This window comes from Clarias gariepinus, chromosome 7, assembly GCF_024256425.1.
Source record: "Clarias gariepinus isolate MV-2021 ecotype Netherlands chromosome 7, CGAR_prim_01v2, whole genome shotgun sequence".
In the NCBI taxonomy this organism is placed as follows: domain Eukaryota; kingdom Metazoa; phylum Chordata; class Actinopteri; order Siluriformes; family Clariidae; genus Clarias; species Clarias gariepinus.
In genome coordinates this window covers 18,058,606-18,177,229 of record NC_071106.1, presented here as the reverse complement: position 1 = coordinate 18,177,229, position 118,624 = coordinate 18,058,606, and the positions used below count along the sequence as shown (strand labels likewise).

Genomic DNA, 118,624 nt, shown 5'->3' with positions numbered 1-118,624 from the left:
GGTGTACCTGGACAGAGTGTCCATTCGTCGTAGGGCGCTCGCATGTGGTAGATTTGGGAGTGCTGCTTAGCCTAATGTACACGTTTTTGGTCTGTGGGAAGAAACCAGAATACCCAGAGGAAACCCGCAATGTACAAAATGCAAACTCCACACACACACAGACTAAAGGTGGGAATGGAATCCTCGACCCTGCTAACCACTACGCCACTTAAGACATCATGTGCCATGCATTATACGTCTCCCTGTAACCAAAACAGGTGATTTCAGAAAATACCTCTAGTCTATCTGACTGAAGAGTTGTGCTAATTAACTAAATCTATGTGACAATAGTATTCAGCTTCTGGACCTGACATAAACCTAATAGAAAACTTTTGGATGATGGTAGAAGGTGGAAGTCAGTAGCAGTTAAGGTCTTCTATATCTTCAATAAGCCAGCATGCAATCACGCAGGCATGGATTGAGCAGGTTTTGAAGAATTAAGGACTTTACACTAAATATTGGTCATTGTATATCCTCAGAAATGTGTGTGCAAAAGTTCTGAGGTAGTTATTATTATTAAGGTTCGTGTTCAAGTCAACAACTTCTTTCTCAATAATCTCAATCTGAATAATAAGAAAATGGAATGACTTACTGGAATGAAAAGTATCTCTTATTCTTTGCCAGAGATATCACATTCATCTATAGCAAATAAGATATATATATCCCATATCACATTGCTCCATATTAACATTTTATTACTGACACACCAACTTGGAACATCAGGCTTCAGAGTAAAAGTTCCAGAATGGTAATTCCAATGTTGTGTATGAATCATTTGCATAAGTTTATATTCAGGCAATTATTTATTTACATAAATTCTGGTTTGCTTAAGGCAAGCAGACAAAAAAAGCAAAGATGAATAGTTAGCTCAAGGTATTTCAGCACATTTTTATAACAATGTTGAATGTAATTTTATAATGAGTTAATGTAATGGTTTATTATACTGCAGCTGTATACATTTCATTGGTTGTGTGTGTCTGTCTATGCTTCTATGGGGTCTCTTTTAAAATAGTCTGTCCTGGAGTCCTGGAGTCCAGGTAATATACATGCCATGAATAAATCTTAATTAGCACAGTTTCTGTATGAAATTGTAAACCTGGCAACACTTAGATTTACCACAATGTGTGACATCATCACATATTTCAGATCTGCACACAACGCTTTGGCAGTCCGCCCAGCTGCAGCTGAATATTCAGCTGTGTGTGTGTGTGTGTGTGTGTGTGTGTGTGTGTGTGGATACAGCTGTGATCCACAGCCCCTCCCAACACACATATGATAACTAATCTTTACATTACATTATTTGAATAACCTACAGAATATAAGAAGCAGAAGAAGATTCTGTCCATAAAAAAATAAAAAGAAAAAAATATATAATTAATATATAATTGTTTTGTATGTTTTGTTTGTTTTCCCTAAATGACCGTGTCACTCCGAGAAGAAAGCAAATCAGTTCCCTCCCTCGTCCTAAAAGCCTGTTAGTTTATGTATTGGCTACTGTAATACTCTTATCATGTACAGCTGGGGGCAAATAAGTACACATTGTTCAGTTTTAAGTCAAGTCAGATAGACTTTTATTGTCCTTGATTGACCATATACAGTTAGTACACTGTGAAACGAAACAACGTTCCTCCAGGACCAACATAAATTAACAGCATAAATTAACAACATAAATTAACAACATAAATTAACAGAACTTAGTACCTACTTAAGAAACCTAATTAGCAGACTAGCTAAATGTCAAAGACAGACTGACATTTTAAATTCCTATACAAAAGAGACAAAATAAAATGCATGTGCAAATATGCAAACATAAGCAACAAAAGGAAACATTTCAATACTTTGTGGTTTTGAGGTAATGAGTTGAGGTAGTGGGAGGAGAAACAGTAAAGAGTAAACATTCCTTGTGAGCAGCAGCGAAGATAGAAAAGAGTTTTGTGCAAATAAGAAGTAATATAATGTGTATTGTGTGTATGTTGTTATATAAAATATAATGCAAAAGAGCAGTTCCAGGTTTGTATGAACAATTGTTAGATGGTTTTTGATCAGTGTGTTTGCGGGTGTGTGCTTATCAGTTCAGTTTTTTAGTTTAGGAGACAGATGGCTTGTGAAAAAAAGCTGTTGCATAGTCTGAACGTGAGGGCTCGAATACTTCAGTACCTTTTTCCAGATGGTGGAGGGTGAAGAGTGAGTAAGAGGGGTGTGTCTGATCAGCCACGATGCTGGTGGCATTGCGGATGCAGCGTGTGGTGTAGATGTCTTCGATTGAGGGAAGATCCCAATGATCTTCTCGGCTGTACTCACTATCCGCTGTAAGGTCTTGCGGTCCTTGATGGCACAATTCCCAAACCAGACACTGCTCAGGATGCTCTCGATAGCCCCCATTATTCCATAATGTCTTTTGAGCTTGTATTTATAAATATTGACAAAATATATGTATGCATATGCTTAAACAAAGATTTTTTATAATTTATAGTAAAAAGTATATGTTAGGTTTTATAATATGATGAAAAGGTTTCCTCTATGCCCTTGTGGCACTTCCTGTCTCCTTATGTGGTAACACCTCCTATAGCCTGTATCCAGACGAATATACATCCAAACTTGTGTCTACAGGAAACCTTTTGTTTAACTGGAAAATGCAAATACATTTCCTATCATCTGTCTGTCTCCAGGTCTCTCTATGACTTACATGTTAATGATTGGTTCTTTTGAAGTATGGGATGTACAGTGCCTTGCAAATGTATTTATATCCATTTAACTTTTCCATATTTTGTCACGTTACAACCACAAACGTAAATCTATTTTATTGGGATTTTATGTGATAGACCAACACAAAGTGACTGATAATTGTAAAGTGGAAGGAAATTCATAAATGGTCACGTCGATAATTTGTAGAACAACTTTTTGCCGTAATTACAGCAAGTCCTTTATGGTATGTCTCTATCAGTTTTGCACATCAAGATAGTGAAATTTTTCCCATTCTTCTTTGCAAAATAGCTCTAGTTCAGTCAGATTGAACGAAGTGATCTGTGAACAGCAATTTTTAAGTCTTGCCACAGATTCTCAATTGGATTTAGGTCTGGACTGGTTGATTATCACATCAACACATGAATCTGCTTTGATCTAAACCATTCTATTGAAGATCTGGCTTTATTTTTGGAGTTGTTGTTTTGCTGGAACTTGAACCTTGACCACAGTCTCAAGGCTTTTGCAGATTCTAACAGGATTTCTTCTAGGATTGCCCTGTACAGTATTTGATTTCAACTATATTCCCATCAACTCTGACCAGCCTCCCTGTCCATGCTGGAGAAAAGCATCAAAATAGAAACAGTGTGTTCCAGGTGATGTGCATTGTTAGTTGTATTTAGGCCAAAAAAGTTTAAAAGCACCTTCTTCCACATGTTTGCTGCGTCCCCCACATTGCTTGGCACAAACTGCAAACAGGATTTCTAATGGCTTTCTTTCAACAATGGCTTTCTTCTTGCCGCTCTTCCATAAAGGCCAGATTTAAGTGCCTGAGTAATAGTTGTCCCGTGGACATATTTTTCCGCCTGAGCTGTGGATCTCTGCAGCTCGTCCAGAATAACCATGTTTTTTTAGCTGCTTCTCTAATTAATGCTCTCCTTGCCCAGCCTGTCAGTTTAGGTGGATGGCCATGTCTTGGTAGGTTTACAGTTGTGCCATACTCTTTCTATTTTCAGATGATGGACTGAACAAGGCTCCGTGAGATGTGAGACACAGGGCATGTGGCCAAATGCTTTAATATGCATTCTGCTGATAATAAACAGAATGTGCATGTGTGTTTCTTCATCTCTCCCAGTTAGGGCTCGGACGGTAAGTGTGTTGAAGTGCAGCAGAGACAACAAACAATAATTCTTTTTCTTTTCATTTACCTTAAAACTGAAAAATTTGGGCAGTGCTAAAAGGGTTAGGTCAGTCATTAGCAGTTAGCTGATATGTGCTAGCTTAACTTTATCTGGGCAGAACTGGGCAGAGTTGAGTGGAGCTGTGCGGAGCTGAGCATTTAGCTGGGTGGTCGTCTCTTGTTATATGAGTTCAGAATGGTGGAAAAATTTTATTGGCTTGTTTAAGTCCTGGACAAACAGCAGCATTTTTCTTTTTCCTCTTATGTTTTTTTGTGTTCATGCAGAATGGAGACCCATCTGAGTGTATTTTGATGATAGGTCACCTTTAAAATGATAATGAACAGTTATCTGTCAACTTTCTAATAAAGTCAACTTGCTATTAAAATGAAGGGCAAACAAATGTGCTGGTGGGACAAAAAATGTAGCTCCATGTTTGATCAGTGGGAACAATAACTTGATCAATGGCCCAGCACCCACTTACCTCTCTGCGCTAATTACACCACGCACTGCACCACGTTCCCTCCGATCCTCCAGCACTGCTCGCCTCATCCCACCATCTCTCAGGGATCGAGGGCGGCATTCATCCAGGCTCTTTTCTGTTCTGGCACCTAGGTGGTGGAATGAACTTCCTCTAGATGTCCGTACATCAGAGACTTTGACTATCGACGACTCAAGACGCATCTGTTTCTCCAGTACTTGGACTAACCCCCCCCCCCCAAAAAAAAAAAAACCTCTTCTCAGATGTGTTGGACTAATGGTACTTAGTTATTAACCTAGTTAACCCAGTGTAAGTATGTATCCAATGTTGTAAACATTAAAGCACTTTTTGTAAGTCGCTCTGGATAAGAGCGTCTGCCAAATGCCTAAATGTAAATGTAAATCAATGAACATTAACCCACTGAAACACAATAATATTGTAGAGAGAGAATTCTACCACAGTTCAGGATTGTATTCAAACCTGGAAACAAGTGACCTATGCTAGTATGCATAAAATAAACAGCTCATTGCATACTCATTGTATATGTATATTTTTCAGATTTGTGTGGCTATATAAATTACCTATTTATATAGTGTGGCTATATAAAAAAACTTCATATTTGCACTAGTAGTAGTAGTAGTAGTAGTAGCCACCACTAAGTCCTGGAAAATGAGCACTTGTTTAATAAGGGTAAGGACCCAAAGGCCAAGAGAGCACACAGAGATTGTGCACAGCAGTCAGGTTCCCACAGTCTGTTTTTTCCAAAGAATTTGTTCAATTTCCCAAAAAAAGTCAGCTAAACTAAACATTTCTGCTCGCTCTTTCTCTGCCATCATATACTGTACCACAGAAATATGGGCTTAGTGTCACTTGAAAGCTACTGAACAACTTGGATTGGATCCTTGCAGTCACTTAACAAGTGCAGATAATTCTCATTGCAGTAATGGTGCAGGATCGTCATCAAAGACCATGATCACATGAGTGCTCCCAGAGTGCTCCCTAGACATTGTACCATTTGCTCAAGATGGGTGCTACTGTATCTTTGACATTAGTTTTTAAAAAGGTGATTTCAAAATGAAAATTTACTGATATATACTTATCTGTTTAATAATCTTAAAAATTCAGAACACTGGTATACAATCGCCTACTGATGCTTCTTGATATATTTTAATGTTAGAGGCATTTACTCACATACCACAGTAACATAGCAGACAAATTAATTGCTCTGTTGTTTAACTATAGTTGTTTTAATATAATTATTTGTTGTTTTACAAATAATTGAAGGTAGCACTGTGGCTTGGTGGTTAGCACTATCGCCTTGCACCTCCAGGGTCCAGGTTTGTTTCCCGGCCAGGTTCGATTCCCATTGCTGTGTGCATTGAGTTTGCATGTTCTCCCCGTGTTTGGTGGGTTTCCTTCAAAAGCCCAAAGACAAGCAAATTAGGGTTAATTGTGGTTCCCAAAATTGACCATAGTTTGTGAATGACTGTGTGTGTGTGTATGCCCTGTGATGGATTGGCACCCTTTCCATGGTATATCCTGCTGCCACATGCCCTACATTTCCTGGGATAGGCTCCAGGCCCCCTTCGACCCTATATACAGGATAAAGCGGCATAGAAGATGAGTGAGTGAGGGACAAATCATTAAAACACAAAAGCGAAACTCATCTTTAGCATAAAACTACATGTCCCATGACTTCACCTTTACCACACATAGGAATTGTATTTCCTGAGTCGAGTTGCAACACGGACACATTTACAGTGACACAAAAGCGGCTGGTAAATATCTACTTTTTGTCTCTGTTGCTCTTTTAGTGTAAATATTGCGAGGTTATTTCTAAAAATATATATATATAGAAAACAGCTTATGAAGTAACTAGCTAGTATTAATTTAATTCAGTTCAGTTTAATTTTATTTACCTTGTATATCTTTTTTGTGTATTTGCGAGTTCATGCAGTCAGTAGCTCTTCCCCGAGCAGCGTTAGCTCGCGTGCCTGCACGTAATAAACATATATAATTGGAATAGGTTTATTTCAGCTGCTTTTCCTTATCGAAATGCGACACAATATGATGTAGTTCATGTTTTTATTTTACACTGAAGGTTGGTTGTGCGTTTCTATTTAGTCTTCGTGGCCTTCACTGCTCCGCACTTGCTAACAGGAGGTTTGATTCATTTCCACAGCGTTTATTCAGACAATCTGCTGTTGAAGTGATGTTGACTTCACGCTGATGCCTTTGGACAATTAGAATTTAATTAATGAGTTAATTGTACAAACGGTTAGTGGGTCCTACTGAATGTTCTCACATCCAACAAGTATAATGTTAAACCCATGAAGTCAGTTACTGAATAATAGATTGACATTGAAGCCCATTTGATCCCTTGGCATTTTGGGTGATCTGTACCTCAGTGAGCTTAAGTAATGTGTTTATGTTTAATGTACGGTACTGTGCAGAAATCTCCAGCCGCCCCTCATTTCATCATACTCAATTGAACTAAATGATGTAGACTAAATAAAAAAAAATTGAAACAAATGTTTCAAATGATGGAGTGCCTAAAGATACAACATACAATTTAGATACAATTTCAAGCATTCAGCATCACCAGTATATTAATCACCAGTCTAATCACCTGTCATTATATGCACCTGTTTATCACTGCTTCATGCTTTTATTATCAAGTTTTTATGCTTGAATGATTTATTTTGTGGCTTAACATACTAAAAAAATATTTCTATAAAATTGGCCATGTACTTGGACTGGACTTAAAATGACACGGAAAAAAAGTACAAGAAAGTCTAGCTCTTTGAAAGCAAAATATGAAGAAACGAATGATGGCTCGAGACTTTTGCACAGTACTGTAGATGCAGATTTATTTCGGAGCACTTTAATTTAAATCAAGTTTTATTTATTTTTTATTATAATATCCTGACCATAAAGTGAAACCCTTATGGCTTTGTGGTTAGCACTGTCGCTGCTCAGGTCCACGCTTGGTTCGAGTCTCGCCTCTGATCTGCGTGTGTCTGTGTGTGGCAAGGGCCTGTAAGTTTGGCAACTTTTTTCTCAACCAATAGATGAACACATGGCATAGTGCCAGTAAGACAAAAGAACAAGGCAAAAACAGTTAACACAAACAGAATGAAACCACAATAAGACTCTCAAAATACCTCTTGTCCCTTTATCGTCATTTAAAAATTACACCTCTTAAAATACCACGCACTGCCTAAACGGCATTTTATTAATCATACGTAATCAGGTAAATTCCTAACAGCGTAGAGTTTGAATGTTCTCCTCCTTGGTGGGTTTCCTCTCTGTACTCCGGTTTCCTCCCACCGTCAAAAAAAAATAGCATTTTCAAAATCTGAATGGGTGTGAAAGTGGGTGTGTGCCTATAGGTTCTGTGATAAATGACACTTATGTATGATGAAATACTTGTCGTTTTGTGTTGTATTTACTAAAATGTTCTATTTATATACAGTATGTACCTCCTAATATGATTATTGTTCATGAGTTATCTAAAATTGTCAGGTACTGAAATCAGCCACAAGAGGGAACTGTTTACCTTCTGTTTTTTCATTCCAGCACAAGCTGGTTTTCTGGAAACACAGACAACATATATAGAAATTATAAAGAAAACAGTTAAGGCTTTGATTCCGGCCAGGGGTTTCCTCCATGTACTCCAGTGTCCTACCTCAGTCCAAAGATGTGCAGATCAGGTTAACTGGCGTTCCTCAAACTTTGTAGGGGATACAGAATGAGTGAGTGGGAGTGTTAATCAAGCATGTTAATTAGCATCTTTTTGTCTTTTTTTTCAGCTCTAACACACAGACTCTGTTATCAATGACTTCATAAACTAAATCCAAGTCTCCACTAAATAAAGTTGATCACGTTGAGGTATGTTTTCTTAACTGGATCATTCCAGCTAGATGGACATACTTACAGAGGTCATATAATTTAGAAGTTTACATTTTTTTACTAATATGAAGGATTTCCTTTTTTTAAAGCTCCACCATGGCGGAAGGTGTGGACCTGAGCCGAAAGTTTGTTACCGAGTCAGAGATAGAGGAGAAGAGAAAAAAACGACAGGAGGAATGGGAGAAAGTTCGCAAGCCTGATGATCCCGAAGGTTAGTCAGTAACATGTCTGTTTTTAGATGGTTTTCACATATGATCGAGTCCACCAACTGAGTCACAGGTTTGTTCTTACAGAAAAGAACTGTCAAATGATTGTTCTGTTTTCTATAATCAAGTTTGCGAATTCGTATGTAGGAGAAGGCCTCAGAAATGAAAGTAGCTAAATTAAGTCCTGATTGTTAATTGGCTCTAGGTTTCACAATACAACTTCAGGCCTAAATTGCATTCTGCAAAATAATTCAAAATTATGAGGGTGTGCGTTTATGCTCCATAACCTTTCTGCAAAATGAGATATAACAGTGAGAATAGTGCCACAATCAATATAAATTTGTCTTCATAAATTTAATTGATAACTTTCCATTCATTTTTGGGGTTTCATGTAATGTTTTTATGCTTTTTTTTCATGAAAAACTGACTGAATTGTGGGTTGGTTTGTCCAGTTGCTGTATAGCTTCCCAAACTATTAAGATAAAACCTCAAAATTATACAGTTTTATCTTTATGGTGAATAATATCATATCATTATAATTACAGAATAAAAGCTCTAACATTGGATTAAATTACCAGGTTCTGCATTTTGCATGGTATCTTTTTTCCATGCCTGCGATATCCTATTGGAAACCCCTTCCTATGCTCATCACTTAATGCCCCATAATTGAAAATAGAAATAGTCTAAATGCGGTAAGAAGTTAATTTGCATTTATAAGTTTGCAACAAGTGCTTTATAGGACCTCATATAGAACAAATTTTCCACATGTTTTTTGTAGTCATCTGCCTTGCTGTTCTAGAGAAACTACTTTGCCACGGATTGATGGCTCCCCATGCCTTCTTTTCCTTGTCGTGCAACAGATGATCAAACATCTCTGAAAAGTTCTTAAATCTGTGGGCCGTCAAATGCGCCACAAGTGTTGCAAACCTTTCGCAGAGACATTGGAAACCTGGTTTTGTTTTGTCCAAAGTCTTTACAAAGTTCTTTATCATGCCTAGTTTTAAGAATCAAGAAGAGTTTTGCCCGACTCGATCGTTATTTGAGAGGCTACAAGAACAGAAGGACAAGAAGCAGGAGGAGTATGAGGAGCAATTAAAATTCAGTAAGACTTTAGTCCACTCTGTGGGCCCATATCCGTGCCCATTTAGGGTCAAAACTTGTGTGTATGGGCCTCCGAGTGGCGCAGTGGTAAAGCATGGTATCTTTTTTCCATGCCTGCGATATCCTATTGGAAACCCCTTCCTATGCTCATCACTTAATGCCCCATAATTGAAAATAGAAATAGTCTAAATGCGGTAAGAAGTTAATTTGCATTTATAAGTTTGCAACAAGTGCTTTATAGGACCTCAACAAATTTTCCACATGTTTTTTGTAGTCATCTGCCTTGCTGTTCTAGAGAAACTACTTTGCCACGGATTGATGGCTCCCCATGCCTTCTTTTCCTTGTCGTGCAACAGATGATCAAACATCTCTGAAAAGTTCTTAAATCTGTGGGCCGTCAAATGCGCCACAAGTGTTGCAAACCTTTCGCAGAGACATTGGAAACCTGGTTTTGTTTTGTCCAAAGTCTTTACAAAGTTCTTTATCATGCCTAGTTTTAAGAATCAAGAAGAGTTTTGCCCGACTGTCCCATTCATAGAGAAAACAGCAGCACTTCGTGTTTCCTCCCTGCAGGCCAAGCAACAAGAGTGAACTTACACTGAAAGTACATTGTAGTGAACTTTCAAATCACCTCAAGGGTGTCACTGAGGTTCCTCATACTTCATACACCTCACCAGCTGTTTGATGTTTTCGTATGTTTCTTTCATGTGAACTGCACGCCTTGACTTTCTCGAGAAATTATAAAGCATTGTGATCATCAGACACCCCCCCCCCACCCTCCCCCACCTTGAAGGCATATATACTCTACTGTGTATAAGTCTTCATCATAAAATATCTTGATAACTTTAACTAACCAGCTACTTTCTCACCTGTTTTCTAATTTGTCTACTCAAAATATGTAAGAATGAACATATTTCGGAGATCGATAATTTTCAAAAATTTGTAGACCAGTGTTATTTTCCTTTAGTAAAAATTCCCCCCCCTTTTTTTTGTTTTTTTCTATATCAGTTAGGCGTGCCATCTCTGGAGATCAGAACGTCCGAAACTTTAAACAGGAAGTTATGTGCTAGTTTGAAGCTGTCATGTTAGTATTAATTATGCTGCACTGAGGAGGATAACTTCACCACCTGAATGTGGCTCGGTGCATTATTGGGGTGGATATAAGCTCTAGACCAGCCCTCCAGATCAGCGATCGGTTCATGTTTCACTAAATGCACTGCTAGGTTTAAAAAAATAATAATTGAAAACAACCTGAGCTTTGGGCTGTCGCTGTTTTTTCAAGATATCGCTAGTGCAGTTCAGTTTCCCATGAGAACACACAGTTTGCTTCTAATTGGACCTAATACCAAGTGACCTAGACTGGCCTTGTTTTAGAGATACAGACAGCATATGAGCTGCTAAATTGTCCTGTAGTGTGCAATCTCAGCTCTCAGGTAGAGGTTGAGATGAAGAAGGCATAAAGAAATGTGTCCTAACAGATGCTGATGTTTGAGTTCTTTACATTATGATATAATTTTTTTTCAGCTTACATTAAAATCACCTTTCAAATCAAGTCAGTTTCAAATAAAATTAATAATTTTACCCACTAGACTGCTAAGTGAGAAGTTCCTATAACCAACATTTACACAGCACTACTTTGTGACTCAGTGGCATCATTTTTCTCAATTGCATCTTTGTGTGTGTGTGTTTGTGTTACATTTCTGAAGAGGCCCCTGAGGAGGTGTATGACCCTCGATCGTTATTTGAGAGGCTACAAGAACAGAAGGACAAGAAGCAGGAGGAGTATGAGGAGCAATTAAAATTCAGTAAGACTTTAGTCCACTCTGTGGGCCCATATCCGTGCCCATTTAGGGTCAAAACTTGTGTGTATGGGCCTCCGAGTGGCGCAGTGGTAAAGCGCTCGCCCTATCATCCGGAGGTCGCTGGTTCGAACCCCGGGTGATGCTGTTTTCCTCTCACAGCCGGAGGCACAGAGAGAGCTGATTGGCCGAGCTCTCTCAGGGGGGCGGGATGAGAGGTACTTGCGCTCCCACATTAGTCACGGCGCTACCGCCAATCAGGGGCGTCTGTGAGCTCGCGCACACGGAAGGAGCGGCTAGCGCTTTCCTCCGAGTGTGTTACTCCGCCCCTAACGGTGCGTGAGCGAGCAGTTCGAAAAGATGCGGTCGGCTCGCGTCACGTGGTTCGGAGGAAACACGGGATAGCTTTCGTCCTCCCGACTGAGTGGTTGTAGTAGCCTCGATGTGTGTGGGAGCCTCCTAGTGACGGGGAGTAATTGGCCACGACTAGATTGGGGAGAAAATCAGGGAAAAAAAGAATTGGACAGGACTAAATTTATAAAAAAAAAAAAAAAAAAAAAACTTGTGTGTATGTATGTTTGTGAAAATGTCTATGAGTCATTCTTGCGGGCACTGACAGGAGATGGGGACACACTCGGCAGCTCTGTTACTTCTCTGTATCCCTGGAGACGGACCCGTCCTCAGTCTCCCTGGCGACCGGCGGCTCCTTCCCTTGCTCTCGACGCTGAGTTAATTTAAGGGCAGATTGCTTGATCCACGCAATAACCGCACAAGGTGTCTGACACTGTTTTAAATCGGCCATGCGAGCGGAAAACAACCGTCAGTTTAGTGGCGTAAGAGTATATCTGTGAGTCTCCCGAAACCCAAATGTGCTGGTTTCTTTTCACAGAGAACATGGTTAAAGGTTTGGATGAGGACGAGGCTCACTTTCTGGACGAGGTGTCACGGCAACAGTGTCTTGTTGAGAAGCAAAGGAGAGATGAGGAGAAACAGGAGCTTCAGGAGTATCGAATATCCTTTTCCTTTTCCATAGCACACACACAACATGCAACTTTTTAAAGAACTGCCCGAGTTTTGAGTCTGATTGCTTTCTACTTCAGACAGTCAAACTGTCAAAACACAGCAGCTGTCAGGTCATAGGAAGACCTCTTGCACCTTGTTAGAGCCCTTTTTTTTTTTTTGAAGCACACAGCTTAAAAAAAAAAAGAAGGTTTGAAGAGAAATAAGTACAAAGTTGGAACACGGGTGAATAATTGTTTTAAGGAAAGAAGTGTTTAATTAGGTCCCAGCAGTTTTAGTCTTAATATTGCTTTGTAGGCTGTTTACATTCGTCTGTGTGAATCTGTCTAGAGAAATCTAACTGAGTTCAAATAGAAAGCATTAAATTTCCTAATTAAATAAAATGGTGTGCTTATTAACACGAGCACTACTGGAAGCAAATCTTTGCTTATTTTTATGTGACGTTTATTAAATTGTGCCAGATATTTTTTGAAATGTGCCAGATATGTTTTGACTCCACAGCTCTGGCTCTGTTAAAGATGTGGAAGTATTTACCAGCAGTGCATTCCTGTGCTGAAGCAACGTCTCTCGAACAGTATGTTAACTGGCACAGGCTGGTGCATCCAAACATCTGTGTACTGGATCTAGCAAATTTTAGATTATGGACATAAAAAAAAAAAAACAAGAGGGTACGATTGTTCATCCTGCTGCCAGACAGATCGGTATGTGCAGCGCAGGTTGGAGGACGCGTTGTCGTGGCAACAGAGCCATTCGGCAGGCTTGCGGCACTGATGACGTGTAATTGCACAGCGGAGAGCTGTGAACTTCTGTTCCTCAGTGTAATACAACAATATGGCCTAATTTAACCGCCTCGGCCTCCAAGGGTGGCAGTTTTTCTTAGCCACGTTTTTTAGGACTTTTTTTTGAAAAGTCAGTCAGTAGGGATGTGGATTTGATTGCTGTGGTAGTTTAAGAAAGGAGTGGTCTACTTCATTAGGTTTTTTTCAATTGTGTCCCTGTGGAGTGGAGTGGCATTTAGATTGAATATGTCTTGCGTTGTCCGATATTAGCAGTCGTGTTGACCAGAAAAGAGAGTGGGGGGTTTCAAATACGGGTTAAACCAAAATATATCATGCAGGTTGTGCTGCATTCTCATCATCCACCTTGTGATGCGGAAACGCATCCAAAACCACATAATGCGTCTAAGTATGTAGTACGGTACTACACGGTTTAAGACGCAGTATATATTTGTTTGTCAGCTTAATAAACCTTCCATTCCTAAAGCAAGGAAAACAAAAAAAAAAACAACAACAGCTAATTCTACTCCTTTTACATAAAATAGTAGGTTTGCAAAGCTATTGGACTCGACAGCTGTGTTTGTGTTGATAAGCCACACACTGAGAGGTTGTTATTATCAAGCAAATCCAAATGCATTGTTGCACATTGTCAGTAATAATGCTCAGACATGGTAATGGACAGAAGACCCTTCCTTGTCTAGGGTTAGGAAGAGAAGCAGTTTTTCTCTGATTCCAATATAGTGAGAGTACAGATCTTATCCACTCAGCTAAAAATCATTTTAAATAGAAAAGAAAAAAATGATTCCTAATTCCTGATATTACTGGAAAACTTGTGAATGTTAAAAACTCCAATGACAGCTTAGTTTATAAGAATGTATCAAGCACTTTATTTTTTTGCTGTTTAAAATAAAATTAATACCATAATATATATCGTAGCCATAGTGCTAGGTTTATTGAAGGAGCTCAAAGAATAGGCATATATGTGCTCTCCTCTCTCTGAAAATCTTTTAGCTCTCCTTGACTCCCCAGTCTCACAGTGCTTTGAAGAAAATGGTGTCCAGTGACAGTCAAAAGAAGGAGAGTGAGAAAAAAACTGCACCCAAACCCCCAGAGCAGAAGACCAGCCATCTGTCTCAGGCGCACCTACTGGCTGGTGCAGTCAAACGTCGCAGGTGAGAAAGAGGGGTTTATGGAAACTTGGAGTAGAATATATTCAATTCAATTTTATTTGTATAGCGCTTTTAGCAATTGTCATTGCCGCAAAGCAGCTTTACACAATCAAAAGAATTATTTAAGTTTGTATGAAATATATAGGTATTTAAATTCCTGACAAACTTGGGAACACTTTTTTTTGTCATAAGAACTTACCCGGGACTTTTTTTTTTTTTTTTAGCAGCAAAAATTTTGTCCATAAAAGCCGCTTTACCTTTCTTAGGCCCTAATAATTTTTTTTCTGGTTTGCATTACTCACACACTCTTTGCTGAAGTGTCACAGAGTGGGAGACTATAACAGAGATTAGGCAGCTCTTTCACTGGTGTTTTGTGTTTTGTGGCTGCAGTTCCTCTCAGTCCTCAGAGAGCAGTAAGAAGCAGAAGGTGGAGACGACGACGACGGTGGCAGCAGAAACAACCAGCAATGGCAGTCAGACAGGTGGGAAGATGACTGCACGTTCTGGGGCACAATATTCTGTCTTGGTGTGCGTGCAATAAAGTTTCAGAAAAGTCAAGTTATTGGCCTGTGTCAAGCAAATAAAATGTTAAAATGACTGGAATTAAGTTAAAACCCCTCTAACACATTATTAGAAACCTGCTTGACTGTTAAACATAGCTCTGATTACTACTTTTTTTTGTTAATTAATTTTTTTTTAAACAGCAACTTCACTGAGCATTTATGTGATCTTCTGTCATTTATGATTTTGATTCACATATTTTTTTTGTCTTTCCAGGTTTTAATAATGCATTTTTGCAGTTCTTAACCTACTTGTGGTAGATTCCTTAGTTTCCCTTTGCTTGATGTTGGCTGATTTAACCCTTCTGAAACGGAAACATCTTTTCCTTGACCTCAGGATGTGTCTTCTGTCATGGTTCTTTAAGAAATGAGAAGCAACTCACTGCATCTGTTAGGGTTGAAACAATTGTTGCCAGACGAAACATATTAATCACTCCAGTAATTATTTAAATATTTTTTATATTTATATCTAAAAGCCAACTTTTTTAGCCATGCTTTGTGTGTGGGTCTATCTCTATCTGCCTGTCTGTCTATTGATGATAATGCTGAATGCTAATTTTATTTACTCAAGATTTTTTCACTTTTTTATTGCTGTTTTGTCCAAAAATATATTATGTTCTTTTATGGGCTGTCCAGAAAATATCCCTATATAGAGGAAATTAACACTTTTTAGCAAGAAGTTATTTTATACTTGGTTTATATACAGCCCGGCCAAAAAAAGTCACAACCTGAATTTAGCAAATAGTTAAAAGATTCTATTGGATAATTATTGCAGTGATTAGTGTAGTTCAGCTGGCACCAAGTTATTTAACCCTGACTGATACAGTGAATAGTTTCTCATTTCCTAACAACCATGTCAGACAACACATCCTGTGGTCATGACAAAGACATTACTGTTTCAGATGCGTCAAATTATTGGCCTGCATCAAAAAAAGACAAAGGAGATGACTGGCATTGCATTAAGAACTGAAAAATTTATTTTTAACAGAAAAACATCCTGGATGAGTGTGATAGGAGATCAGTTAAACACTTGATGAAGTTGATAAATCGTTAAAAAAAGAACAGTAGAACTTAAATAATGTCAGCTGATAACGTGAATATACTGAATGACCAGGTTTTTACATCAATGAATTTTTTTCTTCCCTGATGGCACGAGCATATTCCAAGTTGACGATGCCAGGAGTCATCTGGCTTAAATACTGTAGTTGGATGTGTTGGAGAAGATTTCACGCAGTGGTCTGATTCTCCTCTTATTGTTAGATCTTTGACTGAAATTAATGCGACTCTTTTAAACTGATGCGAAATGTGTCATATTAATGTGAAATTAATGCAGCAATTTTAAATAAATGTTCTGACATTGCATAAGTTTATAGAAACGATGCTGTGGCTTTAATCATAGCCTAAGGTGGTTCAATAAATTAATAGACTGTGACTTTTTTTTTTTTTTTCTTGGCCGAGCAGTGTATGTTTTGTTCAAATGATGCTTTACGCACTAGCGCACATGGGTCACAATGTTCTGGTAAACATTACATGCGTGCATGGATTTTGACTATACGGATGACGCGCTTACTGAAACTGAGCATAGGAGACGATTACCCCCAATCCCACAGCACGAGAGAAAGTGAAGAGCCACTGGCTCAGTTGGGATCACATGACACTAAGCAGACAAATCATATACATACTACAGTATTCGTATATCAAGACCTCACTCGTTTAACGAGTTAAAATTTATTACAAAATTTGCTCGTTGCAAAACGCTTGCAGGGTTACTTGCAGTTGAAGGTACCACAGTATGTGGAGACAATTGGGACACCCAGTGTAGTAATAACATTAAGTAACTAGTTCTAGTAGATTTTCGAGGTATTAAGTAGGCACAACATGGCATGAAGTGTGTTTATGGTCACATATATCTGTATCAGAACAGGAAACAGGGGAGCAGAAACCGGTGCCCAGAGGAGATGTGACGCGAGGGGGCGTGCTTCACCGACCCTCTGCAGCCATGTGTGTGGGCATCCTGCCAGGGCTCGGGGCCTACTCGGGCAGCAGCGACTCCGAGTCGAGCAGTGACAGTGAAGGTAGCGTGGAAGGAACCACCACTCCTATAAAGTGTCACAGACTCTTCAGATAGACACAGTGATGAGCCACAACGGTCACCCATTTTTATTTCTCCTCATTACCTCTGGCTCACTGTTTTTGCCCTTGTAGCTGGATGGATCACAATTGCTTCATCTTATATAGCACTATAAGCTTAGAAATTTGCTATGTTCCATTTGTTGAATTCCGCAGTTTTGGATATGCATATTTGCTTTTTAATAATATTTTTCTTATCTGGCTTAATGTTTAATTAAAGGTTGCTTTAACGGTAATTGGCGCTGTGGTCACTGATGTGTTGTGCATTGAAATGTTACTCCTCCTCCATCATCCCCGTATTACATTCCATACAGTTTAAATTCCTGCACCTACACCTGGCGATGACACCCTGCGCACCTCCGTGGCTTCTTCCGTGCTGCTGACCAGGGGGATGACGACTGACGTCTGTGGATCGAAGAGAAGGCTGTTTTATGTCACTTAATGAGATATCTTCAGTAACATCATGCGAGCGAAGCAGACTGTTATAAACAGGTCTGGTTGGAAGAAAAATGTCTTTTAGAAGGCTGTCTCTTGAATTTTTTTTTTTTTAAATAAAAGATGCAATGCTAAAAATGCTGGATATTTTATGAACTGGTCCCTATAAGGACAAAAATGTGTGTAAAAGCTGGATAACACATTAAAGCCAAAAGGGGGAAAAAGCTGTTGTTTTTTTTTAATCATGTTCTTTTATCTCATGGAGCTTAGATTGGAGTTTGAAATGAATGTCACTTTAATCAAGAACATTTAACCAAATGAAACTTCGCTAATTGCAGAAGTGTGCTCTGCATACCCTGCTAAAACTAGATTGCAGATTAAAAAACTTTATGAGGAATTACACAAAAAACAAAGACTGCTAGCAACACCTCAAGTAAAATTTATTGACCTGAGTACTTAAAAAAAAAAAAAAAAAAAAAGGAAAAACTGACCAAACTGTATAAAAGCAAAAAACATCACCTTGACCATGGTACTATACAACTGACGGATTACAAAGCACTACTGAAAAGATTACAATTACGAAATATCTCTTGAAACACATAAATATACATTCAAGGGTTTTCTGCTCCTCTATAAATATTTAGCAGGGGTTCCTCTTCTTAGGTTCTCAGTGCCTTTTGAGTTTGAACGTTCTCTTTTTTTTTCTTAAACACATCCTGCTGGTTCATGAGCTGTTCCTGTCATGCTGAGGACTGGAGATAAGAACCTCTGCGTCAGAGGAGTTAGTGTCTAACACACACACACAAACAACCAACCTTACATTGCATCTTGCTTTAGAACTTGGCATATGTAAAACCAATAAATAAAAACATTAATTTATTTATTAAAAACAATCATTTATAGAAAGGCATGCGCTTTGTCCTTCAAAATGGTCAAGGAAACAGTAAGTATGTAAACAGTAAGGAGATTTTGGCAACATGCAGTGTGAACTCCACGCTTCAAACTTTCACTCTGGCATCGTGTTTCTAGGCGACAGGTTCCTCTGTTTGAAATACTGGGTAACCTGTTGAGGCAGCTCGGCCAATACCGATTTGGCTAAAGTTTCCTTCGGAGCCTGTAAGGAAAAGCAAACACAAACATACAATGTAGTCAACTGATGCTGTGCCAGAAACGAGGATTGCTCATTAGATTCCTGAAGCTGTGATCACCCTATCACTGAGGCAGATGCACTGACTGGGTAATGAAGTGGTGAATGCGCTCAGTGCTTAAAATGAATTTCAATTTGTAGCGAAGAATGCCGCAGGGAGCATTGTGTGCTCTCGCTCGCACTGTTGAGGAAGTCACATGGTGTGCAAAACACCCACTCCCACTCCCACATGAAACTCTGGAGCTGATCCAGAACACGGAGCCACCACACACAGCCTCGTAGCGCCCACAGTATTGATTAAATGAGTAAGCCGGCACCTTGAGGTCATATTCCACACTGTAATATTGACAGCGTAACAGCATGGCGCGGCGACCCGTAACCTGTCTCAGCAACGATAATGTAGCCGTGTGCATAAAAGCCGTGCGTGAAACATGTGTCCTTACATAACGGTACTGGCGATGGAAGAACTTGTGAAGTGGAAGTGGGGGAGTGTGGTTGAAACGAATATGGCATGAAATTCCACCAGAAAAAGAGGACGAGTACTCACATTGCGGAAGTCCCTGAATGGGACAAACTGCACTATGTCTCTGACCGCCTCTTCTCCAGTGTAGGAACGTAATACGCTGCTGTCTCCATCCAGAAACTCCATTGCTGCAAAGTCAGCATTGCCCACTCCGATAATGATGATGGACATGGGCAGTTTGGCGGCTTGAACTATCGCGTGGCGTGTTTCGTCCATGTCACTGATCACGCCGTCGGTAATGATTAGCAATGTGAAGTATTGCTGTAGGTCAAAGAAAGAAGAGAGCATTGAAGCATTAGATCAATAAAGGTAGAAATGGTCCAGTTATGGCAGTAGATGATAAATGAATATATATACATATCATAAGGTACCATCCATACATATAGGAACCTCTTTAGTCCAACTAGGGACCATTAGAGGCCAATGGTGATGGTGGTGACCCAGAGGAAACCAACCAAGCACAGAGAGAACATGCACTCCATACACACACCTGAAGCGAGAATCGAACCCAGACCCTGGGGGTGCAAGGCAACAATGCTGGCCACTACACCGCTGTCCCCACAGCTTAATGTACATAATACACAATTAATGCTAAATAACTAGAATATAATATAATATTTTAATATTTAGTTGTTTTAAATAACAGTACTCCAAACCTGAAACAATTTTTTAAATAATAATAATAATATAAACACATTTTGCTGTTTTTTTTATATAAATACACTGTTTATATATATAAATGTTCTGTTATTGCACATTTATCAATTTTTAAATAGCTTTTTTATTGCATATCTATTTTTTTTTACCTATTTATAATTTTATATCTTTTAGCTTTTATTTCTATTTATAACATGATATTTGTATGCAATTATGTCAAGCAACCAAACATTATTATTTTACATAAATTATTAATCTAAATGCATCAGCAAAACCTCAATTCTTTAGGACAGTCCGATTCAAAAGAGTATTACATTTTCTCAGGAGACATTTAGTCACTGAGCTCTGCTGTTGTTCCGCAGGAACTCGGATGGGCATGAGACAAAGAGAAGACGCCATCAACCTTCCCGCCATTTACAAATGTTGCCATTAAGAAACCACAAACTCACAGCAATAAGCTGCATTGCAGAGCGCCTCATTTACTTTTACACTTTTACATTAAGACTGTAATGTATTTTTTGTCAGACTGCCAAAGTGGCTAAGCCGCAGATAATTTTTTAAAAATGACTTCAAATTGTTAAAACTGTGATGGTATTTCCCAAATATGTACATTAACAAGCTGTCAGTAAACACTACACAGAAGACAATAAAATCATTAAGAACACCACACAGAGAAGAAAATAAGTTAGTTGTGGTTGTACCAACTAACTTTGCTAGCTTGTGGCATAGTGGTTAGTGGTTAGCAATGTCAACTTGCACCTCCAAGGTCCAGGCTCAATTCCTGCTTTTGTGTGCGCGGAGTTTGCATGTTCTCCCCATACTTGGTGGGTTTCCTCCAGGTCCTAGGACATGCAGATTAAGCTTTGTGCATTCCCAAATAGTCCATAGTGTGTGTGCCCTGCGATAAAGTGGCACCCAGCCCAAGGTATACCCCACCTCATCCCCAAAGTCTCCTGGGATAGGCTGCAGGCCCTCCGAGACACGGTATACAGGATTAAGCGGTGTAGACTATGAGTGAGTGAGGTTGTACCACCATCTCTGCAGGACTATTTGCTTAATAAGATATTGTAATATTTGGATATGGATTTGTCATCAATGTAGCTTGCTTGCTGTAGCGTATTGGTCTGCGTACAGCGGCTGCACTATTTCGACAGAACTGTGAATGATTTTATGATACACATAGCATTTAGTTCGCCCATGTTTAAAGCCTTGCACAGTGTCATGCAATATTTCTAATATGATGGCATCCCAGTTCTTGAATTAAACTCTGAATAAAAAAAAAAAAACATTTCTTTCCTTAAATGCAAATACATACAGAATTTTACTTATTTACAAAAGTTGCATAAAAGCAAGTACAAATTTGAAGTGCATGGAATGGCAAAAAAATACAAATCAATCTGCATCTGTTCATAAAACATAATCAGACTTCAAAATATGATTTAATCTCAAATAATTAATAAACTTGACCTATATCGCAAAATGATTTTCTTCCTAATTAGGGCATTGAGTCTCGACCACTAGCCAGACAACAAACTGCTGCACAGGGCAGTGTATCACTCTCCAAGGAAAGAGCCATCTGCCCTCATCAGAGTTCACAAACTCCCATGATTGGACAGTATTACTGTGATTAACAAGGCAGCACATACACAGACATCTCCCACCCAGATGGCTCAATCAATCTGCATACAGACAATATTTACCACTATATCCATTTCATTTATACACAATAGCCATCGGCATTTGGACAGGTGATTAAGTAAAAGCAAAATATTCAAGAGGTTTTTAAAATCTGAGGAAAGAACTAAAATATATATGGAAACATATAAAACTCCATCTATAATATATATAAATATATGAAAAAAATATATTCCAGTGAAGCCGAGTTACAAATTAAGTTCCTTTATATTAATGGGTAAGTTTAATTTATTTCTAAAATTAACCTTTAGCTGAACACTTATCAGACTTAGTTGATAAATTTCCATCCTAAATACTTAATAAAATGTAATAAAGACAGTCTGAAAGTCTACGTTAGACTACCTAGCTAAATAAAATCATGTCAGGTATGTTTTAATGACCTCAGGAAATGTGTGATAAACAATCCTCTGCCCCAAATCCCACATCTAAGGCAGCTATTGGTGGCGTCTCTTGAGTGCAAATGCTGTGTTTTTGTAACTAAAAGACTAATGAGCTGCTTAAAATCCACACTGAAGCATTTTTTTTTTAACTTATGCTAAAATGCATTTCTTATATGAGGAGTGTTCGAGTCTAACCGGGACTTGTCATGAGATTTCTTGTGAACAGAGAAACCGATTGACATTTACAGAACAAGAACAAGTTATTGTGGTGATGAGACTTTAATTTGCAATACAACATTTGAATTGTGCAAGCGTTATAAATCATTTATGAATAACGATTCCTGAACGAGGTGCCCAGTGCAGTCGTTCCCATGAACTTTCAGCGAGTAGAACAAACACCTGATTCTTAAAATTAACTTAACTCGCTAAATTGCAGAAAAGATACATCTGTCTGTGGGAACTACTGTACACATACTGTACATTATTCACATACAGTCATTCACGAACACCACTTGCACATTATATGAATGATATGAATAGGAGTTTTTGCCACATCCCCTGTACAGCCCTGACCTTTTGGGCCATTAAAGGATTTCCTAGGAAGCCAGAGTTTCGAACGTGAACCAGGTGGTCCTAACATGACTTCGAAAAAAAGGTTCTACCTTCAAGGTATCCAAGTACTGCCCCAGTGAAAAAAAAATACACTTTAGTGAATTACAAATATATTGAAATCCTCGATAGTACATTGCAAATATACTAACAAAAAAGTGTACCATCAGTTAATATATAAAAAGTATACTAACATCATGCTTTTACCAAATTTTGGAATAAAATTTTTTATATACTTAAAAATAATTGTATTATAGTACACTTTTCAAAAATATATTATTGGAAAATATACTTTAAGTGAAAGATAAGTATACTAAGTATACTTAAAGTTGTTCCACTTTAGCACACAAAAGTACACTTAATACACTTCAAATTGTACTTTTGTACAATTTAATTACAACTTAAATACACTTAGTACAAAATTAGTTGTTCCAAAATAGCAAACTTCAAGTCTATACATTAGTCTGGCTGCAAGTACATTTAAGTATGCTTTGGCATGCTAGGATTTAATATACTTAGTATACTTTTTTTTTACTAGGGTGGTGAAATGCTGGGATATGTACATTAGTGTACTGTAGCAGAGGATTATGTAAAGAAGTAAACATTGTGCTTACTCTCATGAGAGTGTTCTGTTATTCTGCACAATCAAAAGTCCCAGTTTGACCTGAACACTCCTCATATACTTAACCAAGTTCCTGAGTCAGCACAAGTGATTATCAAAGTTATGTGATTCTAATTTTACTACTTATGCTTGCTGACTTTCATAATTTAACTCTAAATTAAGCATTGTTTCAGATTGCTAAAAAGTTACAAGTTGAATGCTGAACAATATAACTGACAGTGGAAGTTGTGTATAATTGTTGTAACATTAGATTTGACCGTAAGCCACTTTGAGGAATAATGAGTGTGTTTTTTCAGGAGAGATCGGACAAACATGACAAGAAGTTTTCCACACAGTAAAAACTATGTTTTTTGTTGAATGTCAAACAGTCCATCCAAAGGATGCTAGTAATAATACTGATTCACAACAGACAAATTAATGTGCTTTCACACATTTTTTTTTCACAGAGAAAGCGCTAGCTGAAACACCTTTTGTGCTAATGGGGGAAAAAGTGGCTCACACGATACACAGACACACATATACACACTTCCCTAGCTAGCCTTAGCTAATTAACCAACCTAATCTACATAAGATACAATAACAATAATAATAATAATAATAATAATAATAATACTAAATATAGTTGTAAGCAACGATGACGGGCCCAAGTATCCTGCGCTATCACCACCCGGGTGCACTGCACAATCTGTTTGTCTTATGAGTGTATTAAGATCTACAAAAAGCCAAGTGAAAGTGTGTATGAGCTATCCGGCAAAATCTTGTGTGGGGGCCCCTGAGGGCCACGGGCCGTGCGACTCTCAGGCTTTATAATGACAGCAGATTCCAACCTGCCTGCCAATTTTCATGAGTTTTTAAGAATGTTAAGACACCCAAAAAGCCCAAAAGGTTGGAAAAAAAGTCCTTAGGAAAACAAGAGGGTCCTGTGCATCCTGTAGTGCTTGGGGCCTTATAATAATAAGTGACAATATTAACAAAAATATAAATATTAGTTGCATTTATAAGAATGAAATAAATACAGGTGTACCTCTGGGGATGAGGAGTTATCACTGGTAAGACCAAACTTGTTAGCATTTTGTCAAAGTTACAATGTGCATGTCTTGTAAGGGTTTTTTATTATCCTAGTCAGCCCAATTGGTGTTCCAATCACTTTTTTTCCCACAGTGGTTTGAAGCACGCGTACAGATACGCCTTTACACAATGGGTGCAACAGACAATAAAACTCATCGTTCGGATCGTCATCAAACCTTATAACATATTGCACTTTAACTTCACAATTAAAGGATGAATTAACCTTTAACTACAGGTATTGAGTATTTATTATTTTGAGCTGAAAAAGCATTTTGTGTGGCTAATAAAATATTATATATTAATTTTAATAAAACCTGTTGTATGTGCGTATATAATTAAGCTACATTATGAGATTTATTACTGATATTATTTGAGCTGCTTGGCCGCTTTCAGCTCTGCCTAGGCGGGATTTTGTCAGTGTAATCTGGCGACCCTGGTGAGAACAGAACAAGTGATAGAGAGTGATTAAGCAAGTGAAAATACAATTTTACTGTTTTTACTCCTCCAAGCAGTAAAACCTAACTATGATGGTTAAACTTCATATTTAATCCAGTTCTAAGCTCTATGGTAAAGCCATGTGTACTTCAACCTCTCCGCTTAAATGACACATTTAATATACAACACTTTAATACATAATGTGTACAGGACTGACTGTCTCTGTTTTGTTGAAATGTACAGCAGCACGTGTACATCTACCTCTACAAGAGACCTCACAAACCACAAAGTAAAGACATACTGTATACCAGAAAGAACTAGCCACTCAACACCAGAATACCGTGCCAACCTTAAGGGCACCAGCTGTTTGTCTAAGCAGATGCTGAATCCAATGAAATTTGTATAGCGATACAGCACCATAACCCTGCTTTAAATAAGTTCTAAGAAATGCAAGTGTGTAGGGAGGCAAAAGCTGAAGCATCCCCTACTCACACTCCAGCAGGCAGAACGTGAGGGAGGGTGCTAAGTGCTAGAGGGAGATTTACACTGTCACTTTTTCCTCCTCCTGCTGCTTTCCACAGTCGCGCTTCCTCGACACTTTGATTTAGCATGGAGATTTGCCTCTGCTTACCATGCTGGGATAATGAATCTGTTTTCCAGCTGCACAACTGCTGCTGTTGCACTGACATTCTGCATTTGCTCACCAGTGTCCCGGAGCATTACAACAGCAAGGGCCCTGAATTACAGCCCTACACCACCCACACAGATATGTCACGACAGATCGTACTCCTCTATCAACTTGGATAGTTGCCTAAAATTAAAAGAATCAGTAGGATAAATGGGATAAGAACCCCGTGCACCAACTACAGAAATGTATTGTTGCCACATTCTATAGCTGGCATTTTTATTGTTCTAAAAAAAAAAAGTAAAAATGATATGACCTTTTTGTCCATTTTAATTCCAACAAATAAAAGGCTATACTGCAGTGCAATGTGGTCATGCGGAAAAAAACAGCAAAGAGGGCCAAGGCCATGCCTTCCAACCCTTAGGGAATAATGTGATGCTGGGAAGTGGTGAGCAACAGACCCCACAGGCACTGATTCAAGCTTCCACACTGTCCTCAGGATATAACAAAAATAGAAAAGCAGCTTTCCTGCTCCACACGTGATTGTCATAGGTATAACATGTTCTGGCCATGCTGTGGACAAATCCCCACCACTCAGAAGTGTAGATAGGTGGTGGAATTTGAGTTGGCACCATTTAGATACAGTTCTAAATGGTTATTCAAGAAGATTGAATATACCGTAACAAATATACAATAAAATTGTTCTGTATAGCAAATCGGATTGTAATAAAGTTCATAAAAGGTCAACAATGATACGAATGAAACACTCGCCTTGTTTAATCACAATGGCTACCAGCTGCTATGGTGCAAAACAGAACAACAGATAAACAGGATTCATTAGTGTTTTCCTGTTCCTGTTTGGAAGGCTAGCTGCTAGCTATGCTCGATGCCCTCAGTGTCTTGACTTTAATAATAAATAAAAAAAATTCCATCCAAACATTTTCATAGTTCCTCTGCATCCCTTCCAGTATCCATGGAAACATCGCTCTCTGAGCTCAGGGATATTGAGGTGATGGCCGTTGAAATACTGGAGGTTTTACTGCAGGAGGAGAAAAAACAGGGTACATCTGGTTTTATAAGCTGAAATTTGAAAGTTGAATTTGATTGTCATTAGTTTCATTGTGCAGATCACATGCTGATTCCTTTTAGCAAAACGAATTTCTGGCTCTGCCTCTGACACCACTTTACTGAAAGCGCACTTCATTAAAAATCTCTTAAATAAGCTGTCAGCAGAAACGTTACCCCTTAATAAAGTGTAAAATAATAATGAAAGAAGCTTAAAACAGCAAAACTGTGATTTATTTTAAATTTTAATATAAATTGAAGCATCAGTTGCATGTGTCATTATAACACCCAGTTTATCAGCCCGCACAATCGAGGTCCTTGGTTTACTTGCCTTTTTAAATACATATATATATATAGTATATATACAATAACACATTTACAGTATTAACTCTCTATAAAGATAAAATAACAAGCTATTCACTTTCATCTGTATTATGGATTAGCATGGTTCAGGCTACTGACCACTAATGCAGCTCTGAGGCTTCTGCCAGTCCAGATGACGCCAAGATGTTGATGTTTGAGATCTCTGTCATGTCCATTATGGTTATAATGATTGGCAGTTGGTTATGTGAGTTCTCCCAATGATGACACGGAGGAGCCGTGCATTCAGCAAGGACAGGCAAACATCAACAATTAATGTTGAGTTGTAAAACCAACCCGCTTTACCTCCCTCTAATTCACCCCCCCACAGAGATGTACATCAGGCATATGAAAGGCCTGTTGTTTGGTGTGGATTTATTTTTTCCTTCCATAAAAACACATTGTTCTTAAATCAATTGGGATCAATGGGATATTTCATAACATATTTCCATATTTAAAACTTTATTCTACAATGAAGCCTTAGAGAAAGCCAAGCGTCTCTTGTAATCTTTAAGAAATCCCTTGTGAAGTGAAGCGTACATTTTGTGTGGGACATAATAAATAAGAAAAAAACATTTAAAAAACACTTTCCTAGTTCAGACCCATTCAATTATGTATTATTTAAGTTATCATAAATAATTGGGGTAAAAAAAATCCTGCGTGATCTCCAACCCATGTTTCTGTCCACTTCGCTGACTTGCAGTATAGCTCTACCAGCATTTACAAGCATATATACGAATGAATGTAAACGTAAGATGACAAAAACATACACTACATTCATGTTGAAGAAAGGCTTTCATTATCGTCTCATTATCTTAGTTCCTCTTATATACGGTCATGTGTGAAAGTATCATCTCTTTTATTTCCGTGTTTTTGGGTAAAAGACCTGTAGGCAAATTCAACCTCAGATGAACAACATGGTATAACGTTTTTTTCACCGCGCCATAAATTATTTTTTAAAAATTACAACAAAAAGAAAAAACATGTGGGCAATAATAAGTACCCCCTTACTGCTTCCACAGAATTTAAGGGGGTAAGTTACAGCCAGGTGCTGCTAATCATCAGCCCTTGAGTAATTGATCATCAGCAGGTGTTTAGACCTCTATAAAGGCAGAAGTCTCTCCAGTTCGCTGGTCATGAGCATTCATGCCAAGAGGGAAATACATAAGCAATGGTCTTAGAGAAGCAATAGAAAAACCATCAATCTGAAAAAGAGTATAAAACCATTTCCAAACAATTTGGAGTTCTACAGTGAGAAAGATTATGTGCAAATAGAAAGTAGACAAGCATGCATCTTGTCAGGAGTGGACATCCCAGCATGGAAAGGTCATTTTTTAAAAAGAGATATTTTTAACAAGAGCTACATCTTAAACTCTACAGGCATCCCTGAGCTTGTTAAATGTTGAAGTCCATGACAGCACAATTAGAAGAAGTACAGTTTGTTTGGAAGGGTTGAAATGAGACAGAATCTTTTGTCTAAAAAACACGGAAGCATTACATCTGAACAGTGACTGACAGATGAGACCAAAGTGGAGTTGTTTGGCCTTAATATCCAGTGCCATGTTTGGGGAAAAACCAAACAGCATTTCAAAAACTCCTGGTAGAAACTCCTCATATCCACTGTCGAGCACCATGGTGGAGAGTGATGACTTGGGTTTGTTTTGCAGCCACAGGACTTGAGCACCTTGCAGTCACTGAGTCGACCATGAACTCCTACAAGCTATAAAATCATGGTGGCACTTAGTATTACCCATATGTTTTTTTTTTGGCAAAATTTTTGTTTAATAAATTGGTGGCACAGTGGGAAAAAAATAGTTGTTGGCTGAGGTTGTATTTGCCTAACACTGAGACCTGCTATAATCAAATGATTTTTATAATGTTTTTACACAGAAACAAACAGAATTAAACTAACTTTTACACATGGCTGTATACACAAGTATGGAAGACTGACTGTACAGATGTTTGCAGTTAAACGTTCAGCTCAGTCAAAGTCAGTGCTTAGGAATGAGACTGTGTAATATTTAATACAATGTTTAAAATAAATTTGTTATCACACACGTTGGAAAGAACTCGGAATATACCAAGTACGGACACTTGTCTCATAAGTTCCTAATCTGACGATGAAAACATTACAATAATGAATTAAAGTCCAATAACAAGTTATACAGTTTGGTACAATTGTTCAACACCATATTGAGCTGTGCCTCTTTTATTGCTATTGTTTGCTTCACTACAAAAACTGCAGCACTGTTCGTCTACTGTTGGTGACGATTCATATTCTCCATCTCTCCCGCTGTTGCTCGCTCTCTCCATTTATATCTCTTGCAGGTGACAGGGTACAATTAGGGACAAAAAGCTCCAAGGCCCATTGGAAGAAGGTTAAATGATAACTATTAAGTTCTCCTACCGAGTAAAAAAACACACTCTGGGTTACAGCAGTGAGAAACCATCTCATATATTATACAAACTTGGGATATGCCATTGTTGACCTGCTGTTTGGATGCAAAAACATGTCACCACTACATATTCTAAAAACAATACCGTTAATGTGCATCGACATTTTCAGAATGATTCTGCAGCAGTTCTGACCTGCATCGATCTGTACAGAACAGTCAAATACACCCACAGTCCTATACCTGTATACTAACTGCTCTGTGAGTTGTTTAGTTAAAAAACAATCAGAAACTGCAGTGGTCTTGCAGTAATACAAAATGCACCACTACTATATGTCTCTACTAATGCAAGGCAGGCAATGCGACTGGCCAGCAAACAAAGCAGACCTGAGAGCTCTGTCTCATTAGTCATTAAAACCCATGGACAGCAGAGAAAAAAGAAGGAACATTTGTCAGCTGAATCAGGCACTAAAAATATCTTTAATTGAAAAGGAAATATAATAGCTGTTCTCAGCTGGGCTGGTAATAAGGCCGAGAGAATCTGTGAGCACTGTGTCTGTTCAAAGTGGCTCAGCAGACTTTGAACTGACAACCCCAGGCGCATTTCGTGGGATTTCTTACGAAGCAATCAGTAGCTGCCGATCTAGGGATTGGTTCTGGAATAAGCACACAAAACCACATTAAAAGTTACTCAGGCACTCCCACCACATGTATAGGGGTTTGAGTGCATCATTGTGGATAACTTGTTTCTAAAAAAATCATATCTGTTTCTTTTCTCAAGTTTTGCCTTAGGATGACACTATTACAGTACTTCTAATGACTTTACCTAAAGATCTCAACAACCCTGGAAACCGTTTAGTTAGGGAAACTGGTGGGTATATAAAACAGCAACAACTTTTGTACCATTTCATCTACATTCTAGCATACTGACCTTAAAAATCCAACAAAACTGCATTAATGTGTCAACAATCTCAGGCCTTAAAATTATATATTTTTTAACAAATAAATGATTTTTCTTACGGCTTTGAGGGCAGTTCGAATACACCAATGTAAATGTCTCAGTCTTCAGGGGTATGTAAAGAGTATATGTATAGAATTAATTTCTTCTTGTTTTTTTTCTAGATTAACAAGTTATTTATAGACTAGTTAAAACAGTACAACAAAAAACACACTCTCTACTCTCAACATAGAATCAGGTTCTTATATATTTGGACAATGACACAGTTTTAGACTTTTTTTACCGCTGGATTTGAAATAAAAAATTGTTTCAAATATGACAAATGTCTTATTGCATTTAGAAATTACAGCCATTTATGTTCCAATTCTGTCCATTTACACAGGCTTAAGTAATCGGTATTATTTGTGGATTTAAAAAAAAAAAAAATTTAACTTCATTAGGTCAAAAGCAAGCTCAACTGAATTGAGCTCAGATGACTGACTTGGCCCTTTAAGAACATGCCCTACTGTATCTTGGCTACCTTGGGTTGTTCTCATTGTTTTATTTGGGTCGTTATGCATCTGTACTGCAGCAATAGATTAAATCCGAGCAGAAAGTACATTAAAGATCTACAAACGTCAGATTTTCTATCAGCAGTTCCATCATCAATAAACACCATAAACACCATCATCAAACATACATGCTCCTGTCATAACACTGCTTTCACCATGTTTAAAAATGATGTTGTGTCATTTTGATCATGAGCCTTTTCCTTTTTCATACATTTCTCTTCCAATCATTCTGGTCTAAGGTGATCTTATATCAGAACAAATGTTATTTGTAGAGCAAGGACTATTCCTTGGGGTAAACCCTCTAAATTTACATTCATGAAAGAGTCTCTTGATTTTTCCTTGATTGTAGACGTTGACAATGATACACCTACCTCCTCCAAAAGTGTTCTTGACTTGTCTTCCATGTTTTTCCAGGCTTTTTGTGTCACTAAGCTCACCAGTGACTCCTCCCAAAGTTTTAGCTATTGCTCTGATGAGTAGGTTTTGTTTATTTAGCCTACAGCTAGCCTCCTTCATTCAAATCAAAGTTTTTTTTGGACCACATATTGAAAGATTCAAATATTCAAAGATTCAAAAACCTGTATTAATCCCAGAGGGAAATTGCTTTATAAAGTTCCCATAAACATCAACCAAATGCACATTCAACACTTGGAATCTGGAAATAGAATCTGGAGTTGGAAACATCAGAGCTTAGAAAATAAAATTGTGTCCTTGTCCAACTATCTATGGACTTCACTTTAAATGAACTAAATAGTCCAGGAAATAAATACAACTGTATTTGTAACTAAAATACACACTATAGATTAAGCAGGCATCACTCCTGAAACACACATCAATAAGAATAAATTGGCTATCATTCACAAGCTTTTCACAGACCTACAGAAAAAAACAACGGATGACTTTCCTGTTTTTAGCCAAAGTTCTTTCAACTGGGATGTGAAGATAAGGACAAACTACCTACTAGTTGTGACACAAAATGACTTAGATTTATAATTTAGAAATATCTTATTATATCATACTTTTTTGTCCACTTTATCTTTTACTGAACCATATAAAAATCAGTTTCATTCATAAGTAATTCCCTATTTCAAAGAATCATACATAATAAAATGAAAAATAATGTAATACAACACTTTGATATTTGACTGTCTTGCTTGTGATTTAAAATATCACAAGATTCTGGAAATTGTCTCCATTTATGCTCAGACAGGACTGCCCTAACAACCACTTTTAGTTCCTAGGTTTTTCGACAGTGCTTTGCCATCAATCTTGTCTTGCCAACAAGTAAAACACACCATTTTTGGCTCTGACTCAACTTCACAATTGCCTTTGGGGTGTGAATCAGCTTACAGCTTGACTACAAGACAAAAGATCCATCCACTAAGACTTGAAGCATTTGGTTGGATCTTAACACTTGAGATACTTATGAACTGTACGCTTCAGAATTCATCCTGCTGTTGCTGTCTGCACTTATAAGAACAAGTGAAACAATCTCTGTAACAGCATATATGCTCATACCACCATGTTTCACAGATGGGGCTGAAAACTTGATGTAATATTCCTATTTTTCTCACTTTCCTTATGTTAATCTGCTAAATTATGTTCCTTATTGATGCCTTTGATGCAAGTTTTTGAATGCAGTCTTCAGTCATCAGTGTGACGTCAATGCCACAATCAGCAGCAAAACAGCATTCCCTAAAACACACCACGGCCTACAAATACATCTGCTACAGATCACACCACCCAGCCACATTATACTTGATCAGGTGAACCTGGATTCGTATACAGCACACCTAGTTTCAATTATCCACACGCCCAATAAGTTTTGCGACTTTCGCGAAATCTTCACTTATTGCAAAGCATCCCAAAGCTGTTCTACAACTGACACATGACACCTTCTTCAGGTTGTTATGCTTCTGGTTTTTGATACGGCTTGTTTTCCTGGTTTTGTGATTTGGTCTCTGTCCTGGATATCACCGAACCTTCTGCCTGTTTTTTTTTTGTCTGCTATTTGCCATCTTTAATAAAAGCATTACCAGCAACCACAGCTGTTTCAGCGCCACCTGACAATCAGCTACTGTTGCCTGCCAAGTTGTTTTTCTTTTTTTTTTTGCTAAGCTCAGGAGTACATTCTTTTTTCCTAACAACATGCCTGACAGATCTTGTGTTTTTGCAATGTCTTAGATTAAATCCTTCCCACGCTTACAATAGAATATTGTATGACAGCAAAATATCTTTGGTCCTAATGTTTAAAAAAAAGTCAGACAATTCCACATGTAGAGTAAATTATTATTAACCATTACAATAAATATTTCATCTAAAATAATAATCCGCACTAAAATATACACAAAAATAGGTAGGACTTTACTTTTGCTCTTTTACAATAAATATACAATCGATGTCCAAGGACAATCTGCGTATGTACAAAGGCAACACTGTAAATGCAAAGAACTGTCAGATTAGAACCACATGGTGCACTAGCTTCAGCAAAACAAGACTACACAAAAAAAACACCACCAAGACAGCTTAATAAGACAGCCTCTGTAGACAGATCTGTATAATGTAATATACTTAAAACCTTGTGTATATTACAGGTTCCTCTAGAAAAGCAGAAGCTGACAATTTTGCACATTGACTTTGAGCCCTCACAGCAAGCTGAAGGTCTAGCTGGATCAACAGAGCCACACTGTTTTCATTAGTCTAAGCTCTGGTCTTGAAGTTTGGTTACACATTTCTGCACATGTTGCAGTCACCCAACACCCTGCCCACTTTTTACAGACCCACTTGGCAGAGCTTGGAGCAACACAAAGAGGAACACTGTTCCACCAGCAGAGGCGGGTGGAAACTGTTTCTGAAGGGATTTACAGAAGGTGGGTGTGGATCCGCTGCAATTTCTGCTCATGGTCTTAAAAAGGCAGTAATTCTGAAGCCAAGATAAGATACGTAATAGGATTCCATAAAAGTAATTAAGATTTGAACCCGCTGAAGAACATTTAAATATTTACATAAAACACACACACACACACACCACATACACACACACACACACCTACAAGACTGGCTTGAGTCCTTTCATGCAAGTGAAAGAGCAACTTTGAATGGCAAAATGAGTCCATACCATTTTTAAGATAAAATAAATTAGATCTCATGGTACCAAACTGGCCAAAAATAATAATTATCATAATATATTATACAGCAATAGTAACAACTTGTCAAAAAAAACAAAAAAAACACATGTGCATCCCATGTAGCTGTTCCTCTATAAATGGTGCAAAAAAAAAAATGTTGCTCTCACCGCTGCTGTGTCCTGCTGCAGGGCCTGTGAGGCGAAGCGCGCCACGTGGTTGATTATGGGGGCAAAGTTAGTTGGGCCATAAAAGCGGATGTGAGGTAAACAGTTGGAATATGCTTGAACGATGCCCTCAACTCCTACACACAACATAAACCATTAACCATTACACCTTATATATTGTATACTATATCTAAAAAATTATTCATGTTTTAACATATTTTACTTGAGTTCAGAGAGTCCACACAGGTCAAATATACAAGGTGAACAAAAATAAATACTGGTAAATAATGGTAAACAATCATATGTTAAGATCAAACAAATTAAAAAGAATTGAGTATGTTAAGTTTTTTTTTTTTTTGTAAAACAGACATAATATCATTATGTAAGTGCTACAGAATGAGTGCATACACTAAATTATAATATTAAGAATTCACCAGTTCTCTTGTTATAATCTGAGACAGAGGCAAATATTTGTACCACAATATGTTGGTGTAGGATTGGCTCACCTGCGCAAAACGGATTGGTAGGGTCAAAGTTGATAGCAAATTCATGGGACACCTACAATATTAGCAGACAGAGACCAACACTTTCATAAACACTTTAACAGCTGGTGTATACTGATTTGGATAAAACATAAATATAGTACTCCACTTCCCATTTCGACTCGATGTCTTCCCACATATTTCCATTTTTAAAGATTTTTCCCTCCATGTTGTTATGGAGTGAACTGGTGTATTATCCATTATCTAGGACTCTTATCTTCTCATTTAAAAAAACAACAACAACAACACAACACATGCCTCTATTCCACTCTTCACTTTCTCCCTCGCTTGTCTTTTTCATCACTCCAGTGCCATGGCAACCCAGATGGGATGACAGTTGCATAATCACTGGGATACGCATGTATTACACATTTTGTTCGTCTCTCCGTTTCTGCCATTTCTGAATTCAAATCAAGCTTCCTTACTCTTGCCTGCCATTCAGTTCTCCCTCACCCACCTTAATTCCAACCCTAAGCTGGTGCCAACACCAAAAGACACCAATTCACTCTCACATTACTAAAAAAAAAACACAGACACACTTTCTCACCTTCCAGTCAGGCGGGAGTTGAGCACCAAATCCGAGCGCAGGAAACATTTTGTCTCTGCGGAAAGAAAACAGTGACCATATGTCTACCAACCCCAACAATGTCTAACTACTGAACAATTGATAATGCTCATTGAATCTCAGTCAAAAACTGCTTGGCATGAGTAAAATGAGTTTGTGAGGCACAGGCGCTTACGAGTCATAGTCCTGTATGATCTGTCCCACGGCCCAGATGGCAGAGAGATACTCGTTGCTGCCCATCGGGTTGATGTAGTGTAATGAGGACGGCTCCCTGGGGTTCCCATTTGAAGCTGTGAAGTCAATGCCAACCTAGCGGTACACAGACATACATGCAAATATTTATCAAATATCTCAAATTAGCCATAATCAAAGAAGTTAATTCATGAAATTATTTCAGAAATTAAGCATACAGTGGACACTATGAGTGCAGCCTAGGTTATGACACTAACTATTGTGTATGAGACACACCAGGCAACAATGCATTATCAGCCGGAATTATTGCACACACCACACACATGGCGATGCTGTGTGAGCTCCTTTTAGCTGGAGCTGGATCAAACGCTCTCAGCCACAGGCGGTGTTGTCTTTGTTAAAGAAGGTTTACAAGTGAGCGCCGCTCAAGCTGATCTCTGACAGCTCTGTCCTCAGGCAGTGTTTATCAACCCACTGTGATTTGAGTGCTAACCCGAGCCGTCACGATCCACACTACACACCTACTTACTGTAGCAACATCAGCATCAAGCCAGAGGCTTTACTGCTATACTGTTAGCCTGTCAGGTGAAGCGGAGAGGAGGGGAGGAGAGGAAAGATGAGAGACGAACAAAGAGATGGTGAGACAAAGAAAAACTGGTGTGAAGAAAGGATGGATAGACAGACAGATAGACAGATAGATAGATAGATAGATAGATAGATAGATAGATAGATAGATAGATAGATAGATTTGCATTTTATTAATCAGTTTCCTTGTTTGTTTAAATTAATTTTATATATTGATTTGCCTAGTTCATTATGATAAATGAAAAAGAGACATAGGGAGAGATGGTAATAGAGAGTGACACAATGAGGGTGCCATTTCATGTGTTGCCTGTGGGTAAACAGGTCATAGTTGGTCCTCCAAGTGCACACAAAGCAGCAGGCATTATGGTATTATGGCATATCAGGTAGCCCTGATTTCATTTATTTTAAATTAAATACTTTCTAGAAATTTGTTAGAGGAAAAAGGTATACTAGGTAGTTGTTGCATGTGAACACCCAGGTACTGTAGATGTTCGCTAAAACTACAGCGGTATGAAACCAAAAATCCTAACACTACTGGTCCACAGCAACGTTTTTTCCCCTACCATATGGAGTCCGCACCACACAGACTGGAGCTTCTTCTCAAAGCAAATATTTCACCGACAGCTGCCAAAATAACGTTAAGTGTTCTAAATTAAAACCAACTGCCACATATTTGTGATAAAAATTATCTCTTTACTTTGTCTGTATCTCAGTCAGTTTTTTTTTGGCACTGCAGTACATCATCTACAATGCCTGTTTATCACCAATTTTATTTATTGGTATTAATTTGAACCAACATAACAATTATCTGTCTATTAATCTGTTAAATTTCAGCTTCTCTACTGAACATTGCCTTGCAGTCTGCCAAGCATCTTTTTTTTTTCCATTAGCTACACTGCCTCAAATGCCCACGCACGTAGATGTTCTGTTCCTGCTCCCACGGTCTGCTTGGCTACTGCTGACCCTGTGACCTTTGCTCTTCCAGTGCTGCTGAAAGTGCTGATGTGCTGGTTAACAGCTCACGTACTAAGCTTAGTGTGCTCTTGTAATGTTAAAGCAAACATAATATGCTCACGCCGTTGGAGACCAGATATCCCTGATAACACCCTCCATTTTATCCTGCAGAATCTTAACTGCACAAAGAAAGAGTAGTCTGTTTTCATTTAAACACTTTTCTTTCTTTCTTTTGTTCTTTCTTTTTCATCTCCTCTCTTTACATTCCCTTCCCTTCATTTCTTTCCTTACATTAATTTCTATGTTCTATTCTACCCTTTCCTCTACCATTTTCTACCCTTGCCTTATTTTTTGCCTTCTTTCCCTCCCCTTTCTTTTGCTTCCTCACTTTGTCTTCCTCCCTTCACCACTTCCCTTCGCTTCTTCACTCCTTTTCTCCCTCTATTATCTCTCTCCATGTCTACCTTAAAACTATGATAAAATTATGAAAATTTCTTTACTGGAAAAATTATAAATGCATGTTACCTGGTTTTCTACATGCAATACTGTTGCGTAAAAAAAAGAGGATGTTACAAAGCAGCAAGAACAAAGGGAAATTTATCCCAGCGTAGCCTTGGAAGTACAGCCAGGAACACTTGTAATCATGAGCTGACCATCAGTCCATCTGTGGCAGACTGGAGCTTTTAAAGGTTACTCATGATGAAGGTACGGCAAAACAGCTTTCCTCAGACCTTCCTGGGGCTTTCTGAATCTCTCTTCTGTCAGGGCCCTTTCAGTGCCATCGCTATAGCAACCCGTGCCTTTCACTCACTTTCTGTGTCATTTGACAGAGTTACATAAAGGACCATGCAGAGGCTCTTCACTCAGACACTGTACAGAATGAAGCCAGGAAAGCTTTACTTTCCTATAGCACTAATCAAAGAGCACAGAACACACCATTTGCATTAGGAGATATATTAAAAACACTTTTTTTGGAAGCGAACATTTTAATGAAAACACAATATGAATTATTATGAAGTTATACAGGCGTTAGAGATTTCGGAGACTTTCCCAAGCCTCTCTCTATTACGTCTCTTTTTGTTCTATGTCATATGTGTATAAAAAAACCTCCTTGATGGACTTTCCCACTCTTTATATGGTAATACGTCCTATGGCTCGTTAATAACCTTTAGTTTTAACCGAAATATGCTAATGTGCTTCCTATTATCCTTCTGTCTCCAGGTCTCCATATGTCTTACATGTTAATGATTTTTTTCTTTTGATGTGTGGAACATACAGTACATGACACAGGGTGACTGAGCCAAAGCTTCCTAATGCACCACAGTGGTCATGGCTTAAGACATCAAGTATTAACATTTAACTCATTTTCTAAAAATACATTTGTTTACAACCCCATACCAATTGACTGATTATTCACTGTCTATAATATATGCAGAAACTGTATTGAGATTAACAGAAAATATCAATGTTATAGGGGTCAACCGCAGTAAAGAATGCTAATTATACAAAGCTTATAAAACTCTATTTAAGAGATATATGAAATGAGCATCCCTTCTACTTGCCTTTAACTGTATCAGTGTATTTTCTTTTCTGTACCAATATGGTTCATCTGTTTTGGAACTTGTCCTGCACTCTTGTTGTTTATTTGTTACTTGTGTACATACAGTAGCAGCCCTCCACCCATAACAGGACTATTTGGGGTTCTACCCATGGCTCTATTACTATCAACCTATTTTCTTGACCTGGTGACTTTTTTGCAGTACTGTACATATCCAAATGTTTGTGGACCACCATAGTAATATGTGTTCACTCTTCAAAGGAAAGCTTTCCTCTAGATTTTGGACTCCCTAGTGAGGCTTTTCGCATCAGTGAGCTCAGGCAAAGAGGTTGGTGCGCAGTCCGCATTGCAGTTCATCCGAAAAGTGTTACAGTAAATGGGGTGTATGTCAGGATTGTGCAGGTCAACTGAGTGCTTTCACTGTTCATGTTCATTAGGACACTTCTTTTGGCCCAAAAGAAAGCAATGCACCACAAATAGGCAAAAAAGTTACAGCTGGTCATAATAGAAAGGCACCAGAACACCAAGTGCACCACAGCCTGCCACACAGGGACCCAGAAAAAGTTCAAAGTTGTTATCCAGCCTCCTAAATTCCCCACATTGCAAACCGATCAAGCGTTCATGGGATGCACCAGACAAAAAAGTCTGATCCATGGAGGCCCCACCGTGCAAACTTATAGTCTCATGAAGTCTTTCTCCGAGGGGCCAGAGCTGCTCCGTCAGTACAAGGGGAACCTACACAATAGTGTGCATAATATTTTGTGTTGTATTGGTATGGTTGGATAATCCAAATAATACATACAGAACATGCAAAAGAGCAGACTGTAAACCTTATCCCTACATTGTATTGTATTGTGGGATAGCTCCTATTAAAAATAAAGAATTTACAAAAACTGACAAAAAAGGTCCCGAATCTTTCATTTGATGCTCATGTAGATAATATTACAAGATAAGGAATATATGTCACTAAATAATGCAAAGAAACTACTTCATACTTTTGTCACCTATAGGTTGGATTATTGTATTGCCGTACTGTCTGGATGTTCTACTAACCTCCAGTTAGTCCAGAATGCAGCAGCCAGAGTCCTCACTAGAACCAGAAGATACGAGCACATCACCCCTATCTTATTCACACCACACGACATTGGCTCCTAGTAAAATTTTGCATTAATTTTAAAATATTACTACTGAACTATAAAGCACTAAATGGTCTCACACCATGGTATCTGAGTGAACCGCTAATGTTTTATGATCTGACACACCTACAGTACTTTGATCAAAATGTGCAGGTTGCTTGTTGGTACCTTATATTATGAAAACAACAGAACTCTTTTTCTCACAAAGCCCCAAAGTTGGAATGGAATAGCTTCACAACTTGGGACTTAGAGTTTAACTCTAGATTGAAAACTTAGCCAAGGCTTCTGTGTAAATTTCTCTTAGGTAGGAGTTTTAGGAGTTTTGTGGTGAACTGGATGCTTAGATGCTGTCTTCCCCCATTCTCATTGATCACTCAGGTTTGTTGACGGTGAAGTGACTAGTTGCTTTACTTCTGAGGGAGCCCTCATGTCTGTGTTTCCTTCTGGCTCTCCCTTTTAGTTATGCCGTCATAGTTAGTCCTGCCAAAGTCCCTCCTTGCACACTGCACCGAATACACATTTACCTTATCCGTTACCTTCTCTATCTTGCTTTCTGCTGACCTACACATGGTACTCCTGAATTGCCAGTGATCCAGAACCCTTCCGCCCTTTGGACCTGACTGACTCATCCTAGTGCTATGCTTCTGTTTGATGTTCTCATCACATGGAGGCCTCTGGCTCAGCCCTGAGGATAACTGTGTGTTGACTGGAGACACTTCCACTTGACCATGAAGATAGTCTTGGACTTCGATGATGCAGGCACTTTTTTCCGACTTGTGACTGCAGTCGTTCAATAGTTTAGGACTGAAATTCCCACAAACTGTTTTTTACCCCAGTCTTCAACAACACACGCTTCCTAACACACAGTATGACTGCAATTCAATCCCTCCTATCTGATATCACCCAAATGATAATGGATTCCCCTTTGAGCCTGGTTTCTTCCTATTGTCATTTCAGGGAGTTTTTTTCTTGCCACCATAATTTTTTGTGACAATTACCATAGTTTAAATATTTTTTAACAATAAAAATTGAACTGATTTACACTTTACTGTACTTACAGTGAACATAAGCTGACAGCCTCCCAGGATATAATCCAAGAATGAGTAATCCCTCGTAATCTGCGAAGCATCAAACAAACACATGGTCATACTTTTCCATAAAACATCTCTGTGTATAGAGGAACACTATGTTAAAGTCAAGGGTAGCTTAGTGTTTGAGGTATTGGACTAGTGATCAGAGGGTCTAGGTTTACACTCCACCACCAAGTTGCCACTGCTGAGCAAGTCCCTAAACCCTCATTCTCTCAGAAGTAAAAAGAGATAAAAACGGCAGTCGCTCTGGATAAAGGCGTTCTTGGTCCTGAATAAGTTCTTCTTTTGCCTAATGCCAAAATGTAAATGTATGTGTGAATGTGTCAGGGTCACACAAGCTGAAATGCTGATTCCTACAAATAATTGAGTCATTTTACCACTTGGATGGGCCTGCGAGCAAGAGCAACGCAGCTTAAGACTGTTGGCTCGGAGGTAACAGGTGCCTTGTGCTGATATTAATACCATGTGTTATTTACCAGGGGATTTAAAGCCATTTAATTATTCTCTGCCTACAGCACTAAAAAGCCCTAATTATAGCTAGCATAATAAATAAATAAATTACATAAGCGGAGCTGTAAAGTGTATGATAAACTCTTTAATGTTTGTTATGTAATGTCAAAGTGTCCTTGTACAGCGTTTCGTTTAACTGCTTAACTCTAAAACTGGTGAACTGGCGCATGGAAGTGAGGGTGCTTCTTTACCTTGCAGGACTTTAAAATGATGATTCCAGAGTTCTTGTAGTTCTTTTTCTTCTTTTGTTTTTTAGGATTGATGCATTCAAACTCTACCTGTAGCAGTGAAAAAAAGAGTTGAACATATGATATAAAAACAAACCTGAAAGACACATTTAAATGTTTCTCGTGCTTAACAGTAGATTGATTAAGCCTGTGTCATTCAGTCAGATTTCCTTTAGAAGGAATTTGCTAACCTCTGTCTGTCTCTGGGGTACATTTATGTAAGTGATTACTGTCTGAAAAAAGTGTTAATCATTAGAAATGACAACTTTCACTATCCCAAGTGTCAAGTCATGGTACTACAGTGCTGTAGGGAATAAAACATACCAGGACATGCTATTATAGAAATTAATTCACAAACAAAAGATTAAGTTGTGTAATTTTGACCCCAAAATGATAATATAGTTTAGTTTCCGTCACAACTTTTAACCTTCTTGTAATAACTATATTATGCAACAGTTGGTTCTGACTATTGAATTACCCAAGTGGTGATATAAAGAATAACATCACTGGGACATTTAACTACACATATAACTCCACTTTATGCGTGTTATTACAATCTTTATGTCACCTTAAACACTTTTTCTCTGTAACCCTTGATCCAGGGCACTACCTGGTGTGTGGTTCAAGGGATTGCACACCCTAGCATACTAGCTTCCCATTTTGTGTTATTTGGGATTCCGTTATACCTTAGATAATGTAGCTCCAGTTAACAAAAATAATTATTAGAGATAAAAAAAGTTGCCCCCTGGTATAACAAACACACCACAGTGTAAAAACAGACAGAAAATTTTAACGTAAATGGAGTCTCTTGATTGCTCTTATTTCAAATAGCATAAAACAAAAGCATCCTGAACTATAAAAAAGCTCTTAGTGTTGCTAGATAAATGTATTTCTCCACTCTTATATAAAATAGCAAAAATAATCTTACATTTTTGTTTAATATCATAGCAAAATTAACCAAGAATAAGACCACTACAGAAATCCCCACACCATCATGCAGTAGAGAGAACTTCATGAACTTTTTCAATGACAAAATTGCAAATAGTAGACACATTTTTTTTTATTGATGCACATGATAAACTAACCATATCAGATCAGAACCTAGAATACTTTACTCCTCTTGACGAGAATAAACAAATTTTTACTCATCTCTTCAGCAAAATCATCAACCTGTGTATTAGATCCTATACGAACACATTTTCTCAAGCACAAGCAATAACGGAACCTCTGTTAAAAAAAATAAAATTACTCAGATTTAGAGAGTTTAGGCCTCATCACAGCACAGAGACAGCACTTGATAAAGTAGGTAATGACTTCCTATTGGCTTCTGATCAGGGTTGCATCTCTTAGCTTGTCACTTGACCTTAGTGCAGCTTTTGACATGGTCATAGTATTCTTCTTTATAAATTAGAAAAAATAGTAGGAATTAAGAAAACTTTTCTCTCCCGGATTAGATCCTATTTGACTGATCATTATCAGTTTGTAGATTTAAAGGGTGACTATTCTGTCTGGTCTCAAGTGAAGTTTGGTGTTCCACAGGGTTCGGTTTTAGGCCCACTGCTTTTCATATTTACATGCTTCCTCTGGACAACATAATTTGTAAGTATGGTATTGGTTGTAATTGTAATGCTGTAGGCACACAGTTATACAGTACATCTCAGCAAAACCAGATAAGAAAAACCAGCTTAATAAGCAATGTGAGAAGGATATAAAAGACTAGATGTTAATTAACTTCCTTCTTCATAATTCTGAGAAGATAAAAGTTCTGGTACTAGGACCACATCATCCATCATTTTAAGCTCATGTAGATATTACAAGGATAGCATTCTTTCATCTCAAAATTTTTTTTCAATATAAGAAATATTTTGTCACTAAACAATGCAGAAAAATTAGTTCTATGCTTTTATTACCCCTATGTTGGACTGTTGTAAGGCCGTACTGCCTGGTTCTTCAACTAGGTGCATAAATAAGCTTCAGTTTGTCCCGTATGCAGAAAGTAATAGCGAGAAAAATCACTAAAACCAGAACATATGAACACATCAACCCCAATCTTATCCACACTGCATTGCCTCACAGTGAAATATCGCATCAATTTTAAAATACCTGTTTTGACATATAAAGCACTAAGTGGTCTCACGCCACAGTATCTAAGTAAACTGCTTATGTCTTATGATCCACCAAGCCTACTTCGATCAAAGGATGAAGGCTGCTTGTCAGTTCCACGTATCATGAAAACTACAGCAGGGGCAGGGCTTTTTCTTACAAAGCCCCAAAGTTATGAAATAGCCTTCCAATTAATGTTCGGGAACATTAAAAACCTGTTAATTTTGCCAAGCATTTTTGTGAATAGATTTGCCTTAGGTAAATGATAGTATGTTTAGAAGCTGTCTTCCCCGCTCTCATTGATCGCTCAGGTATGTTGACGGTGAAGTGATGGTTGCTTTACATCTCAGGGAGCTCTCATGTCTGTGTTTCCTTCTGGCTCTTCCTTTTAGTTATGCTGTCATAGTCCCTGCTTGAACTCTGCACTAAATATACATTCACCTTATACATTATGTGACCATGACCATAACTAACTGTGATCTCTTCTTCTCTTCTCCTCCCTTCTTTATCTCTCTGTCTTCTATCTCTCCCTCCTGCTGTCTCTCTCTGTCAAGCTACACATGTGGCTACCAGTGATCCAGACCTCTCTGCCCTCTGTACCTGTCTGTCTTGTTCTGGTGCCCTGCTTCTGGTTGGAGATGTCGTCACATGGATGCCCTGTGTTGTGTGCTTGGGATGCATGTGGTGAGTGGATATGATTCCACCTGGCCTCAGCTGATGTACAAAGTTCTCTGAGGACTTGTGACTGCAGTTGCTCAATAGTTCAGGACTGGAATTTTCTACATTCTACTTGAGTCTCCAATAACGAACCAGATTTCATATTAACTTAAAGACTTGCAGCATGAACTTTTCAATTCAATTCAATTTTATTTGTATGGCACTTTTAACAATTGACATTGTCGCAAAGCAACTTTAAAGAATTATTTAAGTTTGTATGAAATGTGAATCTGTATGAATCATAATTATTATAAGATTGTCTTTGATGAGCAAGCCGAGGACGACGGTGACAGTGGCAAGGAAAAACTCCCTAACATGGCAATAGGAACCTTTAGAGAAACAAGGCTCAACAGGGAACCTATGCTCATTTGGGTGATAACGGATAGCAGGGATTGATCTGCAGTCATACTGTGTGCTAGCAGGCTTGAAGTGTTTAAGTTAATATAAAGTCCAGTTCGTTATTGGAGGCTCAGGTAGTCTAGAGGAAACTCCAGTCCTGAACTATTGAGTGACTGCAGGTCCTCAGAGAACAGCTGTCAGCATCAGCTGAGGCCAGGACCATCTTTTTGGAAAAGTGGAACCGTCCCCAGTCACCACGCGCATCCCAAGCAGACAACACGGGGCATCCATGTGACGAGATCTCCAGCCAGAAGCGGGACATCAGGACGAGTCAGACAGGTCCAGAAGTCAGAGGTGGTCTGAATTACTGGCAGCTCAGGAGCGACATGTGTAGCTCGACAGAGAGACAGGAAGAGGGAAAGAGAGAGAAGGAGAGAGAGAAGAGGAGAGAGCAGAGGGGTAGGAGAGATAACAGTTAGTTATGGTGACTGTCACACAATGTATAAGGTGAATATATATTTAGTGCAAAGTGCAATCACGGACTCCGGCAGGACTAACTATAAGAGCATAACTAAAAGGGCGAGCCAGAAGGAAACACAGACATGAGCGCTCCCTGAAATGTAAAGTGACCAATCACCTCACCGTCAATACACCTGAGTGATCAATGAGAGTGAGGAAGACAGCATCTAAACATACCAGTTCACCATAATACTCTACGTCCATGAGTCCCCCAGATCTGCTCCTTTACCTAAGGCGAATCTATTTACAAAAATGCTTGGCTAAATAAAAATGTTTTTTAGCCTAGACTTAAACCCTGAGACTGTGTCTGAGTCCCGAACATTAGTTGTAAGACTATTCCATAGATTGGGGCTTTGTAAGTAAAAACTCTGCCCCCTGCTGTAGTTTTTATAATACGCGGTACTGACAAGCAGCCTGAATCCTTTGATCGAAGTAGGTGTGGCGGATCATAAGACATTAGCAGTTCACTCAGATACTGTGGCGCGAGACCATTTAATGTTTTATACGTCAAAAGTTGTATTTTAAAATGAGCCAATGCAGTGTGGATAAGTTAGGGGTGATGTGCTTGTATCTTCTGGTTCGAGTGAGGACTCTCGCTGCTGCATTCTGGACTAACTGAAGCTTGTTTATGCACCTAGTTGAAAAATCAGACAGTAAGGCATTACAATAGTCCAACCTAGAGGTGATAAAAGCATGAACTAGTTTTCCTGCATCATTTAGTGACAACCTAACACACAGTATGACTAGAAAACAATCCCTGCTATCCGTTATCACCCAAATGAGAATTAGTTCTCTGTTGAGTCTGGTTCCTCTCAAGGTTTCTTCCTAATGCCATTTTAGGAGTTTTTTCTTGCCACCATCGCCCTTAGCTTGCTCATTAGGAATCTAATCATTTTGACTCATACACATTTTTCACATTTCATGCAAATTTGTATAATTTTCTTTTTATTGTGTAAAGCTTCTTTGCAACAATGACAATTGTTAAAAGCACAAAAATCCAGCTCCTCAAAACAACCAGTCTTTCGGATGTCAGAATGATCTAAATTGCAGCTTTATTTTAAAGATCTGACAATGGAGACTCCTTCCAAAAAGGAGTCTTCCTTCACACAAATCTTCCCCAACTTTACTTTCAGAGCTATGCTTTTACAGAAACATGGACATGGAGCAGGAAAAGGATGCTGTGTGGGTTGCACCTACTGTTGCTTCCTGCCAGAACACACACACGCACAAGTGACAGGCCACAAACAAAGCTTGTTTTTGCAAACAAGGCAATGGTTAAACAAGAGCGATTTACTGATACTCTCTCTGTCTCTCACTCTCTCTCTCAAACTCTCTAATTCCTGCTCTCATTCCTTCCTATCTCTCCCACTTAGTCTGTCACACCCTCCACATTTGAGTGCATCTCTGCTCATTCGCTCTTTCTTTTAGCTTCATTATGCCAGATAATGAAGCACACACACACTGCTCCCACAAAATGCAGAGCAATGAGCGCAACAAACCCAAGAGAGATGATATTTCCTTTCCTATGCATGTACATTATGAAAGTAATAACTCCAGTGTGAGGGAAAGTGATTGAAGGTAAAAGCTTTAACATTATGTCTGCAGGTATCCTCGGGTTCAAGGCAAGCCAATATGCTCATAGATCTTTTTAATCCCAGACCAGAATTTAAGACCAAAATACTAAAAATACAGTAATGATATATAAGATATTAAAACAATAAAGACAATAAACAAGCTTTGATGCTCAGTGAATTTTGAAGTATACTTTAAAAATCTAAATAATATTATGGATAAAGGTACTGTAGATAAGATGATAAGTAATCTATCAACACATTTTAACAAAAAAGAGTACATTGGAACTTTGGATTATGAGCATAATTCATTTGGGAAGTGGCTTGTATTTCAAACCACTCATAAACCAAAGCAAAGTTTCCCATAAGAAACAATGGAAACTCAAATTATTCGTTCCACAGCCCAAAAAAATAAATATATAAAATTAATTAAACCAAAATATAAAGTAAAAATAAAACAAATTAACCTGCACTTTCCCTTTAAAAAAAGTAAAAATAAATTCAGACAGATGTTTCCGTTTATGCGCGCAAGTCCTGTGTGTGTGTATGTGTGTGAAGCTAAAGTAAGAGGAGAGGATATATAAGACCCCCCACTCCCTCTCGTCTTACACAGTAACCCTTCTTTCTTTCTTATTTGAGTTTTTCACACACACACACGCACACACACACACACACATTAACAGAAAGACTGTTTTATCTGAAAAAATTAACAAGGAACAAACGGAATTACTGCTGTAAAGGTAAAATCAAACAAATTCATCTGCATTTTACCTTTGAAAAGAATTGCAACAGAGCAGTGTTTCTATTGGAGAGAGAGTGTGTGTTTGTGTATGTGTGTGTGTGTGTGTGAAAGCGAGGGGAGGAGGTGTGTGTGCGAGAAGGCGAGAGGAGTTCTTTATTAAAATAAAGAATAAAAAAAAAATCTTTGCTCGTCTTGCATTACTCGCAATCTGAGGTTCTACTGTAACTGATTCTTTCCAACTAGCTCACATTATTAATGTACATTAAATTTCTATCTCTGTACAAGTTGCAGTCAGTTACAGAATTATTTTACTCTTTATTTAGATTAATACAAGAGGTGTTCAAGTCAAACCAGGATGAAGGCATGAAACAATTGACACAAAATACTAAGTACTGTGATGAGACTCTTACTGCAGCAAAACATTTAAAAGATGAAAAAGTTTTAATGACAGTCATACATCTATGTTTAACAGTCCTGGCTGTGGTTGCTCGGAGGCCACTGCAGTCGTTCCCATGAACATTCAATGAGTAGAACACCTTGTTTATTAATATAATAAAATGATAAAATTAAGGTAGCTTGTTGCTAACATGCAGAAAAGACACATCTGTCTGTGGAAATCACTTGCAGACAACAGGCTCGTAATTACTACCACATCCTCTGTACAGGTCTGACTTTACTCCAAGCCATTTCCACATGTTTGGACATCCACATTAAAGGAGTTCTTGGGAGGCCAGCGTTGTTTTGTTATTCTGCACCAACAAAAGTCCCTGTTTGATTTGAACGGCCCTCATATATAAAATAAATAAAATCTAAGAAGGACATTTTGAACCTTTGTTTGAAAATTTGGAGACATCACAGGATTTCTATACAATTGCTGACATCCTTAATCGTTTACAGCCTCTCAAACACTAGACACAAAACAGCTCCGAGGCATCACTGATCCACCACCATATCAAACAGATTTCTACAAGTGCATTTTTTGTAAGCACTCCACATATTCCACAACACAAACAGCGTATTTTATTAAAATGTCACCTTTTCCTTCCTTGTGTGTGTTCCACAATAGTTTTTTTGGTCTGAGTGTATGCTTAACAGGAGTGCCCTGCACAAATCTTGCTTCTGGTCTGTGTGAGGGGGTTAGCATGTTCTCCCTGGATTTGGTGCTTTTCCTTCAACAGTACGAGGAACATATGTTGTAACCTAATTGCTCTTTTCAAAGTCTCTATAATTTATGATTGGGTTTGAGCATCTGTGCACCTGTAGCTTGCCACATAAGGTCCCCTAATAGTGATAATGGTGTGAACATGCTCCTGTCATGTTAGAGCTTATTGCATAGCTTAACCATCATTCAGGAATTGATGAATCACAGCTTGATAAATGAATAAATTATGCTTAATGATATTTTTATCTGCTTACATATTCTTTATTTCAATTTTTTTTTGCAGGTTAACAAATGCATGTGTCTTTTGCGTTGGAAAATCTGCTTTTTGCCAAGGATTATAAATAACAAAAGGACTTTACAAACAAAAGATATGTGATGTTTTTCAAAAGGCAGTTAAATTTAATGTCTTTTTTTTAAAAATATATATATATATTTTTTTTTCCAATTTTCTCCCCTAATTTAGTGGTGGCCCATTCCTCCCCGTCACTAGGGGGCTCCCACATTAAGGCTACTACTACCATTCAGTCGGGAGGGCGAAGACTATTTCCTCCGAACCACGTGACGTCAGCCGACCGCCTCTTTTCGAACTAGGGGTGGAGTAACACATCCGGAGGATAGCGCTAGCCGCTCCTTCCGCGTGCGCGAGCTCACAGATGCCCCTGATTGGCTGTAGAGCCGTGATTAATGTGGAAGCGCAAGTACCTCTCATCCCTCCCCCCTGAGAGGGCTCGGCCAATCAGCTCTCTCTGTGCCTACGGCTGTGAGAGGAAAACAGCATCACCCGGGGTTCGAACCAGCGATCTCCGGATGATAGGGCGAGCGCTTTACCACTGCACCAAACAATTTTTTCCCTTATTTCAGAAAAGTCAAATTTATGGGCTGCATCAGGCAAAGAAACAACTAAAGAGATTTTATAAAAAACTGCAACAATAGTGCTGAACTGTCAACTTAAAAAAACATGAATGTGGATCACCTTAACACGTATTGAAGTTTCTTGGTAAAAAATCAACAGTAAACAGCATAGCTATTTAATAGCAAAAGTAAAACCATTTCCATATGTGCAAAATGTGAGGTTTACACACGATTGGGACTAAACAGCTGTGTGGCTATAAAACAGAGTTCAGAATAACCCTAGTCCAATGCGATGGACACTAAATTTTTTTTAATTAAAAAATATTTAAATTTGTTTATTTATACAGTTTTAATTCCATCCACATAATGCTTGTTAGAGAGCCAGAGCAAGCCCTGCTTGTGGCTAATTTTAAAAACCTTAAAACCCAGCTCACCTCTAATGAATTTTGTGCTTCACTCATCTTGGTCACTGTGGTGAGAAATTCTCCAATGAAATCGTGGCCTCCATCGTTATCGTAGTCATAACAAATCACCTGTGAAAATAAGCAGTTTATCAGAACTGAGACTCAGATGTTCTCAAGATTGTACCAGCTCACTGGCATATACTGTAGAAAAAAAAAATCAACATTTTAAAATGTTAAGTAACAGTTTATAGACATATAATGTATACTTGTTCTGAAAATGTGTTCTGGAGTTTTTCATTAACATGGCTCTTTCCAAAACGAAGACCTCTTAGTTAATCATGCATCCACATATCTTAACTGCTGTAGTCAGAAATTCTACCATGTACTGTCTACAATCTGTACAATCTACAGTATAGACGAGTTTACCTGAAAAATGGCTAACTAGCGTTACACAACCTGAACTTCTTAAAGAGATTTTAAGGGAGATTTTCTCAGAATTGCATGCTAGTATGTGAGCTCAGGTTACATTTGACAAAAATATACCTAAGGTACAATTTCTAGTTTAAACTGAGTATACAGATAATATTTAATAAATAAGGACATATTTTGGGGCAGCAGCAAAAAATTGTGATGGCAGTCATTGCAGCTAAACACGCTAGTGAATCGCTCTCGTATTAATCTACTGTATGTCCAGTTAAGCTAAAGCGGGGTACGGACTGTATGTCTCGAGATAGGTACATCTTTTTATGACCACAGTGTACATTTAGGGTTAAAAAAATATTTTTACAGCTAAACCATATGATTACTGCAGTTATTATCTAACGCTATAACAATTTCTGTTAAGTTTCTGCTTATTAAGTTTTTGGCCTTATTGTTGCATTTATTCTGTTCATCATCAACAATGATAGAAAACCATGCCCACGTTGCCAGCGTTGGAGGAAGAAAAACACACACAAGTCTACAAGTTTCGTTAGCTTTCACTGAAGTGACATCATAAAGGTTTTCTTTGATTGCAGTAACGAGGTCCAGAGCTCAGTCAGGGGAAGTGAAGCTAACTAAAAAAAAGACATCTACATTGTGATGATATTTTTTATCTTTATGTTATGTAATGCAATGCCTATTAATGTCTATGACTGAAGTGAAGCGCAAAGCTAGAGGGAAATGATGATGCTCTGTGGTCAGGAAGTTATAAAATTAGCTGAACTAGCAAAGTTATTACATAATGTCTAAAATGTATAAAGCTATAAAGCTGTCCTTTTAAGCAACAGTGCAACATCCTAAACCAAAAGTTGACAGACACATTTTTAGACAAACCACAAATCACAGCTTTATTTTTCAAAATTACATTGTTCGATACACTCTAGCTAATGTGCCTTTTTATCTAGCTAGAAAAGAGACAATGGAACGGCGTCATCAAACTTAACTATATAACATCAAGTTAAATTGTGTTTGAAAAGGGATAACTCTGCATTTTATATCAAATTAACTGGTAAAAGCCAATCATACCCACTGGTAAAAGCCAATCAAACGCAGCAAGTGTAGGGAGAACACGCAACTCTCCACACGCAAAGAACACACAGATGGAATCGAACCAGAAATCTGGAGGTGCGGCGTGTGCTAACCACTAAGCCACCATGCCACCACTGAGAAATAACAAATTAATTACTCAGTAATAAGTAACATTTGAGAAAAAATTATATTTTGGGATTTGTCTTGCCAATGACAAAAGAACTATTAAAAGAAAACATGATTGACAAGTTTCCACCAGTGTCATATTTGTACCACAAATTCATGTTATCATTTATTTATAGACCTACCTTGATGTTTCTGTCCACATCACCATTGCAGAGAGAAATCAGTGGCACAGTGAACGACTTCCATACAGGGTCCAGCGTATTTTTAATCACCTGCAACACAGCAGATACACAAAACCTACTTTATGGCAGAACTATAAGATATTCTTAAACAACTAGAATGACTGTCTACAGTCCAAAGTTATATGCACTTCCAAAAAGTTTGGAATTTCAATTAAATGGAATGTTTTTTCTTTGGGTGAGCATGTTAGTGTGTGTGTGTGTGTGTGTGTGTGTGTGTGTGTGTGTGTGTGTTTGTGCTTGTGTGCACTGCGATGGATTGGCTCCCTGTGCGGGGTGTACCCAGTGTCGTGCGATACACCCCAGAACTCCCACCCCCATATACAGGATAAGCAGTACAGAGAATGGGTGAGAGTGAGTGAGTGTTTACTTTACCAGGTTAATAAAGGTTCTCCATGTATACATATTTTTCTAAAAATAAAATTAGATTTTTTGTTTTTTTATGTGTCTTTGTATTGTGCTCTCCCTATTTGGGATCTGAGAAAAATACTGTTAAAAATAAAAACTATAAAACGTTTAACACTCTTTATGGTCGTATTTCATATGGGCAACTGTATTTATTGTAAGGGACTAAGCACAGAGGTGGTGACATTACCTCTGTTCTATGGACCAGCATCCATTTCCCATCATCTCCTAGTTTATGGAACTCCAGGTAAGGGTCTGATTTACCAAAGAAATCCTGGAATAAATAAGTATAAATTATAACACTATTTCAGTTGAACCAACTGACATAGTGTATACATGTATACAATACATGTGTATACAGAACATTTCTTTTTCGATGTGCTTGGTCTTACTTTTTTATCCAGTTTTCTCCCACACATGGACAGCGTGATTATTCTGTTATCTGATAACTCCTGGGCTGTTATCTATAATCAAAACACAAATCTGACATGATGCTCTTAAATGGACAAAATGTTTGTACAATAAGCTGGTGAATAAGAGGAAGACTTGAGGTCTAACCGTGACGGCTCCCTTTCCCGCTGGTTTGCCGTTGGCCAAGGTAAGAGGCCGGTAAAGTTTCTTATTGGACACAATCTGTGTGGTGAAAGACAGGCTAGGTAAATGAGCTCTGAAGAAAATGGATAAATTGTCTCTGTAATCAGACACAGGTCAGAGTAGTAGCTGAGGTTTCTTAAAGAGAGTTAGTAAGATCAATGCTGGCTCATTAGCTAATGTTTACAGAAAGGACAATGTGCAGAGATGGTTGGATCTGCTTGTGCATGATGGATCAGGATACCAACTGATTTTAAATGCTTTGCATTTCTCCAGCACCTGTCCTACCACTACAGGTTTTTACATTGCACGGCTAGAATAAATTTTGACTTTGCTCAACCAGTTTTTAAAAATTGCTAGTAAGGACTAATACCTGCCAGTAGCTTTAAATATCTATAAAGTTATGATTTATTACAAGAGGTTGAGAATGGAAATGTAAAGCAGTGACGCAGTACCACTCCCAGTGTGCAGATGAACTCTCCCAGAAAGTCGTGTTCATACAGCTGGCTGCTGCACTTGTCCTCATCAAACATGGCAAACTTTAGCTTCTGGACCTCCTCAAAGTGGTAGTCCACCTGGAACTTCACTCCGAAAACAGGGTTAAGATTGTTTACTGCTGTCTCTGTTCGGCTCAGCTGCAGTCACACACACACACACACACACACACACACAGAAACAGAATTACTTAGCTTTCTTAAAGACAATCCCATCAGCAGTTTGAAACAGTTATCCCTATAGATAAGACAAGCTTCAGACAATCTGTGTTTAGTGTCGAAATGATTGCTATTGATTGGAGCATTATCTCAACTGCATTTTGTTATGGCTCTGTGGTGAATAGCATGCGTTTAGAAAAAAACTGCAAACAGAACACACTTTTTAACTAAGACAAATATGTAGTGATTTAAGTTAATTTACTAAATATGACAGGGCTTTCACAGACTGGGTCATAAATAGGGAAAGAAACGAAGGAAAGAGGTACAGAGGCACAATCACGCCATTACAAAGTCAGAGTTCAACTGTTTGTTGGTGAAATGCTTGCCAGGTGTCCAGGGCAATATCTAAACATAAATGCATCCTGTACGTGTATATACAGTACCCAAGCAGACCCCTAGATGGGACTGAACATATGGCCTGACAAGTGATACTGTGTGTTTGCTTCTGAAGAAAAACATATTTGCTATTCCCCCCTCAGTGCGTGTATGTGCATGTATGCATGCATTTAATCTGAAAACAACCAAACCTGTGACATTTTTTTCAGCGGCTATAAAGTATAGCCACTCCATTTTTATAAACATAATACTCCATTTGCCGATATTTCACAACATACAACTAAAGTTTCCAGGTACAACAGGAGAAATTCCCTTTCCACGAATAAATCCCTCTCACTGAATTTATTATTTTTTTTCAAACTCTTAGGCCTTGTTCACATGGGCGTTAAGTTTTTGGATAAACGAACGTGCTCTGAGCGTCTTGAACGTGCTCTGAGCGTTTTGTAGTGGTGCTTAATTGACTTCTACACCGGCGTTGGTTTGTCTCTGTCTAACGTCAGCCTGCAGCCCAAATTGTAGTTTGTGAGTTAACCTGTGGGGGCAGTGTGTCGGGATCTGGATATGAAAGCCCGCCGCTACTGAGTTCACTCTCTGACTGCACAACGTCGGATTAAAGGAAGTTTTTGGTGGTATATGAAGAAATGCGAAAATTTCTGCGTAAGTTTTTCAACAATTTATTTTATTTTATTTTGCCCTTTTCCGCATTTTCCTATGTATAGCATGTAGGATCATAGGATATATCCGGTCCTCCGAAGCGTAAAATGAACGTGAAGAAAACAAACTAGAGGCGGTTTCCTTGCGTTCGTTGGGTTTTGAAAGCCAAGAAAAAGCTGCATGCAGCGTTTTTTTAATGCCGTATAAACGTCCGGCCGACAAACGCACATCACCAAAGCCCATGTGAACACTCTCATTGACTCCTATGTGTAGAAACCACTCGCCACTTGATCCGCGCTAACCGGACGCTACGAACGCTCTAATTTAACACCCGTCTGAACAAGGCCTTAGACCGTCATAAAGGTCATAACTGTTTAAAAGAATGAAAAAGAAGTCCAATTATCCAGATGTGGACAGTATTTCATCAGATCCGTGTTTATTAGAAAACTGATGTGAAAATATTGTTTGTGTCTGGAAATAGATCAAAACTACATTTCTGTGGGAGAGCTATGATTGAGATAGTGTTTGTGAGTCAAAAATGCACGCACACACACACACACACACACACACACACATACAAGAAATGTTTTATTGATCGATAGATTCTAAAAATGTACGATTTAAGAATGCATTACCACAATGTTTGCTAGATCCTAATTCTTACCCTGGGTTCTTCCCCTAACCCGTACCCACCTCACTCCCTCTTTATCTCTCTCTCTGCATCTCTGCTTAAAAAGCATAAGCCTTTTGTTTCTCATGTTGTTGCCATGGCTACGGCAAGCTGAGAAACACTGATTTCATGTTCAGGCTTGCACTATTGACTGTTAGTAGAGGTCCAATTCAAATACAAGTACACACACACACACACACACACACACACACACACACACACTGTCTCTAACTTATATTGTGGCCCCTGGAGCCACAAAATGCTTCCTGGTGCCGCAAATGTTTACTGGTTTGTCTTGATGCACATCTTCCCTTTGTTCGCCCTCGAATGTTACAGTTCTATTTCCTCAGACAACAATCATCATTTCTATTTACTCGTAAACCTCTATATGCTCTATAATCCATTTAATTCATTGTTTTCTTTCTGTTATCAGTTTTGTTCCAGTTTTTCTCCTTCTCTTGCCTCCTCACACTTTTGTCTATGACATTTATCCCCTAATAAAACTTTCACATTTATACTTAATCTCTGCCCTAAACTTCTGTTCAGTGTTACTGAAGGACAGAGAAGATGTGTCAGAGCTGCCCCACCTCCACCCAGTTACTGTCCACCTCTTGGAAAAGCACGCAGAATGGGTCGGACTTAGAGGCAACATCACGGTCCAGCAGGTTCATGCAGGAGACGGAGAGCTCCACCTTGGTGACACAGTGCTGAGCGCCAATGGCGGGGCCGGCGTTGGGCCTCGAGCCCATTGTGTACGCCATGCAGGCTGGAATACGTCCTCTCGCACAGCCTACACACACAAAGGGAAAATAATTACTAAAAAGGAATTACACAGAGCAGGAAATCACTGCACACTTTCTGTTAGTTTTCATCATGTTTAAAAAGTATTGTACTTCAGTAACATAGATCCTTTGAACAAACCGACTGTGATCCGGATGTAGATGTAGGATGTAGGAAAGCATTTTAGGGGACTGAACGGAATGCTGAAAAAAATATTTAATATAATTTTTTTTTTTTTTTATATATCATTTATGTAAACTATGTAACTAGGTACAAAAAGAAATTTTCCCAGATTGTGAAATTTTACACTAAAAAGTACATACTAAAAGTTTATACTGAAATTTTCTACTTAAAAGTGCTAACTTGAATCACAACCAAAAACAAAACAAAACCACTTAAAGCTTTATTACTTATACATATAAGTTAATCGTTAATAGTTAAAGATTCAAAAGAAACAATTTTCTGTTAGTTGCTTATCCTAGTTTCTTCTGAAGGTAAGGAGCTCTATTCAAATCAACCTTCACAAATTTAAGATGAATATTCATTATTTAAAGTAACTGAAGGCAGGTTTGATATTTAGAGATCTTGTATGGAAGAATTACGTAACTGGAAGCAAGGCTGGTACTGTGCACCACTGCCTGGTGCAGATTAAGCTGGTGGTTGTAAATGGAAAGTTTGTATACAGTTAAGGCGTATTTGCAAGCTCTTATTGGCAAATCCTTTTGCCCAGTGGCTCTGAAAGAGCATAATAACACCTTTGTGTGAGTGATAGATGTGGACTAAAAATACATAACTCATAGCTGGGAAGCTAATTTTAAATAGATTGCTAAGAACGTGCAGACGGGGAAAAAAAGAACAAAATAAGCATGAGCATCAAGCACTTTGAGCAATTCAATCATTCAACCATTAATGCCTATTACAGTAGTTGGCTTACATTAGCGATCCGGCTAGACTAAAAAGAACTGAAAGCGAGAAGGAACTTTGAATCTCTCTACAGAACTGCCAAGTTTGAGGATCTAAACCTTAAAAACAAATTAAACTTATAATGTTAGCTGATAAACATTATTGCGCTATGTAAAGTACTTCAAGCAGATATTTCATAACATGATTTTTCTTTACTTTATTTTCTTACTTATATAATTTTTCAACAAAAAAAACCTGACAAACAAAAAATACATAGCTTTAAGCACATAGCTAATATTTATGAAAATGGCTAATCTGAGCTGACCAAATCTCTCTCTCTCTCTGTCTTTCTGTCACTTTCTCTCTCTCTCTCTCTCTCTCACACACACACACACACACACACACACACACACACACATATCTGAACATAGATAGCGAGAAAGAAGAAGAAGAACGTCATGGCAGGACATGAGGAAAACAGCAAGAGCTCCTGTTGCTAAGAGACTGATGTACCAATGGCTTTTCTGTCTGTGTTAGTGTCAGTAACCACAAATAGGCTATGACCACCATACACTGTGAATACAAATACAGCTGATTAATATTCATGTTACATTCATTTACTTCATGTTACATCTCAAATCTCTGCCAAATTACATTTAGGCACGACAATAAAATAAAAAAAGTGGATTATCCAGCCATGTTAAGCATAATAGATATTTAAAGGAAGACTAAGTTTTGCCACCATTCTGACCTACATAATAGTGCAATGTAGATTTGACCTTTGAGGTTGCACAAAGAAAATTAAAAACATATTAACCCCAGTGCAGAAAGAAGGAACTAACAACCAAAGCAGAACAATACACATGATCTAATATAATTCTTATATATATATATATATATATATATATACTGTATAGTCTCTATATATTTTACTGTATTTATGAAACCTCCATCATGTTAAGTAACTTAAAGGGCTGTGTGTTTTCCCGTAACATACCTTGTCATGTTTAGCTCTGAGAAAAAGCAAATTGCTACAGGTGCATTTAAAAGCAATAATATGCAATTAAATAAAGTATAATATTTAAAAAGCCTTTTAAGATTAATCGAAATTAATTTGTTAATAAAACAAATTAAGCTAGACTTTACCTTTGAAAAGAATCGTGGCTGTAGTGATTGAGACCAGAGAATGGAGAGGAGGAAGGGGGCTACTGTGTAGGACGAGTTTTACACACACACACACACACACACACACACACACACACACACACACACATTTAGTTTAATATTACTACAATGTCCCTGTGGTGTCTGGGTTCTATGTATGCTAATAAATTTCATCCAAAACTAAACGTTAAGGGTTAAGGACTTGTGCAAGAGAACAACAGAAGTTTTCCGGCAGCCCTAGTTTCTAATCAGAGATCCAGAACTGTAACCACCAAGCATTTGGACTAGGATCTTACAAAACAGGTCAGGTATGAAACTTGAAAAAAGGCCAGCGTGTGACACATTGCTGCAACTGTTTATTTATTGTGGACATCTGCTTTATTCTGGTGACAGTCAGTGTTGTTTAAATTGAACATTTTTGAAAAACAACAATGACTTTAATTAAGTTTTAATTTACTGTTTCATAGAAATCTAGATATCTTTTTTGACTAAATAGGCTACAACAGCAGTATTTATTTACACTATCACTCTTATCCTGTGCAGGGTTGCACTGGTCCTAGAGCCAACCTCAGAAAACTTAGGGCTAAAGGCATGGTATGCCCTAGATAAGTTGCCAACCTAGCGCTCAACCACACACATGCTCACAAACCCTATCACACACTATGGGCAATTTGGAAACTGTATATCTTTGGACTGTGGGTGGAAACCAGGGGGGAAACCAATCAAGCATGGTAGAACATGCTTACTCCACACACACACACACACATACACACACACACACACACACACACATACACACACACACACACACACACACACAGATTAGAGTTGAGATTTAAACCCCCAACCCTGCAAGTGCAAGCTGACAACGCCACCATGCTGCTATATTGCCATATTATTGTATTTCTTAATAAATCTTACCACTGAGAAGATCCAAGAGAAGACAAAGTTTGTTCAAATTAATGTAGTGCACTTCCACTGACAGATCACAGCTTTATCAGCATGTTTTAATGTATTGCGAAGCACGTGAGAATTGCACTGTTTAGCAATATGCTCTTTTTCTTCATATTGTCACACCACCAAACATGTTTTCTTGAAAAATCATTAGTTTGTACATTAAATGGAGCAAAAACAATAAGCAATGAAATAAAACAATTTATTGATTCCTGCCGCAGGAATATGGATTGGAGTTTTAGCAGGAACTTGCAAATAATACCATAATGCTGCCTGAGCTAACAAAATGGTTATTGCTAATTGCTCATTGATCTACATGACTTCACTAATGGGCCAGCACTTGGTACACACACACACACATGAGGATGTTATGAGGGAGCTAATTATTGCTATATTACCTGAACCTAATCCTTAACATCAAAAAACAACCAAAAAATAAATAAAAATCTGAAAAAAAAGTTGTTTATCTTTCTCTCACCCAGAGGAACCCAACAAAGGTCAACTTTTTATGTTTGGAAAGGAACATGTGGATGCACATATACACTCAGGTAGAAGAATGATGAGACTTTAGGATGAGCATTACTTTAAAATGTAAGATGTTCTAAACCTTTCTTCCCTCTAATTCCGCAAAGTCTTATCATGTCCATGTTCATAACAAATCTGTTTTAATGGCTCAAATCTTAGTTACTGTTCTTTTTATGAACAAAATCATTAAACCCTACCTTCTCAAATAATCTTATTTTTTGTTGGTGCTGTTATTTTCACTCAAACATTAAAGTGACATTAAAGTTTAGAAACTCAAAGGAATAACCGATACAGGGAAAAAACAAATCTTTTATAACACTGTTCCTAATGTTCAAAAAGGTAATTTAAATCCCCTTTAGAAGGCAAAACCAACATCAAAACTCACCCAGCGAGCCCAAACATCCCATACCGCCATCCGATAAGTGAGTTACACACCTTAGGTTTCTCCCCAACTAAGTAGTGCCTTTATATAGGCTTCCAGTTAAGTATGGTTATTGGGATAATCATACATCTCCCATGTCTTACTTTAAGCAGTGACGTAATGGAATTTTCCTCTCTAAATCCCAGACTCCAGACACAACAGAAAGCTTTAGGAAGACACACAAACATGACCACATTTACACACACACACACGCACACACACACACACAAAGATAAAATTAAAGCCAAAGTCCACCCATCTGTGGTCATAGTGGAAACTCTGTCTCACGCTTCTTGAAAAACATCACTTATATTACCATGAACTGCAGACTTACTCACCCGTCTATACTGTTCAATTAACAGAAATCTCAAATTCACAAACTTGCACTTACGAAATGCAAGTACAGTGGAACCTTGGAATGCGAGTACCTAAGTCTGTGAATGTTTCGCAAGAGTGGCAAAAATTTTGAATACATTGTAACTCTGTAAAAGAGCGAGGTCTTGAAATACGAGCAGTATGGTGGTTAATCGTCTCCCAAGCTCGGTCTCAGTGCATGTGTGTCACTTATATAGTGAGTCTTTGTCAGAAAACGGTGTGTGTGTGTGTGTGTGTGTGTGCGCGCGCATGTATGTATGAAGGTCCTCCTACACAGTAGCCCCCTTCCTTCTCCTCTTCTCTCTCTCGTCTCAATTACTACAGCCAGGATTCTTTTCAAATGTAAAGGTTAATTTGTTTTATATTTTAAATTTGTTAAATACTTTATATTTCGTATTAATTACTTTACATGAATATTTTTGGGTTGTGGAACAAATTATTTGAGGTTCCATTATTTCTTATGGGGGAAATTCGTTTTAATATACAAGCATGCTTCTTGAATGAATTATGCTCACAATCTGTACAATGCGTCTGATTTATTTGATAAGTAAAATTTATATGTTTACCAACGTTTGCTTAATTTTTCACTATACTATTGCTTAGTGGTTAGCATTGTCGCCTTGCACCTCCAGGCCCTGGGTTCGATTTCTACGTTGTGTCTGTGTGCATGTTCTCCCCGCATTTAGTAGGTTTCCTCTGGATTACCGGTTTCCTCCCACAGTCCAAAAACTTGTAGATTAGCCTAACTGGTGTTTCCAAATTGCCCATAGCATGTAAATGTGCAAGTAAAAGTGATGTTTTAAGGACTAAATACAATGATCAGCATTAGCCTCCATGGTTGGACTACAGTGATTCCTAGATAGATGAATGGATTAATAGAGATGGGTTGTTATGCAGCACTTTATCCCAGAATGCAGGCATCTCTCTAAGGTAACAACATTGCAATATTTATATCCATCACTGAACATCTGAAAATTAATTCTCTAGTTTAGTATTTACAATACATTAAGCTTTCACACTTGTGTAATAGGTAGCAGTGCATTAGAAAAAGAGAATTAGGCAAATAGGCACAAATGTGAGGAAAGGAATAGGTTTTAGTCCTAGACTAAATAGATATAATTCTTTATAACTACACACAACAATTCAGTACCAGTGGTTCATCAAGCTGGTTCACTAAGCCTCTATGATCTAAATTTAACGGTTAATATTTAAAAAGCTGTCTTATGGCAGTTAAGAAAACCAGCAAACAAAAGACATTAATAATGTACACTTATCAGATCTCCTGGCAATAATGCCCAGAGTTCCAGGAAATGCTACTGTACACTGCACTTAGACACTGTACATTTTCCCTGCTGAGTGAAGCAACTGAAATTTTAAAAAATAAATAGGTTGTTTAAAGTTGTTGCAATTAAAGTTAGTCATTCCACCACAGCCTCCCAAAAGCAGGCATACTGTACATTGCGTGATGAGTAAAATCTTGTCATCTCATACTTCATGACTCAATCTCTCTTGAAAATTGCATTATGAAGAGAGGAAGAACAGATGCTGTTGCTGTCATTCTTCAGGTAGAACCACTGTCCTTTTATGTGTTTTGCAAATTGTTTTTTTTTTCCCTCTCAGTATTATGTGTGGAAAAGGTGGCTGGCTGGCTTCATGTGTCTCAGAGGAAGCACATGTTAGCATTCACCCTCCTCGGTTGGTAGCTGTCTTGTGATAGAGGAGAGCTGGCTAGGACTTGGCAAGTGACAGCAAAATAGTGCCAAAACCGTATTAGTGTAAACCTGGCTTTAATCCTGGGTCTTTCATCTACTCTTACTCAGAAAGCAGAGAAATAACCAGCACCTTTCCTCATCACTTATCATTTGGGCCTTTAATATCTACAGTATCTTTCACCTGGAAACTTGGAGATACAGAATGTTTGTGAAGGAGGGGGTGTGGGAGAGTACCAGCTTGTGAATGAAGATTGGAAGCAGAAATAGTGAGTGGTAAGGATCTACACATTTTTAGTTTTTTTCTAAAAAGTGTTTCGGCAGTAAGCGAAAATAAAGAGCACATTGAGAGCTGTCCCAACCCTACCCCTTGTCTCATCATTTCCTGTCCATCTCACTTAAGTGTCACAATTTTGCTATCAAAGAAGGAGGAAAATTACATAACTGGGCTGCTTTTCAGACATTTCTTTTTTTTTTGTTTAAAGCTTTGTGGTTATACTACATGCAATGGAAAGCAAAATTACAGTTACAGAATGTGACACTTGAGAGTGGCACCCAGCAGCAAGCAAAGGTACAACTTAGTATCTCTCTCTTAAGTCCTGTCAGCTAAGCACAGACACAATGTCATGTAGCACCACAGGAAGCCGCAAAGGTGCAAACATGCCTTCCACACCCACACTCGCACACTTATCTACTTACATTATTCTTAAATTAGCAGAATCAGATTTAAAGTGAGCTCAGCATCATATTTAAAGGCATTTGAATCTTGAATCTCAACTACCTAGCTGTGAAAAGTCACCCTGATGCTCTGTCATGTCTTCCCACTTGCTTTATCCTACTTTCCTTTCTGAATGCTTTCTTTTCCACAGCACTTGCCTCGGGCAGTTTTGTAGTGTGAGCGGTTACTAACAATCATAGAAACAGAACCTTTAGTTCAATGTCAGCCATCCACACCACTGCTACTAACAGATATATCAACAACAGCAGTAGCACAAGTCTGGGCTTAGCTCCTACTCAATTACTAAGCATTTGTTTTAGTTTAATTTCTGTTGTTGTTAATTTACACCTCATCATTTTGGACTGCTTGGGCACATTTAAAATAATGACCAGACAGGAACCACTACTTTCTTGCAAAGATGTTTCTTGTCAGTTGTTAAATATGCTAAAAATGTAGTTGCACTTTGTAGTTGCAAAGTGTTAAACAGTCACAGCCATTAATTTGTCTCAAAGCATTTGCATTTTGTATTTATCTGTTATGTGTTACCTACTGTATGTAGCAGCCTGCAAAGACTGTCTATAGACAGTTTCCCTTTCAGCATGTTCTCAGCAACTGTAATTCCTGCAGGATATGATCCAAAATCAATAAATTATGTAATCCACCTCTGACATATTCACCATAAACTATGAGCTTTCCAATTTCTTAATTGCTTTTGCAAAAATCATGATTTCCCACAATTTATTTTAGTTTAATCAACTATTCTAATATTGTTAACTATTCTTAATATCTTACTTTAGTTTAGTCAACTATCATAATATATTATTCTAGTTTAGTCAATTACTATAATATATTGGAATACAGTGAAACCTTGGATCGCGAGTAACACGGTTTGCGAGTGTTTTGCAAGACGAGCGAAGATTTTAAATAAAATTTGACTTGGAGAACAAACAAGTCTTGATTTACGAGTACAGGGTATCATGTATCGCGCATGTGTTTCTTGTTTTGACGCCGAGCGTCACATGATCACAACTGAGGCAGCGGTTTTTCTCTCTCGTGCGCGCTGCAGAATTGTGGGTAATCGTCTTCCCTGCTGGGTCTTAGTGCGTGTCTCTTACTGGTATAATCAACATCCATGCACGCGTGCACTGTTTACTATAACAATGTGACCACGTCTGTGTGTAAAACATATTTGATTTTGTGTCTGTATATGTGTGTGTGTGTACAGCGTGCGTGAAAAGAGAGAGGTTAAAGATCCATTTTCACTCTCTGTATCAGCCTGCTCTTTGTGTCTGTGTGTGCGCACCATTGAACATAGTGCGACACACACACACACACACACACAGACGTTTTATTTTTACTTTACAGCAGTGATTCTGTTAGTGTGTCGCTCAAATGAGTGTCATTAGAGAGATTTCTTGTTTATTTTTCCGATAAAAGTGTTTCGGTTGTGTGCGTTGCGTTTAAAGGTAAAGTGCAGGTTAATTTGTTTTATTTTTTACTTTATATTTTGTGTTAATTATTTTTATGTATTTATTTTTTTTGGGCTGTGGAATGAATAATTTTAGTTTTCCATTATTTCTTATGGAAAATTTTTTATTTGGTTTAGATGTGTTTTGAAATATGAACCCGCTTCTGGAACGAATTATGCTCGTAAACCAAGGTTCACTGTAGTTGACTAACCTAAAAAATAAAAATACTAAAAACATGTACATATATGTGGCAAGCCTGGTTAACACTAGGGTAGGAGGCCACCTGGAAATGGCATGGTGGTTTAGTGGTTAATACTGTTGCCCTCCACCATGATGGTTGAGGGTTTGAATTTTGTTCTTGTCTGTGTGTGTGGAGTTTAAATGTTTGTCCTGTAATTTATGAATTAAGTGTGTACTTGTGCCCTGCAATGAGTTAACACCCAATGACTCACCACAGCGTAAATTCTACAGAGAATAAAAGTATAGATGACTGTTTTTATTTTCATCTGACAATTTCATGGCATTATAATTTTACATATTTTTTCTGCTTCAAAAAACATAATCTATTCAATTGTGTGAATAAAAACATATTTTTTGATCTAACATGAATTTTGAGGGTAATAGGACATAATACCTTTGCATGAAATTTATTAATACACCTGACGCAAAGTCAAAATTTATGTTAATGTATTAAATTTTTTTTTAAGAGTTTACAACAAAAAAAAAAAGACAGCGGCTTAGTTGGCTTGCGTCTTTCAGGATCCTCAAAGATCTTTGTGCATTAGATATAAAGTAGAAACATTAACATAAGGTTGTATAAATGTTTTCAGACCTCCCAGAACACCTGACAGAACTTATTTGGAATCAAATTTCTAGTCAAGTCCAAACATTGTATTCTATAATGCTTATTCTACAGCACGAGCTATTTGTAGACATTTAACATTTGCATTAAATAGTTAATGATAATAGTGTCTTCTGTTTTGGTTGTGGTGTACAGAAAAAAACTTTATGAGAATCAAACCGCTCATTAACAATATTGATACCAAGCAGGGGTGAACTAACGGTGTGGTAGTACTAGCTCCTCCTCTTTTATTCCTTAACTTATTTCTTAAAGCTATTTAAGTCAATGTATTCTAAGCTTAAATGCAATTTACAAAAGGACAGGTACAGAATATGTTAGTTTTATAGTAAGATAAATACAGTGGAAATCCTTTACAGAAGAGTTGAGATGATTATAACTACATCTGGAATGAGATGACAAGCGCAACTCGGTGTGATGGTCAGGTGTCTACAAAAATATAGGGCTTTTTATTCATTCTTTTAAAATGTATTACATAAAAGGTCTCACAGCCCACTATTATCATAAGTTATTACATTATTGTGCAGTTATTACCCTTTTTAATTGGTCTCTGCAATAAATAACAAACAATTTTGTAAAAATTAAAATGATAAACCCAATTATGGTGGCAGCCAGAAGGGCCAACAAATTTATTTTACTGCAAAAGGTTTGAAAACCACTAATCTAAAACACCACCAACTAACATTTACATTGACAAACACTCTTTGGCCACTTTAGACATTATTTTTTTCCCCAGTTTTGTAATCTTTCAGTTGTTTATTGTTTCCAAGCACAATGCATACAGTTTAAGCTAATTACAGTTCTGCATTGCACGGTGGCATATCAAGTTTTTTGATCTGTACTCCTCGACAAAATGGGAACACATTTGTAATGAAACTCCAGAATGTACTATTTACTTTAACTTATCACAACATATTTCCTTTTTTTAAACGGTTATTTGTCTTGGATGACATGGAAAATGCAAACATTTCTTATAAAACATCAACATTGGCACTAGGACAGAGTGTCTTTGGCTTGAACATGCTTGTTATTAAGAGCTTTAATGGACTTTAAATGGACATAAAGATATTTGTATCTAGCACTTGAGGACCCTACGCATTAAATATTTAATGCATTCAGACAATCCTTGTCATTTATAATGCACTATTCTCACTACCACAATGACTTGTTATGTAATAATAATAATATTAATAATAATAATAATAATACAACGTATCAATTACTTTTTTTCAAATAAGCACTGTTTGCACTGCACGATAGTATGCACCTGTGCATAGCTTTTAATGCTTTTAAAACAAAGCATTAATAGCTAAAAAGTTTAATTAAATGTATTACACTCGTTACATTTTCTGGATGTATGTGGATTTCTGTGCCTAGACAGTTGTGTGAACAAATCTTTAAAAATATACAAAAAAAAGCACAAGAACCCTGAGAGAAATAAGACTAGGTAATCTGCATGGTATTTGCTGTGCAATTAGGCTACAGATGTGTGCACGCAGGCGACTATTAGTTCCAGATGTTGGCATCTATTTGTGTAAATACAGTATCGGGTATCTGCCCAGGTTGGCGTCTTGTTTCCCATCGCAGCCTACATAACTATATATAACGCGTGCTCTCCCTCCGTGCCAACGCCTAAAACACCGAGTAAGCCTATATAAGTGTGTTTAGGAATGCGCGCGCGCTATTTCGCAAACAGCACATCACTCACCGCTGAAAGCTCTCACTCCTCGCGTGCGCGCTGCCTACTTTCCTTCCGCGACTTCTTTTATTATTTATTTCCTTCTTTCCCCGATTTCCTTCTTTCTTTTTTTTTTTTCCTTTCAGCAGTTTCACTCAGATAAATAAAGAGATAGGAGTCCGTCTGCAGCGGGGCGGCAGCGCGCGCACGGACGCGGTGAAGTTCCGTTAAGCGGATAGGTTTTTTCGAGCGCGCGCGCGCTTGTTTCTCCCCATTGATGGGTGATGCGCACGCGGGAGTTCAGCGGTTCACACGTTTCTAGCAACTCCTCTAGCACAGTGCTGCACACAGGGCTCTCTCTCACTCAAATACACATTCACACGCTCTCTCTCTCTCTCTCTCTCTCACACACCCTTCCTGGCGCTGTATTTGTGTATAACAAGACCAATTGTACACAGCTTTCACAAGTGTCACACACACACACACACACACACTAATGTGGCCAGAGGATTGATTGAAATCACTTGTTGAGAACATTCAAGACATCTTCTAAATGTTTAGTAACAGTACAGATACAATTCTGTGGTTGTGTGTGTTAAATGTCACTAGCTGTATAAATGCTATGAGTTGAATTTATGTGCGCTTGTAGTTATTAGTAGTAGTAGTATTTTTGAACACATCTGAAAACCTCTTCCTCACATTCAAACCCAAAGAATAACAATTTTAATGACGACGTCATCACTGTCTCCTAGACACGCGTCAAGTCAGTCATGTATTACATTCGCCACACTGACAAAATGAGGAAATGAATTGGTTAGCTCAAAAGCGTAACGTGTAAAACATGCTGGCTGTCAATGGCTCTACTGCCATCTAGCGGTAGAAATAAAATCAGCGCAAGTGCTATACAGTACGTGGACTTGGATTATTGACCGCTTTGTGGCAACCGTTTAAACAGCGTTATTTTAATGTAATGGACATCCTCATATGTCTAAAGCGACTAACGAAACTCTTTATTTCACTAAAAGGGAGTAAACAACAAAATCCGTGGTCGAATCTGAGGTGGTAAACAGTGCAGAGAAGTGAATTGAAACCGGACATTGGAGGTGCAAGGCGAAAGTCATAACCACAAAGACATCATGCAGCCCACAGTGATCTCAGTGTTTTCTTTGTTTGTTTTTAATAAGTGAGAGTTATTTAAAAAAAAATATCTCAATGATTATTACCAGTACCAATACAATTGGTTGTTACCTTTGCTAAACTCAACCGAGTACATTTTTTAAGCTAGAACTTTGTTGGGATTTCTGCCTCGGGTCTGTGTGCATGCAGAATGCATGTTCTCCCCAGACTTAGTGGGTTTCCTCTGGGTACTCTGGTTTCCACCCACAGTTTAATTTTTTTTTTCAGAGAACACATGTAAAATTACTTCTGTTTAGCATTGTTTTCTGCAAAAAACAATTACAATTACAAATATCGTCAGCTATTTGAGTGACAAGTAGAACCTTGGAAATATTAATAAAATTTTCATTTTCATTTTCATATTAAATTCACCTAAATATACAATGCAGTACTGAAACTCGCGTATCTCAAACGCACATGTGCATTTGTCGACTCTGCACATGTTCCCAGTAATGAAAAGGAAGTTGTGCTGTACAGTTGTTGGAAATGAGTCTCTCGACAGAGGAAATGGTATTCATACTTGAGTATTATTTCTGCTCATACAGTAGTGGTTGTGAATGGGGACCGAGTTTGGAAAAAGTGCCAGAACAATTCCCGAGAGAGTTTTAATAAGACAGGACCAAGTAAAACTGTCAGGCTGTCTATTGTTACAAAATTAACAGGAGCAAATTGTCTCCTTTTGCAGAAGTCTGCAGCAACCTTTGATCTGGGATATGTTTGAGAATCTGCGTGAATGATATGAACACTGTCTACAGTGCAATAATGTTTCTTTTAGGAGAAATACATTCACAGATGAAAGCAAGGTAATATTGTTCATCTTTTCATTTCAGTACCATATATTTTGGTGTTTACTGCATATGTCACCATGTTAAATTTATAGATATGTCTGAACACATACTGTAATTCATTGGAAGGGATAAGGCTCACAATAAATATGGTCTTTTTTTTTTACAAAGCAGCTAACAAGGACAGTTTGACGGCAAAACATGATAAATCCAATTTGGTTGTCTATAATAAAATATTTGATTTAAAAACTGTACATTTGTTTACATGTGTACACAAATGTACAGTGATGCTACTTGGCCTGCTTTTAGAAGCTGTAAACATTAGACAGAGACCTATACCCTATATGCGTACTATAAAATGCGTACTACGTTGACCCCATCAAATTACCCAAGGCCTCGTCTCTCAAGAGTGTGTTAGACTGAACTGCATGAACAGCAATCAGGTCAGCTTGTGTCCTATCTAAGTTTGATGGAGTTTGAAGGTTAAGTTGCTGTTCTAGCTTCTAGTGCATCTCTATCTAGTCGGTTTGTCTTGCTAACCTAGCTTTGCCATGCATATCTGTATCTTGCTTTGCCACCCACATTACAGGCTGTACTCTACTCAGAGCAGTAGTAACTCAGGACAGTGGTAACTAAAGCTTTGGGTAACTGATCAGAAGGTCAGCATATCAAGCCCCAGCATCACCGGTGTGCTACTCCTGTGTCCTTGAGCAAGGCCTCTAACCTTGTCTGCTCCATGGGTGCCGTATCATGGCTGACCCTGAGCTCTGACCACAGGCTCCTACCTGGGATATGCAAAGAAAATAATTTCCCTGTGCTGTGATGTATATTTGACAAATCAAGACTTCTTCTTTTATGACTATATGCCACACAAAAATGGGTAAAATCCAACTATTTACTAATTTTTATATTGTACATGCGAACAGGCAACAGTGTTTGTAAAGTGCAGCTCGAAAAAGGTAAATGCATTGCATGCACACATGCACAAACTTTCTTGCAGTCGATCTGTGGAGACCAGTCCAGACAATATACAGTATGTGTATGATGGCATGCGATTTGGATGTTGTGCAAAGACAGTACTTGAAGCTACTTTACTTTAATGTAAACCCATTTTTTTTTTTTTTCCTTCTTGCTTCTTCTATCTCTAGCACTGACTTGGTGCAATACGGAGCCATGATGCATTTTACAGTTATACTGCATTTTTTAAAGGAAATTAAGCAGACAAATAACATTACAAGACATACTGTGAATGTCCACTACTACTTACACTACCAATCATAAGTTTGGACACACCTAATTCCATGGTCTCTTCTGATTTTAATTCTTTGCTACATTGTAAAATAATGCTTAAGGCATCCAAAAATATGCAATAATCTTCTTTTAACAGTTGACATTAAGTCAAATGTGTTACTTATGCTCTCTAAAGCCTCCATATTGGCTCTAATCAGAGGTGCTGTTACCTGATGGTCTCCATGAGGGCCACTCAACATTTCAACACTTAGCACTACTCAACATTTTAGCATTTGTGACTGTGTTTGTGAAGACCCAGCTAAGGATGATTTTTTTTTTTTTGATAAATGAACAAAAAGACTTTGGCTGGGTTTTCACACTCTGAGTCACATTTGTGCTTCAATAATAACTTGCACAAAATATTCCCATCAGTTTACAATACTTCTTGCTTATTCTTCTCAAAAATGCAAAAATCGAGTTATCAAAATCTGTACCACTAATTAGTTAAATATTTAAATAGTGACCTGTAAATTGGACAGGTTATTTTTTTCTTTTTAAAGGTGTTTAAAATTCTAAAACTTTCTTTGTATTTCTATTTTAAAATTTAAACAATCACATTTTTTCAATGTGGTCAGAATTTCAGCTTTTATTGAATGTGTATACAAGATGGCAGTAATATTAAATTGATACAGGGTCAGATGACATTTGCGCACAAAAGCATATAGCTCTCTGGTTAACTTTTTGTTGAAGAATTCATCAACAAAAAAAGAGACACACATTTAAGTTTAACGTAAGGAGTGACATAGCAAAATGAATTGTAGGGAATTGTGGCGGATGAAGTCTAAATGTCTTTTACAAAAAGGTATAAGTAACTTAATAAGACCAAAAATAAATGCCATAAAATGTTTTAAAACAAAGTGGCACAGATGATTTACCTGGGTGCCAAATCGTTTTGTTTAGTTAATTTATTATTTTAGCTTGAGCTGCTTAGCAGTGGGGATTTAGCAAAATTAGCATTAGAAAGTCTTTAGTCCCCATGGCTAATTTTTTTAGCTGTTAAACAACAAGTAGAACTCTATTGGATAGTTGCAAAATTATAATAGAGGTGAAAGATTCAGCAGTAGGTTTAAGGTAGGTTGCAAGGCCTCTGTAGATTGTACAAAGTTGGCAACTAATTCTGCTTTGCGGCAATGAAAATTGCTAAAAGCGCTATACAAATAAAATTTAATTGAATTGAATTGAATTTGCCTCGGTAACAAGCACAGTGAAAAAAATAAGTCTCATTGGTTGGAGTCTGATTATTCCAAAGCTTTATTGACAAGGACACATCAACATTCATCAAATCTAACAAAAACATTTTACTTATCTATAGTGCTATCAAATGTAAAAGATAATGGTATAAAATTCACACATTTTATGCTTCTATTTTGGCAATTAAAATCTTATGATTTTTCTCCACTGGACTATAATTACTTCATGGTTATTTGCTAGTTAATCATTTATATATATTTTTTCCCTATGTAGGTAGAGTATACCGTACCGTAGTCAGCCTTCCGAATGACTAATTTTTACATACTAAATTAAGCCACTTCTTATTTTCAGTGTTTTTTTTATCACATACCAAACAGCACACCATCATTCAGTTGTGCATCAGTGTCTAGTAAGGTTTAATTTTTCCAGTGCAATTCTTCAGATATTTAAGTATAAATATACAGAAATAAATACGAGATCTGCAGGAGAACACAACAAGGAGAAGTCTAGGACAGGTCAATGGAAGGACATTAATTAGCCTTTTGATTTTTGTGATAAGTTTTAAATTTGCTTTATTAGTGTGAAAATCATATAAGCTCCCAGCCATTCTGCATGTTCATAGCTATACTGGATATTAAAAATATTATGATGAGTATGGAAGACTGTAATTTTAAAAAGTTAACCAGATCATAAAGCAAATGCAGCATAGGAATAATCTATATATATATTTTTTTTTATGGGAACTAGAGAACTCTAATTTGGTAAACATGCAATGTGTGCTTAAAAATAACCCTAAGAACAGCACAGAACTGAGAATTATTATGTTTTTGGACATGCAGAACAAGGCTTTCAAGTGTATTTCTTACAATCTTTTGAGGTGTAAAAAAAACATGGATTATTCACATCACTTCCATAAACCTCAGACTCCTAGACGACTAAATGAACTGTGACATTGTAGAGTTATTGTTATTGATATAGTGAGGTAATGTGTTCTCCAAATGAATGTAAACAGAATACCTCAATATTTTATATGCTATAAATATGAACAGAAATATACATATTAAAAAAAGAAAGAAAAAAAAAGGAAATTATATTTAAAGGATAATAAAGATGGTGATCCATTGTGCGTTAGATTAGGTTGATGAGAAATTCAACCTCTCGTCCTTGAAAATTGGGTCATCCTTTTGAATGGGATTCCGCCAAAGCCTTTCAAAACAGAGATCAGACATAATAAAATTAATTTTAAGAGATATATGTATTATTTAATAATATAATACTGACTAGTCATGGTAATTTTCAAATTACCTGATTACTTCAATCCAAGGACAAAGCTGCAAACATATAGCAAGGCTTTTGGCTCCTGATGTGTTGATATTATTGGACTCCAGACTACAATAAAAAAAAAATAGATCCATCATTTGTGTGCTGCTTAAAACTAGATCCTTATATGCAACTGTTTAATGTGCTTTAATAGTCTTAGCACTTACTCGAGTCTTTTCAGTTTACTGCATTGTGGAAGAACTTGAGCAAGTTTTAGAACCACATCATTTTCACATTCATTCCATGCCAAGCTAGACGAAAATATGCAACACAACAGTAAATGTGAATTAGGGTAAAAAAAAAAAAGGAATTTAAATAAGATTACAGTATAAAGCATTGTCAAACATACCTGACGTCCTCTAAAGACGTGCAGTGTTCTAGGCAAGATGCAACATTAACCAAGTCTGAGGTTTCAATGGCGGTTAAGCTGCACAAGAAACATTTCATAACATTTCATACAAAATTATAACGGAAATGAGTAATTGTTTCAAAATTGAATATACACTATTTCAACAAGTCAACAAATGAACTATTAAGTAAGAGCTTTGAAGTATTTATGCAAGTCATAGGAAAGAGTGCATAGCATCTTACTGTAGTTTTTTTAATGCCTTCAGGTTGACCAGCCCTGTACAGAGACTTGAACACCCTTCTGAACCTATCGGGTTCTCAGAGAGACTTGGGAAAATCAGAAAAGAAACTGAATGATTAGAAGACACACTTATATAGCAATTAGTCCATTTAGATATTTAAATATCTAAAAAATAGCGGTGTTCTTAAATCCCTATTAAACATATTTTTAGATGAGGACTTACTCCAACTCAAAGAGCTCAGAGAAAGATGGAAGAACCTGACCCAGTACAGCTGCAAAACTGTGTCCAAGTTTGTTCTTGGAAAGACTAAACATAAACAATATAAAGTTCCAACAGAATTTCACTTTTTAAGCTGATTTCAGCATACTCTATGGATGTGTTACATACTGCAAATGTTATGTCAAAGACTATTAAATAGTGTGTGTTCTTTTTTCTCTTGTTGTTTTACCATATTTGTTGCAGTGCTTTGCAGTGTGCCAGTGCTTTCACCAACATCTCTCCAGCATGGTCACTCACACAGTTCCCTGAAAGACTATAAGAAAGAGGTGATCACTGAGCATGCCATATGAATAAAACAACTAGTGGCCCGACCTCTAACAATGATTTAAAAAAAATGGAAAACAAAGGTACAACATATTGTGTAGGAAAGAAATAAGGATCAGGATAAAAGTAACACCACAGTGTGTCGACTTTTATTACTTCCACTAGAGATCACTATATCATCAGTACTGTATTACTGTACATTAATCAGAGAACCTCAATAAAAAAAAAAACTTCGAATTATGAGTCCATGAAAGTCATTCCGAATGACTACTTACTTTATTGTTTTCAGTTTTGTTAGATTAGGGATGTGTTTCACAAGCTCCTCAATCCCTCGATCACCCATTCTCAACTCGAACAACCTAGTTAAACAAATAAACAAACAAACTTAAATAAAATAAACCTTAAATAAAGTCTCTTATAGAGATCCATATGGTATTTTACCTGAGCATGAATTGTAAAATCAAAGACATTAGAGTAATTTTACTGCTTTATTGTTCATTATGTTCACTGTGCTTGCTGATATTGGGAGAGCCACAACCACACACACACACACACACACACACACACACACACACGCACACATAATGAGGGTGTCAAAAGCTCTCTGCTTTATTCACAGAACAAAGAATATAGGTCTCTGGCCAACACCCGAAGTAAACACAGAGTAAAGAGTGATTACTTTAGCAGCAATAATACTAATACTAATACTACTGCTTCCATGGGATTTAAGGGGTTACCTCAAGGGGTAAGCAGCAGCCAGGAGCTACTTATCATCACCTCTTGATTAACTGATCATCAATTGAAGACAAGTTTTGGGAGTTTGCTAGCCTATAACGTTAAGGTTTGTGTTAACACAATGCCAATCTTCTCAGGAGTGGATGTCTTAGTACAGTCACCCCAAGGACAGGCCTACTCAGAGAAATAATAGTATTTAAAAAAAACAACAACCTACATCTCATCCTAGTTGAACAAATGAACTGATATGTTAAAAGCTAAAGTCCATGAGAACACAATTAGAAGGAGACTGAACAAAACGGCATCTGAATAGAACACAAGACTTCTGGAGAAATGTTCTATCTACAGATGAGACCAAATGGAGTTGGTTGGTCTTAATGCCCCGCACATATTTGGCGAAAACCATTTCAACAAAAACACCTCATACCCACTGTCAGGCACAGCAGTGAAGGGAAGGGGGTTTGTGCTTGTTTTGCAGTCACAGGACCTGGGCACCTTAACGTCATTAATTTGATCATGAACTTCTTTGTATATATTAATGTTCTAGACACATAGAGGTAAATGTGAGGCAAATTTTAAGAATACAGTTAAACCTTGGCTTTCGAGCATAATTTATTCCAGAAGTGTGCTTGTATATTAAAATATTGAATTTCCCCATAGGAAACAATGTAAACGCCAATGATTCATTTCACAGCCCAAAATGTTAATATAAAAATGATTTATACAAAATATAAAGTAAAAATAAAGCAAATTAACCTGCACCTTAACTTTGACAAGAAGTGCTGGTGTGAGATGAGAGAAGAAGAGGAAGAGGGGGAGGGCTACTGTGTAGGACGGTGTTCACACATGCAAACGCATACACACACTAACGGAATCACTGCTTTTTGAAAGAGAGTAAGAGACTGGAATCTTTAACAAGGAACCTCTCTAACGACACTTGCTTTTGCTTATTTTAAGGATTTCTCGGAAATGTGACATAGCATTGTTGTTAAACAGATTCATCTCCCGCCTTTTTCTTCATGTTGCAGTACAGTTACTAAAGAACAGTCACTACACTTGGACAAAAAAAAGCTTTACGTGGACACGCACACACATGGTCATGATGTTTTAGTAAACAGTACACACGTGCACAGATGTTGACTGGACGAGTAATGCACACACGCTGGGAACAAGCATAGGAGACAATTACCCACAATCCTGCAGCGTGAAAGAGAGAGAACCACCATTGACTCATTTGTGATCACGTGATGCTCAGCAGACAAAGTGTACTGTATATGTACTACAATACACGTATTTCAAGACCTCACCGATTTATTAAGTTAAAAATGTATTAAAAACTTTTGCTCGTCTTGCCTAGACCAAGTTACTCGCAATTCACGGTTTCACTGTACTAAAGATCATTATGTATCATCAATAGGGGTGTTATTTTTATCTATTTTTATATAAAGTGCTGTATTATTTATTTGATCTATATTAATATAAGCATTTATATAAAAATAAAAAAATTGTTGAAAAAAAAAGTGCTGTGTTATTTTTTCTTTTCTATTTTGAACCTAGAGCAAGAGCTCCCAATTTCATTGTGCTATTACTGTATACTATATATAAAAGTGCAATGACTATAACGTGTTATCTTTTCTTATCTTACTTATCAGGTGTTTTCAACAACTGGCACTACACTCACAGTTTATGCGCCCAAGCGGAGGAAGACCGTCTGCATCCTCAGCACCATGCACAACATAGTTGAGATTGGAGATAACAGAAAAAGGAAGCACTTATGTAAATATATATTTTTCTATTAGTGGTAGTAGTTTTTATGCTGGGAGAAGCCTACGTGGAGATAAATGAGTGGAATTTACATACCATTTGTCTTCAATATGCCTCTTCTATGCTTTTCTTTTTATTCTATTTTATTGTGTTTTCTTATTGTGTCAATTTGTTGGGCAGTCGTGCAATACATTTCACTTCATGCCGTACCATGTATGTATGTGAACGTGACAAATAAAATTTGAATTTAAATTTATAGTGTATGTTTTTTGTTTAAGAAACTTTGGAATCTTTGAAAAAAAATTTCTACACCAATTGTACCTATGGTATGGCCCCTTGCATATTGCTCCTAGATAACTGTGATCCCTGATTGTAAATTCAATAGCACCTTGTACGTCGCTCTGTAAGTAATTGCCACATTTACAGAACAAAGGCAACTGTTCACACGTGATTAAGGATATTAGGTAAAAACAACCAGGCCAAATGGCCCATCTCTGGTAGAGCTAGGGGGATAGGGCCAAATGGCCCCTCTCTGGTAGTTCTAGTGTTAAAGGGGACCTTGATTTTTTGGTAAATAAATATCTCAGAAATTCTACGGATTAGAAGAGGCATTATTGCCCAAGAAAGCAAAGGAATCTGTGTTCCCCAACATCAACATTTTTTACATGAAAAATGTGATTGAACATTTTTCTGCCACGTCCCAGTGTTTCAAATTCACCATAACTCTGGCAAAGATAAAGTAGTTGGAGTAGATAAATGAACTATGTCTTCAGCCTATAGATCTATAAGTCTTACAGCATTTTTTTCTGTTTCCATCTTGAAATTTTAGAGGAGAAAAAGTTTGTAAAAAAGAAAGTAATGCAAAAACGTGCAGTATATCGATCACACACTACAAAAACTGACACATTACGAGGTAAAAACTCAAGATCCACTTTATAAGGAAGAAGTAAAAAATATCTTTAGCATAAACTTATTTTTTTTCATGATTATAGATTGATATAGGAAAATCTGAATTAATTGAGTTAAAAAGTAATTTAAACTTACTCTAACACTTCCAGCTCAATCAGTGTTTGCAGACTAGCCAGCACACACAGAATCCCACTGCTGTCCTTTGATGTCATATTCTTCAAACTAAAAAGTAAGCCCAATATACAATAATGTTATGTTAGAATCCATTTTGTTAGAAGTAAAACTGATCAATGGATTGAAAAGGATTTGCAACATTTAAAACTACCTGATATTTTTAAGTGACACCATTGTCTGAAGGCCATGTGCAAAGCAAGCTGCACTTTCTTCATCCAGTTCTAAAGACTCCAGCCTTTAGAGAGAGATAACACCACGGTGAATAACATTTAACACTCATAAAGCAAGAGTAGCGATGATTACACTTTAGACCTTAGCTTTTTTTAACTACTATTTTGTTTCTGTTTCTGCACAAACCCACAGTTACAGACAAATCATGAAGACACTCTGATATACTGAAATATTGTGTGTTGTGTTTTATGTGTTGCAGTTAAATATAATAAATCATCCTACATCTAGAACTGTTCATTGATACAAGTTTTCGCAATGACAGTAGACATTTCACAGCTACAACAGTGAACGTCCCCTGTTTATAAAAATGTACACACTAAGAATTAAAGTGTATAAAACTGTAAATGGTGATGAGCTTGGATGCAGAGGTTACTTACCGAATTTCTTCCAGAGAGCGGCACTGGACCAGACCACGGACCAAATCACGACCTCCAGCAGCTGTGCAATTCAAGCACTGCAAGAGACTACAGAGGGAGACAGAGAGATTGAATACAAGAATTCAATAAACCTTTTTTTTTATTTTTTTTTTTTACAAAGGACCTGACTGAATAAGTCAGGACTTGTTTCACAGAATTTTTTGGAAATACCCAAATTTTTGAAGACAGGTAACCAATATAATATTGTTCCAGAAAGTACTAATGATAGTTATGAATCACTACAGTACATACCTGAGCGATCGCATTCTTGTCAAGGCCTGAAGAGCGTTTCCCAGTACTGCAGCTCCACTGTCTTTGATTACATGATTGGACAAACTAGAAGAAAACATTTTAGAAATGTATATATATACATAGATAAGGCATTAAGGATATGGAGATAATTTTATTAAAGCATTGAAAAAAAGACCTCAGCTTTTCCAGGTGCTTTTGTGTATGCTGTAATGCAATTACTACTGCTTCGGTGTCTCCTGTGGAATTAAGACTACGGAAACATACAACAGAAAAAACAAACGACATACTTGACACAAAAGTTCAAAGCTTCTAGTGGAATGTCATGGATTCTAAAGTTGAATAATGAATGAGCAACAATTTATAACATGCTGATTTAAAATTTTAACTTAAAAAATTTCAAATTTGTCACCTGAGGGTCTTTAGATTGTCCAGCAAGGGAAGAACTGAAGAGAGAAACTTTGCCCCATCTGCTCCCATCATCAGCTGAGAGAACCTTGATAACAACAACAACAAGAACAATAATAACACTATGAGAGAAGTTTTTATTACACAGATACTGAAGTGTGGAGAACTTAGTCTACTGTTAACATACTGTAACTCTTGCAGAGAAGGACACTTCTGGACAGTAGACTTCAGTGAGGATAAATGCAGCCCCTTCACTTCACAGTCATCAAAGCTGATTTAAAAAGAAGGATCATACAGTCAGAATGGAAAAAGTGTAGGAATATATTTACTTATGGCCTGAAATTAAGTACTTTTTTTACATTAGACACATTTATCATAGAGTACAGAATAGGTGACTTAGATAATCATCTAGATATAAAACACCACACCTTATTGAGTCCACAGCAATCTGGGGAAAATTCCCATTTTCTTGAAGGACTCTGAAGTAAAAAGTGCAGCATTTAAAGTTATTGTGCATATTTACTGGGTTATGAAAAAATAAACAGGAGAATGTATGAATTTCATAGTGGTAACCCACCACCGTGTCACGCATTCTTTCATAAAGTCTAATAACAGCACATCTCATTGTGATTTATTCATTAAAACACACACACACACACTTTCTTGCATTTAGAAGCAGAAGTTTTTGCAACTTACACGGCAGAGTTGAGGCTTTCAACAGAAAGGTTAAGGCATGATTTTTCAACTCTGCAAGAACATAGAATTAATTGTGTTAGGTCAAATATAACTTAAAAAGGGCATCATTACCTGTATCTTTAATACAATTGATTATATAATTACATAAAGAACAACAACTACTGCCCATTGTGATTGTGATATTGTCTTATTTGGTGCAAGAAACTATATTTCATGAAGGTTTTAAACAATCAAAAACTACTAAAATATCAGATAAACATTTAAATGTCATGCAAATTGTGTTGTTTAATCCCTTGAAATGCAAGGAGCACAGATCTGTGCCAGCAACACAAAATAGGTCGATGGCGATAAAAAATCCGGAATATTGGAGCCGGAATATATGCTATTTAATTGCCAGTGTATCATTTACATTTTTTTGTAGACACACAAAATACTAATGCAAATATTATTATATTTAACTGATTTTGATCAAATCATAAAATCAAGCTTTCTAGTTTTTATAAAATATATGACAAGGATATCACTTATACTGATACTGATACTCACTTATTCAAAGAAATCCTCACACATCACTCCCATCCTACACAAACTACATTGGCTACCTGTTTGCTCCCGCATTCAATACAAGATTCTCCTTATCACCTTCAAAGCAGTCCATGGTCTTGCCCCCCCCCTTATATTTCGGATCTTATTCATACTTACTCCCCTGTTCGCACACTCCTATCGGCAGATGATAGTCTACTGTTCATTTCTCGCCATAGACTAGCATCATTTGGAGAACGAGCATTTAGTATTTCTGCCCATACACTCTGGAATTCTATGTGTAAACATTTTTGTTATTGTAAAGCGACCTTGAGTCTCCTGAAAGGCGCTATATAAAATAAACATATTATTATTATTAATATTAAGGAAAAAATATAATAAAAAGAAATAACAGCGCAACATAAACTGTTAGCACACAGCTGATCTGAGCCTTTCTCTGGGCTCCTCTGAGACAAAAAAATAAACTTTTTTTCTCTATGACAAATTCTTTGATCATCTGTCAGAGCTTCTGCATAAAAAAAATATTGCATTAGTGCCAGTAGTTAAGCAGCACATTAGGAAAAAAATGCCATCTAAATACACTGTTGTTTGCAGCTGTGTTTTTGTCTTTTTATTGCTATCTTCCAGATTTAATATATTGTTTTATCTTCTTCAAATAATCAATTTTTATTACTCACTCTCAGTGTGTTATAATTTGTGTCCTAAAAAAGTTCAGCCCAGAGCAGCTGAAAGTAGAACTACACATCACCTCATATGAATCTGTATGGTATAGTGCTTAACTACACCAAAACATTTTATCTCTAACCAATCACAGATGAGACCAAATTCTTGCAACCAACCATAAAGCAGAAGGTAAAATTTGGAGGCAAATGGTATTACATCATGCTGCTCCTTTTGATGCTAAAAAGAGCCCAGTGCTGTACTTAAATACAGTACTTTACTTAAAAACATAAATATCTTTTGATGCGGCAGATTTAATCTCACAGCTCTACAAGCATGCCGGGCAGGTCAGTATATATAACATTGACTCCATTATACATTATTAGATACTTTATCAAACAAATAAGTAAAAGTTAATTTAAATAGTAGATGATATACACGGCCTGGCCAAAAAAAGACACACACTCTAATATTTCTTTAGATCGCCTTTTGCTTTGATTAAAGCCACACTAACGCTTTGTTACATTTATGCAATATCACAATGTTTGTCCAGAGTCATGTTAGTTTCTCTCCAAGATCTTGGATTGATAAAGTCTTTTCCAGCACATCCCAAAGAATCATAACGGGGTTAAGATCTAGACTCCCTGAACCACTCCCTGAACCACTCTTTCAGTTACACAGCTGTTTCCTCCTAATCCCTTGAGTTCTATTAACATTGTGCATGTGGAAATGCTCTTACTTTTACTTTTAAACATAGCCGTGAGTTCTACTGTTTTTTAGTTTTTTAATGATTTGACTTTGCTAAGTGTTTAAGTGATCTCTCTACACACTTATTTAGGATGTGTTTCTGACCCTTTCGTCCTCAAAGATCATGCTTCGCCACAATCCTTTTAGATTTTAATAATGAGTTTTATAGTTTCTAACCCAATTTTAGTAGTTTGAGCAATCTCCTTAGTTGCTTTCTTTGTTTGATGCAGACCAATACTTTGACCCTTCTGAAACAGAATAACATCTTTGCCACAGAAAATGTCTTCTAATATGGTTTGTTTAAGAAATGAGAAGCTACTCATTGCAAAACTCATTGACTCATTCATCGTCTATATACAGTAGGTCACAGGGGGCCTCTAGTCTATCCCAGGAGACTTAGGGCACGAGGCGGGGTCGCCATGCACTGTCGCCTTGCACCTCCAGGGTTCGGGGTTGATTCCTGTCTCTGTGTGCATGGAGTTTGTATGTTCTTCCCGTGCTTGGTAGTTTTCCTCCAACGATCCAAGACCTGCATATTAGGCTTATTAGAGTTCCCGAATTGCCCGTAGTGTGCGAGTATGTCTATGTGTGTGTGCCCTGCGATGGATTGGCACCACGTCCAGGGTTTACCCTGCCTCATGCCCTAAATCTCCTAGGAAAGGCTCCATGTTCCCTGCAACTACAGGATAAAGTGGTATAGACAACGAGTGAGAGAGTTTGTCCCGAAAAAAACAGGTGATGTAGACTTTTGCACAGTACTCTTTATGCACACATATTCTATATCTAGTGAGTTAATTGATAATTATTTGGCTTAGAGCATAAATTAAAATAAATAATTATGCAAACTATTTAAAGGTATGAAGATATGTCCATAGTAAATAATTTAATGCCCCTTTAATACAAAGGAAAATTATATGAAAGACATAAATGAGACAGAAATGTGCAAGCAGCAAAGGACTATAAGCTCTACCTCCGTATGGCACTGTGACATTAATAAATGCATGTGTGTAATTGTGTATACTTATACAGTATATAAACGGCATGATGGTTTACTGGCACCCTCGGTTTGGTGGGTCTGAGTCTCACCTGCTGTGTGTGTGTGCAGTTTGCAGCAGTTAGGATTTCCAAATTGCCCACAGAGTGCGATTGGGTGTGTGACTGTGTGTGCTTGTGGCCTGTGGTCAAAGTTTCCTTGGTTAGACTCCAGGCCCCCATGACCCTATACAGGATAAGTGGCATGGAGGATGTATGGATGTTTATAGTATATGGATGTCGTACAGGTGCCAACGGGTACATGTAAAGGATTCAACTGGTGTAACTTCACATACACTTCACAATTATATTTTTGAGTATTCATTTACAATAATGTAAATGTTTGTTTCAAAATTATTTTCAAAATAAAATTGGGCAGCTGCACACCTGATCTCTTTGATGTGTGGATTTGATTCAAGGCAGCCTGCCACCAGGTCAACGGCAGCTTCCCCTTTAATCCATGGCTCCATTATCCTAAGCAACATGTAACAATTGAAGCATTCATCAAATGATGCATTATAACTGAAGATGGTAAGATATCCTGGCGTGCTTCATCATGCTCACCGAATTGTTCTGTGATTTGCATCTCTACACAATTCAGTAACCAAATGCCTAACTGCCTCAGCATTGAAAGAGTTGTTTCTTAGCCTAAAAAGAACAAAAGCAAAAACACTGTTAACAGTACAACATTGATAAATATGAAATATGTATATACAGTCCTGTAAAAAAATAATTTGCGCTTGTTCCCAATATTCTTTTTTTGCATATTTGTCCCACTTAAATGATTCAGACCATTAATCAAATTTTATTACACAAACATAACCCAAGTAAATACAGGAAAATGTAAAATGTCAAGAAAAACAAAAAAAATCTTGCCCTTGCTAAATAATGATTAAATTGAGATTAACCACATTTTTTTAAATCACATAAATAGAACCTGTCTGACAAAGTAAAGCAGCTTAAAGTTTTTAAAAGCAAAATGATCTAATGAAATTTAACAATAGTTGGGAAACAAAGTAAGTGACATTATCAGTCAGATTTCTAAGGTTTTGGGACTCCAGTGAACCATAGTGAGAGCCATTATCCACAAATGGGAAAAACTTGGAATAGTTTTTAATCTTTCCACGAGTAGCTGACCTACCAAAATTTAGACCAAGAGCACAATGACGACATATCCAGGAGCTCATAAAAGAATCCAAAACATGTAAAGACCTGCAGGCCTCACTTGCCTCAGTTAAGGTAAGTGTTTATGAATCAACAATAAGAAAAAGACTGAGCAAAAATGTCATCCATTGGAGAGTTTGAATGAAAAAGCCATTGCTAATGAAAAAGAACAAAAAGAACAAAAAACATCTTGATTATCCCCAAGACGTTTGGGGAAAATATTCTGTGGACTGATAGATAAGAGCGTCTGCCAAATGCATAAATGTAAAATGAGACAAAAGTTAAACTTTTTTGGAAGGTGTGCATCCCATTACATCTGGCATAAAACTAACACAGCATTTCATAACAAAATATTATACCAACAGGCAAACATGGTTATGGTATTCTGATGGTCTGCTGCTTCTTTGCAGATTCAGGACCTGGACAACTTGCCATAATAGATAAACCATGATTTCTCAGCAAATGTAAGGTTTTGAAGTGGCCAAGCCAAAATCTTAATAAAAAAGGACTTTGATCTGATTGAGACGATGTGGCATGACAGGCCGTTCATGCTCAAAACCCTCCAATATTCCTGACTTTTCTGCAAAAAAGAGTGGGCCAAGACTTATAAATGATGTGAAAGACTTATAAAAAGTAATTAGGTTTGGGGGCAATTACTTTTTCACAATAGGGCCAGGCAGGTTTGGACAGCTTTTTTCCCTTAATAAGTAAAACCATCATTAAAAAAAAAAAAAACTTTTATATTTACTCAGGTTATTTTTGTTTAATATTAAAATTTGTTTGATAATCAGAAACATATACAGTAAGTGTGACAAATACGCAAAAAAACAAATCAGGCAAATACTTTTTCACAGCACCGTAAGAAATAATTGTGTGAGTGTAAGTATGTGTGCTTAAGATTCTTACTCTAGAGTTTGTATTGAGCTCAGTGTCGCCAATTTGTTCAGTAGATGGTATAAATCTTGACTTTGCACAGTGCATGATGTTAACCTAGGGGAGAGCAGAGCAAATCATACAACACTGACATGATGCCATGCTAATTTCCTTCAGTGATTATATTATATTATATTATATTATATTATATTATATTATATTATATTATATTATATTATATTATATTATATTATATTATATTAGTAATAAATAAATAAATAATCTCACAGGAGGGTAAGTTTGGGACAACTGGTAAGTGTATCCACAAAACTGCTCAAATGCTTTGAATCAAAACAGCAATTTCTCAGACTGCAGTGTATAAATGAGGAAGAAGGAGAAAAGAAACAGAAAAGAAAAAATTGTGTGAAACAGAAAGAAAAAATTTAGTAACAAAACGTGTTGTGACCGAACACCAAATCAACATAAAGCATTTTTACTTTCTATTTCATTAGAATTATGGTGAGAGAAAATGATATGGTGAGCCCGTACTAACCTGAAAAATTTGCCTGTTAAATTCTTCTGATCAAAGCGAATCAGAGCCTGCTGCATCTCCTTTGCGAGACTGAAATAATTTTATAAACAAAACATAGAATAAATATCACGTTGGTGAAGAATTCAAAAGCAATTATAAGACACTAAATGTCACTTATATACAATATATGTGGTTGCTTGTCGGCTACTACATCTTATTCAGCAGCAAACAATGAGCTTTATGTACAGCAAGTGAATAAACCCTTAAAGAAAGCTTTACCTCACTTCCACAGCAGCCACCCTTTCGCATGTGTTCATTAAACTCAGCAGGTAGAGCACCCCATTTTCAGTGAGGTTGTTATCGTTGAGGCTGTGGAAAATGATTAGTTATTATAAAATTGGGGAAATGTATAAGGATGAAATGATCTTGATCTGTCTAAGTTACTACTGACAATTTTCCCCAGCAATTTAATGTTAGATGCATGTATTTCAGCGCAACTGCTATAAAGGCACTGTGTTACTGTTGTCATTGAAAGTTAGTGTTAGTGATAATGAGGCACGGGCCTGGGCCTGCTCACAATCCGATCGCGAATCTGAAGTCTGAATTCCATTCCTATTCCCACTATTGTTCAACATTTGTGCTCTAGCACAAATTGTAGCATTATTTTAATTTATATTTAACTAATAGTGTTTCCCTAATATATGCCCTTTGTTATTACCAGCAATGTATACATAAATGAAAATGCGGTTTGATGACATAAAGTCATAAAGGTACTTATTATTAGTGTACTTCCTGTCATATCAAGTCAAGTATTAAGTCGCATTTTGTAAGTTTTGAAGTATGCATAGAATTATTTTTTCATGACATAGTAAAAAAGAGAAAACCCTGAGCCAACCAGGGTTTCCCTGAAAATAACATCATTTTATTAAAAAAAAAAAAAAAAAGCATATTTGTCTACCACAGCTGAAGTAATCAGCTTGGATTATGATCATTAAAGTGCCGTAAAACAACGTTTGGGATTCTGTTAAAAGATCAGGAAGATAAGGTATTTATCAACTGATTTTTGTTAAAACTTTGATAGATACTATTGTACTGATGAAATTTTCTGAGACTCTCTATATAAACAAACTCCCACTGGCCATATCTCCACAAGTGGTCATGATAGGGTACTAAAATGGAGCTTATTTAACGAGGAATCTAAAAAACATTCAAAAACTCATATTACCCAAAATGTGACTTAATACCTGACTTGATGTGATGGATCAAATACAGAAAAAAAATCTTTTTAAATCACATTTTGGAAACTTAAAGACATATTTTATGGGAAAGGATTTTTTTACTTTTATTTATTTTTTTAATACAGGGACTAAAGTCATCACGTGTTGTGAGGCTCATGATAAAAGGAGGAAATGGAAACAACATGAATTCATTCTGGCTTAGACAAGATGAAGATGTTCCCTACTCTGGCACAAGATTTTTAGACATTTCCAAATCCGAATGATTGACACATTTATGTATTTAGCAACAGATTGCACAGCTTAGCAGAGGAAGTTTAACCACGTATTAAACAACCTGTGAGACAAACATTGGCTTTACCTTACTGAATTAGAGATCTTAAGTTTGGGCAAAATCTGAACAAAGGTCTTCACACCCTCATCTTGAAGGAAGTTACTGGACAAACTATATTAAGGAAAAAAAAGAAATCACTTTTGTTGCTTTTTTTGTTATCAAGGAAGGTTTAACGGGAATTAATTACTAATAATAACAACACTAACACTAAATAATAACTGACAGACTTAGAACTGGAAAACACCTACTCCAGATCAGTCAGATGATGACAATGCTTCAGTATACTACAGAGCTTTGTCACATTCGCACTGCTCAGCTTATATTGGTTCAACCTGTTGATTAAAAAGAGAAACAAAACAATGTTATTCAGTCATTACTACACATCGCACGTCCACAGTTTGCTTTTCTTCTCAAATTACTCACTTGCATGTTGCAGTTTCTGATGTGGCTTGAAGGAACTTAACGAATGCTTTTCCCTGTGGTCTGTGAATAGATGACAGTCATGAAGCTCCACTAACAGGTCATAGGTACTGTAGATAGAGTAACCCACTGAACCCACTTTTTAAAACAGAAAGCACGAAGCAGGAGAACTGCAAGGGGCACGTAGTCTTAAAAAATGCTTTAATAACCATAATTAGTATGTGACCAAATAATCAGAATGAATGAATAAATAAATAAATCCACTTTTCACTAGAGATTATTTTTGATTTGCCGAGGAAGGAGTGATGGCCAAAAGTATTGAGACAAAAGTAAAATTCTATATTTTAAAATATTCTTAATTTTTAAAGTAATGACAGTCAAATTAATAAGAATAATTTGTTATTTTATGCAATGAAAGTGCTTTACAACAATCAATATTTAGTATTGAGTCCGTTATTCTTCTAAAACTGCTGAGTCTAGCTAAGCATAGTGTCAAAATGATATACTCAGTACTCTGGTGTCATTTGTTCAGTTCATGCCTGCTTAATTACTTCCTGAACATCATGTACAGAGATTTGCCACATAAGTTTGCAATTCATATTTGTAACTACATAACATATGTTATCTTAATATTGTTTGCAAAACATCTTTACAAATTCAGCACTTCTGCTTTTGGAACTTATATTTGGTAAAAATGAGTTCTGAGATAAAAAAAAAAAAAACAGGATTTTTTTTTTGGAATTCATCTTGGTATTGACAGTACATTTGGGTTAGGCAATTTTTTTAGGCAGTGGTTGAACAAAGAGATGTTCAGGAAAAAGATGTATGTTCATCTTATTGTAAATGTTTACAGTCATTTTTAAGTTACCTGAGTTCCACAGCTGCAGTGCGCTGGCAATCAGAAAGCAGTTGGACCAACAACAAAGCACTATCGGTTGACATCTGGACGTGACTTAAACTAGAAGAGGTATCAAAGCAGTCTTAAAATGACAATACAGCAATTTTATAGTTTTTTTCATCTAGTCAAACTGAATAAAAATCCTTACTTAAGCAGTCTGAGAGATACCATCTTTGAAAGGAACCTTAATAACTCCCCAATGGACTCATCCATTAACGTACCATGAGAGAAACTGCAACATAAAACAATAAGAAAAAATCCCAAAATGCAAAATGCAACTGTGGTATATTTATACAGCAGGGGAAATAACAATGAACTCACTCCAAGTCTAGCGGATTTCGGCAACTGCTCAGATTCTTACACAGCTCCTTCATGTGTGTAGGCTGTATGTCACATTCAGTTAAGCTGAAATTATATAAAGGTTAAATTTTAAAAAATGCATATTTTCCAGTGTGCAAATTAGTCTTAAGATGTAGCAGAAACTAATCCTGCACATATAGCAAGAAAGTTTTACCTGAATTTTTTGGGCAAAATATCACAGTCATGTGATGTCACCTGTGCATCACTGCAGGAAACAATACACTGTTATGAATCATACGCTTCCCGCTGCATATTGTCAGACCGAGCAACTGCAAACTTTTAGCAAATTACCTTTCACTGCCACTGAACTTCAAGACCAGTTTCCTCCTTCCGTTGTGGCTAGTAACACATAGCCACATAGAATGTTTTTACCGATGTTAAGCCACAATAATAACTCATTGTAAGAGGATATCCTTTATTGTTAAAGCTCTTACCTAGCGTTTACTTCACTAAGGTGTTTAACGTAAAAGGTACTATTACAAAGGTAATTTGAGAGAAGCACCACCCCATCCATATCCACTGCATTGTCACTGACACTAGATATGAGGACAATTCACAATGACATTTATATAAATATAAAACTACAGCATCACATATGACACTCAAATGAACAAATTAAATCTATAACAATGTATAACACACTTGATTTCTTTAAGCGTGTCAAAAGAAGGCAGTTGTTCAAGCAGCTTCTTCAGACCATTGGTACTCAGCAAGTTGGATGACAAACTGAAAGGGAAAAAATAGATTAAAAAAAAAACAGGAAGCACATGAGTTAAAATGGCTCTGACAGCATACTTTTACTAAGCAGGAAGGTCAGAGTTTGACTCAGTGATGCTTTAGATAAAAAAAAATGAATGAATGAATGAATGAATGATGGTAAAACTAAATTTAAAGCCTTACTGTGTGGTGTATAAAAACACTTACTTTAGGACAGTAAGAGTGGAGCAGCCTTTGAGGACTTTGCACAGATTGGACACATTGACACATCTGAGATTCAAGTCATTCAAACTAAACACAAAAATGGGGAAACATTATTATGTTTGTATTTGCTAACAAGCATGTTTTATACTTTCAACGTTTAAAAACCACTGCTATAAAAACAATGGAAGCTGTCACCCAATGGGCTCAACAGCATAGGAACAACAACAACTGCAAAAAAGTTTGATGGAAACAGGGAACTACTCCAAATCTCTTTGGGTGTTGCAACCTATTTTTTATTACAACATATAAAATGCATCCTGAAAAGTGTGCATTCGGGCTGATATTTTTCACCCTATGTTGCTGACACATCAGTAGCACATTACCTTTAATGACTGAGGATGAAATAATCACAAGTATATAAATAACACAAATAAAGTGGATTGTTGACTCAATCATCTTTTTTCTTAGGAAAATGGGTAGAGTAAGCACACACTGCCCAATCAAAGTAAAAATTATACAGAAGCACAGACCACAGAACTTTTGACATTTTCTTGAAGGCAAAATGAAATAACCAGTAGGAGAATTGAGATAAATGCAGCTGCCTAACTGCCCTAACTGTGTGTCTGTGTGTTTGTGTGTGTCCAATAGTTTGTCCCATATCATTATTATTATGCCAACAATTATTTATTCCACTGCTTAATTGTAACAGTTTAATTTGGTGGAATATTGACAGATATTAGATTTAAGCCTTAACATCATGATAAACAAAGTGTGTAAAAAATATCCTAGCCATCAATTTATAAAACTATTTCACATACATTACTTCCTTGAAATTTCCAGCATTGTTTGGGTCCTCTGTGTTTGCACTGCTAATGAAAAAAAAGAAAAAGGATGTTTTAAACATAGTTGCTTTTAAAATCAAAGTCTTTAAAATCATATTCAGCGGTTTGTTTGTTTTTTAAGAAAGGGGGCAAATGAAAATAAATGCCATGTCAGCAAATAAATTGAAATAGCCCATATCATAGCATATCATATCATATCATAGCATATCATATCATATCATATCATATCATATCATATCATATCATATACTCTCGGTTGCATACTAGTGTTCATACAAACAGGTTGCACATTATAATATATCAATGAATAACAATTTATAAGAAATAATAAATAAATAAATAAATTAGTTGATAATGGTGGTAATGATGTGGTGTTTTTTTCTCTTTATTTTCTACTTTTTGTTCCTAAATCATTTTTTACTGATACTATTACATTAAGATTTTACTCACAATATAGTACTTAGATACATAGTAGCTTCCTTCACTCATTGTATTCACTCATTGTATTGCATGTGAAGTGTTAATTTAACAGCAAATTAATCTTTAATCCTATTATACAATTTTAATAGTGTTCTATGGTTACTCAAGCACCATTTTCCAACGGTAGCTACTACTCACTTTGTGGGGCTTGACCAGAACAGAACATCGATTTTCTTTTCTTGTGCACTGTAAACAAAAATAGAAGCATTGTTTTTGTTGATTTCTAATGCTCTGTTGTGATTGCTAGGAATATTATATTTGTACCTTATAATTTTGTTAGCACTGAAATATTTCACAAGATTATAAGAATTCATAATAAACAAAAGATCCTACTTTGCATAGATTTTCTTAATTTTCAGCAAGCCTGCCATTTTTTCAATGAGTAGAAAGATTCCACTGTTGGTAATGTTGTTCTTCCCCAACCTAATAATATTCAGAACAGACCACAATTAGGAAATGAAATTACATGTTGACAGGTTCAGTAAATAATTACGTACGCCAAGGTTCTAAAAGTTCCCTTTTAGAATGATATTAGGTTACATATGACTTTCTGTTCTCTACTTTTACTAAAAATAAATAAATAAATAAATAAATAAATGAAACCCAACAAGTGAATCCACCTACTTGACGGATGTGAGGTTAGCCAGTTTGGGAATCATCGCTGCGATCTTCTTTACACTTTCATCTGACAGATGGTTATCACTCACACTGATATAACACACATTTCAATTAATTCGGTTTAGGTAACCATTTTACCATCACTCAGGAATCAGAATTCTTTTGTTGACTTAAGCCCACCTCCTGCTTCAATGATTTTTGCTATGCACTGTTATTCTTAAGTACTCGTTATTATCTGTTGCTTTACTATACCAAACTTCCAGCCGTTCTGTGCATTTACATAGCACTCCTGTATATTCCACCTTAGCTCTGCCCCAGCACTTTAATGCTATGAAGTAGCTATGAAGTAGTTAAAAAATGCCAAAGAGTGTTGAAGCACGCCAAGCACTATTTTTTAAACCAGAGCAAAAATCATGAAACTGCATTTTCATTATTTTTTCTTGGGAACTGCATTTTACATTCAGCTAAAGGTACACGTATTAAACTCTAATTGACTGTGCAGTATTATTTGGGTTATATTGCAGTATTAAAAGCAGAGTCTCTTACTTAAGGTGTGTGATTTGCCGGCAGCACTCCAAAGCCTTGAAAAGCTTAGCAGCTCCGCTATTAGTGAGGCAAGCACTGATAAATCTGTGGATAACGTAATAATGTGAAAGGCACAGTACACAATGAGCTGTTTAACACCATGAAAAGTGAGGAGACAAAAGTACTGGTTAGACCAACAAACTCACTCTAAATGCTTCAAGCTCTGGAGTTGGGTCAGGATCCCAGACAAAGCCACTGCAAACTTGTCGTCATACTTACGACTACGAAAACTGAAATGAAATAGATTTATATGCAGGTTAATGTTATCTGTTGAGGCAATGAACAGGTCTATTTAGGTCATATGTTATACAGTATGTACCAGAAGTGGGTAGAGTAGCCAAAACTTGTAGCATATAAAATTGTAGAGTAGCTGTACTGCAGAATAATATTACTCAAGTTAAAGTAAAAAAGTGGCCATCCAAAATATTACTTAAGTAAGGGTTAAAAATTTTTTTTTAAAGACTATTTAAGTACTGAGTAACTGTTTCATCATGATGTCCGATTTTTTTTTATAAGATTATTTAAGCAGCCAGACAAAATGACAAAATAATGTACAAATTCTGTCATTTCCAAATAATAAAATAAATCAAATAAATAAATAAAAATAAAAACAAATATCTACTGTAGGTAACATATGCATGTTTGAACAGTGTAAACTATTTCCAGTGTAAGATATAGTGTATATTCAGTTGCCCTCCAAATGGCTCAGCAGGTAAATAACATTAGAACATGTGTACATGAGGTCTCACTTTACCATAAACTGTGTCCAGCGGAACAAATGTAAGAAAATATTTTTTAGCCTCTAGCTTATTTGCTAATTATATATGCTAACATTGCAACATTAAATAAAACAGCCAAATTAAGTGCAACGTTTCCTCAGGTTAGACGTCGAGTATTTATATGATGAAATGTCTGTCTGTTTTGGCAGACAGAGAAGACACTGCATTATGAAGCTGTTCTTTTGCACTGTGTGTAAGCAAAACATGTTTTGTATACGAGGCCAGGTTTGTTCATCCTCTTCTGTTGTAGCACTGGAGACAGATGCCTTTGCCATTTTTATGTTTTCATTCGCTGTCTACCCTAGCTGAAGATTTTTTCCCCCCATGCAGCCAGTTTGTGTGAGTTTCTAAGAGGAAGCACCTAATAGCCTTCACCCTCCTTGGTTGGCAACAATTCTAACCAAAATAGACATTGGTGTACCTCCTATTTGTTGTTCCTTACAGAGCCAAAATGCTAATAAAAGTAATAAAAAAAGAAAAAGAAGATGGTGCTTGAGGTCATGTGGCAAGATTTTTGTTTTACTTTTTTTTTAAGCAGAGGTGGTCCTTTTAATAATGTAATGGATTTTATGTGCAAGTTTATAATGGTGCAAAAACCTACAACATCCACTGAGAGACTGATTTAAGCTACTATTTAAATAAGTACTCTTTACAAACACAGTGAGCAGAAAATCTTCACTACACATAGATTTTTGTTGTGGATAAGCTCTAACAGCAGAAGGCTGCATCGGTTTAAGACAAAAATCTAAATCTAAACCTACAGTGCTCACAGGTACAACTAAACTGGACAGCTAAAAACGATCACCTGGGGCCTCGATGATGACTGGCTTATTAGCCGTTTCAGATTTCCAAGAGCTATCCTCTTGGAGCTCTGTGCTGAGTTGGGTCCAAATTTGGAAAGAGAGACAGCGAGGAGCTACGCATTACCCGTTCCCTTACAGGTGCTGACAACGCTTGGTTTCCTGGCAACTGGTTCTTTCTAAAAGGAACTGGCAGACCGATCGGGGTTAAGCCAGTCGTCTTTGAGCCGTGCAATGCCAGCTGTATGGGAGGGGTCATCCGCATGTCTAGCAGGTATATAAGGTTTCCATACCATTCAGTTGACCAGCCAAACATTAAAGCGCAATTTGCAGCTATCGCCGATTTTCCTAATGTAATTAGAGCGATCTACTGCACGCACATTGCTATAAAGGCGCCATCTGAAGACAAATTTGCATACGTGAATCGGAAACATTTTCATTCAATAATTGTGCAAATAATATGTGATGCTCAAATGCGCCTAACAAATATTGTGGCAAGGTGGCCTGGGACAACCCATGATTCATTCATCCTCACAAACAGCATGGTTGGAATGAGGCTCCAAGGGGGCAGGGTGCGCGATGTGTGGCTTCTTGGTGAGTGATGTATTTAAAGATATTATTCCAGCTAAGTTTTTTTTTATTTTGTTATCAATTCCGGAGGACAAACTTGCAAATAACAAAGTTTTTCTCTGGTCTACCTCCGATAGATGCACCTCCAATTCACATTTTGTAAAGTTTCTCTTCTTGCTTGCTTTTGCCATTGCTTTTTCGTTTGGTTTTGCCAAAGTGGAGTCATTACCATATTTATACGGGGGAGGAAGCAGGGAGGGGTTTTGTGCACGTGCGCTCAATTTCACGTTGTACAAAGAGAATATGCGTTTGATTCCCTGTACGCAGTGTTTCATACATCAGATTTTTTTTACTGCGTACGCACATTTACAGCTTTGTCCGTACGCAATGTTTTTGTATGAATTCAATGCAAGTCTTTGTACATGAGGCCCCTGGTCTTTATTGCAATCTTACTGTACATGCCCAGTTTCTGCAACTTTTTTTTGCTGTCATCATCATTGTATATAGATCCTCAAGGGGGCGTTTAAGTCAAACCAGGGTTTTTGATTGCAGAATAATAGAACACAGTTACAAGAGTAAAAACCTTTATTTCTTGAAATAATCCCCTAATCCCATACTTTCACTAGTGCTTGGATATCATCAAGGTAGTATGTTTTCTCAGTACACCGGAGCCAGAATTAGACTGCCTGCTTCACATCTGAAATACTGGCCTCCAAGGAACTCCTTTAATTGCATGAAATCACTTGGAGCAAGGTCAAGACTCTATGGGGGATGTGGCAATAACAAGTTATCTGTCGATTTTTAAGAATCAGGCCTTCTTCTTGCTGAATATTACAGGAATGACTCCACTGGGTTTCAAGCCACTTCAGCTAGGATCTTCATTCATGGATTCATACTGTAAAGCCTTTTTTAAAACGTTTGCATAATTCAAATGTCTTACTGCGGCTAACAGTCTTATCAACAAACTGTCCTTTAAGTCTTCTGTAAATTATGATTTGAATGCCCCCGTACACAAGTACGAAGTGCCCCAAGTGCCATCTACTTTCAAATAAATTCATTGCTCTGCCCTCACTGACTTACAGTCATGTGTCAATGTAAGTGCACCCTTATTTAATTCTATATTTTTTGTCTAAAAACATAATATGCTGACCGTAGCGAGTCTTAGTATTAGGCAAATACAACTTCAGACGAATGACAACATATAACTTATTTCACTGTCATTATTTACTTAGGAAAAATTAAGGCAAAAATAAAAAATAAAAAATTGGCAATAATAAGTACCCCCCTAATTCAATAGTTTTTAGATCCAACTTTAGCAGCAATAACTTAAAATAATAATTTATGTTCCTTTTTTTTTTACCAGTTTTTTGGGCAGTCGCCTATGCACAGCTCTCTAAAGGTACTGCCCCAGCATTTCAATTGGCTTGAGGTCTGGGCTTCGACTAGGCCATTCCAAAATTTATTTTTAAACCATTCTAATGTAGATTCACCAGTGTACTTGACAGTGACTTTGAGGTGTTTCTGTCGAATTTCAAGCAAACTGTATTTGCAAACCGTAACTAACTCCTCTTACTGTAGAATGTACAGTATAACTCAAAACCGTTTGGGAATAGGTTTATAAACCCCTTTCCAGATTATTGTGCAGCAACTATTGCTTCTTTTAGACCATTGCTAATGTCTTTCTCTCTAGGCATTGTGTTAAAACACACATGAACGCACCAGACCAGCAAACCGCCCAATCTTCTGCTTTTTTTAGAGGACTGCACATGATCAGTTAATCAAGGGGTGGTGAAGCACGAACTTTTTTTAACACATGATTGTACATTTTTATATGATTATGCCATTGCCTAAATGTAACTCTTTGGCAAATATGAAAAGTTATTATTTCTTGCTCTAAGGTAATATTATATGCTCCTACCTATGTAAATATCCACATATTCAGTCATTTAAACAATGTAGAGTAAATGGACATAAGGCAATATTTAATATTTCTATTAAACCAACTTTTTATTTTTTAATTAATAGTGCTTAGGGGAATCCTTTTGTTTTGTGTGAAAAGAAGAAAATATCTTTAAATTGCTTCTAATTGTAGGGATTGCACATATTTCTAGTATAAAATGTATCATATAATAAATCGATGCAAAGATATCTATGGTGTTGTAATGGATATACTGTATAAGAATTTGCAACTCACATGAGGGTTTCCAGGTTCTTGCAGTTGACAAGGAGGCTTAGACACTCTGGTTCAATGGAGCAGGCACCAAAGTCCAGATATACCATCTGATTTACAGATGAAGTCACAAACGCTAAGGCGTCAATGTCTACAGGGTTGAGTCTTATATTCCGCAACTCAAATCGATCTCTTGAACCAACAGCCCTGGCCAAATCGAGGTTTTGTGTTTCATGGGCACACCGGCACAGCTCAATAATCTTTGGTCCTGTTTGACGTCCACTGACAACAAAGCGCTGCAAAATCTTAAGCACAGTTTCCTGTCGCTTTTGAACAACAGTTCTGGCGTTCTCAGTACCTTCAAGCAGAACAAGGTTTGAAGTGCAGGCCTCTGCAGCAAGTCCACACATATAGAGGTGAAGGGAGTCTGTAAACACAGATTTTGGATCAGTCTTAGCAGTCCATCGGCTTTTCAGGTTCAGCTTCTCCTTTAGCTTAACCTCTGTGATGTCTGAGCTTGTCATGAGGTGCAGAGCAGCCATGAATTCCTGCATTGTTAGGTGAGTGAAGGCACAGCCCAGACGTCGTGATCCATCTGCGCAAGTGAGATCCACACGAGACAGAATTCCAGCATTGGCGCCAAAGTTCATTATCTCTGTAGGCAGTTCATCTGCCGGGAATACTATCTGGCTTTTCTCCAGACCATTCATTGCAAGCTTGCCCAATGTATTAATTTGAACCCTATATGCCTCAAGTAACGTGGTATGATTATCAGACGATCCACAACCTTGGCCACGATTAATAAAAGCAGAAAGGATTTGGAGGTAGATTTGTGTCAAGGATGTAGGAAGCTGAATAGGTTGCTGAGACATATCTCTGGAGAGGAAATGATCTAAGCAGACACAGCAAACATGACACAAACCTGGAACATGAGACATGGAGAGCAGATGATGACTGTTCATTAGCAAGCTCACTGCTCTTTCTTTGATTTCACTTCCCTTTTCATGGAAGTACTCCTCAGTGTATTCCTGTACACGTTGTTGATTGAACCCAAGCAGCTCTGCAACAAAATAGCCAGAACTCCCAAATAGATCAAAAGCATCCCGTGGCCTACAAGTGACCAGCACTGTGCACCCAGGCAGGATCTTAGAGCTACATAGTGCGGAGAGGAGATCAGCCAGTGGCAGCTTCTGGTAATGGTTTACATCACCATCAAGCTCCTTTGGGTCTGTAAATCGTGCCCCAAACTCATCATATCCATCAAATATAAAGCAGATTTTCTCAGGGTTAGAGAGAACATAATTGAGTACTGCTTCACTTTGTTCATGGTCCTCCTCAGATGGAAGAAAGAAACGAAACAGGAGCTCTTTCAGAGACAAGGGCTGTGAGACAAGGTTGAGCTGACGAAACTCCAGCAGGAAAAGAAGCTGAATAGAAGGATAAGAACCCTGAGCCCAGTGGTGGCCAAGGTAATGCATTAACAGGGTTTTACCAGACCCAGCTTGACCTGATAGCATCACCACTCTGCCTGTTTTCTTCAACAAAGCCTCAATAGACTCTTTATGCTCTGTAGAAACTTCTTCCCCTTCCTGGGCTTTTGCTTGTCTGTCTCTCACCCGTGCATATTTTTGCATCTTCCAGCACAGCCATGTCTGATCTAGACAAACCTTTTTCTTTATGTCTTTTGTCACTTTCTCAAATTTCTTTTGTAGAAAATGTTTTACAGCATTTATGTAACTCTGCACCTGATCTGGATGAAAAAAAGTACATTTTTACTATGCTTTCCACATATTTATTTAAGAGAATTAATAAAATTAATTTAGGCATTTATACTGTAAATTACAATGACGGACATGTAATAAGCAAATGTAAAAAGTACCTAGACATGCACGTTTTGCACTACGTGATCGAGGGGAATTTTCTAAATCTGGCAGATGAGAGTTGTTTACCAGTGCTCCTTCACAACACAAAGAGAAAGAAAAAGAAAGCAGACTCTTAGGTACATTCCAACTTTAAACTGAATCACAATAAAATAATTATTTTTCTGCATTTCCACATTTCTTTGTACTACCGTTCTTTCACTTTCACTTTGTTTCGACATTTTGTCAAGTGACCTTCAATCTGAACTGAAAAGAGATATCTTTTCGTATACTTTTATACACTACATTTTATATCATATAGCATTTTGAAGAGAACCACAGTTGGGCCACAGTTGTACACTTGTTCATAATATTAATATTGTGTCTATTTTAGGACAATACATAGAGTTTGATATGTTTGATATTAGGACAATACATAGAGTTTGAGTTTGTTTAATAAGTTAAACATTAACTCCATTTTGTACCATTAATTATCATTATATATTTTTGCTCATTTTATGGACATCTTTGTTCATAACTTTAATATCCTGCTAATTGTTGATTATTTTTTTCAGTGTAGATAATTCGCATTACATAAAGCATACACTAAAGCCTTATTGTTACACTGACCATTGGCTAAGAAATGATACGGGCGTGTGGGCATTATGCTGAACAGGACTTACCAGTTGAGGATCCTGCCACTGATAAAATTTGTATCTCTAGTTCTAAGGGAATATTCTCACAGAACCCCCAAAAAGTGTCCAGAAAATGGCGGCATCTGTTCTGGTCTGAATTTTTGAAGTAATCCACAACACTCGACACAGACTCCCTGAGGCTGGGCAGGTTCTGTACCCGCTCTCGTGTCCGGGCATCCACCAACCCATAGATCTGCTGTAGAACATTATTTCTTTGCAAGCACAAAACATCGACTATTGCAGTGGTCTCCAGGGCCACCACAACCCGAACATCCTCTTCCAGGTCCAACTCCTCCATATTCATCCATCTGCTGTTCAAAAAATGGCTAATGTTAATACATGCTCCAATGTTAACACAATGGAGTTAACTTTCCCCTTTCCCCCCATTGTCACAAGTAATGTGTACAGAAAGGAATGCATGTAAGAAATGTGTACACCAAAAGAAAAGAGTGGTTAGGTGAGACTGACCTTGCCTCATAAACCATTAAGGAAATGGGCTAAAAAATTAATATACTAGGTCTTTTTTTCTAATGAATCGCTGTGAAAGTAATCAGTTGTTATTATAGACTGGTGAGAAAAAGCATTGAGCTAAATAATATTTAGTGCTATCATTGCTGCACGTTTGAGCCTTAAGTGTGGAGAGGTAGGTGAAGTCATTGAGGCGTTTTTGGACCAGTGTTGGCGCGCGAAGCGTTTGTTTGAGAGCAGAAGGCAAACTGCGCAGTTACTCGTCTGAAGCGAACCTGCTACATGAGAGGTGTGTAATAATGCGGAGAAACCTCGGACCTTATATCATTAGGATGGAATTGATCAAATCGCTAAGTTAAAACACTATTTGTGGACATGTTTTTGTATTTAGTGCGCTTACCTCGGACAGCCTGGTATCCTCTTAGCCAGATGCGTGCCATGGCACTGGCGTGGCGAGGTGGAAAGTGAAAGTAAAGCAAGCTACAGTGGATTGGTTTATCCTGGAGAATCGAAACTTTTGTTCATATTGATATAAAATAAATAAAATATCCAGCGTAGATCAAGCAAACGTGTTTTAGAATGTTTCTCAACGCAGATATCCTAATATATGGCAATAAATATAGTTTAAAAATAATACATTGAATTCTTCCTGCGCTGTTCTTGGTTGTTTTGGTTACGGTCTGGTTAAGAGCTGTTTAGCGAAGTTCGATGTTCCGCGAAATTTATGCTGATAAATGATATGATAAAATGTTTTTTTTAATATATAAATATATTTTTTTAATCAGACACGTGCTTGATTATATATTTTTTTTGTTCTGTTTTGTTTTTAATTAATATAAACGTCTTTCCTTGTCGGCTTCACCATCACAGTTCACAGTTCAAGTAAGGACAAGGTTGCCATGTTTCTTTCTCTTTCCTGCCTGACGACATCTCACACGCTCATTCACACACTATTGGAGACGCCTGATAGCCCAATCTGCATGTCTTTGGACAGAGGGAGGTAACCATAGGACACGGGGGAAACCCTACAATCTCCAGGAGAATATGCACACAGATGAGGCGGACCTAAATCTAACCTGACCCTCGAGGTGCAAGGCTACAGTGATAATCACTAAGCCACCATGTCGCCTCTGAACTGTATACCCATTCATGTTGGCATCACCTCTTAGATTACATTAATACACTCCATACTCCCCCAATCACCTCTTCACAATCGTTGAGGTATAAATAATCTATATGGTAGTATTGCAAAAATAAATATACACCAAACATGCTGTAAATTTATGTTCACTGTTTTTGCATATCAAGCTGTTTAAGATACAGTATATGGCCAAATGTATGTGGACAGCTGGACATCACACACAAGTACCTGTTGAATATCCCATTCTATCAGGGAGAAAAGGGCTCACCTGGAATGGCTTTGCACTTCATTTCAAACTATGACTCTCGGGATTTTTGTCTATTTAGATACAAGAGCATTATTGAGGTCAGGCACTAATGATGGGAAAGGACCTAGTACCACAAAACCGGTTACACATTTGTTTCATTCTTTTTTTTTTTTAATTATGGACTTTTATTATGTTTTTTTGGTGTATCTCCACATTTGAAGCAAAAGGTTCCACAAAGTCAGTATTGTGAATACGTTTGCCTATTGAATCACACTTTGGTGTAAAAACTGTAATTCTGGCAACCTCGAGTGGGGCTGTGTGAACGTTACATAAAGATTAAACACAAGAGTCACCATGTGGCCAAATATAGAAAACAGTCAGGTCCAAAATAATTTGCACGGCTACAATTTTTTTATTACTTGCCTCTATACACAACCACAATGGAATAATTTTTCTATTCTACAGTAGTGGCAAAAAATATTGAGACAATGTTTTTATATTTCTCCCCATGTTCCAAACAGGTGATTTCACTAATTACTTCTAACCTATCTGGCTGACTCTACTTGTGCTAAAGTGAAGTTTTCCTCGAAGGAAACCTAATTTGTAAGTATGGTATTAGCTTCCACTGTTATGTATGAGGCGCCTCATAGTTATGCTGATGACCCGCAGTTAGATGTCACTGCAATCAGAGATAAGAAAAAACAGCTCAATAAAGTTAGGGAATGTGTGAAGGACCTTATCTTTATCCTGAAAAGACAGAAGTACTGGTACTAGGTCCTAGAAGTAAGCTTTTTAATCACACAGTAACAGGATTTGAAGCTCATATAGATAACATTACTAGGATAGCATTTCTGCCTCTCAGAAATATTGCCGAGATAAGAAATATATTTTCACTACACAATGTAAAAAAAAAATTGTCCATGCTTTTGTCACCTCTAGGTTGGATTATTGTAATTTCTAACTGTTTGAATGTTCTACTAGAAGCATAAACAAGCTTCATTTAGTCCAAAATGCAGCAGCAAGAATCCTCACTAGAACCGCCCTGAGAGGTCGCTGGTTCGATCCCCGGGTGATGCTGTTTAGAGCTGTGATCGGGCCTTAAAAGTTAGGCCCGACAGATTTCAGCCCGACAAGTACATTTTGATTGACAGCCTTTTAAAAGCACGGACCCGTTTACAGCCCGATATTATTTATTATTTAATACCCGTTTTGCTGTCGTACTTCAACAGAATGTCGCACTTTTTGCATTTCACATAACCCACTGGCGCATTATTCTCATTATGTACATGGTCAAAACTTTCCCACACCGCAGACTTCGCTTTAGTTGCTGGTGCAACCAAAACGTAATCGCCAATGGGAAGCCTCTGTTTAACCTCCTCAGCATCCATTTTCGCATTTCTCTTGCGCTAATCAAAACGCATCACATGGCCGCTCATTTACCGCGCAATAGTGATGCGTGGGTCGGGTATTTTTCCAACCCGCGGGTCCCGTTTTTATGAAATCATTATGCCCGCCCCAGCCCGCCCCGCACCTCTGTATCTATTTTTACACCCCGCCCCGCCCCGCACCTGCAACCAATAAATAGACACACTAGGCATTGTAATTCAAATGAAAACAGCCTTTATTTCAGTGCTTGGAAACATCACCCTGTAAACCGGCGACAACATATGATTATAAATATGAACAATAAATCAGGTCATATTAATAACAAGATAATGATACACATTTTAAACATTTACAAAGCAGAGTTTGTGATCTAGGCTAAACAATTTTAGATTTGTATAGGGCAGGCCTACAGTTTACAGCCTATGCTAAATAACCACTGACATTTTTTTAGCACACGGAAATGTTCATTTAGCGTTTTTACCTTCGCTGTGCAAAAAAAGAATGCTAAAACATTAGATTTAGCAGCCTGACCTTTCTTTCTTTTAATGATGTAAATTCCCGACCGCGTCTTCCATCTTCACTTTTATTTCTTTGTTTTTGTTGTGACTGGCAGCAGTAGCTGCTTGGCGCTTTCGTGCCTTGTCACGTGACGTAACCTTATCAAAGAACTTAAGAAAATATGAAAATAGATATTCCCAAATATTTAATATAGGCTAAAGGGAATTGCACGCAACATACATGGATTTTTTATTTAATTTTGTTTTTAAAGACCCGCCCCAACCCGCCCCGCAAAAAAAGTGACAATTTCTTTACCCGCCCCAACCCAACCCGCAGGTTACCTGCGACCCGCGCATTACTACCGCGCAAGCCCGAGCCCGGCCCGAGCCCGTGTAAAATTATATTAATTAAGCCAAAACCCGACCGAATCCGTCGGGTCCTGTCGGGTCCCGTCGGGTTCGGGCAAAGATCTTCAGCTCTAATGTTGTTACCTCTCACAGCCGGAGGTCAAGAGAGAGCTGATTGGTCGAGCCCTCTCAGAGGGGAGGGATGAGAGGTACTTTGTGCTCCCACATTAATCACAGCTCTACAGCCAATCAGGGATCAGCCAATCAATGAGTTTTACTGTACCACAAATAAAGTTTCTGCTTGATCTTTGGTAGGTCTGACTTGTTTTTTTTTCTGCCTATTGATGGCCTCCCCTACTTACATTAGTACCTCTTTAGACTGCATATTGAGAGTTAACTTTAACTCTTAAACTCCTAAAATGTGTTGTGAAATAACTAACAAAACAGGACATGATGGACCATCAGTCAGTTGGCCGGTCACTTCTACGTTCTACGTTTCAGTCATACCTTGATTGCCTAATTTTTAATCCATTGTGGATTAATTTTACTGTGAATAAAAAAAAAAATGTGAAAAGTGTGTCCTTGACTAAATACTTATGGACCTCCATGTTTGTGCATGTGTGTTTATGCTAATTTTACTTTTACTACTGTAACAAAATACTGTAAGATAAAATGTTAGTCCAAACCATGTACAGATGTTCATGATTTTGTTGATTACACAATATTTAATATTTAAATATCAAATCATATACACACTGCAGTGTAGCACTTTATAGTTTAATTGAATATTGTGTAATGCTTAAGAAACAAGTTATTTACTTTTGTCTCTGATGTTTTAGTAGAAAAAAATTAGCTTGTTATTTTACCCATGAAACTACCCAGAAACCATAAAACACAGAAGTCAAAAAACATGAACATACCAAGGTAAGTCAAAAATTATCCGTATTTTGCTTATATTAAAACTTATCAGCAATTTCTGTTCAAGGCTACTGTCTCTCCAATCAGGTGTGCGTGTAAACGTGTTACATTGCAACTCATTCGTTTGCAACTGCGGTGAGAAAAAAGATTAATGCCCCACTTGCAATTTGCAAAGTAGAGCCACATGCAATGATGCACTTTTGTGATATGAGGGTGTAACATGTGCAGAAACAACTCACAGATGAGAATAAACAGAATCATTTGGGTACTCTGTCGATGGTGAAAAAGTGTTACGTGGGGCATACGGGGTTGGAGAGGAGCACTACGAGATGTAATTACTTTCAACTGTTTGGTCTGTGGAAAGCAACCCTGTAAGTACTTAGATTCACTTCTGGAAAAAGTGAAGACAGTAGTGTATTTAAAAAAGCAAGGCAATTATGTAAAAACAGATGTATTGGTCTTTTCTACAAGGTTAATTAAAAAAGATTCTACAGCCAGAGTGCAGATCATTTTTTACTCACCCTCGTAAAGTCTTTGGTCATGAACAAAAGATTGCTTTTACAAAGATAAAAATATTAAATTAAAGACTCCAAGCAACATCATATTGACATTTTAAAGCACTTTGGTTCATTAGTCCTGCAGCAACCTGGAACCATCAGAAAAAGACTGTCCTTGTATGACTTAAAATACCTGCCCTGGAGCATTATCTCTAAGTCAGCAGACTTTACTAGAATGATGTTTGTATTATACATCTTAAAATTATAAAGGTTCCAGAATTATTACATAGTTATTAAAAGAAGGAGCAATAGAGAAACAGTCCACCTCGGAGCATTCGGCGAAAAACTTTCTGTTCTTATTTAGCCATTTTTTTCCTGGAAAGTTTTACATCTCATTTGGCATCCACAGATAAGAAATGGATATTTTCCTGGTGTTCTTTAACCCTAAAACTATGTATATACAAGTGTAAATATACTTGTGACAACATTGTGTGGTAATATGTGTGTATTTAGGAAAATGATTTACAGAATATGTGATACTAGACTGCAGTTACTCCAGAGTCTTCTTGAGGAACTCCACCAGTAGATGCTGTGGAAAACCAAACTCCATCTGCACCAAGGAATAACCCTGCATGTTCAAAGAGAGTATTCTTATGATGCTTACCACATGAGCATGTATTTTTAACACCAGAAGCATAAGATAATAGATTAATAATTAATAATGACATAGCCTCAAACAAATGTACGTCACACTAATGGGCAACATACTAGTGCTATAGGCTACTATATAGTAAATCTATCCTGCTTATAGAAGGTAAAACCTGATAGAATACAGTCTACAACATGTTGTTTTGACAGGTTTTAAGTGTATTCTTGTTGATGAACTGTGTTCATTACAGCCTACTACATCTCAAAAATAGATTAAATTATTGTTAAAAGTTTTGGAACAAGGAGTTGCAAAATGGGTCTAATTTGTTTGATTATGCACATCATATATTTACACTGTCTTTGTTAGATTCAATTCCAAATATTTGCTATAAGATCGTGTTGGTCACTGGGTACAGTATTTAAATCTAGCCCAATCTGGCAGCCATATTAACTATTCAGTCTCTACTCCTTCTCAAGTATTTGCCGTGTAACTGCTTCCCCAATCGATTTCTAGAAGTGCTTGTTAAGAACTATGTGCAATATTAAATCTGTGTAAGATTTCAAAATGTGAACAATTTGACAACAAATGCCATTTTTGGACTTTTACTAATGTTGGCCAATTACTATTCTTTGACACACAAGGTTGTCTATAATAAAACATTTAATTAAATAGTGCTATAGAACCTTTTAACTTTCACGTTTTGAATAAAGCCTACCACAAAGCCACCTGATTTTCAAATAAAATCTGTTGCGTTATGACAAGCCTTGTGTAATATCATTGCTTCTTTCTGTCATATAATCAGTGTAGTGAAGATACTTCATGTGCAACACAGCAGAAGTCCTGAGTCATTTGAATGTTTAAGCCAAGGAAAGAACATTTACACTCTTTCTTTGCTATTGCTGTCACATGGGCAGTTATAAATGACAGTTATTGTATGCATCGCATAACATCCACGATGTGTGGTGTAAAACAGGACATTATGTGATTTGGATGTTGTTTCGAACACCATGTTATATACTTAACAAAACTATCTGGGATACTATAGTGTAAGCATTGTAGTGTAGCAGAGAAATAATGTTAAAGAACTTAAAATATGCACAAGCGATTTGGGTACAAGCTGTCATCAACTACTGAAGTAAAACGAAAACAGGTAGAGGAGGCTGATGATGCTGTAAACTGAAGTTTTTGTATTGCTCAAAATGTTTCTTATAATCAGTACAAAATAAGGGACTAGACACTCACATTATAAGGCATTACTTCAGGATTGATTAGGTCTAACAGATTGAACTTCTGCCTGTCCATCACAGCTGTTGCTGCTGACGCTAGGTCTAAGACAAAAATATATGTCAGATTAATAAAACCTCACATTATACTTTCAGAAATACAAGCATAGATACACACTAGACTTACAGGATATGACTTTAGGGATCCCAATAATCTCAACCGCCTCCGGAAGATAAGAATCGAAGGCTCTCTCCATCTTAAAACACAAGAAAAGAATTAACGGTGTTGACAGTATTAACACAAGCATGAGGTCATTTTTTAAAAAATACCAATAATACAATTATCTCTGGTTTTTCAGTGCTTACCTCAGAAGCAAAATCTAAGATTTGAATCTTTGATATAGATACACTACAAGGCACAGTAGAAACATATTAAAAGTGTATAAGCTGGAAATAAAAATGCCTGGCTTGACAGGAAGTATCATACTCACTTCACTGGTGTTGCCTTTAGGATGACTTTCTTTTCTGCATACGAAGTTCTCATACAAACTTCCACCTCCTACTGGGAAACAAATCATGCTGTTAAAGATAGCATGTGATAAATATTAACTTTCAAGTACACGATTTTTCAAAGAAATTTACCACTATGATGGTAAATTAAAAATCATATGATTAGGGTTTTATAAATTTTTTATACCAGCAGTACTCTAAAGTACTGATATCTGACCGTTTCAAAGTACAAGGTAGGACTGTCTTTCTTTGCAGAAAAGAGCTCCATTGCAGCCGCCACTCTGACGAACGAGCCTTGCGGTGTCGTCTGAAAACGTGGCTCTGATGCGCTCCACGCTCTTAACAGCGGTTCCTCAGAGGATAGCCACTGATGGATGAAATCACAAATATACACGCACTTCTGTGATGTGTTTTCATTTCACAAAAATGACAAATTGTTGTCAAAGCAGAAAGTCATTACACAAAGACATTAATTAAAAAGACAGTAATAGGAGGATAAGAGAAACACAACTGATTTTAAAATTGTATATAGAAACCAAAGAAACATGTTAAAATTACAGGGGTAATGTGACTTAATGAGGTTGGTTAGACCCTGCAATACTTGCATTTATAGGTTGAATGTGGTTATAAAATATGATGCTGAGTCAAAAATTATCCGCGCTTTGGGTATATCAAAGCTTCTATTGGCTGCACTGTTTTATCAGCGTTTCCGTTTAAGGCTACTGTCTCCCCCTGTCACTGCTGTGCAACTGTGAACGTGTTACATCAGTTCATTTGTAAATGCGGTGCGAGCAAAAACAGATGCCGAATTTGTGATTAGCTCAAAAGACAAGCAGCGTGCCGTGATATCTTATTTTTTTTGTGGTCTCAGGGTGTGCCTGGTGCTGAAACAACTCACAGAAGAGCATAAAAAGTTTGAATATCTGCAAATAAAATTTGGAGCGATACTCTAAGGTAGGTCAAAGTTTCTTAAACAGAATCATTACTGATGAAACGGATTCATCGTTCTGAGCCTGAGAGTAAACAGCATAAAATGGAACGGAAACATCCTCAATCGCAGACTGAGAAAAAGTTCAAAAGTCAACTATCAGCTGCTTTCTGGGATTCTCAAGGGCCAGGATTGGAACTTTATCAGGAAAATGGTTCATCAAATCAATAGTACTTGTTACAGAGGAGAGCTGAAGCCTAAACTTTAGATTAAATGCAAAGGTCTGCTATCCAAGGGTATTGCGATTTAGCATGACAATGCATGTCCACACACCTCCTCCCACACTGTGGACTTCATTTTGAGTTGTTAAAGCCTCCTCCCTATAGTCCTGTTTGCTCCAACAGACTTTCACCTGTTTGGTCCTCTGAAAGCAGCCTGACATGGACAAAGATTCACTTCTAATGAAAAAGTGAAGACAGTGGCGCTTTCGTAACTCACAACTCAGCCTAAAACTCAGCTTAAAGCATTTTTTGAATGAGGGAATATGAAAGCTTGTTGGCAGATGGAGAGAGTGTATTGTAAAGCAAGGAGATTGTGAAAATGATATGTTTGCCTTTTCCTAAAGATTTCTACAGCCAGAGTGTGGATAACTTTTGACTCACCCTCATATAAACAGGTCATCCAAAAATGAGGTCTAAAAGGTCGGACTCATAACACAAACAGCCCTTAATGTGGAAAGCTTACATATATAGAGCAAGTCTCACATAGCATGTTTTCCACTCTAAAGTTATTCGTCTCCATGGAAACAACCACAATGAGTCACAAAACATTAATTAAAGTACGCTGTGGAACTTACAGTACCTCGTTCACTAAATTAGGTCTGTCTGTGGATAACTGAGTCTGAAACATATCCTGCAATCAAAAAAGGTCAACTCATGTTGTTATCTGTCTGGATGAGGGAGGTGAAAATAACAGAAGCTCCCATCTAACAAGAGAAATGTTTAGGCCATGCAATCAATATAAAAGATTTAAATTGTTTCTTCAATGGTAATATCTACATGGCATGGAAGCATATAAGGAATTTAAAATTATACAGTGAGTTCTGTCCCGGAGATGTTTTTGACGAATCGTCCATCATGGTACGCTGCTGTTATTAGCAGCTGGAGGGTTTCATCAGAGAGCCAAAAGTACAGACTGCGGTTCTCTGAAATCTGGCCTGGCTTAAACACCGAGTCTTTGTTCACAGAGGTGCTGCCATTGTAGATCACTAGACCCTGTTTAAAAAGAGAACCAGAACTATAGTTATTTTACTACGACAGAATACTCACCAAGGAAAGACAGATCACAGTATATTTTAAAAAAATCTCGCTTTTATTAAGTGTAGCCTGTAACACTATTGCTGTTTAGAAACAGGATACCGTGCACTACCTTATGATATGACTCTATGTAATTGGAGGTGATGACAGGAGCAGATGTACTGCCGATGTCAACGGAGATGTTTCCATCACTCAAAAACTGCTCTGCTCGTACAAAGGGAATGTTTAAGTTCAACTCTCCATTACACAACTACACAGCATCCTGTTGGTGAAATTGTCCAAACTGTACCTGCTGTGTCCTGAATAAAATCTGCCAGGATATTTGCCACCTTGTTAATTTCTTTACAAATCTGTAATTCACACAAATAAATTCAATAAATGTAGTTTGAAAATGCATGCTTTGTGTGTTTATTAATTATTTGCTCTTCCAAAAGTCCGCCAGTGTGTTAAGTCATGCAATAAATTCACTCACTTGTCCCTTTACAACCAGCTTGACTGTCATAGTGATGAGACTAGTGAACACTTTCTTCAGCCAACCAGGTCTGGGGTGGGAGGGGGAGGGGGGGATGACACATCAAGACTTTCGAATTAATTTACCCAAAATTAAATGTGTCATTTTAAAAGCTTTATAAATGAAGGAAATTAGAGACTTCAGAGAAAAAGAGTGATCAGTACATTTTTAAAGAAAATGCTCCTGGTAGAATGATCTCAGATTTCATTCGTTCATTCATTATTCATTTATTCTAAGCAATAAACATTCACAACTCCACACAAACAATAACCTGACCTGATTGAGACGTCACCACCTTGTTAAGGAAATGGTTATGTCTACCCAAACAATGCAAGAAAGGATTCTAAATCCCAATTGTATGTGATAATCATTTTTGATTATTCAACCCCATATAAGGATGTTTGGTCCATAGAAGTGAAGTGGTTTCATGAGCATTTTTCCAATTCTGGCATTGTGAAAGCAGACTTTATATTTTTGCTGTCCAGAACTTTTGGCATTTTGTTCGCAGGAGGTTTATGACGTGTATTGTTGTAGATTTGCACACTCACTCTCTGTCGCCTTGCAGTAAGAGTTGCAGCTTATGGAAGGTGAGGTAGCAGTCAGAAGTATCTGCAGCTACTCTTCCTTTCCCACAATCTGATACACATACAAAACACATCTACATCATCACAAAGATTGCACCATTTTCAATAAAGGATAAGCAGCATGATGGACATGCTACTACTGTTAGCCATTACAGTACATAGAGATAAAAATTAAAAAGTAAGAATACTTACATAACTTAGAATTGATGGCTAAATCAATTTGGGACTCAACTTCAAAATCAATTGACTGGCCTAAGGAGAAACTGCATGAGAGAAATATGTGAGCATTTGTAGAGTACACTGAAATAGTTTAGGAGGAGTACCGTTAACTGGTAAATTGTTTTAATGGAGGTGTACAAAAAAGATTAAACTGTACAGCACAGACCTCTCTCAGAACTTGCCTGACTCTATTATTACATCCCTTATGTTCAAACTGTTTAAAGTGTACAGTGCAGTATTTACCCTAGAATAATGTGATATGATCTGAAATAATGACTATGTAGTCAACATTACTTTAATATTTCCATCAATTTGGACTAAACTACATAATTTTTTTTTTTTTTACAATTTATACGACTAACTGGATGAATTTGCATGACATTAAAGTAAGTAAGATGCAATTTATTTTGCAATTTAATATGATTTATAATGGGGTTTAGTCATAATGTACAGTAGGATTATTCAATTTCAGAAATGAACTCTGGTCTATTCACACATATATGAGAATACAAGGAATTACTCACAGAGTGTTCCCGTATTTATACGCAAGGGTTCCCTTAAAAACAACAGATACATTGGAGATGGTGATCGCCACGCCTTTATTCTCCTGCAGCTCGAATTCACTGTTCCCAATAGTCAGATTGTGGATCTCCAGGCTAGACAAGACAAAACCACCCAAGAGTGCCTTTTAGCAATTACTGTACAACTGCTAATACTTTACAAATGTTTCAAAGATACATTATACATTATATACACACATACCGTAAGCAAAGATTATATCTTAGTCTACCTACTTGTGTAATCTGTAACTCAGCTTGCCCATGAATAACACCGGAATATCTCCTTCGATGCTGGGATATTTAGTATTCTGGAATGTAGCCTGGATTACCTCAGTGGTCTTTTCATTTACTGAAGAGTTTAAACAGTTTATCAATTTATAATAATTCTTAGAAATTGCCCAAACAACACAGGTTCATAAATCTTTAATAAAAGTTCACAGAGATAAAAGGATTTTGGTTTAGATTGAAACACAAATGTCTTTCCACAGAGAAACTTAAGATCTCAAAAGAGCTCAGTCCTGCTTGGCTGTAATTTCTACGCTATTATAAGAGACGTCTTTTTCCTTCTTGAACTAAAATCCATAGTGTATAATGAAAGATTACAGAACAGGTAAACATTAAAAAAAATTCACTCACAGACAACAGCAGCTGGGTATGTAATCCTACACACAATGCCGGTCAACCTGTAGGCCGCTTCAGGATCCACACATGAATGTCCCAGACTACAGAGCAGGAGAAATCCTACACCTAACCCAACTATGTACCTCTTCATGTCTGGAATGTTCATAGATACAAGACCTGCTCTCTTTGTCTTATGTGGATGATACTAGGCTTCTTTGTCTCCTGCTTTAAAAATCTTACAGCTATTAGGTACAATATAGAGGGAGGAATGGGGCCCCCTCAAAGTGTGTGTGTATATGTGGCTGGAGGAGGAGCACTAGGGCTTTTGCCTGACTCAAAAACAAGCAGAGGTCCAGAGTCCACCACTCTTAAACTGAGGAGCATGTTGCTGACCAGGATAGAACAGGACACTTATGGGAAACTAGAAAATTCCAGCACCGTGTAAGAAAACGGAACACGATATTTGTATGCATAGTTCGAAAAAAACAAGCTGTGGCTCCAAAACTTTGTGTTCTTATGATTTATCTGCAGTGGCCATGCCGGTCTGCTTATGCCCGACATTCAAAGTAGAAATGTAACAGGAAATCAAAAACAGAACGTGTATGCCACACAAACAAAAAGCATTAGCACTGTCAACATGCTGCTCAGCAACTTGTAATCCTTATCACAAAGAAGCCACACGTTTCATTTAAAGGAATTTATTTCATTTCCTTATACAATGTTTTACAGCATGTTTTAATAGCATTAGCAAAGCTGATTCTTTAAAAAAAAATTAAAAGAGCAAGAACTGCTAAATACCAGATCAAAGATTTTTATTATTCAAATTTATTAATTATTTTATTAAAGAGATGATACTTGATTGCTTTCAGGGGCCTGTTCATCTTTTACATGCCGATGTACAAAAGGTTTAAATAAGAGCTACTTAATCATGCAGGATTCAAACTGAGGTTTGTCCTACTTCGTTACAGAAGTCGCAAAACAAACCCATTTCCTGGGTTGTTAATATTTTATCCATATGACTGATATCGTTTATGAATATTCTTTTAACACAGAGCATCATACATAATCGTACAGAAGTGTAAGATAAACCTGAATACTTAAACCAGTATAACTAAACATTGTCATAATTTCAAAGTGCCAAGCACAAGCCCTTATAAAAGGCATTTTAATTACACAAGGAATCTATTCATAGCCAGTTTAAAAGTCAGTAATGTTTGATGAGATAAGAAATGTTCAACGCATGGTTTAAATCTCTGGATTATTCCAGAAAAATTAAGCCCTGATGACACAAGCACTGTGCAAGGTGGTCAGGTGACAGATCATTGCTGGCAGGGGGAATATGTAAAGTGCTGTGCAGAAACTGTAGAGAAACATTTACAAGTTGAGCACTTATTTACACTATGTACACACGCACGCGCACACACACACACTATTTGGCTAAAGGAAGTGATGAGGTTTTTGGTCATACCGCCAAACATCCATAACGTGCTGAATTGTCAAACCCCAATCTAATCCTGGAATCACATGCCACATGTTTGCCAAAAAAGTCCTGGAACAAATTGGCTAAGAGGATGCAGAGTTCTCCTTCATGGTTGGTGCTACTTTTTAAGTTTACCAGTCTGACCATTTTTTTGCTGGACTCAGTTAGCCATAGCTTGAGGAGCCTCAGGGATCAAAGAGGCAAAGAAAGCTTTGAAGAAAACCCAGGCTGTCCAAAACATGGGGGGTCGAACAGGGGACACAGGAACTGTAGACACTGGAGGTGAAACATCAGCTTCCCCATCTGTCTCAGCATCCTCCAATTCAGCAGGGGGCACAATCTTAAAAAAATAATAATAATAATAAAATTATCTCACCAATTTGTCTCCCACACAAACAGCAATAAATTGCAATATAACTATTTATAAATATAAATTGTAATAAAAGAAGGATTTCTGTACTTTTTTGTCCTCTTTTAATACATATAGTGGCATTGTGTTCACATTACATATATACAACATAAATGAGGATTGTCAGGTACTTTCCCTATTTGTTTAGTTCACATGTGGGTAAGAAAGCTAAGATAGCAAGTTAGCTTAAAAGGCAAAAACATGTAGCTTTATTCTTACAGTACTAGGACACTACAGTCATTAAGTGTACATGAACTGTAAAATATAGCAGTCACCAACTACACCACTTGCTACTGAGGAGGATAAGTTCAGTGAAGTAGCTAATCAGAGCGGCATCGTAGCGAAACAACTTCTTGTTCAGTACAAACATTCAGCTCTACAGCAAAAAGGAAATGGGAGAAACACTGTAAAGTGTATTAACAATCCCTTACCGGCTCTTGTCTGTCCACTGGCTCTTGTCTTTCAACCGGCTCTTGTCTGTCCACTGGCTCTTGTCTGTCCACTGGCTCTGGTCTGTCCTGGTTTTGATTCTGCTGGTTCTGATTCTGCTGGTTCTGAATGACCTCTGGTGCAGGATGGTTTGGAGGCCGAGCCTGAGCTCTTTGTCTGAACGGGAACCAGCCTGCGGTGTGCCTGCATAGCAGAAAAGAAAAAGTCAGTACTACACCCTGAAAATAGCAGACCTCGGTGAACTCATCACCCGATACAAGATACTTTCCATGTTAAAATAGTCTACCATGCATGCACCGGCTATCTTCATTGCACTATTCTCGGCTCAAAAACAAAGTACCAATAAAAAGCCTTGGCTCACAGAAACATGTTCTAGATTTATACTATTCTTAGCATTTCAGGATTTTTATACTGGAAACATTAGAATAACATGATTATGACCGATCCATTATATGGTTATACATTTGACCTTTTCAAGCAGTCTTAGACTTTTCAACCCTGTACCCAGTCTTGGCACTCATCCAACTTCATGATGCAACACTATATTTTTCAACAAGTCTTGATGAACTCTCTGCATGTACAGATGGACAACAAATAAAAGAGAAAAAAACAACAACAAACTGATTTAAAAAGGTATTGTGCCATCACCAGCAGCCAGAACACATTTTGGCCCCAATTCTACAAGTAGCTTCAAGTTAAACACTGTTCTTCTGAAAGATATTCGGTGTCATGTTGTTTTTTTACAGTAATAAAGAATGCTGCCTAGCGTGTCACACCACACTGGTCTAGAGCTCTGTTAATACTGATATTTCCTTTTTACACAAGCAGTGAACCCAAACTATACTACAACATATAAAACATCAGCACTTGTTGACTTCTCTGAAATTCTACATAAAAACTACTTGTAAAGCATTAAACATATTTAATTCTTAATCATGTTTGTATGTTTGTATGTACATCTGAAAAAAAATGTTTCAACATCTTAAAACTGAACTGGCTTTAAGTAAATGAAAGCATTACATTTACTGTGTCCAATCTCTTGGACTGTTACAGTATAACATCTCTGTAAATAATCCAGATCCCGCCTATGTTTACACCACAAGGGTCAGGTTACAAGGTTACAGCAGACAGCTTCTTTAAACAGGCTTGTCAGGGCCTCATAGAAAAGAAGAAAACAAAGGCTTTCAATTGTGTTAAAACTTCATCCGCATAAATGCCAAAAGAAAGATTTACAAATGAAGTTCTGTTCCTCCTTATACAGCGCTTAGCATAAGAGAAATCACACAGACGTGATGACCAGTAATGAAGGGAACTCATGAAGGGGAAGTACTGGGTATGCTGTTTGCCACAGATTTCAGTTTCTTGTGTGTAGGCAAATGTTAAGTCAAAATCCCACTGTACATAAATGTTAAGTGAATAAAAGAAGATCTATCTTTTGCTGCTTTATAAAAACACACTACACTACACACAGGCTGTGAACTCAGCTTTCACTATCCAGCCTGATCAACCTGCCTGATCACTCTCTGTAACATGAGCAAATTTCATAAATTTCAAACATTATATTATAAACAACATAATTACTCTGGACTTAATGTTCAGAAAGAATGTGAGCTTGTTGAACAAAAACTCACAAGAACACATGAAGGGAAAGATGTAGCGCTAATCACACAAACTGTGTGCAGGAATGAGCACACAGTGTGACTTGGTAACTTAGTAACTATAACAGAAAGCCTCACCCCGCTCCTTTTTTTTTTTGGGTCAAAATCAGTTTTCTGGACTCAAGTTGTTATTATTGTTCTTTCAGCTGCTCCTTTTATGAATTATGTCTGCATACTTGACTTGGCTCAGGTATAACAATGCTCTCCCTGACACAACCCTCCCCATTTTATGTGAGCTTAGTGCTGGCACTGAGAGTGCATTGGCTCATGCTTGGGTGGTATGTCAGGGAATTAAACTTCAATCACATGGGAGACGGGTGGAATTACTCACACTATACTAATAGCGCTTTTGGTTACCAAGACAAAATTATAAAATATTGATTTTGGACCAGGAGTCATTGCTTTATTCTATATAATGTACAGTGAAACCTCAGACTGCGAGTAACGCAGTTTGTGAGTGTTCCGCAAGACGAGCAAAGATGTGTAATAAATTTTGACTTGGAAAATGAACAACTTGGTTTACAAGTACTGAGTATCATGTATCACGCATGCGCTTCTTGTTTTGACGCTGAACGTCACGTGATCACAACTGAGCCAACGGTTTTTCTTTCTCTAATCGTCTCCCCTGCTGGGTCTTCGTGCGCGTCTCTTACTGGTATAATCAACATCCTTGTGTGTGTGTGTAAAACATATTTTATTTTGTGTCTGTATAGCAAAAGCAAGTCTCATTAGAGAGGTTAAAAATCCATTTTCTCTTTCTGCTCAAGGCTCAGTCTGCTCTTCGTGTCTGGGTGCGTGCACGTGAATGGACACCGTGCCCCACACACACACTTCTACTTTCGCCTTCACAGACACACAGACACACACTTTTTCTCTCTGCTCTACACAGAAACGCTGCTCTGTATTATGCTTAATAATTGTTTCATACACATAATTCATACATACTGTGTCAGCCAAAAATGTATATACACTTCAGGAAAAAAAAAAGTATGATTTATATTACATTAATATGATATTAATATTCTATATCAAAATATAGCATAAAGCAGTAAAGTTTGTATTAAAATACTTACACAAGTTTTTCTTTTCCTGAAGTGTGTATTTATTTTTTTTGGCGAAATGTGTACGCATGAAACAATTAATGAGCATGCTGATGTTAGTAGCCACAGAAAATAAATGACTGTATTTTATAAACAGGCAGTATTATTATAAACAACAGAGATGCAGTAAATATGAGAAAATAACATTGGAGATGCCCACTGTTCTGTGATGGAATAGAGAAAAGTGGTACAGCGTAGCTTTGAACTACTACATGCTCACTTAGTAAATATTGTACATATTCATCTGTTTATATTTCTGTGCAATGCCATTGTTTATAATTATTTTTTAATTCTGTAAATAATAATAGTAAAAAGAATATGACACTCACAGGTACATGAGGAGCAGGCTGCTCATCACTAGGATGAAGCGACTCAGGTTGGAATAGAAATAAACTATGCTCAGGAACACAGCAAAGCGAGAGGCAGTGTAAACCCAATCCAGCCAATCTCTTTCCACATCCTCGTCATCCTCCATCACTGGTCCGCCCTGAGCATTCATGCGAATGTTCTGATTGGCTCCATCTGGGTTGATAAATGCAGGGTCTGGGACATTCTGATTGGCTGGCAAGTTGTCAATGGGGGCCTGGTTAGGTAGTCCGGCGGGTACAGCGGGTTGTTGCGCCGTCACAGGTAGTGAAGTAGGAGGTGTCATGGGAGCAGAGGCAGCGGCCGCTATAGCTGCTTGGCTGGAATGTAAAACAGTAAATGTTAAACTTCTGAACAGACAAAAACACACACTTGTGTAAGCTAAGATAGCAAGGTATGCTGACAAAATTAATATTAATACTTACTATTGCATATAGTACTGTCGAGCATACATGTGCTGCAGCCAAAGGAGTTGCTGTGGGCTGTAAAGCGAGTATGTAGGAAAAGCTGGATTGGTCACTTCTGCTGGTCTTGGCCTGATGACAGAAACAGACATTTAGACACTTATCTACATACAGTTCTATTATTTTCATTAGATTGTAAAATTAAGCTGAATAAATACTAATGTATAATATTCTGTCTTGTTGTTAACTTATAGTACATTCTTCCCTCTCAGAGATGTACCAACCACTGAGTTTCATTATCCCAATCTCATCGACCAGACAAGAAACAGCAGGAACTCACGCTGATGTGCTCGTGCCAGCGCCTGTGGCAGGCCATGCAGCAGTGGGCACAGCAGGGGCAGGGTGACCGCGCTGTCTGAGACCGGCAGTAGAAGACACAGTAGGCGCAGATGGTGCTGGAGAGGCGGTGGCTGGTGACGGCTGTAGCTCTGCTGGTTTGACCTGCGTCACAAGCGACAGGCACGGTTGATTTGTTTACAAGAAAATCAAAGTGGACCAACAAAAGATACTCACTAGTACTAAAATGCAGAAATAAAAAAATAACTGCTGTGGATTTTTAGAAAGATGCAAAGTTGTGCTTTCTGGTGCTTCGTAATGAGCACAGCTGTGCGAGTTTGTTCCAGGCCACCCACTGAGCTAGCACTACTTCCTCCAGACAGTCTCTAGTTCTCACTAATGCACAGCGTGCTGCGAGGCTCAGGGAAAAATAACACAATGCTGCAATGGCACTGCCATCAGTGAGAAGCCTGAGACAGAACCTTCTGGAAGTGTCAGAAAGTGAAATACTAAGCAGAATAACTTCAGCTCACGTGTTATTATGCGTGCTATAAAAAATGCACAGTTATACTACAGTATTTTGTCAGAGGCTCATAAACATTGTATATACAGTATGTGGCCAATGAGGCATACCTTTGGTCTGGCTCCTTGCGGAAAGTCAGGCTGAGGTTTAATCGCACACACAAGGTGAAGAGTGGGAACTTCGTCTGTCTGAAAAAAAAAAAAAGAACAAGAAGTTGTAAGACTATTTTATGTTTAGACACCAACATGAACATAACGTTCAACAAAAACTTAAAGTTGCTGTTGAATTGTAATTGTGTCTAGGTGACTGACGAATAACCAAGATGTGATAACAGATAAAGTTAAAAATAACACGTCCTAGTCTTCATTAAATACGTGGTCACAATAATTTCTTAAAATTAGAAAAAAAAAGAAAAAAAAAAGCTTCTGAAAAAACATTTGGAGCACTACACAATGCAAGCAGCTGAAAGTATAATGACAGACATTTTTGTAACAAACCTTTCTTTTTGTATTAATATTGAATGTATTGTCTATGATGGTAGATTACTCAATGATTGCTTTGAACCTTTTATAAACACAAATTTAGGATTTGGATTGATAAGACATTTTAGGGATAGTAACAATTTCTGTTTTTCTCTGTTCAGTAAATTATTAATGTTTTAAATAAAGGCTAAATAAAAATGTCATTTGCACCCTGGATTACTGTAGATTTGAATGTCCAAAACATAAAAAATATATATACTGTAGGTCTCTCTTTTCACAATCACATGATCACATCAACAATGGTGCGACTACTAACATCTTTGGACGAGACATAATACTACACATTGCTGACATAATTCAAGTTTTTAAAAAGGGCAGAGATAAGTGTTGAAGTGTGTTTACAATTTTGGGATATTTAAAATATTCATGTACAAAACTTGTATATAGTTGTTGTTGGTCTTTCCCGTCAATGGGTTGCCACAACGGACCATCCGATTCGCACACAACTTGGCACAGGTTTTACAACAGATCCCCTTTGTGATGCACCCCTCCCATTTTATGCAGGCTTGGGACTGGTACTGCACCAAGTGGTTTGGACACTGGGTGGAAATTGAACCCAGGTCTTCCGCATTGCAGAAAAGAAACGTACCACTGAGCCACCAACGCCCATTCATGAAGACTTTAAATAAACGGTAAATAAGAATGTCATTTGCACCATTGTTTGATTGAAATCCGACAAACCAAAACAAAAGCGACAATGAGCG

General features: G+C 37.4%; 5 protein-coding genes across 7 annotated transcripts in view; 1 reads left to right on the top strand and 4 right to left on the bottom strand.

Annotated features, from left to right (window-relative positions):
* The first annotated feature begins 6,087 nt into the window (after nucleotides 1-6,087).
* On the top strand, nucleotides 6,088-17,712 carry psme3ip1 (proteasome activator subunit 3 interacting protein 1). The gene is made up of 9 exons (XM_053499888.1): nucleotides 6,088-6,158; nucleotides 8,193-8,271; nucleotides 8,382-8,503; nucleotides 11,306-11,404; nucleotides 12,288-12,410; nucleotides 14,231-14,366; nucleotides 14,754-14,845; nucleotides 16,843-16,998; nucleotides 17,368-17,712. Exons 3-9 carry the CDS (start codon nucleotides 8,389-8,391, stop codon nucleotides 17,370-17,372), a joined length of 726 nt encoding a protein of 241 aa, XP_053355863.1. The 5' UTR covers nucleotides 6,088-6,158; nucleotides 8,193-8,271; nucleotides 8,382-8,388; the 3' UTR covers nucleotides 17,373-17,712.
* A 102-nt stretch (nucleotides 17,713-17,814) lies between these two features.
* cpne2 (copine II) lies at nucleotides 17,815-66,811 on the bottom strand. Of its 2 annotated transcripts, XM_053499887.1 has the most exons (17): nucleotides 66,466-66,811; nucleotides 62,980-63,050; nucleotides 55,468-55,670; nucleotides 52,963-53,142; nucleotides 52,475-52,549; nucleotides 52,309-52,380; nucleotides 52,107-52,190; nucleotides 51,455-51,544; nucleotides 49,668-49,766; nucleotides 41,193-41,279; nucleotides 40,459-40,518; nucleotides 35,151-35,284; nucleotides 34,958-35,012; nucleotides 34,375-34,426; nucleotides 33,872-34,005; nucleotides 19,183-19,419; nucleotides 17,815-18,602 (listed from the first exon to the last, which is right to left on the bottom strand). In XM_053499887.1, the coding sequence occupies exons 3-17, from the start codon at nucleotides 55,639-55,641 to the stop codon at nucleotides 18,495-18,497; spliced, it is 1,641 nt and encodes a 546-aa protein (XP_053355862.1). In that variant the 5' UTR covers nucleotides 55,642-55,670; nucleotides 62,980-63,050; nucleotides 66,466-66,811; the 3' UTR covers nucleotides 17,815-18,494. The 2 variants fall into 2 exon arrangements, with proteins under 2 accessions (XP_053355862.1, XP_053355861.1); XM_053499886.1 differs by lacking the exon at nucleotides 62,980-63,050 and having other exon boundaries at nucleotides 66,466-66,810.
* Nucleotides 66,812-70,919: 4,108 nt separating this feature from the next.
* nlrc5 (NLR family, CARD domain containing 5) lies at nucleotides 70,920-99,210 on the bottom strand. 2 transcript variants are annotated; one of them, XM_053500362.1, is made up of 44 exons: nucleotides 98,898-99,210; nucleotides 98,018-98,340; nucleotides 97,355-97,432; nucleotides 95,500-97,225; nucleotides 91,303-91,386; nucleotides 91,118-91,201; nucleotides 90,578-90,661; nucleotides 90,287-90,376; nucleotides 90,092-90,139; nucleotides 89,450-89,497; nucleotides 88,635-88,718; nucleotides 88,353-88,436; nucleotides 88,145-88,246; nucleotides 88,002-88,049; nucleotides 87,865-87,915; nucleotides 87,672-87,755; nucleotides 87,499-87,582; nucleotides 87,321-87,410; nucleotides 86,456-86,515; nucleotides 86,281-86,364; nucleotides 86,060-86,143; nucleotides 84,743-84,832; nucleotides 84,485-84,553; nucleotides 84,220-84,300; nucleotides 83,965-84,048; nucleotides 82,459-82,542; nucleotides 82,282-82,368; nucleotides 78,913-78,963; nucleotides 78,645-78,695; nucleotides 78,404-78,487; nucleotides 78,221-78,304; nucleotides 77,987-78,061; nucleotides 77,812-77,895; nucleotides 77,521-77,607; nucleotides 77,064-77,147; nucleotides 76,874-76,960; nucleotides 73,606-73,689; nucleotides 73,236-73,319; nucleotides 73,010-73,093; nucleotides 72,789-72,872; nucleotides 72,547-72,624; nucleotides 72,365-72,448; nucleotides 72,183-72,266; nucleotides 70,920-72,083 (listed from the first exon to the last, which is right to left on the bottom strand). In XM_053500362.1, the coding sequence occupies exons 2-44, from the start codon at nucleotides 98,331-98,333 to the stop codon at nucleotides 72,011-72,013; spliced, it is 5,250 nt and encodes a 1,749-aa protein (XP_053356337.1). In that variant the 5' UTR covers nucleotides 98,334-98,340; nucleotides 98,898-99,210; the 3' UTR covers nucleotides 70,920-72,010. The 2 variants fall into 2 exon arrangements, with proteins under 2 accessions (XP_053356337.1, XP_053356336.1); XM_053500361.1 differs by having other exon boundaries at nucleotides 89,450-89,500; nucleotides 98,898-99,209.
* Nucleotides 99,211-103,924: 4,714 nt separating this feature from the next.
* cetp (cholesteryl ester transfer protein, plasma) lies at nucleotides 103,925-110,980 on the bottom strand. Its single transcript, XM_053500641.1, has 16 exons — nucleotides 110,668-110,980; nucleotides 110,266-110,380; nucleotides 109,996-110,127; nucleotides 109,445-109,515; nucleotides 109,217-109,304; nucleotides 108,630-108,699; nucleotides 108,447-108,507; nucleotides 108,270-108,361; nucleotides 107,936-108,115; nucleotides 107,703-107,753; nucleotides 106,131-106,280; nucleotides 105,895-105,962; nucleotides 105,770-105,812; nucleotides 105,591-105,660; nucleotides 105,423-105,508; nucleotides 103,925-104,159 (listed from the first exon to the last, which is right to left on the bottom strand). The coding sequence occupies exons 1-16, from the start codon at nucleotides 110,816-110,818 to the stop codon at nucleotides 104,082-104,084; spliced, it is 1,506 nt and encodes a 501-aa protein (XP_053356616.1). The 5' UTR covers nucleotides 110,819-110,980; the 3' UTR covers nucleotides 103,925-104,081.
* Nucleotides 110,981-111,334: 354 nt separating this feature from the next.
* The window catches only part of herpud1 (homocysteine-inducible, endoplasmic reticulum stress-inducible, ubiquitin-like domain member 1), a 9,367-nt gene continuing 2,077 nt past the window's right edge, over nucleotides 111,335-118,624 (bottom strand). The window contains exons 3-8 of the mRNA XM_053500790.1: nucleotides 117,489-117,566; nucleotides 116,860-117,020; nucleotides 116,541-116,651; nucleotides 116,079-116,435; nucleotides 112,973-113,174; nucleotides 111,335-112,472 (exon numbers count right to left, since the gene is read on the bottom strand). Coding sequence (XP_053356765.1) covers nucleotides 112,293-112,472; nucleotides 112,973-113,174; nucleotides 116,079-116,435; nucleotides 116,541-116,651; nucleotides 116,860-117,020; nucleotides 117,489-117,566 — 1,089 coding nt within the window. The 3' untranslated portion in view covers nucleotides 111,335-112,292. The remainder of the gene's footprint in view (nucleotides 112,473-112,972; nucleotides 113,175-116,078; nucleotides 116,436-116,540; nucleotides 116,652-116,859; nucleotides 117,021-117,488; nucleotides 117,567-118,624) is intronic.

What these genes read in the sequence shown, in the direction of transcription:
- psme3ip1 (XM_053499888.1), top strand. Translation starts at nt 8,389, where the DNA reads ATGGCGGAAGGTGTGGACCTGAGCCGAAAGTTTGTTACCGAGTCAGAG. An exon ending in CAAGCCTGATGATCCCGAAG is followed by an intron (nt 8,504 to 11,305) that starts GTTAGTCAGTAA and finishes ACATTTCTGAAG; the next exon opens with AGGCCCCTGAGGAGGTGTAT. An exon ending in CAGCAATGGCAGTCAGACAG is followed by an intron (nt 14,846 to 16,842) that starts GTGGGAAGATGA and finishes TATCTGTATCAG; the next exon opens with AACAGGAAACAGGGGAGCAG.
- cpne2 (XM_053499887.1), bottom strand. Translation starts at nt 55,641, where the DNA reads ATGGCGTACACAATGGGCTCGAGGCCCAACGCCGGCCCCGCCATTGGC. An exon ending in TCATCTGCACACTGGGAGTG is followed by an intron (nt 52,550 to 52,962) that starts GTACTGCGTCAC and finishes TTCACCACACAG; the next exon opens with ATTGTGTCCAATAAGAAACT. An exon ending in GGAGAAAACTGGATAAAAAA is followed by an intron (nt 52,191 to 52,308) that starts GTAAGACCAAGC and finishes TATTTATTCCAG; the next exon opens with GATTTCTTTGGTAAATCAGA.
- nlrc5 (XM_053500361.1), bottom strand. Translation starts at nt 98,333, where the DNA reads ATGAATATGGAGGAGTTGGACCTGGAAGAGGATGTTCGGGTTGTGGTG. An exon ending in ATTTTGCCCAAAAAATTCAG is followed by an intron (nt 87,756 to 87,864) that starts GTAAAACTTTCT and finishes ATATAATTTCAG; the next exon opens with CTTAACTGAATGTGACATAC. An exon ending in GAAAGCCTCAACTCTGCCGT is followed by an intron (nt 78,696 to 78,912) that starts GTAAGTTGCAAA and finishes TTTTTACTTCAG; the next exon opens with AGTCCTTCAAGAAAATGGGA.
- cetp (XM_053500641.1), bottom strand. Translation starts at nt 110,818, where the DNA reads ATGAACATTCCAGACATGAAGAGGTACATAGTTGGGTTAGGTGTAGGA. An exon ending in AGCCATCAATTCTAAGTTAT is followed by an intron (nt 109,305 to 109,444) that starts GTAAGTATTCTT and finishes TATGTGTATCAG; the next exon opens with ATTGTGGGAAAGGAAGAGTA. An exon ending in GACCTAATTTAGTGAACGAG is followed by an intron (nt 106,281 to 107,702) that starts GTACTGTAAGTT and finishes TTCATCCATCAG; the next exon opens with TGGCTATCCTCTGAGGAACC.